At 47.4% G+C, this 124,624-nt stretch overlaps 2 protein-coding genes across 5 annotated transcripts; one reads left to right on the top strand and one right to left on the bottom strand.

Moving 5' to 3' along the window:
- Nucleotides 1-16,515: 16,515 nt before the first annotated feature.
- On the bottom strand, nucleotides 16,516-110,157 carry arap2 (ArfGAP with RhoGAP domain, ankyrin repeat and PH domain 2). Of its 4 annotated transcripts, none has more exons than XM_035603657.2 (34): nucleotides 109,941-110,157; nucleotides 109,439-109,510; nucleotides 106,009-106,932; nucleotides 105,013-105,095; nucleotides 102,064-102,140; nucleotides 101,736-101,800; nucleotides 101,004-101,366; nucleotides 99,997-100,066; nucleotides 93,176-93,296; nucleotides 86,113-86,306; nucleotides 78,986-79,092; nucleotides 72,675-72,874; nucleotides 67,633-67,718; nucleotides 67,330-67,512; nucleotides 62,098-62,272; nucleotides 54,561-54,686; nucleotides 46,216-46,360; nucleotides 42,120-42,222; nucleotides 41,241-41,439; nucleotides 36,338-36,401; nucleotides 35,681-35,847; nucleotides 34,434-34,646; nucleotides 33,991-34,096; nucleotides 32,740-32,887; nucleotides 31,034-31,111; nucleotides 28,747-28,821; nucleotides 27,820-27,940; nucleotides 25,249-25,377; nucleotides 24,635-24,771; nucleotides 23,640-23,722; nucleotides 21,128-21,163; nucleotides 19,944-20,007; nucleotides 17,966-18,088; nucleotides 16,516-17,670 (listed from the first exon to the last, which is right to left on the bottom strand). In XM_035603657.2, the coding sequence occupies exons 3-34, from the start codon at nucleotides 106,869-106,871 to the stop codon at nucleotides 17,326-17,328; spliced, it is 5,049 nt and encodes a 1,682-aa protein (XP_035459550.2). In that variant the 5' UTR covers nucleotides 106,872-106,932; nucleotides 109,439-109,510; nucleotides 109,941-110,157; the 3' UTR covers nucleotides 16,516-17,325. The 4 variants fall into 4 exon arrangements, with proteins under 4 accessions (XP_035459550.2, XP_035459578.2, XP_035459568.2 ...); XM_035603685.2 differs by having other exon boundaries at nucleotides 35,681-35,844; XM_035603675.2 differs by lacking the exon at nucleotides 109,439-109,510.
- A 2,163-nt stretch (nucleotides 110,158-112,320) lies between these two features.
- On the top strand, nucleotides 112,321-120,140 carry dthd1 (death domain containing 1). The gene is made up of 10 exons (XM_047336359.1): nucleotides 112,321-112,732; nucleotides 113,067-113,598; nucleotides 114,367-114,697; nucleotides 115,256-115,435; nucleotides 115,735-115,964; nucleotides 116,073-116,246; nucleotides 118,647-118,936; nucleotides 119,040-119,293; nucleotides 119,398-119,455; nucleotides 119,812-120,140. The coding sequence occupies exons 1-10, from the start codon at nucleotides 112,321-112,323 to the stop codon at nucleotides 120,120-120,122; spliced, it is 2,772 nt and encodes a 923-aa protein (XP_047192315.1). The 3' UTR covers nucleotides 120,123-120,140.
- Nucleotides 120,141-124,624: the final 4,484 nt, after the last annotated feature.

Here is a 124,624-nt window from a genome sequence, read left to right as displayed (position 1 = left end):
GGCCGCTGACAGCAAGGATGAAAGAAGTACGTGAGAGGTACAATAACAGCCAGCCCCTTTTTTTTTTTTCCTCACCCTCAAACACACACACTCACACACACACACACACACACACACACACACACACAAAATCCATCTCCCCCAGGGGCAGTGATCTGTGACTCCTCAATGTTCTGCGCACATCAGAGATGACAGCGCACACAACGCGGCCGGCGCTCCAGTCTGGGTTCCACGTGATCGCCCACAGCCGCACAGTACAGTACAGTACAGTAGAGTACAGTACAGCAAACAAGACACAACCACAGCGTGTGTGCAGGTACAGGTACAGTCCAAGAACCAGGCCAGAGTCCAACACGCAGACTGGACCAGGCAGTGTGTTTGTCCGGGCCTTCTTTGCAGAGCAGAGTCATGAATAAAAAGACTGCGTTTTGTTATTCGCATTTTATTCAGTGAACTCCCCGAGACCCTTTTGACCATAATTTGAACCCCGCCACCGTTGGAAATACAGTAAACAGGCTCAATTAAGTAGAGAGAGGAATGTGTTTACAATTTGTGATCTACGAGGCGATGTTCGAGGGGATTGGGGAATTGTCCCACATTATGCTCCTGAAGAATGCAATAAATCAAACACAGAATTCAGCATTTGGATCTTGAATATATAAAAAAAAAAAAAACTGCAATTCATGTATTTTTCTATTCTTTTTTAATTTATCAAAGAAATCCAAGGAATCCGCCGCGCAGAGATCAATTTTTCACGGATCACCACTCTGGCTCGGGGTTTTGACGGCGACCATAAATTTGTGTTTAATAAAGCGGCCCCTGTGATACTCGTTACGGCGTGAGAGGCACGCTGCGACGCCGAACGCTAAAGGAGATGTGGATTTACACTTCATTCCGGCTGGTTTTATGGAAGACGGTGGGCGGTGTTATTCTCCACGGATATGATCAAGTGTTTCACGCAAAAAAAATGTGTTTTCGCCCGCGATTTATGTCTGCGTGCCAGATGTAAATGTGTACATGTAATCTCTGTAATTTAAAGGCTGAGACCGCCCCCCACCCCCAAACCACCCACCAGCCCCACCCCACCCCTTATTATCAACTGAGGAAGGAGCCGAACAGATTCAATTTGAGGAGGGGTGGTGGATCATGAAGGCATTTCACCATTCGGGGAACAAATTTGATATCCGTCTGGAAGTCGGCACCCAGAACGGAATGGTGTTGTCAGAAAAAAAAAGTTGAATGTTGCTTTATTTGCCATTCCAACTCCAATTTCACATCATTTTTTTTTATGATCGTATCACTTTTTCTTCTACATTTTTTTTTTCTTCTTTCCAGTCCCACATTGCCACATACCGGTACGTTCCCACGGGTCTGCTTCCATTTCATCTTCTGGAACTCAGTCCAATTGCACTTACAGAAGTCTCTACAGAAGACTTCCAGTGATGGAGACTAAGGGGGAAAAAAGGGGCAAACAGATCTTGTGTCATTTGTCTCTTTTTAGAGGAAGTCTTTTGGGTATGACATCTTTTGCAGTCCTGTCCCGCTGGTGTTTCATTACTTACGAAATCACTTTACTAAAATACATGACTGCAGCTTCCCCGCGGTGAACGGTACACGGCTGAAAGTGTATAACGCAGACAGGTTCTGTCGCATCCTCGCCCGCAATAACAAGGTATCCGTATGCAACCATGCATGCTGATAATAATGCACGTACTGGCATATTAATTGACTATTGAATTCCTCACACAGATTTGTTTTCACGTAGCTCTTGCAAATAAAATATCCCCTTTTTTTTTCCCCAGTGGAAGTTGGCTCATTGCTTTGTTTAATCTCGCACGCAGACACAGACACAGACACACACCTACGTTTGTTACCAATTTTTTTTACGGGCAGAAGAGGTTTGGAATCAGCCTTATAGCTCTCCTTTCAACAAATATGTTTCGTGGCTCCGTGAGCGCACTGCCAAAACTCACCGCAATGGCAATACTGTAACTCGGCACCTGGCAAGTTATAGCGTCGTTTGAATCCTGGCGCTCCGACGTGTTGAGCGCTCGAACCACAGATTGTTACAAAAGCAACAGTTGACAGCGTCAGACCCCAATCTGCAAGACGCCACGGGCGCTGAAGTCGTCTCAAAAAAACACTATTCAGTGCTCGCCCACACCCGATAATTCATCAATTGAAGTACAGGACAAAACCTTCAGCCATTACCAAAATGCAAAACACAACTGTGTACCGTACTGTATGCATTTATTTAAACTTTAAACTTAAAATTTAAACTTTGACCAAATAAGTACACCAGTCAAGGCAAACACTGAGGATGAATATGCCAATTTCTCCACCTGCTCATTCGCTCTGTGGAAGTGGACCTGTGCGGTTGTTTTTTTCCCCCTTTACAACAAATACCTGCGCCTTTTGAATCCGCCTTTTGTGGCCCGCCTGTCTGCTTTTCCCTCTATCAAAGCCGCGGATGGCGAGATCTGGAGCCAAGCATCAGGTTGGCAGGGCGCCTGGGAAACGGGGAGGAGGAGGAGGGGTGAGGAGGAGGAGGAGTGAGGAGAGACAAGGACGAGGGAGAAATGTGTTAGCGGCGAAGGCGCCGGCGGGAGTCCGATGATGCAAAAATGAAAGCGTAACAACAGGAGAGGAAAGGCGAGGGAGAGAGAAAAAAAAAGAGAGGAGCGAGTCAGTAAGATGTCTTTGGACTGCGGGAGTTTGTGTGGGAGTGATGGGAGACCCCGCGGGGCCCGGAGGTAACCTGCAGGTGTGTGCGCTCGTTCTCCGCGACCTTGCAGGTGTGCTGCGGCGGCTGCGGCGGCGGCGGCGGCGGCGGCGGCGGCGGCGCACTCGTTGTTTATTTACACGCACATGAACACATGAACACATGGGCAACATGTTCCGTTGCAGACTTTAACCCCGCGGCCCACTTTTCACCTCGTCATCTGAAAATCTACCTTTTCACATGAAAAACCAGCATCACATCACATCACATCACTTCTCCTCTCCTCTCCTCCTCCTCTCTGCCCCTAGCATCCATTTTGTTTTTTTGTTTTTTTTTTTGGGGGGGGGGGGGGGGGGGTCTCTAGCTGTGCTGGCCAGCAATATTAGTGAAATATCTTTGCAGCAACGCCCAAAAGCAGAGACCTGCAAACACCATCTCTCATTAAGATAAACAATACGCTCTGTACAGGCAGCGGGCACCAGCCAAATGTCCTTGGCTGTCTGTCTTCGTGCAGTTTAGACTATTTCATCAGACGCCGCTGTGTGAGGTGTCCTGTCGGCCTGTGTTTTTGTTTACCCCGACAATCACACACTCTTCACTTGCAATCTTCATGGAAAAGTTTTTCTATATATATGTATATATATATATATATATATATATATACGTTCCTGCATTGCGTGAGGTCCCCGCCCTCCCTTCCTCGTGACTGTTGCCGTTGTTTCTGAGAGAGGCGCGAAAAACAATGAGATGTAATCATCCCATTCTCCCCCTGCCAACAATTAGATCACGGCTTTGTTTTCTGTCAATTTTCGCGAAGGAGAGTCTGACACCCATCGCCCCCCAAGATCCCGCAGTCGTACATTATGGAGACGGCGGAGCGTGCTCCTGTTAATAGGAATTGACAGGAGCGACTGCAGGAGTAACGAGAGCGGACTTCTCTGGAGTCGCGGGCGGGCGGGCCCCCCCCCCAAAAAAACGATGCGCTTCATTCTACACACACACACACACTCTGTTAGACATACACATGCACTCGCACCACCGTCAATGCACAACAGCAGTGGGACATCCACAAGACATTCTCATCAATTATGAAGGAGCTCTGAGTACCATCCATTACACCCAATCAGCTGGAGAAATCACTGCTTTACCACCATTAGGATTCCTCTATTCATTAGGAAGCCCCACACACACACACACACACACACACACACACACACACACACACACACACACACACACACACACACACACACACACACACACACACACACACACACACACACACACACACAGAGAGACAGACAGACAGACAGACAGACAATGCACCCGATAAGATAGGATGAATATGGAGGAACTAAATAGTTCTCAGAATGCAAAAGAAACCAGTTCCAGTCCCTAGTTTATTCATGACCTGAATAGCATTCTTGCACAAACAAGCTCCAGCTAATGTTAATTAAGCAGAAAAGAGGCTTGTTAGAGAGGGAGAGAGAGAGAGAGAGATGGATCAATCCAAGGACGGCTGGAAGGAAACATTCAATTGGAAATGGAAGTTGTGAAAAAAAAAATAAAAACGTTGGCAAACTTTCATTCTTCAGAAAAAGAAAAAAGAAGAAAAAAAAAGCTCTGAGCAAACAAAAGGGTAAAATCAGCCGACAGGAGGATTTAGTTTCAGTGAACCAGGACCACGCAGAAACCCGGAACAGCGTACAACCTTCATTGTATGATTAGTCAGACACTCCCGGGTCCGCTGAGATCTTTGGCGTCGGGCATTTGTGTTTTTTCTCGTCTCCGTCACCGTGCGGTGTACATGCTGGTCCCCCGACGGGGCTGCGGACCGAGTGTTCTACTTCAGGGTACAGTAAATTCCATGACGTGAAGATGAAGATGCCCGCCTGACCCGGGCTCGGCCTCGCTCGGTCAGACGTTGAGAAAGCATCGTCCAATGTTCGCAACAGAAGCGGTCGGCACGCACTCGCCATCGGCCCGGATTGCCGACCGGACCGCAGTCATGAATGTGGCAGTTCAGGGAAATGCTTGACAGTCTATAAGTTAAAAAAAAAAGAAAAGAAGAAGGAATCTCCGGATATTTGTGTTGAACAGGCCAATCGGATTCTACTGACAACAGGCTTGACAGGTATTGTAAGACAAATGGGACAGTTCACCCGAGAGATTTTAAATATAGATTTTTTTTTTTTCAAATAAAAATAACCACGAGTCCCAGGAAAATGGAAAAGCCAACAAACGGACTCAGTAATGTCAGTGACACGGCGTATTCCTAAGAATTGAATGTTTATCTCACGTCAGTTCCCCTTCAACATGCCAGAACATACGGACCCAGAACCGCAAGAACCCCTAATGGCGCTGAACTGAGAAACGTGTTCCATCGCACGCGAGTTCAACTCCACTGTCATATTCTTCTGTCTTCCTTTTTTTTGATGCGGCCGCATTGTGCTTCATTATGCATGCCATATTGAACCAAACCAATAGGTTTCAAATATTCATTGGGACACGCTCCGCTGGAGGACACAACCGATCCCCCAGGCGGGGCAACAGGGGACACATCAAGAGGCATCGGAAACGGAGCGCCGGCGACGACTTTGTCCCACCAGCAGTGCAAAGGACGGTGACTTTGAGATTTTTGTGAGAGACGTTTACTGCGATAACCTTTTTCTTCTGAGAAACTAGTATCAAAAAAGCTTGGCGTCTCCTGGCAATAAGGAAAACATCCCCGCGTGCTTTTATTTATGTAATGCAACAAGGTGGGTTGTGGGTTTTTTTGGACAACAGAGAAGTCAGATGTGCTTTTTTAGTACGAATGTCCGCTGGTCCGACAAACAAGTCGGGGCGGGTGTGCGTCTGCTAAACGAACCAGTGCTGCGGGCAGACAGACAACAACAACAAAAAAAAAACCAGGAAGAACTCTATCATCACTGCCTTTGTTTTCATCCGTCCCTCCCGTCTCTTTCCCCGCGTCTCGCTGGAGCACTTGCCTCCCACCCTTGGTCAATCTCGATCTCTTTTATATCCTCTGGTGGGAAATCAAGCACGTGCACGTAAACAAAGCTTCACACACACACACACACACACACACACACACAAGAAACTTCTATCAGCTTGTCTTTCAGGTGGTAATTAGCAGTCATTGTTGTTGTTCTGCTAATCAGAAATCTCACACACCAATGAGGGTCATTATCTCGCCATCAGGGGAAGAAAAAAAAAGAAAAAAGACCAGCCTGGCTCGGGGAAGATGGAGAGAGATGTGTGTGTGAGTGTGTGTGTGTGTGTGTGCGTGCTACGTGATACACTACTGTATGTATTACGATACGATAGGAAATTCACAGCCCCATCACATACAACGGCGAGATTGGATCTTTTTCAATCGGGCGGATGTAGAAGGGCTTAATATCAATTACGAGATGGGATCCTGTGATTGTGTCTTCCTTCGGCTAATTGCACCTTCAGGTTTACAGACACATTATTGTGAAAAGGGGCTTTGAGGGCTGCGGCAACGGCGGCGACAAAGAAGCGCTGGAAATGGCTAAACAAAGGGGTTAGGACAAACCTGAAAGCAGTTAGGAATGGGGGTGTGGGGGGGGGGGGGTGAATAATGAAGAACAGAGAAATTCTATCATTCATGCAGGCCCTGATTTTGGCAAGGGGGGGTGTTGAAGCGGCAACAGTATCAAACTGATTCCAGCTTGGAGCAAATAATAGAAAAAAAAGATTTCAAAGCTGCTTAATGTAATGAAAGCCTGGATTGTCTCTTTCATTCCTTTTTCTTTCTTCCATTTACCAGAAAAAACCCAATGCTGTCTGAACAATTCGGAGAACGTAATATCACTAAAAAAATATACATATTGCAGAACAGTGGCCACTGTTGTCACCGCAGCGCTGGGAAAAGAGTGGAGGCTAAGATCGACAAATGCAGACGCTGCAATGAAAGTACGAAAGACTCCCGTGTACAGCGATGCGTTGCCGGAACGCTTGACAGCGGGCTCATCCTTGACGTCGCCATCGCCGCGACAACCACAACTGATCAGACTGTCCCGCCATGCTGAGCTGTCCATGCACGTGCGGTCACACCAGACAATGTGAGGAATGCGACGAGTCTGTAAATGAACTCAAGCAAGAGCACGTTTTTATGAATAATAATAATGATAAAAAATAAATAAACAACGTTTCCTTTGTTCGCTCAAACGACGCGAGGTCTCAGTTGAAGGCAGCGACCGACAGCCGCTCTTTGACAACGATCGGAAGAAGCCACGTGATAAAGGGCGGGCGGTGTTCATATTGACTCGCTTAATGCCGTTCAATTACTTTTATGCAATAATGATGAGATGTCTGAGCTCTGCGATGGAAACCTCGGGGGTGTGCATATAGACGGTAAGTCAGATATTAAGTGCACCAAACACCGACCAAGGGCAGCTCGACGTCAGAGGACGACTGCCCCGTCACTCGCACCTCGAACAAGCAAATGTTTAAATCCCTTCCAGTTTGGCACTTTCTGTAACCCCCCCCCCTCCCCCTCCCGTGTTGACAATATAGAACAAACAAACTTTGAGACGAAGGTTACCGCGGATGGACTGGCATTCTAGATTATAAAGGGATAAATAAATAATGGACTCAGAATGAGGCGGCAAATTATGCTTAGTCTCCCCAATTCAAATCAATGGTGCTCAATCTATAGCTGTGTCCTTGGGACGGAGTCCCCGGGGGGGGGGGGGGGGGGGGGGGGGGGGGGGGGGCATGATGTGCCCAACAAATCGCTGACTCTGGTCTGTGGCGTGCCGCTGGCCACTCCGGGGAGCTGGGTGTGCCCTCTTTTAATAGGGTGCTCAAGGTCCCACACATGAAGAGAAAGCCAATACAGGAACTCCGGATCCAGAGGTCAGGAGATCGGGAGCATTACCGCCTCTCTCGCTAATGCACTCCGCCTCTCTCTCTCTCTCTCTCTCTCTCTCTCTCGTCGCGCTAGGCCCTCGTGTGTGCAATCTCGCCGTTTTTCCTATCATAGCACAATTTTTCTCACTCATCTCATCTCCGTCTCCGTCTTGTTCTCCAGTTCTTCCGCCTGCCCACTCCTGCGCTCGCCCCCTCACCGACGAAACAAAGGCAAGCCCATCGGAGGGCGGTGTGCAGAGGTCGCCTCGGCCCCTCGCTTCCCATTCCACCTCTGGAGTGGATTACTAAATGGACATGACCGCAGGGTTGGCAGGTCCACAGCTTCTTACCCCTCCCTCATGCTGTCTCCAAACCCCCTGACTTTCTCGGATTACCGAAGGCCTTCAGCAGGCCTCAAAGACCCTCATATTCGAGCCCTCCATGAGTTTCCATAATTCTCCATGGCGGCGTGTTTCACCATACCCTCCGTGCCTGGTAAACATCTGCCTCTTTCAAAGCGCCAGTCTGTGCTCGAGGCTTAAAATCAAAAGTCTCCACGTCCAAAATCCAAAATTGCCCCGATGACATCACAGGTCAGTGAGCTCGCCAGACCTCCGCAGCCCCCGGGCAGAGCTTTTTTTTTTTTAAATTCAAACCAACCAAATTTAACTGATCACTCTGAATACAGAGGTTGACATACACCGGTAGGCACAATCGTTACAGCATCTGTTGACCCCAGCTGCTTTACGCTAAAGGAACCGTTTCTCCTCCTCCCGAACCAAACGCAGACAAACGTATGGGTACACGGGTCACGTTATTCACGGTATATCGGTTTGATACCATTCGGGGAACGGGTTGTCTAATCAGATTACTCAAACTATATATCTCTTTCCGAGCTCGTCCGCTGTCAGGGCAAACGGTTGCCGACCCCGGTTCCCTTTCACTTGAACGACTGCCCGTCTGCATTAGGTAGACATACTGAAAAAGACGGGAGGAGGAGAACATCATCATAGCTGGCCTGGTCCTCGGGAAAAACAGCAGACTCTATACTGCGAATCAGGAGCCGCGAATCCTGGGCCTGCATTCAGAAAGGCGCAGATGTGATTCTCTTGAGCTGAGCCGTATCTAACAGTTTAGTTAAGTTTGTAACATGTCAAACGCGCACAAGGAGGGGGGGGGGGGGGGGGGGTAATAGTTAGGGAAGGGGGGAGTAGTTATAGGAGGAGGGGTAGGGAAAGGCGGTGGGGGTCTCTGGCCTCTTCTTTTTTCTCTCGTTCACTTCATTATCTTCACTCGTCTTTGTCTACCCCTCCCCATCGTCTCTCTCTCTCTCTGTTCTCCCCCGGTCCATTTTGCATCGTGTTCTCCACCTGTTGTTTTTGTCCTCTTCCCTGTCGAGGCCTGCCCCCCTTCCCTCGCCTTTCGCCGTTCGTCTTCGCAGGCTTTCGCGTGAGCCCGCCGGAGAAGCGCGTGGTGTGGGTTTTTTTTTTTTGTGCGCGCGTGTGCTTTCCACCTGCTCGCTGGCCATTTCCCACCTGGTTGACTTGCTCCTTTGGCGCCTTGCTTCCTTCCTCGAGAGACCTTCTCCCCGCGACTGCAGAGCAGCGGGCGTCCGCGAGGCCCCGCACAGCGTCCTGCAGCCGTTGGACCAGCGTCGCACTGCATCGGCCCAAATGTCTGGAGAATTAAAAATTAAAAACAGACACCTACAGTACATGTAGTTCACGGAGAAAAGTCAACCTGTACAACCTGTCAATGCTGTTGCTCTACTTCAGTCTGAGGACCAGGGCAGGTCACAGTGGCGTTGACGCAGCTCTCGCTCTGTGCAACGGCAGTAAAGTCGAAACGGATACGTTAAGATAATATTGATAACTTTTTCATTGTTGCAACCAAATTACCGCAGACGCTGTTACATACATTCAAGCAACCGTTGGTTATCTTGGTGTCAAATTTGGGTCAACGTTTTAAATCATGCATGCGACACCGTTTTGACTATTTTGGGCATTTTGGGCACGATCTTCTCGTCATCCCTTGGAAGTGCTGCATTTCTTACTAAACAATAAAAAGTTTTATCCAGGTCATAAGATAAAATCCTACCTGGTTTCTCCGTCTGTTTCCGCTCGGTGCCGACGCTGAACGACGCCGGGAGAAGCCTTTTTCTACTCTGCACTTGGAGCCTCGAATCTGGAAACTGCATTGTGGTTTCAGAGCCGCAGAACTTTCTCGTATAGTTGTTCAAGTTCGCAAAGGTAAAACTGTAGCTGCAGAGAGAGACCGCTGTTGATTTCACCAGAGACAACAGACGCTGGGACTGGGTTCAGGCCGCTGAAGGTTAATTAACTCCCATCTGATTCACGGAGTTACGGTAAAGGCATTATGAGAAATACTGCTGTTAATTTATTTTGAGGGGGAGGGGATTAAAAGATCAAGCATAAAAAAAAGACAACAGCAAAAGAAAATCTCTCCAAACTATGAAGACAAAGTGAATATAACCAGTGTTTCCTGGTCTCACCCTCCGAACGGTACCTTGTATTACACATCCAGGACCCACATTGTTAAAGCTCCGCAGGGGGCGAAGACCCACACGACCAGAGGGCCTTTTACGCCGATGACTTACCGTTGTTATATACTGTATACATGTGTGTCATAGGCTACATCCATACTGCTTTAACACGAGCTAAAACAAACCCTCCGTCCACACTAACACAGCAAAGTGTAAAACGAGAAACGGTTTCCAGTTTCAACAAACTTGTCCGAAACAAGGTTCATCTGAAACCAATTGCTCGAGGGGGGCTCTCGCACAACCGCGCCCGCTGGATTTGCAGAAGCTTTTTTGATGGCGTAAAATCATCATCTCCTGGCATTGCGGGGACGCGTCGCAAAAGCGGAGAGAGCCCTCCGCAGAGTCTCCGACGAATTTGGGCAAATGGACGGCTAGGGCAGGTCGTTGGAAAAATGAAGCCGCGAGGCGTTTGGGATCGGACTTTCTCAAAGTTGGTATATTCCCCTTTTACATGTAGGTCTTCTGGCAGAGTGTGAACAGGATCTTCAGAGGAAATAATGTACACTGAAGATGAATAAAGAAACAGAGGAATGACTTAACATACTGTGGTTTATATTGGCTCATCATACAAATATTTAGGTTGTACATTTTTTTTCCAAATAGTAATAAGACTAAATCTGCTGATAGGGCCCTGAGGGGCGTTCCTAATTTTTTTTCTTTGTAAAATAAAAAATCCCGGTAACAATATGTACATGTGACTGTTTCAAAATGGTGCGTCTGTCTAATTTTGGATTGTGCCGCGGGGATCTGGGGTTGTAGGCAAACAAAGAGTGATGAGTGCGAAACAGAGCGACGCGTTGCTTTTTGTGTCAGGCGGGTGAAGTTAGGCATGAGGGCCACATGCTGCAACTGGGTGATACTTCACTAAACATGCCTGACAATGGAGTTCAATTTGACTCACGGTGTATGCATTCTGGAAAAAAAGTCAGCCATTTCAAACATGTTGAGGTAGATGATAAAGGAAAAAAAATGGTCAACGTGTGAATGCGAAAAAAGCAAACCGGCGCCGAGGGAATAGTGCCTTATGAGAAACACTCGCCATCCTGAGCATGTCGGCCCTTAAACTGAGCGGAGTCCATTTGTATTCAGTCGAGATCTGATTCGACGGTCATTTACAAGGTGCCCACGGCCGTGTGAACAGACAAGCTGCGACCCCGGTGACAACAGTTGTGCGACGGGGCAACGCAAAGTCAGCGCTTCAGCTTACATTAACTGCATCGGGCTCAGGTCGAGTACAGGCGGGAAGGAATAAAGGAGAACAGTCTGTCGGGTTCAGGTCGGACTCGGTTATTATACCCCCCCGCAAGGTCATGTTGGATTCAGATCAATGACGGCAAATAAAGATGGACGACGCGTCTCCACTTCCCTCCCACTGTAGAAAACCGGATGAAGCCAAAATATCCCCGATATGGGCGCTGTCGCTCTGTGCGGGTCAATCGTGACGTCGCACCCCGGTACCATCAGATGACTGACTGTAACCAAGCCTATCCGGAAAAAATAAACACTTGATCATAAATCAGTGCGATATGCTGTCGTGGACTCCATCTTTAAATACAGTCACTGGTTCAGACAGAAATATGCAGCTCATGCCACCCACGGCCTGTTTACAGTCAGATTTTGGGATTTGCACAAATATCAACATGGAATCTGCAAAAAAAACGTATCAGAGTATGCACCACTGCATGTAAACAGGAATATCGATAAGAAACTTGATAGTCTTTTTCAGTAAAGGACAATAACTGCAATATATTGTGCATGTGAGATTATAGAGAAAATATAAATACCTACTGTTTCATAATCGGACTATACATTACATTTATTTTTTGCTTCTGCCAGACATAATATATCTTGCTGCTCTGTATTCTTAGTTTACTGAATCCCCAAGTGATTTGTCATTAATTTAATTCCCAGAATTCTGCAGACAAAAAATCTGTGCGTGTGTGTGTGTATCTTTGGCTCAGAGTTACTAATAAACTCAACACTACGCCAACGGTCATATGCAAATATGCAAAACAATTTGGGAATAGGCTTCAGTTACACACAGTGAGGTTACCACCCAAACAAATGCAGTATTATTGCTGAGGTGACCCCCCCCCCCCCCCCCCTTTCCATCTGGCAGCATTCCTGTAATTCCAACAATGGGAAATATGAAGACGATCTACAGCCTTATTCTTCTGCTGTGTTCAACTGGAATGTTTGACATTCCCTTCTCTATTAGCTCTGCGCTGACTCGCTCACCTCCCCCCCAACCCAAGACGGCCAGTGAGGAGGGGGGGGGGGGGGGCTGATTGAGGTTTTAAAGACTCGATCCCGGTTGAATTGCAATTGCAGGGGCTTTTAATTAGATAAAGCTTGGCTGGTTTGAACATATACTTTACAGCCGTGTCAGGCTAAAAGGGTCCGCGTGTCGTAAATATCAAGCGAGACATTAATAGAATTGAGATTAGAGGGCAGAACGTGTGGATCAGCGTGGAAAAAAAGAAGAAAAAAAAGAGGCAGCCAGCAGTCGGACGAGTTCACGCGGTGAGCTATTTATAGCCCCCAGAATGGACGGCCCCATTAATATAAGGCATACCCTTTCTGGAAATGTAAATCACCGGGGCCACGGCTCGACGCGCATGTTATACGGCCGCAGTATGTCAGAGTTAACAGTACAGTCTGTCTGATTTACAGTGGCCTGGGATGAAGCAGAAGACGATTGCTTCATTTTCCATCCTCACGGACATCTGGTGTGTTTTCAAGTCAACATGGTATCGTAGGCGAAAATTGCCTACGATATGGCGGCAAAGAAGTCTAGTCTGCTAGTCTAGCAGACTAGAATAGGAGTGTCGGAAGTGGAATCAGGGCCGCGTTGAGACCCGTCACTCATCCGCTCCCTTTCATTTCTGCCCGCGATGTTTGCATCGCTCGCAGGCGGGGGTAGGGGGGGGGGGAGACGAGGCGAGCGAACGCTCACTGCACACAGCTCAGGTGCTCTGCAACTGTACACCTCCACATGCATGCACTGTATGACTCACAGCACAGATAACCTTTTTATTATTTTTATGCTTGCTCGAAGTAGCCGCGTAGCAGTAGCACAATGTAAAAGACTACTTGGGTGGTAATGTGCTGTAAACCCGCATAATCGGCATTGTATGCTTAAAGGACCGACAACAGTGTGTTTTCATGGTTTCGCTCCTTTATGAGGAGGTAAAGCAGGTCGTCCACTACTGTAAAGGTCGGTGGTTTGATCCCCGGTTCCTCCATTCGGCATGTTGAAGCGCCCTTGGGCAAAGATACTGAATTCAAAATTGCCCCTGACGGCTTGTCCATCGGGGTGGAGACCTGTAGTGTGCAGCGCCGCATGAACAGGGGACAAATGAATTTCCCCATAATAGTGACTTTAACGTAACCAACAAAAAAACCCGAAAATAATTTATGCGGGCTTGATGCTCACGATGATGGATTCCACGACTCGAGCATTTTTTTTCGAGAGTCTGCTGGTTTAATTCATTACTGTACAGAAGTGAATGAAAGGCGAAACAATATTAACTATCTCCCACGCAGTCTATTTTAGCGAGTGGTGTTACACTGGCCTCAGTTGTGCCGAGAGATGTTTCCATTGTTTTACATAATGTCTATGAGGGGTAGAGGCAATATAAAAATAAAAAAAAACACCTTTCGTTGTAATGCAGCCAGCTACAGCATGACTAATATTAAACTGGCGTTGAAAAAAAAAACTGCGAGAGCATCCACAAAATCTCAATGTTTCTATATCATATAGCCTATATAGCTCTATATTACCTGCTGTATGACATGATTAGATTGTTCATTCATATGTGTAAGCAGCATTTAGATAAATCTGAATTAAATTTGAGCCTTAGAAATATTGGACAATATTACCTCTGAGTGCCTCGATAACTTAAATGAAGCCAAACTAATATCTGAAACCAGACAAGGGGCCTCGAGTAGACACTGCTTTTTTTTTGGGGGGGGGGGGGGTTTGCTTCTCGCGTAAGGGTCAAAAGCCAAAACAGTTGGGAACCACTGTTTTAATCTTTAAAAAATGTATCGTGGCATTACCTCTGTGAGGTTTGTTTTTACCTGTGTCTTATTGTTGGTTTGGTTATCTGTCCGCAAAAACCTCTGATCCACTTTCCACCATGGAGTGGAGGTTTGCGACCTGGACCGCGGGAGAACCTATTAAGTTTGGGTGAATATGAAGATTGATATTGCGATTCAACAGGGCACTGCTCTTCAACGTTGTTGTTATTTGTTCATTTCTTTTTTATATCTATTATTAGGACTAGATAATCGTGTTTAGGATTGTTTGGCCTTGGGGTTTACCGATGAGTGCCATTCTAGTTTAACCTTGTATTTGTTGTTTTTTTAAGTGACATTACACAATTGGCCCAGTGTGTGCTTGAATCTGCAAAACCTCAAGTCGAAATTTTCCTAGATTCTATTTGAATGCATCACTCGAGTAAACGTACTCATCGGCAGCAGTGACCTGGCGAATGTCGACGTGGATTATAATACTGTTCATGACTTTGCAGGGCTTCTCGGTGAACTCTCTAACGCCATATGGTGACCTTCGTACGCTATAGGCCTCAGAGGGATGGCAGAAAAAAAAAAAAAAAGGCTGGGTTATTTGGACACGGAGGACAACAGGGGTAAATATACATAGAGATGGAAAGGAAATAAGAGGATGAATAAGAGGACATATGGCATCAGTACAAGTAAACTCAGCAGAGAGGAGGAGGTAATTTGGTGCTGGATTTAAAAAAAGGTTATACCTTCAATGTTCTCCAGTGAGTAATAATGTGATTTTAAAAGGAAATAGGCATTTAATGTAGAACAAATTATTCAGAGTCAAAGGCACGTGGACTGTATTATTGCACATCAGAACCGAGAGGCTGTACCGTAAAGCCTGTTGCCAGTGGAAGCCGGGCTGCCTGGAATTTAAAATGACTCTCAACAGGCCAATTAAGTAGGAACGCATTCATTTCTACTAATGCAATGAGCATAGGAGTATAGGCGAGAAAAGAAAACACATATTTGCACAGTGCAAACAAAGCCTTAATAAGAAACGCTGCGACCATGAATGCACAAATGTGCCAACTCTATGATTAGAATATAAGGACGTGAAACAAAGGGCAAGCAGCTGGTGTATGAGGCATAATGAAAATAAAATGTTAATATGAATTTTTCATGGAGGAACCTGTGTGACACTTGCCTACGTGTGCAGTTTCCGTCTGCCATACATTATTCAACAAGAGCGCGCGACTCGAGATGGGGAGTTTATTCTTACGTTTCACTCGAGAAGAAGCAGGATTCGATGGAATCGATATAAAATAATGATATAATGACATATAGAAGGATATATGAATAAGCCAAAGACGGAAGATGGTGTCTTTTTCAACTTGAAATCCACAACGAGGGCTAATTTTGTTCTCTGAGCTTCCAGAACTGTATGTTTTGGAAGCTCAGAGAACAAAATTAGCCCGTGTGTGTGTGTATATATATATATATATATATATATACACACACACACACACATATACACACACACACACATATACACACATACACATATATACACATACATGTATACATATACATATATATGTACATGCATACACAATGAGCAGAATTAAATGGTGACAAACTAGCCTGTGAGTATCTTAATGAGTATTATATACAGCTGCAGAGAGCAGATGCAGCATTAAAATAGAAATAAAATGGATAAAGAGCACTCACTGTAATTGTCTGATGGATGTGGCTGTAGCTGTTGTATGAATGCTATAAAAACTATAAAGCTCACAATGTCTGAGAGGAAAAAAAAAAATATTTCCTTCTTCCTTTTCTTCTATCCGTCTTTCTGTTACTCACTCGCACACCGACACCTCTAACATCTCCATTGTTCTCACCATCTGCATTTCCCGTGAAAGCACAGGAAAGGTAATTTTTAGCACGTCTTCAGAGCGTTTGGCAGAGATTTTGATTTGCACCTGCGAACGAGAGGCACCAGTTCGAGACCAGCGCCTGATTTCCGGGTGAAAGTCTAGAAGTAATAACAGAGCACAAACATTCCTTTATTATGAAAGTTAAAAATAATGTGGGAGATGATGACGATTGAACACCTGAACCAAACCTGACGCAACCTCAACTCAAACCATGTTTCTGTTCCATTGTATTAAGCTGGACCTCCGTTAGCTGGATATTTGATGGTGTTTCTCTGGGCAGGTATTCATAGAATCTTAATGACAAATTTTATGAAATATCACATGCCCTTTCATACAGTTTGTAAGACATCACAATCGACATGCGGGTATGAGGTGGCGGACAAAAAACATAGTGGGCGAATATCTTCTACCTGTGGCAGAAAAAACTGATTGTTCATTTATTCATATTTTTGGTCTTTGTATACTCAGTGTCACTTTTGATATTTAATATGTTTAAAAAAAAAACCCACGGCTAGTAGCTATACAGTTAAAGGTTGAAATGGTAACTGCTACAAAAATAAGAAATGGTCACAAATAAATAATTACACACAGCATGACATTTTATGTGGCTATTTTTATGTTCATGAAATGAACCACCGTTAACGGCTAGCGGGCCCCAAATTTGCTCCTCTCTTTTTTCATTAGCTAATAATAATCAGAAACACCACAGAATGATATCTAACTTGTGCAACTCGATAAAAACAAACTTTGCAGTATAAGTGCTAGTAGGACAAAACAAGTCCAATTATTAAACTCAAGAATACTTTGTTTAGAGGCAGACGGAACGGCCTTTTCAGACGAACTGTAAACGGACATGCATGAAGCAAGCAGTGGGCAATTAGTGGAAACTTCGGAGGTTTGACAGTTGGACATATTTTCAGAGCCATTGCCCAGCTGAGGTCTGCATGACCCTCCTAAGACTCCTGCACCTGCTTTTTTTTTAAAATTTGTATATGTTTTCTTGCATTCCCTTGTGCATGTGCTTTGCTTTATACATCCGAGTTCAAAAGCAGTCTCCAGGCTATGACCCCTTCCTCCCAACTTACCTGGACCCATCTGCATTGTGCGGTCTCTCCCTTTGTCAGTCTCGACACTTCCCTCGCTCTGCTCAGCCCTGCAATGTTTGTCTTGCACTACAAACTGACTGTCAGAAAGCGCCCGACCTTCCGCCGCTCTTACTTTTCCCTCCCTGTCAACTCATTGCTCTTGTCACTGCGGCCAGTCTTGCTCAGCACCGAGCTCAGCTCATTCAGCAGATTGGCGGGCATCATGACCTCCCCGCCCAGAACGGGCCTCTTACTGGCGCTCTTCAAGCCGCCCCTGGCGGCGACCGGCGAAGCCATGGGCTGAGCGTGTCTGGACGGGGAAGGGAGCCGCGGAGGTCGGCCGACATCCACAGGGGGTCTGACGTGTGGGACGCCTGGGGCCTTGAGCAGGTTGTTGAGCTTTGGGCAGTTAGCTGCGGTGCTCTTATCCTCGGTGGTCGCCTGGTTGACAAACGAAATCCTCCTGTCGGTCAGCTGAATTGGAATAGACGGAATTTTGAGTCAAGTACAAAGCACGGGAGCGGATTTTATCACATTTTTTTTGTCAGTAACAAGTAATCAAGTCTAAATTATTATGGATCTCTGCATTATGAGCTATTTAATTGCATTGCTATTTAATCACCATGAGGCCAAACGTGGAAACCTCCCACGTAGGATAAAAGAAAGCTTCCTGAGCGTATTGCATTAATAATCATGAATAAATCCCACGTCAGCCCAGCCACATTAGCAAATAAGAATAAAAATGTAAAGCCATACATTATTTCCTCACCTGTTTGCTATTATTTTTCTGTGGTGGAACCTTGCGTCCTTCCGTCACAGCTCCGCCCCTGGAGGATTTGTGATCTGCGGCTTCTTTTGAGCTAACGGTCTTTGAACACAGGTCAGAACCGAACTGAAGACACACAGCCAACAGTATGTATTAAAATCAATAGCCAAATGATACCAATGAACCTATCTGCCTCAATGTTCTCTTTAAGTTAGCAAAGTATGTAGAGCCGAACCAGAGGTTAGATTCTTTTTCGAGCCTTCTTCCATTTTTTAAGGGTTCCTTCATCGTCCTTGACAAATAATTATAACGCTGACTTTAAAGTGAAGGAGAAATGGTGGAGCACAGGATGTGTATCCATTAACTAACAAAAGCATATTTATGTGAGGGAAAGTCACAGGGTAACTCATGTTCTAATCCATTGCAGCGATCTGGCGGAGTTGTGATCGCTGGCTAAACTTTCTCTTTAACAGTGTTTCCCTTCATATCCCTGTGACCCCCCCCCCCCCCCCCCCCCCCCCCCCCCCCCCCCCCCCCCAGACGTATAGAACTGTCTCTTCTTAACAAGTCCTCGTTCCATCACTGCCACGACCTGTCCTTGGACCTTTGCACCCTCCAACACTCGACCGCCGCCAACACCCATTTCCACTCCCGTTTCAAAATGAGGCCCCTCCGTCGCCAGTTGCTATGGAAACTGTCGGAGCAGGGAGGCCCGCTAACAGGTAAGAGAGAGGAAGTCAGGAGCACTGAAGTGCTCTCCGTCTACTTTCTCATCTCCACTTTCTCTCTGCCCTTCCCGCAAGCCCCCGTGTCCTTCCTCAATCCCCTGTGTGGGAAGCTGACAATCCTGATATTTAGCGGATTTGGGGGGGGGGGGGGGGGAATCCTAATGTTATTAGCCGGCTGCAGTCTGCTATAGATTTAGTCGGCGCAGAGCTAAGGGCTTCTCCAAAGAGCAGAGAAAAGTCACCGAGCCCGCAGAAATAAACACCTTGAAACACGTTGGAAAAAAGAAACAGACCAAAATTGGCTTCCCCTTTAGATCAATCTCTCCCTGACAACGCTGGCCTTTTTTACTTGCCAACCCAAACCCGCGGGCGCTAAAAGGCTTTTACAGTAAGCACCTGTGATAAACAACGCTGCGCCGCGGACGGGTCGCCAGGAAGCAAGCCGAGCAGCGGGCCAGCGCTCGTGAAATGTGCTGAGCGCTGGGGAAGTCTTTGTCTGATCGTTTACTCCGAGATGGGACGAGCGCGACGTGCACCGCACAGTCGTCGGCTCGGGCAACGAGCGGGAAAACAGACGCGCGCCTTCAGTCTAACGAAGGGAACAAGTCGCTTCTTTCGCTGAAAGACGGCAGCAAAACCAATGTGAGATTGGAAAATAATACGAAAATATGACACATCCGTCGCTGCCCCCCCCCCCCCCCCGTGTTTGCTTTGTCTTGCATTATTTATGTCATATGTGCTGTGTCAGCGACTGACAGGGACAACACTGGGCTGTGTCTGGGGGCTAAGTACCACAACGTGATTGTTCCAGCCACCCTGACCTTATTCTCACAGCTTTTCCACATAAAGTGATTTATGTTATTGCCGAGTGACCTCGAAAACTTTACGGCTCTTCTCCGGTTTTTCTGCATTTCATCTGCCTAACAGCACAGTGGGAGGGAAAAAATGGATGATTGGGGGAAAATGCGATTCATCATATCTCCTGTTCTGCGAGATATGGATTGTAAGAAAGATGATTCATTCCGACTGTAATCAAGCGTATTCACCCCCCCTCCACACACACAAATAAGGAGATAGGGCTGTTTTCTGCAACGTGTTTGCGAAATCCACAGATATTTTTCGGTTTGCAACGCAACAGAAAAAAGGGTTATCGGAAGGAGACGCTCGGTTTCCCCGCACTCCCAAAGTCACTGGGTGCTTGAGGTTCGAAACCCATTAAATGACGCCGACATCTCCGCTGCACGCCGTCTTACCTTCATCCGGATTATGTCCGTCACCCAGCTGACCTGCGCCTCCCTCGTCTCGCAGCACAAGTGCCTGAGGAGGGAAAGCTCACGCACGTCGGTCGCTGATTTCCACCTTATTACATCCAGTTCATCGGCGACTCTAAGCAGACATGACGGTGGGTGGGCAGGAGGCCATTATGAATAATCACTCGAACCCGCATGGGTAAAAATCCCCCCTGCAAGCAGTGAATAGTGTCGAAGGTAATAATCTAGGATGATGGTTGCAATAACACCTGTCCCCTTTTCAGGTTTTAGACAGTATTCCGTTTGAGTTTGAGCTCTAATGGAGTCATGCACAGTACTGTACTTAACGTATGATATTATAAAAGCACCTTGAACTCGGTCCATACGACAGACTAAAACGGAAAATATACACCCATTTTTTCTTAGCATATACCAAAGGATTTGGGCATTTGTTAAGCAATAACTAAGCAATTATATTTTACTTTCGCTTCCTTTCGTCTGCTCTTCTGTGAATCTAAATGACACACAGATTAAGATTAATACCAGTATTACATGGCTGACATGCAGATGTTTAACAGGTGCAACATTTACCCCTTGTCATTATCTCAGCTTAGCATGTTTGCCAATCGGAACCAAACGCACGTGGAAATCCACCAAATTAATGAGATGGACTACTTGGCTCACAGTAGTGAAATGATGACTATAAGCATGGAAAAAAAAAAAAAATGCTAGTATGGAAAAGAAATAAAGCCAAGCAAGAAATGTCTCTCACTTACATCTTATTTAAATGCCTTTTAAAATAAACTTTAATAATTGATAGTTAATATGGAATGGGAGTAGCTACTGTAGCTCACTTTGGCAAAGGAATTGGATGTTGCCAACTTGGAAGGAAGATCTTTAAGTGCGACACGCAATGTTTAGGGGGCAGCGACAAATTGAGAATGAACAGCCAGTCGCAAATCAATTGCATATTATTTCACTCACTATCTATCAACCAGACTGAGCCTTGCATGTGACCATCAGTTATACTATTGCAGCGAAGTGTCCCATTAATAACCCACTTAGATCACCTAAGTGCTTTAACTCCGACTTTTAAACCTCTTCCGTTTCAGAGATATTTGAAGTGGAAAGTGCAAAAAAAATGCAGTTCAAATGACTGAACTGCAGAACTTCTGCATGACACTCACCATTGCTGTTTGTCAGAGTAGACTGTGAAGCCCCAGCTGTTGAAACAAGAAGAACATGGATTCAGATTTTAAACCTTTTTTCTTTTTTTTTATTTTTATTTGCTTCTGCAAACTCATGCTTACAACGTCGCAGCAATTTCTTTTGGAGGCCATAAAGATGTTTTTTGAGCTCCGGACATTTAAATGTCTAAGTATCCACCTCGACCGTCCTCAACCATTTGAAAAAAATATACATTCGTAATAATGTCAAAGAGTCGAAAACCTTCTCATTAAAAAAAAAGCGTATAACACATTGAAAGAACATGGTTATTTATAGATAAATTAAATGACCCTCTTCCCACACTCTCAAGACGTGTGTATGCGTGAAAAAGTGTACATGTATGCATGTGTGTGTGTGTGTGTGTGTGTGTGTCTGAATGAATTAACCTGGAGAATACACCTTCCCCCTGAAACCTTTCGCTCGCCGTGGCGGCGCGGGAGCAGGGAAGTGGGGGAAGAACAAAGCGAAAGAAGGGGGGGTGGGGGGGGGGGCCGAGACGGAGAGCCCGCGGCCTGAGGCGCCGCTCCTGTGAGTTAAGGCGGCCGATCCGACCCCGCAGTAGGCCGCTCACAGATGGAGCTCGGCCTAATGAGCTGCCGGAGCCGCTGCCTCTCCTCACCCTCTCACCGCGATGTCTCCGTTCTCCTCGGCACTCGGCCTCTATTTCTTTATTCGCCGTATGACTTCTCCCGCAGCCCACTCAACAGTATATCTGTGATACCGCGCTGTCCCGCTTTCCCTCTCGCGCTTCACAACCCCCCCCCCACTTGTTCTCTCTTATTCCACTTTTTTCTTCCCCTGAAGGACCGGGTAATGCAGGCCGCCGCTCGCCGGACTCGTTTTTCACGCTTCCCCGCACTTGAAATTCCCGACATGCGGGGAAATTATGAGGAATTGTAATTGGGTACTGTGAAATATAGGGTTTGGCTGCTCCAGACATTTCCTCTTTGTTTGACCAACAAGAACTCCTGCAGGGTCGGCGCGCGTCATAAATTACGATAATAGAAGATCATTAAAAATAAAACAGTGGCGGGCAACATTTTCCACCCACAGAAGGGGAGTTTGATAATTTATATTTGTTAAAATGGGATGGCACCTAATAGTTTCATTACAGTGAAAAAATACGTTGGGGTCAGGAGTGGCTCGGGTTATCCCCTGGTGTGGCAGACCATTGAGGGAAGAGAAGGGGCAATATATCTTTGGGGACTAATAGCTTTGACACAAACTGTTGCACATGTGCACACGATTAGGAAAATATGGACTCGAAAAGACAGCGGAAATAATAAATAATCACTAGTTTCATCTTTATGAAATATAGGGGATGAAAGTGTTTGGGTGCAATTAGTCAGTATGTGCGTTATTATGATGCAGCACCAAAGCGTTGCAATGGAAAAATTACAAAAGCATTCGTTTGTCTTAATGCAATATTTACTGCACAGCAAAAATATGCAGGGATGGAGTGGACATCTTAACAAATGGCCACTAAAACTGGCCCATAAGTGTTGAGTGGCAGCTGTGGCAGAGACAGTTGTGTCGGCTTTCTTAAATCGACTAGAAGCGGAGGCCCGTGCCCCAACTACTGACCAATCAGATCGCTGGAAACACCAGAGTCCCCATTCCGACAGCGACAAAAGAGTTAACACACTTAAGTGACAAATAATAAAGAGGAATAGAGATTTTTTGTGGATCAGTGGATTGACCAGCGGAGTAGATCATCTCTCTGTGTCCACTCCCAGGGTCATACAGGCAAAGCCTAATAAATACATAATAACTATTATAGCCGACGTTTGGCTCAGTGACGCTAGAGGATGGAAAAGGCATCCTGGATATGTTGAACGCGCTTCATAATACGGGCCCTTGGTGTGAAATCTGCGGTGATGGTGACACCAAAGTGTATTTTATCACATCTTTACATTACATGAAAGTATGTGATAATTCAATACAGATCTTAGGGAGCAATAGTTTAACATATAAAAACCTTCACGCAAGGTCCACTTACAGGTCCAAGGAGTTTGTTTTGCTGCCAAGGTGATAATATAACTAGGTGATAAATATATAATCAATGAACTCTTTCCAAATACACATTTTACTCCAGATTTCAACATAAAGACATTTTAAACCTTTTTCATTCAGTCGCTGACCTTGCTGTTGAGCTGAGAGCATCTTCTATACTACCTTTACCTCTCAGAGTGACGAGTGCATAGGTGAAGTTTCCAACTCCGTCATATACAGTATATTGTTTCCATTCCCACGCTAAACAGCCCAGTATCAAATATTAATGCTCCGCTGTACATTCAAACTGAGTCGAATGTAGCTGTACAGCATTGGTGGCAATGTGGCTTAAATCGGTTAATTTGGGTAAATTCATTAAATCTACTGCAGAGATTTTCTTTCATTTACATACATTCACATCTATGAAGGGAGGGGAAAAAAAGATGAAAGAGATGTATTATTCATGTGAGCACAGTTTACCTGGTTGGGGGTTTCAGCTTTTTCCTCAGGCCTAGGTAACATTTCACAGACTTGAGTAGGATCGCTTTCTCTGCTTTAGTGCTCTGTAAAAAAGAAAAAAAAAGAAAAAAAATCAACAACTATTGAATATTTTTGATGAATAAATCAAGGAATGAAACCCGGTGAGAAACGCATCACACTCCACCAAACCAAACAAGCCGCGATGAAACAAAACGCCGGCGAATGCTCTGCGCCATTTCGCAGCATCATAACACGACAATCAATTTGAATCGTTAGCGGCGAAACCTCGTTCTCCGCGCGCCCGCGCGCGACGAGGGACAGAGTGGGAAAAGAAGAAAGCAAACTAAATCAAAGTTATGGCTCGCCTCCGACACCTACACATCGCAACCCACCACCCGTTTCCCCGTTCCTTCCGACATAATTTGCACCAAGTATAAACCTGGAAATAATTGCGGAGGCCAAAGGACATCAATTAAATTTCAGTTACACTTCTAATCTCCTTTTGCATTCACACAGTAATTAGGCACATTCTTGTGCAACCTGATATTTAAAAAGCTTTAAAAAAGCCGTCCCCCCCCACAACACTCCCCCTCCCCACTTACAGACAGAATTACTGCAGCTCCATCAATTATTAACACTTCCTCTCACAGTCCTTTACAAATCCCTTGTTTCAACTGCAGGAATGTGTTGAGGAAGAAAAAGGCTCCGGGGGACACACTGTGTTCCCTCTTTTCAAAAGAGAGCGGGAAGACCACTGCCGCGGCTGCGTTTCGTATGTTCCCCCTTCATCCGCAGATTTGGACGGACACGTCGCCAGGGATAAGGAGCAGAGAGAGTTTGGGCGGAGGTCAATCTTTGCGGTGGCGGTCATGTGCGCTCCCGTTTTTTTTTTTTTAACACAAATGCGAAAAAAAAGAAGAAAGAAAAAAAAAAACCCACGGCGGCCCAAGTGTTCGCGGTGGATTCGGCCCCGGAAAAAATAAAAGTATGCTTACTTTGATATCTCTGTAGAGCAGCAGCTTCTCTGCACACAGTACAACGTATTTGTCCTGGAATTTGTGCCCCGACAGCAGTTTGGAGGACCCGTCGTTGACCTTCAGATAGTCGCCTTTTATGAACTTCTTTTCGTCTTCTGTAGAACACGGTGAAATGTGATAAAAAAAAGGGGAGGGGGGAATACTTTGTATCCAGAGCCAAAGCACTAGACTATAAACTGGTGTTGAAACAATTAAGTCTGTTTAGCTGACGCTTCCATCAACACCAATTTTGATAATTGATTAAACATTACATTTGGGGATTCAGATTTTTCATGCTTTTATGCTATTACTTTGACCTTTTATTGATTATTTTTGGCATACTATTCGAACTTCACAGGTCTCTTGCTACAACGCGTTAATGCACTGTCAATCTTACAGTAATATAGTAATATGAATGATCTAATTTGTTCAATACGCCACTTGACAGAACCCTAACCCTTTGGGGTACAGGCAAACAGTTGCAGTCCCACAATGAACAATGGCATGTGACTAGTGCTCATGCAAAAATGCATACAACCATCAAAAGGCCACATTTCTGATGGCTTATTACCAGCGATAGCACACTTGCATACCTTTCCCACCAGCCACTTTCTTAGCCGCCGCAAACTTCTTTATAACAAGAAACGCAGAACTCGGGGAGTCCAAGGTACTCCACTCCAACACCTGCTCAAGGATCTTCTCACTGTGGTGCAACGGCCGCTCTGTTGAAAAAAAGAATACAAGGGGTTGACAAGTAAACCTGTGAGGACACTGGCAGTGGTCCAACAGAAACGCTCCAGTCAACCATCGACAACCGAGACCCCTCGGCCCTCTGGCTATACATGAATTATGAATGCATTAAACAAAATCACAACCTCTCATCATAAAACCCATGACCAATTCTGGTAACCCAAATAATAAAAATGATGTTGCTGTTCGCCCCGTTTTCCGTCGCAAAGCAGTTTAATTTATCTCCGGCACATCAGGACCTGATTATTAAAACACACTCACGAGCAAAATACACCCATTATCTCTGCCTAATTGGAGAACAGGGTACATGCTATCAGCGCAAAAAAAAGAAGAAGAAGAAAGCGGATAATTTGTGTACTTCCACCACCCCTGCTCTGACGCCTCCATCTATACCCTCTCCGTTTTTCATAACCAAAGGAGGTAAAAAGAGCCACAATAGCATCACTTATTCATAACAGAGGGCTTATCTTCCCTCTGGAATCTCTGCAGACCTCGGCCATGGAATTAGTTCCTCATTTCCCAACAAATATTGGCTCCCCCTTTCTGCCTATTCTCCTCGATAACAGTGTTTATCTGCAGCTGGCCCCCAAAACGGCTAATTGACGTACCTTCCCCTCCCTTCTTTATGGCTTCACGAGCAAAACCTGTCACGCTACCCGCCTTCAAAATAGCTCGACTGTTTACTCTCGCACGGACGCAATGTCTTTGAACGGAAAGATATGCTGAACCGACAGCGAGCGTATTCAGTATTCGACGCACCTCGGTTCCGGAAGAGGACGGCGTGCCCTCTGCAACTTTGCGAGGGGAAAAACACAAACACGAGAGCGGGGTGTAAACTCTCGGTGAACTGACGAAACGTGCACGGGGGACAGCGGGCAATGCGACTTCGCGACAAAGCTCAACTTTGACTCGGCCACGCTCGCCGCTTCCTGCGGCATGATCAAATGCGGGCGTGCCAGGAGTGCATATCAATGCAGGATGAGGTGGGTCGGCCACGCGCGGCAGATTAAGGCAATTCATGACATGTGATGGCGAAGATGGTTTATTAAAGTTGCATATCATCAAACCGACGGCGCTTGGCTAATTTCTCAGCGTGCCTTCCGTGTTGGCGATGACTGGTCCATTAGAGAGATGGCGCAATCGTCGAGTCGCAAAGGTCGAGGAAGTGGGCTCCTTGTATGTAGCTGCATGAGAATTAGAGACCGACCAACACTGGATTGTTTGGGGCAAATGCCAATACCGACTTTATGGAGGAAAAAAATGTATCCTGTGACTGACCAATATTGGCTGACAAAATCCGCCAACTGATATATCGTTCAGGATCTAATGCGATTACCCATTTAAATGGCGACTGGGCGCAGAAATTCGACAGATTGGATGAAAGTTTGAAATTGAAGCCTATTGATTTAATATATGAATTGTTTCTTAATCTGTAATCCCTTAAACGGCTCTAAAGAAAACGGCTTTATTCAGTTGTAACCATGCAACGGGTGTCTAATAATAAGCGTGTCTAATAAATATGAATTAACACAATGATATTATGACAAAACTACAGAGTACAATGGCAAAGGAAATAATTTTCAGAAAGCTCAGGGTATATGAGTGAAACTCAATCACATTTATTAGGTTTTTGTGAGTCTAAAGCTTCAATTAAAGATTCAGGGACTAAAAATATGTGCTAAACTTCCCCGAAAGATGCTCTTCCACTTGATTAACAATAAAAAATAAATTGTTTAAATGTCTTCTACTTGATTATAAGAAGTGGCAACTGTGTTGATAATGCAGTTATTATGAGAAACAAAAGGACACGGCTGTGTGTGTCACCGTGACGTTAGAGTTACTTTCCATTGCTGGTTTCAAATGAAAATTAGTTTCAAATGAACACATTCTTTGGAGAGAAAAAAAGTCGGCAATGGCCACCAAAGCCAGCAGAGAGACACAGTGGTTTATAGCCGTTTTTCAAAACTGAACCGTGAACCCTTGAAGTGAAGTAGCTTTAAAGGATCCCAGGGTTTGAAGTGGAGTTAGCAGGATAAGCAAAGAGTGATGTTCCCCTCTCTGATTTTAGCGGGATGAGAGACATACAACTCTAAGTATTTGGCAATGAAAAAGCAAAGATTAGAGAAACGTCAGGAAAAAAAAATTGGTGCTAGAAAAGTGTATTTCCCCTTCTATTTGTCTTAATCACCTCTAAGAATTAACTTGTGAGCACTTGGGAGGTTGACCACCTCCTTTTGGGAGAACCACTGGTCCACGGGCCAACTGGCAATTCTATCTAAAACAGATCTTTGGTCATTTGTGAGTGGTGAGTAAACAGATTGGACGTGACTTTGAATCATGTTCTGTTTTTAAGGACAGTTTTTTTGAAAGGGATCAGTTCAACGAGGCAACTGGGAGATCCTGCATCACGGTACCTAGCTCTCCATTCTCAATGACTTCGAAGGTGGTCCAGAAGTCGTCGGCGGCGTCCAAGGCGGCGTTCCTCGTGCCCAGCGCAGTTTCTGCGAGCTCCGTGGATCGCATGCTGGGGGACATCTGACGCAAAACACAACAACGAGCAGATGGATGCAAAACTTCGACAAACAACAACACAAATATACAAAGAAGGAGAAATATCCTGAATATGGAAGCTCAGACCGTAAGCTCTCTTAATCGATACCGCCGCCTTCAACCATCTCTTCCTTTGAAGAGCCCCTTCAATTTTTCAAACGCGCCCACATTCATTGCACAGATTCTTCACTCCGAGCCATGTACACCGTGCGCTGTTTAAACACTCGCGTCTTTGGCAAGTTACTAGGTGTACCTGACCAGGATTGAACTGAGCAAATGTTCTACCTCATTCCACCGAGGGAAGAACGGAGTGTCCATGTCAAGCCGCGCTGCTCAGCATTCCTCCTCGACCCCCCCGTCCCTGTCCTGCCGCCGCGCGAGAGGAACCCGCCACCCCGCAGCGCCCCGCGCGCCTCGTAAAATGTGATTACTCACACAATTAAATCGGACACTTCTTTGATTAGTTTGCTTTTGATTTATTTCAGTAGTGATAATCCCCTCAGGGTTAAACCACCAATGTCTCCGTTCCGATTCTATCAACCGCTCCGCCCTCATCCCTCATTGTTTGACCTGCTTCACCTGCCGTTGTCCCACACTCCATCTCCCCCTCCCCCTCCCTCTTAGTTCACCCTCCCACTGGAGGACACACACACACACACACACACACACACACACACACACACACACACACACACACACACACACACACACACACACACACACACACACACACACACACACACACACACACACACACACACACACACACACACACACACACACACCTATACCTTGATTAAACAGCAGTTCTCTGGCTCTCTCCTTTCCAGGTACACCTCGAAGATCAGGTCCCCGGCTGGAGAGAACTGAGGAGGAAAAACAATGCGGCTGGATTAATGGGCTTTTCGTCCTGACTTCCTGGCTCCGGTGTGGCACGAATCTAAATGGAGGAAAAGTGAGAGACAGGTTTGGGAGGAGTCAAAGTGACTGAGGGTCTCTCTCCGAGCCGGAGGCGATAATGGAACGCACAGCCCGTCTAAGTAAAGGCAACGGGCGGGAGACATCAACACCTGTAAAAAGGTGAAAGTGCAGGACGCCTGTTTCGCCTCGACTGGAACTGGGGCGCTTTCCTCAGGCGTCAACTTTACGTGGGATGTCAGTTTCAAAATGTTTGTGGTAGAAAGTGGAAGGAAACAAAAATGAACCCAGCAGAGATGCCAAGAGAGCGACATTGGTTGGCGGTAACTATTGCTAGACACCGGGAAACAATACGCTTAGCCCAGCGTGAATACTTGAGGTTAAGGGTAAATTGTTAACTTTGCTTTTTCCCCCACACATAAATATTAATCAGGGTTATCATGTAATGCTAAACAAACATAAACGTAGAGAAGTTGGAGCCGTGTGGTAACTTTTTAATACTCCCTCAGTACAAACTTGGCTACTTGAGAGTTAGTTTCTTGTTGTATGTGTGAAAAAAAAAAGACATTTAGAAATAAATAAAGAACTAAATGCAAATACAGAAATAGAAGGACAAATAAATGTCTATCCGGGTAATGTAACGCTTCAGTGTACAAGTAAAGAACAAAATACTTCTCCATGTGATCGAGCAGTACACTTTCTCCGCTTCTTATCACAAACATAACTTTTGTTTGTCCAGAAAATCCAGAGAAGTTATAGGCGAGGGAGTGAAATGTTACTTATTTTTGGCTTCGATAGGGCACCGATTTCAAAAGACTGGTATTAGCGACGCGAGCGGTTACGCCATCTCCAGAAAACCAACGACTACGTGAGCAGGAAGTGGCCGTCTGGAAATTACAGTGACTTTTTTCTCAGTCACTTGTAATGTGCAGGTGAACTGAACAAAACAGTTACACAGGAAAATTACAGTGATTCAAACCAATGGAGAGAAAAGCTATAATTGGGAAAATGTCACGGGCAGACGTGGCGCCATCTTGGTTTTTCTCAGCACAATTTCTCTGCCTCCACGTCATCGCTATGTGATGGGAGGAAGACCCGGCACACTTTACAAAACACGGCATTTCTCGGGTCACAAAAGAGAGACAAACCGAAAAAATAAGGATGTGACAACTTTTTCTGGAGATGCAGGCGAATGCAACACAAGTGAGCGTCGAATGTTTTTCACAGCGGCCACAGTCACACTCTCCCTGCACCCACCCTGGCTGTAAATGCAAGTATTGATTTTGAAGTGCCACTTCCAACTCACAAGGCACGACATTGCCTTACAACCTCATTATATCGCCGATTTATTTACTCCACCGGGTCTAGCCGCTTGCGGGCGCGCCGGGTCCTTGTACGGCCCCTCTGCCTCGCAAAGGAAACCGCCGAGGTCGGGAGTGTCAGCAGCAGGGGGGCCGAGCGCTCTGAAACAAGCCGCCTGCAAATGTCAAAGGCCCAGATTGTCCCGGCGCTCGAGCGCAGACCCGCGGGCCGTTTGCGCAGCAAAGCCTACATCCTGTACCTTGACTGCTCCCCCACTGGCCTGGCGACAACCACGCTGCAGGTTCCCTCCGTCACTGGCGCACGCGTACAGCCAATTCCGTTTGCATCCACCAGCGGCGGTTGGTTTTCCCAGAGCGGGAAGAGGCGGAGCAACCGCAGCGATGGAGACAGAGGTTCAAGGTCGTCTTTATCGTCCCGTTTGGGGGGGGGGAACTGATTCGTGGTCAGGGTTAACATGCAACAAATATGCACAAAGACGACATCGACTTTAGATTTCAACAACAGCAGCAGCATGTGATTTAATTCCCCCCCCCCCCTCCGTTATCTGAACCAAATGTTTTGCTCGGCCGAGGCATCCAGGCATAAAGTACCTGCCGGAAAGGTTAACAGGAACAAAGGCCTTATTCCGCGCCCGCCGTTGCCTTCGCCGCTTTTCCCCTTACACCCTCGCCCCCTTTCCCCGTCTGTTTTGCCAGAAAAACAGAGAAATCCTGTTCAAATTAATCCCGGATTTGAGAGACCCTGACACATGCAGGCAAATCAATACAAACAGACCCAAACACACACACACACACACACACTGGTGATTTCCATTTGGGTTGTGCGGGGTCGACTTACTGTGGTGTCCTTCTTGTCGTTCCAGCGTGTGATGAAGCTATTCTCTCTCTCCATCTGTTGCACCTGGTCTTCATTGACCTGTTGGAAACAAACACACACACACACACGCGCACGCACACACACACACACACACATGCACAAATGCACACACGCGCTTCAATTCAAACTCAGCCAAAGAGAAACTTTGTGATCAAGTTAACAGGAAAACACAGCAAACGCTTGAGAAGCAGCTTGATAAAATCTTTTTTTTTTTAAAAGCACATTCACTGTAATAATATGAATTTCAGCACTTAAATACAATGCATGGAAGGTATCATGAACAAACTGTGGATTTGGGTCGTTCCGCTGTCTGACTGAAACTAATTTCAAAGGAGGAACGTCTTCCACAAAACTGTGCGGAAAATGTTTATTTATTCTAACTTTTTTTTTCATTTTCAGAGACCAATTTTGCTTTGTTGGAGTTATCCGAACGGCAGAGGAGATTTGGGGGGGGGGGGGGAAACAAAAAACCCATCGTGTGTGTGTGTGTGTGTGTGTGTGTGTGAAGGCCTGATAATGGGCCCCGCCAACGCCATCCAGCACAGAACCGGCGCTTTAATTAGCGCGACGTCTCACTCGATTTATGCCACGGCGTGTGAATTCACTGCTATTGAGCTCGTGATTGGTTGGGCTTAATGGCCATTTGTCATGCGAACGATGGCGCCCCAAAGCTGATTTGGAGAAAAATGCTCCTCCATTGACGTCAGAACAAGAGGGATCCGGGCGCCCCGCGGGGAATCAGCAGTTTTTCCGGCGTCTGCGTATCCCGTGCGCCCGGCCGCTCTCCGAGGGGAAACCTTGATCCCACACCCCCGCCCGTCCACGCATCAGCAAAGTCAAGCCTGTTGTGGAGATTTGGCAATAACTGTTCTCCTCCACAGATGGTTGGAGTAAAGGAGGGTAAATAAAGTCATGCCTGCAGCCTGCTTTATATACTATATGCAATGTGGTAATTTCTTAATGCTTTGGATGTTTTCACTTTTTCCGTCAATCACTTAATGGAGAATTAAAAATCCGAGGAATTGGAAATGAGATTTGATGCACAACGCCCTCCCAACAGTTGTATACAAGTAGAAATACTGACTGGGCTGATCACAGGCTAGTTAGATCTGCCCATGAGGAAGTGTGGTGGTAAATAAAGCTGCATAAAGCATTATACTGTATTTTAAATTGAGGGCGGACCTAACTAAAGACGCGGTTGAGTTGCATTATGGTCGCATTATTATTTTGTGCTCATTCTTCTCCCGCATTAATTGTAAACATTATTATTTAAAATCTGCCGCTCGCAAATCTATCTATCTATGAAACCAATTTCATGAAATACGTCTTTTTCTAGCGCTAACTCATGTGCAAACAGACTTTAACTCGCAGAAACGCACTCAATCACATCCATTCTGAGGCAGATCTTATCACTGGTACTGACAATTTAATGTAAAAACACTTACACCTAGTCTAAAACATGTAATCGTATGTCAAATACATCATTTGTTCAACCATTTGGAGACCCCCAGAAATGATCTCGCGACCTCCAGGCTGAGAATCACTGTTCTACGTGACCGTTTTTTTTTTAATACAATCTCTGAATTTAATAGTAGCAGGTATATCAACTGTTTGGTTTTGGGTTTATGCAGTATTATCTAACGTACGACCTCATGTGTCTCACTTACATTGAAGAGGGTTATGTAGTTGCTGATGAGGTCATGGACCACGCTGATTTCCTGCGGGGTTTGTCCCTGAGTCTGGAACAAGCAGGAGGAGAAGACGGAGGCCAGTTTTTCACTCGGCATGTGGTTGAGTTGGGAGCACTGCTGAATCCTGGAACACAGGGACGGACGTTTAGGAGGGGGGAAAAAAAACAAAAAACTACCCCACATACTGTGCAGTCGACCGCAGTCCGAATCCGACAAAGGCCAAGTAAAAGTCTTGTCCAAGCAATTTGCATCGTGAACGCCATGCTGCTAAACCCTCAGCTGTCTGCTGCGGGTTTCCGAGGGAGCGAGGGGCAATGTGAGCATCAGTGACGGAGACATCAAGGCAACAGCGGTGATCTAAAAGCAACTGCGGGTCGACTGCTCATGCAGAATGCTGACACTGTGGATTGTACAACGGTGTGTGTGTGTGTGTGCATATTACCACTCAATGTAAAACCATGCATTATTGTTTTTTTTCCCCACCAGTTGGAACACATCAAGAGTTCTGCTTGCATGCTGTAATTCATTACTACTAATTCCAACACACAAACCTGTCGGCCACTTTATTAACAGTGCAAGTCCAAGTGAGAGTACATTTTGATTTCTTTTTGTTTTTTAAATGGACACACTTATTTTGTCAGCCATGTGCGTGTTTTTAATTATGATCAACTCGACTGAATGCAGTTTGATTGATGAGAAGCTGCAAAATAAATTCAACCGGCAGGTGACCGAGGGGTCTTCTCAGGGAGCAGGACCTTGCCTGCGGCGCTGCATTCCTTCCATCGGCCGCAACTTCTATCAAAACGCAATGAAGACGAGGACGATGGCACACTTTTGTTGCTGTTTTAACACAGGTATGAAAGGCAAAAGAAGGGAATAAATGTGGGAATAAATACAATACAATTACTCAAGCTACAAAGGCAACTCTCGAGGCCAGTGTACACAAATTCCAGTTTCCAAGTTTTCAAAATAAGAGGATTAGTCATGTTGCAGTCAGGGACGTGTCAAATTCATCGAGTTGCCTGTTGAGTCATATCAGGACAGCGTCACGTCCCGTTGTTGATGTTCTGCACAAACTTTACAACATGGACGTCTCCTCCAGGACGTTAAAGTTTGATGGGGGACATTGGCCGTGAAGACAGCCTCACTCTTACGAGCTCTGAATGAATCTAAAGTGTGAAGCTTACGTGTGTGTGTGTGTGTGTGTGTGTGTGTGTGTGTGTGTACCTGTACAGATGTTGCAGCAGAGCATCGAGGGTCGACCTGTTTATCTTTGGCAAACTCTCTATGAAGGTAGAATACTTCTTCACTCTCTGCCTCTCGTCCTTCTCATCTAAAGAACAAAAAAGAAGGCATGAACGAGAACCACCACTTCACATTAGGTCATATTACATATTTCCACCTAGAAACTGACACACGGCCAGGGACACACGCGGGTCACAACTGTACTTTGCATTTTTACTTTGTAAGGCAAATGAGTCTTTTGTATCACTTTTTTCCTCTGTGATAATGAAATTGTTTCTCCTACGTCTGAAGACCCTGGATATTGAAAGGCTACAAAGCATAACGCACGCACGACATTACTAGCCCATGACCGTACCGCACTTGTCCTGTGAATTTATTTGACGATGGCATACGTTTGCCCATTGGCGTCACTCCTGCAAACATACCTAGAGCCGACACCCAGTATGGATAGAGCTCCTTGGTGAGCAGCGCGTCCTCCGCCTGGGACAAGAAGCTCTTCAGGGTGTCGGTCACGTCCTCCAGCTGGCGCTCCTTCTCCCTCAGCTTCACGTCACGCGCGTTGCGGGTGAAATCCCGCAAGAGCAGGGCAGCTCGGCCGGGGTCGCCGGGCCTCTGGTAGACCCCCTCCTGGCACAAACCTGGTTGGAAAGTGAAACGAAAAGAGGTCAATATAGATGATGGAGGAGGATTCAAGTTCCTTTCATCCCACGCCGTCGCTGGCGTCTGCGTCGCTGTGTGATGATTCATTCCATCAAATGTGTCGCGTCTGCGAAAGGAAATGACAAGCAATAGATTTCTGTGGGATTAAACACACATATAGGGCGAGTAACACTGATTGTATATGAAAATGGACGCAGTCACCGGGTTCGGAGAAAGGAAGCCAATGCAGAAGTGCCCGAAGCCTGTATTCTCTGGAATCGCCAGCAGAGGGCGACTCCACTGGTTGCAAAAAGGAAGTCTGTTTCTATTGAAGTCTATAAGAATTATAATTTATGAGATTTATAACGTCGGTAAACATTTTCCTGAGGAGTTCGTGGTCTCGATAGCCAGTTTCAAGTCTTCTTCATCACAGCATGATTTCTGCGCATTAGGTGGGTGGGCAGTAGACGAGCTCTCAGTCAGCCCCTCCCCCAATCATCCCCCAAAAAACCCCAGCGCGGCGCTGGTCAAAATGCCAACCTCGAGGTTTCGGAACGGAAGTTCACAAACCAATGACGTCGCGGTGGGTCAATCAACCTTATGGACGCGTTGAGTAGTGGGACTTTACAACGTTACATGAACACATTTCCATCTGAACTGCAGGTACAATTAAAGTTGATTCAAAGTACATTACGTCTCCTCCCCTTGACATTTATGATGCATTTTTAAGGCCCTATGTAAAAAAGGGTTTTCTGTGGGGTTAATATTTCGGAGCAATCCGAGCAGTAATAAGGCAGTGGCAGATTACTACATTTCTAAAAAAGAAAAAAATTGTGAAAAAGTGGTGAAGAGAGAGAGATAGGGTAATGTCCCAGCATTATGCTAGACAACATTAGAAAGCATGAAATTCCCATCACAACGCACCGCACAGGATGACTCATCCCCTCGAGGGGGAAATCGAAATAAAAGTGCCACGGAACTTTTCTTTTTCAAAAAATGTTCTCCCCCCCTCATAAATTTTTATGCAACTCACCATACTGGGTGACGAACGCAAGGCAACTGTCGACCGCAATAGGGACTCCATTTTTGGTCAGCTGTTGGTCGCCGAGGGCCTTGCCATCTGTGCCCGCAGCCAGTGTGATGGCGGAGTGCCACAGTTCAAAGTCCGTCTTGTTGAAGCCATGGATGTAAATCGTCCTGCTAAAAAGAGACGTGGGGGGGGGATTAATGAAGAACCTTGTGATTTAATTTCCACCGATATTTTGGTGTTGTATATGTCATAAGACCTAAAGTTATTCATATATTTGGAAAAAAGCACTGGAAAGTTATTACAAAAACACCTCTATAGAACAAGCGTCCATGGACGAACCGACGGTTTCCCACGAGGTTTGGTCAAAAACACAAACGAATGGCAATTAATGGAGTAAGCACAGAGTCTTGTCGTGGTATTCCTAACGGGAGCCTAAAACCGTCGGCTTGTTTAAGGGCTGCGATGTGCTGCGTGCCACCTCAACGCTTCCCTCTAACTGAAGCGCGGGTTTAATTACCTCGAACGGTTACAGTAGGCAAAGTGCATTCGGACTAACAAGGCAATGGCAGAATCAAAGCTCGCAGCGCTGCATAATGCATAGACTCGCTGCATCACAAATACGTCGCCAATTAGCAATGTTCTCTTCAAAGGCCGACATACCTTCCGCCCTCCACCATCAGCAGGACTTGGATCTTGTCCTCACCTTCGGTATGTGTGGAGACAGCTGAGGGGGGGGGGGAAAGGGGCAAGGAGCTGTAGTGAATGCAGTTGCACAACGGTATACATTCAAAAGGGCAAGGTGTTAATGCACTGCAATGCTTCAGGAGCAGTTCAGAATTGACATTTGAAGTCGTTCCATCTCTGTCATAAGCGCGAACACTCGGGAGCTTTCGCCATGAAACCTTGGAAGTCGATTAGGTTTTCATTACCTGTCGCCGAAAAGGTGTCAGTTCTAAGCATTAATTTGCGTTTTATGGCAATCATGGCAAATAATACACTCAAGGCCTCTCATCTGAGGACCCAGTCAGTGAACACTTTTGTAACAGTACAGGTGCAGAAAATGCCACATGCAGCCCATTGGAGTTCATAGCGTTTCCTTGCAATGAGAAACATTGATTCAGATTATGTGTCATTGATTTATTAAAGGAGATTTAATGTCATTAGTTATCAAGCTTTACATCTAAATTCAAAACATATGAGACTGCACTGTGGCTGGTATGTTACACAGTTCCAAAAAAGACCGCTGTTCTGTCTATCGTTTGAAATTGAAATAACAGTGCAACAATACCAATAAAAAAAAACTTTTTTAAAAACTTGGCGACTGGACTCGAAAGCTCTGCCATGATCTCCTCTGCACACACACACGAGGAAGAAAAAAAGTACAGACATATGAGGTTCTGCAGTTGGTATCTGGCACTGTCATCACGCCCAAATTCTCTCTGGTCGTGCGTACAGCATGTACAGTATTTTGTCAGGTTTAACAATGGCTCAGTGCTGATGGAAAGGCACTTGTTTGTCTTCTTTCCAAGTGTTGGCTGAGAAGATTATGTCTGTATTATAGATGATTGTCTTAGCTTAAACCTTAAAGTCTCTTTCACGCTGTTTTTGTCTGTATCAAATACACAAGATGAAATGGATTAATTTGTGAACTTTCAAGCTGCTAGGTGGGTTTTACTGCGTTTGGATGGAGGCGAGGCAAGAGATGTCTCCCTGTTTGCAGTCTTGATGCTAAGCTAAGATAGGCTTACCATATCCTGTGAAAATGGATTTCTGGTTGTGTTCAAATAAACAGACTTCCCCTAAACAAAAAGAAATTGCTAGCTCACGTAATAGCTACTTTTATAAAATGAAAGCTGACTAGCTTAGCTTGAACCTTAAAGCCCCAGTGTGTCATTTTCTGGCGGCATCTGGTGGCAAAGTTGCAAACCTCAAACAACCGAGCACCCCACAGGGACACTTTATGGTGGCGCACCGCTAATTCCATTTTCGGTTTCCGGCAGCGCTGGATTAATTCAACGCGAATGCGCATATTCTGGACCGTTTTGCACAACAACCTTATTCAACACGACGTAGCAAACATGGCGACTTACACGGAGGTCGGGTCCACCTCATGCAACTATATTTAACTCATTCAAAGCTGACAAAAAAAAAAAATGGCTGCAGGTGATTATATGAACACAGTTATGGACAATACATTCAATTTCTGTGAATAAGGTATTCTAAATATTACACACTGTAGCTTTAATATATCGCGATCACACTTTTTTGTGTCAGTATTAAACAACAGCTTCATATTTGGGCCCACGTCCTGTGGATCTGCACCTTTTGTGTCTCCTTTAACAAATACCACAATCTCTACATCCTCTTCCTTAGTTATATATATATATATATATATATCTCACTTATAACAGTGGCATTTTGGCAAGCGATGCCTTTGAATTTTGAGCGAAACAGCAAAAAACAATTAATTCCCAAAAGTCTCTCTTAACAAATAATTAGCTTTTCATTTTTCTTGGGCACATTTTCAAGGGCACATTCTGATATGAACAACGAGAGACGAAACGCAGAGAACCGACATGAGAGAGGTTTATTAACTGTGTTATCAGGTAAATGCAAAACACTTGTCAGTGTTGTTTGAACAAACACACGGCAACCCTCTTTTATCCATCTTACGGCTCAGTGGGAATTTTCTTTTATTACATTATTTTTTTTTAATGACTTAATATGCTTGTGTGATAAGGAACCAAGTCCGTGGCCTTGTTCTCTCCGTAATTTGTACTGGGCTTCCTTTGAGTGATTTCCCCTTTTTTTCCCGGCTTCTATAAATAAGTGGAGACTGTTGGGGTTTGCTGCTGATGCATTATTTGAGGGTAAATTATGTTTTCTTTCGGCCTGTGATAAACTCCTGATATAACCGAACCTGTTACCTCCGCACAGACCTGGGTTCAGTTACCAGCATTGGTCCAGTGACTGGCCGCTGATTGATACGGTGTTTTTTTGGTGCGATAGCAACTTTTGCTGATTGGGTAGTGACACAATTACTGAATTTTAGAGGCCAATACTAATATTAATATAAAATGTGATGACATGCGTTCATTGATTCTCTCTCAACACATTGACAACGAATGAATCCCTTTAGGCACCTCAAAAAAAAAAAAATCTGATTAGGATTGGGCATTGGCAGTTACCCCTATTGCTCATCCTACCCATATATCTTGGAGAAAAAAAGAAATTGTGGACACTGATAATCGACTTCCACCCATGCTGGACTGCAGATCTTTCTCAGATTGTGCTCTTTAGCCACAAGCCTTAAGAGAAATCCACGGAGAAAATTGCACCGAATGAGCTCAACGTTACTCTTGTTTGAAAACCTTTAATGTCAGAGAGATCTGGGTGGGGAGGCTGATTTGCATCCAACTGTACCTGTCATTTCCCCACTCGTTTTACTTTGGCTCTAGTTATTTGCGCGGCACACATCTTAACACGCGACAGCACACTGAGATCGATCGTCTGTCGAGTGCACGGCCAAGGCCACACGAGTCATTTTGAAAAGCCGCGCACTCTTGTTCTTTGGAATTTTCTTCGTTGCGAATTTATTTCTTTTATGCTGCACTTTCCAAAAAACAGAGTTGCCAACTGTTTCATAGCCAAGAGAAATTAATATTGAACAATTCACACAGATTAATCAAATGGTTTCAAATAGTGCTGCTTGAGGCAGTAAGAACTGTCCTAGTTACAGGGATGAGACAACGGTTAGATAATAAATGACAGATAGGGCAATTAAGGATAAAGTGAAAAGAAGGCTTTTTTCTTTCAGTGACAAAAACCCTTTAGAAGGTTTTGAGAAAAACTTTAAAAATGATCAGCCTGAGGCCCCCCCCCAAAAAAAAACAGGAACAGACTGTGTCACGCTGAAAACAAAACTCCTGATGCATGTAAGAAACATGTCGCGATTTTAATTGAAAAAGTGCAAATGTCCAATCCCTCGGTGCTACACGGGGGCCACCTTACATGTGGCGGTGTCACTGTTAGGGGAAATAACAGGTAATCCCATGTCACAGACTGGGGTTCCTAACGGGATCCCGTCAGTGCTCCAGAACCCACCGTCCCCTGACGACGCACGAGTCCCTTCGGGCGCCAACGGCTCCCCCGGCTGTGACAAACGTGCTTGGAGAGAGCTGGGAGTAGAAAAACGAGCGCCGTCGCAGTCCTTCGTCCCGCCCGAGGTGAGCAGATGGGGCGGGCACCTTGCGCAAAATTTGATCCACGTCGAGCAGCAAAATGGATTTTATAAAAAAAAACGAAAAAAACAGATCCAATGATTCTCCCCTCTCCCTTCTGTTCGCACGTCGATGGGAACGTTCCAAAATCGGTATTATCTGCCAAAGTACGTGTGAACTTTTGAGCCTTCCGTCCACACGGGCCGCTCCCCCCCCCCCCCCCCCCACTCACTGTCCTTTGAACAGCTCTTATTCGTGTTATTCATGTTACTGGGCAGGACAGTTCCACCTGTGCAGAAATCAATAAATACCATATACCGCTCTTTTCTAAAAAATCATGTTCTCATGCCAGATTCAGTGAAATCTGAGTCCTCCTTAGACTCTCTTGACAATGCATTATGTAATACTGACCTTTCGCCGACTTCACATTAACGGATCTTTTCGCACGCAGGCCCCGTGGCGCCTCTTCGCCCCCCCCCCCAGCCCCCTCCGAGCATGGTTTCCATAATGGAAAGACTGAGCCAGTGAGCTAGCGATGCCACGGAAATGTGGAATGGTGCGAGAAGCCGCAATGTCTTCAGACAGACCAGGCCCCTCGCATCCTTCAGCGTCATTGAATAGTTAATTACAGAGAGAGAGAGAATAACGGGAGTAAGTTTTTAAAAAGCCAGAAATTGCGGCAAACTGACACTGTCGGCGGTTTCCCAGATATGGTGACTGTGGGGTTTAGGTAGTGGGACTGTGGGGACGTTTCAGGTAGAAACTCTGTACTCGTGTTAACTGCTGAGATGAACATAAATGCATCACAACGAGTTCGTAGTGTTTATTTTCTGTACGTATTTATTGAAAAGCTCGTCTGACCGAAGAAATCCGATGCCGACGGATCCGGCGCAATCAAAACCCAAACTTTTGGTCTATCACACATGGGGACGAGACTATATTATGTTCATGGGCGAGGCACTCGTCGGATGAGCGTTGCATCACGGGGTTTTTGGAAAATGAATATTGCTAGTGACGGGAGTTTCTTCATGTCTGTATGCTTCGTCACAGCCTGTCGCGATGACGAAGAAGGGGCGACGAGAGAAATATTGAGACACGTTTCAAAATGACGAATGAGCCGCTCTCGCAAACACACTTGGACGAGTTCCACAAATGTGGGAAGATTCAACGACCCTTCAGGAAGGGAAAGGGAAAGGAAAGAGGCGGACGGCTATGTTGTCCGTGGACAAAAAGCGTCTTGAAATGGTAGGACTGTCGTATGTTCCGAGCTAATACGGCAGATTCCAGCATTGAGAGACAGTCCGCCATAGAAATACGACAACGGCGACAGGCCGCGTTCTTACTGAGCTCCTGCAGCTGTTTGAGGTGGAGGACCTCCTCCTCTGCGTCCCCCTCCCCTGGACTGAAGTGCAGGGCAGAGCCTCGCAGCACGAACCAGCCCGTCCTCCAGTGGTACAGGTCGTGGCCCTCTTTGTAGTGGAGTCTGCCGATGAGCTCGCTGTCCTTCTGCACCAGGCCCTCGACTGCAGGCGGGACAAAGAACTGCGCGCAGGGTCGCGCGCAGACGGTTAACAGAGCGAGAGTGCACACATTCAGAACTTTCAGAACAAAATGCAGACGCGTGGAACTTTTTCTTTTCCGCCGTCCTGCGGCGCGTCACCTCGCGGCGAGACGGCAGTACAACGGGTGCAGCTTTCTTGTCGAAGGCGTGGACCTTTTGCACCGGGGTTTTTTTTTTTCTTTTTCTGTCCGTGGTTGAATTGTTTTCCAAGCACACATCCCTCCCCCCCCTGCTCAGCTGTTGTTCTGTGATTCAAATTGAAATATGGAGGTGTGGAGAGGGCTGTGGTGCAGATGGAGAGACACACGGACCTAAGGCAGCTGCACCTCCGGCTATCTGCGACGGGGCTGCGTGGGATTGAGGAGATAGAAAGGGGAATTGGGGACGCGTTTACGTTGGGCGATATAACAAGATCCCGTCAGCGTGTGGGGGAAGCGACAGCAAAGACCCCTTGTCTTGTCAAACAAAAAATAAAAAAAAGCACGGACAGCAAGGGGCTCATTGAGGACAACGTGCGCAACCGTGTGTGTCGCAAAGAGTGGCAAAAAAGTTCATCCCACCCTCGTCTCTGTGGCCGCGAGACAGAAAGAAGAAGAAGCAAAAGAAGACTGGCAAGACGGAAACAATGGCGGTGAGTGTGGCTGTGTGCAACGTGTGTCACCTTTGCGAGTGCCTGGGTCCAGTCATGCTGCGTTTCCTGGGTCTCGGCACCGACGGTCAGCACTCGCTCCGTCTGCAGGTACAGCTCCATGGTGAACACGGCCCTGCCACAGACGCACGGCTCACCGTTAGATGCCTGCCACGGCAAATGTCCTCGCACACAAACACTGCGCATTTGCTCACACCGAATGAAAACACACGCACGCACGCACGCACGCTTACACTTTAGAGCCAAACCAATACTTTAGTTTTGCCAGACTTAAAATGCACTTGCAAAAACGAATGGAAAATGAATGGACTGTACACAGACATGGCAGCTCCCTAAAAGTGAAGCCAAAACATCGAGATTTGCCCTGTTGGCTTTTCTTTTTCTCCGCAAAAAGTACATTTCCCAAATTACGTGTGCATACATCAACAATTTACAGTACAATGCAGACTGTGCTTTGAAACCGCCACGCCTGCTAATTCGAACAATGTGGACCAGCGAATCAGTCTCCTGGTTTTGTATTTGAATATACAATTGTATGTGTGCACGGTATGAGGTTATACGGCACATACAGTAAACGCATTATCCTTCAGAAAGAACAGGAGCATACACTCGACTCCGCACGCGCACGCGCACGCGCACACACACACACACACACACACACACACACACACACACACACACACACACACACACACACACACACACACACACACACACACACACACACACACACACACACACACACACACACACACACACACACGGAGGCGAATTCCTTCCTGTCGGAAGCAAAAAAGGCAACTATTAATCTTCGTTGGTCTTTCTCCTCCCGTCGTCCCCGCCGCCGCCCTCTCTCTTCATCTCCATCCCGCTCCCCCTCTTAGGGAAGGTGTAGAGGTCAGAGTATCACTATCTTAACGGCGCTCCTTCTCCTCTAAACGCGGCAGCGATTGGGTGTTCAGGTCCTGTGTCAGCGGGGGGTCACGGCAGCGCCGAGCCGCTCTCTTCTCTCGCGCGCGCGTCGGGGGAACCGGTCGAGACACGGGTGTTTGTGTGCCCCTTGCGTGACCCTGCCTCCCGCCTCCCGCCGCCTCGCCCCACTTCCTCCTCGCCGTTAGGGGGGGGGGGGGGGGGGGGTCCCAGAGGGAGAGAGGGAGTGAGGTAAGGGTACGGCGGTGCGCTGGGCAAATGGTATCGTGAAGTAAAAGGACAGGGGGGAAAAGACAGAGGGGTAAGAGATGAGCGCCCCAGAGGGAGGAAGTGGCTGGAGAGAAGAGAGAGAGGGTGAAGGGTGTTGAATGACAACGTGCAGGAAAATAATAAGAGAGCCAGAAGAGCCACCGACACACGGGACACCTCTTTAAATGGTTTCTCTCACTATCACAACATAAATCGTTCGGATCCTTGTAGTACTGTACGTGGATAAATGGCGGAAAATACATGGTTGGATTCATTGGATTTGGATTTCTTGAAGTTTTTGGGTAATATCCACGCTTGACAAGCATGAGACAAGTTTCCTAAATAGTGTAGGTAACAGGCCGGACGGACTGCCATTCTGCAATAAAGGACTGAACAGACGATCGTAGCAAAATCCACTGTGGCCATAATCACATTTTTAGTTTAAGGGTGAGTTTCATCTGTGGGTAGCCCCACAATTCAAACACAAAACCAATTCCTCACGAGGATTCCTGCTGACGGCAGGCGAGAGGAAATATTTCAGATTTCTTGGCTGGAGGACATTTGAGGAATCGTGGCAGACATCCTCACCAGCGATCTAATCACAACAGTGTTTTGGGGTTTTTTTATACAGACAAGACGACGTTCTCACCGTTGTGTAGCAGCTCCTCGAATCTGTACTTTCATTCGCGTCACATTCTGTTGCCTAGTATATCATTGTATTACTTGAAAAAATACGACCAAATGAGAAGCACTAGCCATTTGCCACCCAACAAAATCTGTCTCTGTAATTAAAAACAATATTTTTGAAAGTGGCTCACACGCAGCGTCGGTGGCTGTGACATTGGCTGAGAGAAAGTAATAGAGGTTAGTCATCATTTAAGCTTCATGGCTAAAGGAAGGAGAGGAGCTTGTGCTTATTTGGGGTGTGCGAGGAAAGTCCTTTTTTGTTGTTGAGTAAAGTCTGACGGAGCGTACAGACCTACTTACTTTCCCTTGTGGAGGAGTCTACAGCACAGCTGCTTTCAACGTTCATCGAGTTATCTATAGTATTTCTTTAACCCTTTTTATTTTCTCCCCGAGTGTGCTCAGAGAAAGTCTTAATTCCCCCGGACCTCAAATATATGTACATCCAATCCATCTCACTGGCAGAAGTTGGCGCCTGAAAAGACTTTTTAGAAACTCTAAATGCTATTTTTGTTCGCGTGTGTGAGAGAGGAGGAGGAGACGGTGACGACGAGAGCGGAAAAACACTGAACTAATCACCAGCCGACATACCGACTTCACATTAATTCCTCAGGAGAGGGTTTGTAATATTCATAAACCTTTTTGGCAAAAAAAAAAAAAAAAAAGGAAACGCACGTGTCCTCTGCCACGGTGAAATTACCCAAATGCGGCGTTTTAATGGAAACGACACCTACGGCCTCCTGTAGAGCGGCGATAGGCCGCGGGCGGGAGTGTGTCATCTGCATACGTTAATATTCATGAGCAGCAGGCGAGTCGAGAGGTGAGGCGCCACGCGCTCTCGCGGCGCGCTCGGGAAACGCTGGAAGTTGCCGGAGTGACGCAGAGCTGAATGCAGTTAAACGCAAGGGCTTTATGGGCGACGGCGACGGAGACATAATAGCCTTCCTGAGGGGGTGACGCCGCGGCCTGTAGCTGGGATGGCACGTGTCACCGCTTTATAGGGATAGAGCGCGCACAACATTATCACTGTGACCTCTCACGTCTGTGTCCTCCTCATCGCAAAAGGTCATAGTTTTAGCTGGCCAGATGTGTTTCTAATAGCTGTATAAATAGCATTAACAAAACAAAACAAAAAAAATTTATATATATATATATATATATAAATATATATTGTTCCCTCCCCATAACATCTGCTGCTGTCATTAAGGACCTGGCTTATGCTTTAATCATAAGCCATCATCGGCACTGAGGAGCTGGAGCGCGCGCGGAAAAAATCCACACATGCAGCTCGATCCAGCGGGAGCAGGGAGAGGGTGAACAAGAAAGGATTGAGACATCTGCTTCTCCTTTGTGTCTCTTTTATCGCTTCCAGAGGAAATAAAGAAAAGTTTGCCGTCGGAGCCAACTTCTTTTTTCTTTTCTTTAACTGAATGGCAAATATGAGGGAAGTGATGCGGGCGGCGGCGGCGGCTCCGCCCGGGTAAACAGGAAATACAGCACCAGTAAAGCTTGGATGGGTTCTGGTAAATTGAGCAATGTTCAAATTCTAATTCGGCTAATGGGACATATGACAAGGAAGAAGAGAAAATGCGCAATGTTCTGTTCAAATGTGTGTTTACGTCCTTAGACCAGGTTAAATCGCTGCAATATGTGAAAAACACTGTAATTGAGGCAAATAAAAGAAAATAAATCATTTACAGGGGGTTTTGTGTTGATTCTGACGTGTGTCCGCAGAGCAGGTTCAGCAATCCCATATAAATTATGATTTAGTGGAGGAGATGCAAATTGAGCATTTCTAATGAGTGCATGTGTGTGAGGGTGTGTGTGTGTGTGTGTGTGTGTGTGTGTGTGGGAGCTCATTCTAAGGCCGTGTGTAAATGAGTGCCCCAAAACCTCGCTGAACAGCTGTAAAGGTTTGATTCATGTGTAAATTACAATTTAATGCGCTGGATTTATATTAATATTAAATGTTATGTTTGAATATTAATAACCTAATAACCATAGTGAGTCTGATTTCGGTGGTTTTGAAGGTTTCAACTTTTGCGATTTTATCATTAACCAATTGCTACCACAAAGTTTTGGTGAAAAGTGTGCTTTCAAAATCAACAGCAATATCTACAAGGCCTAAAGTAGATTTAGGAGACGCACATTTTTTTCACTGGGCAGCGATGATGTGTACGTGTGTGTGCGTGTGCGTGTGCGTGTGTGTGTGTGTGTGTGAGCATGTGTACGAGTTTGTTCACACCCAGCTCCAGTCATTGTCTCCGTGTTGCTGATAGCCAGGCTGACTATGGCGGCGACGTCCACCCTGCCGATGGCCGACGGGCTTCGCTCGCTCTCGTAGTATGTCAGGAAGCCACCCTCCAAGGTGCACCAGCGGCGTGCCATGTCTGAAACACACACACACACACACACACACACACACACACACACACACACACACACACACACACACACAATCACATGCATTTGAAACATATTCAATACATATATATATATAGGCTGCACGGTGGTGTAGTGTATGTGGCCCTGCGATAGGCTGGTGAACCCCGCCTCTCGCCCAATGTCTGCTGGGATTGGATCCAGCCCCCCCCCCCCCCCCCCCCGCGACCCTTGAATGGATAAAGTGTAAGGCGATGGATAGATGGATGGATATACAGACAAAGGACGGATTTTGTCGGTGTGTTTTAAAATAATCCATACAGCTGCTCCGGAAAACGTCTCACAAAAACATTTCACAAGCGGGCAAGCAGGAAAAGTTGCGCACAATGTCCGGAGCAACTTTTGCGACCATTTGTGTTCTCGCATACACCTCCTCCGGGGAAGTTCAGGAAATTGCCCCGACTTCGGTGCATGTCCGAAGGTCAGGCGCTTTTCGACGGTCGCGCGACTTTTGGTTTTAGCGACTGGAATGACAGAACAGACACGTCTATCTTAAAAAAAACACCCACCGTTCCCGAGGAGACTCTCAAAGTCACGTCCCTCTGTACCAAAACCAGTGTAATGTTGCGCCGTGACGCGTTCAATTTTTGAGCAACGGCAGGCATAAAAATAGAGGAGAATCATAAAGACAGAGAAGTGACGGCAATATCTACCTATTAAGTGAGACGGAGCGGCGGCAAAAACCCACAGTGCGTTGAAATGAGAAAGTGACTTTTACTGCTTATGAATCTAACATTTCATTCTTCAGAGCAGTGGGGAGTGTGTTATTTCCCTTCTCTTCCAGAAGTAAAAATCCCACTCTAAGTGCCAGGCGGTGGACTTTCGCCGCCGAGATACATCTCGTGAAAACACTTTGCAACCTCGCGCAATTTGTAGATCCTTTGCTGACGCACTGAGAACCCTCTGATGTGAGGTGCCGCAGTTGGATTACAGCCGCAGAGCTTACACGCTGAAGAAAAATGGAACCAGACTAGGCTATTGTTTGTGGAGTCAGAGAGAAAAAAAAAATATATATATATATATATATAATTAGAGCCTGCAGTGTTGGTGCTGTGTCTGTGAGCAATTGCAACCCAACTTAACGCAGCCGATTATTCTTTTACAAGCCACAACAGCGCCGGAGGAGCAACGGTCGTTAAAGTCGGTGTCGATAGGACACCGTGGACTCGGCTGTATGGATGTTGGGAGACGCGGCAGTGTCACGGGCCTCTTCCGCTTATCGTCCTCCGGGCGCAGTCACTTCCGACGCAACGCCGAACCAGGCGCACGTGGCGCCGAGTTCACAAGTCGCGCTGGAATGCGGACATTTCCCGCAAGTTAAGTTTCAGCAAAAACCGCGCGCCCGAGGAGCGACGGGAGGCAAGAGCCTGCGGCGGATTTCAATCGACAGATACGAACTGGCCAGCAAAGGGCTGGAAAAACACACAGCATTGTCTTTCACGACTGGCTGACTGTGCGGTGGACATAGCCGATGAGCATGGGGTTCGGGAAAACACACCTAATTTTGGATTTTCAAAGTCACCGTGCCATCTGCTTTTTTTGTTTTTTTGGGTTCGGCGACAAACACCCACACGGCAACAGCCCCCCCCCCCCCCCCCCCACACACACACACACACACACACACGCGACCGCCACCCCCTGTCACTTGCGACTCCAAAGTCTCCACTGTATTCGTCTCATGAATATGCTAATTGCGCGGCCCTCTGCCAACCGTGTGATGTTTCTGAAGGAACAGATATAGTTCCCATAAAAACCAACAAAAAAAAACAAAACACAAAGTGTCTACAACTGACTGTTAGAGGAAAAGCGAGGTGATAAGCATCGGGAAGGAGGATGTCAGTTTCGCTCTATTCACCCTGGAGCTGCCTCCTTGCGTGGCTCTTTTGTGACTGTCTTTTTTGGACGTGATTCTGCAAGCAATGCGAAAAATGACGAACATCTAGTTGCCTGCTGTGGCATTTAAGAAGGAAAAAAAAGAAAAATCTTTTGACCTCCACTTCCCTTCAAGAAAAGAATTATTCCAGCAGCTGAAGAATCATCGTCTGGATCTGAAACCAGAGAGAGCGAGAGAGAGCGAGAGAGAGCGAGAGAGAGAGAGAGAGAGAGAGAGAGAGAGAGAGAGAGAGAGAGAGAGAGAGAGAGAGAGAGAGAGAGAGCGACTCTGGTATTTAAAGTCATTACCAGTCCAATCTACCTGACAGGACGCCGTGTTGTCTAGGTGACATAAAAGACGGTAATGCACTTCACTCCCGCTGCAAATGTGTTGCCTGGATTGCAAAGGTTTTGCAGAAAATGCCATGTCCGTCATCTTCCCACCGGAGGACAGGTAAGTTCTTACTGTCCTCCGGGTGTGCCATATTTTCCCCCCAGGTGATTTTTTCCTCCCTTCCCTACGTTCGACCTCTAATGGGGTAGTAACGGAACAGTTTGGCCTGCGCAATAGGAGAGTCTCACACAATGCTCTCCTCAGGAGGCGCCCCTGATTCACTAATCGAAGTCATAATGCTATCCCGAGCTGCGAGGGAAACGCCCGAATGTCACCGACCGCCTCGGCGTTTTTCGTCTCGTGATGTGGAGGTTATCGGGGAGTTATCGCGACCGATGTAGTGGGGCATGGAACCCCAACCGGGGGCCGCGGGATAGAGGAGCCGCAGCAGAAGAAGACAAACCATGATCTCCCATGGTTAATTATGTCCTTTTAAATGTGTTGCTTTGCCGTTTCAAGCAAACTTAGAGGACCTTTCACAGAGATAGTCACGGCCCGCAGGGGACGAAGCCTGCTGACCTCGGTGACCTCCTGATTTTCCCGAATGGCTTCGTTGGCACTCGCGTGTCTGAAGCCATTCAGAGGATGACTCCGAATGGCTTTGTTCATCCCCCGACGCTGCCTCTCGCAACGCCCATAGTGAGTCATGGTGAAATATCTTCAAGAGCCGTTAAATTCCGGCACGAATATTTCGCAGCGTTTGTGAACTTTCGTTGATCCCCGACTCTAAGTCTGGCAGCGTCAGCCCAAAATTTCAATTTCATTTCTTCGCAAAAACAGCACTGCATCATCACAAAACCTTCATACTTCTCACAAGTATTTCCTTTCAGCAGAAATGGTGCACATTCCTCGGTGCCCGCCCCCCGAGTTTCTTGTTTTTCTGCGATGACAACAAAAAAACACGAGTGGATGCCAGACTGCTGGTCAGACGAATCAAGGACTCTGTTGACAACGTCACCTTGGGCTTTGGGAAATTGTAAAGAAGCTTTTTTTTTTTTTTTACTATTTTGGGGTCTTTAAGAAGAAAGCGTTAGTTGCAGAGCTTGCCATAGTCTTTTTTTCTCTTAAATCACAGGATCATTTTACTGTTACTGGAGCCATAATGCTTTTTTTTATATGAACTATAATTGCTCACTAATCTTTCCTTCTCTTTCTCAGAAAATAATCGACATGGAGGATTTTTTTTTTGTTAAACGACTGACGAGCAATAGACATGTACTGGTACAACCAGCGACGAGGGGTCGCAGCAGATGTTTCATTTTAAGGGGTCATGAGTCAAAACAGTGAAGAACTGCTGGTCAAGGGCATGTGGAGTCCCAAAAGGGGTGCAGACCTTGAAATATGTATATGAGGGGACTCACGTGTCCTTATGCATCAAAAGTATGAATAGACCTCCTTTTGGCGTTGGGATGTGTGGCATCAGGATCCTGTCTCCTTGAAAGAACAACGTCTGACACAAAGGCAAATTGCTGCGTGATCCTGGGTCCGGCCGGTGTGGACACAAAAAAATTGTGCTCACTCTTCCGGGCCAACCGTTTTTTGAGGAATTACATCCGGCTATTGGCCAGGACACCCACCGGTAAAGACGCCCAACATTAAGGTCTTACGATGCCTGGGAAACAGAGGGCTGGGAATTACAGTGGGGCCGAAAGGTGGACCAATGTTTGACAAATGTAATTTCAGATACAGTTATCTCCTCTGAGTTTGAATGGTGAATGAATGCGGGGGATTTGGTAGATTAAGAAAAGACGACAGAAGGGGCTATGATGAGGGGAATCATACGCTTCCATGGAGCCCTGGCAGCGAAAGAATATCTCGAACCAGGAAGAAAAGTTGGATCAATATGACCCCAGTTAAAAACCAGTTCAGTACCATAATGACTACAGTGTAAGTGTGGAAGAGCTGCAATGTGAATGGAACTTGTATCCCGTCACTTTGGAATCTATGGCACAAGTTGCTTCCGAACACAAACAGTGAATGCCTTTTTGGATCCCTTCAAGGTATTCCACCAGGAAACTGACTTTTGCAAAACCAAAAACCTGCACACGACCGAAACGCAAGCATCCTTCTCCCTTCTTTGTTTGTGGTTCAATATTTCCTTAGTGGGTGGGATAGCGCTTCGCTACTATACTCAAGCACCGGCGCGATGGCGGGGACAATAGTGCTTGATTTACAATCATGCAGCTGCGTCCATTGCCAGCTGTCCCCCCCCCCCCCCCCCCGCACACGGCAATGGCCCCCTGTCCCAGCCGTTCTCCGCGGGGGTCCGCAACCAGCCGCCAGAGACAACGCTAAGCGGAAGCCAACCGTGGCACGTGCCTCCACCGGCTAAATTGGGCCAATTAGCTCGTATGCCAAGAGTGCCTCCGGCATAGCATTTTCCAATGGAAAAAAAAAAAAGCCCCAGAATCTACAATGTGGAATCTCTCCTACTCTTTGTCTACTTTTTTTTTTTTTTTCCTCACCTCCTCCTCCCACTTCAGCAAATTTGCATGATGCACTAAATGCGCCACATATGCGAGATGAGCGGGTTGATTCGACAAATCAAGTCATCAATGAGGCAATTTAACCGTCTTTTTAGTTCTACAAATGAATGGATAAAGTTATAGAAACATATTTACTCAAAAGTTTTGACCCATTGTTCCCCCTAAACTCTTTATGGACACAGCGCAGACACCCACGTCAGTGTGTGTCAAAACAGCAAGGCCGTGCTCCCACCTCTCCCCTTTTTCCGCCCATCTCCTGCCCATCTCGCCATCAGACTAAAATAGCTGTGATGAAGGCATCTGCTGGACAGCTCGTCAGGGATGCTGGAAATGGAAATGGAGAAACTGGGGGTGATCCGAATGATCTGTCTGTGCCAGGATTACAGCCCACTTCATTACAGAGAGGAATGGGCAGACATGCCATAAGATAAAGGGAAAAAAAAACAAAAAAACACTATCTGCCATGTATTTCTGGCTTCAGCCACGGCACTACTCGCGCATTTAGACAAGCAGAGGCACAGTAATGTGAACAAAAACACTCTGACATGCATATTATACGAACACAAATTGTTTAAATAGGCTTTGTCTACTCCTTATGAAATATAAAGCAGAATTACACGAATGTCCCTACTTTAGAATTCCCAATCATTTAACATTCTTTGACAGCTAATTCTCATTATAAACCATAAAGAAGATTTGGTTTGTTATCAAAAAACTTGACTCGGGCTTCGTCGCCGCAAGTAATTGAATTGTTCATTGGCGCTCAGATTTGTGTCGTCCATAAAATTGTTAACATAACATAATTCTACTTTTTTTTTCTCTCCCTCTCTCTCTCCCTCTCTCTCTCTGCCTCCTCTCTAGACACCCCTCCCTCCCCCCGCCTTTCCCTTCTCTCTCTGCCACTCGCGCGTTACTGTTGCAGGCGGAAAAAAAGAAAGAAAACACCCAAATTGCCGCTGATTAGGAAAAGACCGAACTAATCAGAAAATGAAGGATGCCATGTCCTCGCTGCCCCTCGACGTGTCAGACAGTAGCTGCCTGCTGCCTCTCGCAAGCAAAGCAAATACACACCCTGTACACACGCAATGTGAGTGTAGCACGAGTCACTCCGCTGACCTTTCATTTGGGCGGGACTTGGTCTACACTGGAAGTAATTGTGAAAACCATATAAAGAGCTGATCAGAGCACAATAACCCCCCCCCCCCCTTGCCACTTCTGTCAAGGCCAGGCCATTACCAAATTAATTGATGTCATACTCTGAATCTGAGTTCCCATCAGTAGAAGTACAAAAGTCAACTGGAGATGTCTCCAGAAGTTTAAGACGAGTGCTTTTATTAAGCCCTGAGCACAACCTATGAATTATTAAGAACTCGTGTGTATCTATAGACCATCAAACCATTAGCCTGGGAGCGAAAGGCAATCCTGGAGCACATTCAAAAATACCTCATCCCTCCGTGCTCACAAAGTCCTGACAGCGCTTCCTCGTGATTGAAGAAGTCGGAGCCCTAAACCCAGCCCCTCTGAATTTTTCAACAGCTGCAGCTGCCGTTAAAGCGCCATTAGAGCACAAAAGCCAAACTCCTGTGGCCCTCCATAATGGATGAAATAACAAGGTATTTATTGGCCGAAATGTTGCGAGCGCTCGTCTGAGGGGAGGCTACTTTGGAATGGCGCGGTGTCCGGAAGTGGTACAAAATGTACAGCAGAGACTGAAATGGCCCCCTGACAGAATGGACACGAGTGGCGTCGCTCCATCTGAAGCAGGAACAACAAACTGCACATCGCCGTACCAGTTGGCTTTCATGAGGACAGCATTAGCGCTCTTCTTCTGCAACGAATGAGCAATTACACTATAAAGAACAATTCTTACATAAACCTGCTCTAATATGTTTTTTTTTAATATCTATAATGGGTCAAATATGTGCAAGAGTAAAAGTTGAACGCGCTGATGATCCTCACCTGTTTTCCTCAGCTCTGTGGAGCGTTTTAGCCTCTTTCAGATCACTGTTTTGGTTTTTAAAATGTACTGTCAATCAACACTGCTTCCTGCAGCCGTCTTCTTTCAGCAAAACAAATGTGGATATATATTGAGCAACTTTTTGGGGGGGATAAAATGCCAGTCTTGGTTAATCTGATTTATTACAATCTGGATTTACCTTTTTATAATTTGGGCGATCTTGAATTGCCGAGATTCAGGAACATGATAACATTGCTAAAAACAAGTCAGTAGGGGCAAGCAACACAAACTAGTTACCAGGTTTTCAGGGGACCCAAACATAAGCGTTAAGGTGAATAGTACAATTTTTTTTAGGTGCATTTCAGGCACACTCACTTTCAGGTTAACCTCTGCAATAAATTGTATAGATAGTGGTTAATTTCAAACCCAACTGTGGGCCTGACTACTTGACCCTACAGACTTTGCTATAATAAGGTCTCCATGTTCCCAGGACCTCAGCAATTACTTTGGTGAACACAGTATTATCACAACCGATAGAAATTACGACCAAAAAGGGATTCAATTTAGACCGAAGTTGAAAAATATTGGAATTATCCTTGAACAAATTAAGCGAAAATGAATTCCATTAGTGCAGATAATGACAATTCCAACAGACATCTCCCCCACATCTCCTCTAAGGGGCAATTTCCCACACCTCAGTCCTGTTCATTAGCCAGCATGTACAACCTACAGCCACCAATGAGATCAGAGCATGTGCGGGGTGATGGAAATGGAGATGGATGTCTTACCCAAGATGCACGAGATTCGGCTCATTCAAGTGGCAGGCAGCTACAAGCTGTCAACCCCCCCCCCCCTCCTCCATCCAACTCCTCCTCTTCCCCAATAACCCCGTTCCCCAGGGGAAGCATCCGAAGCTGGCTCCTTCTCCTAATTACCCATGGGCCCCTGAAACGCTCCAGCTGTTTGGAGAAGTGGGACCGCGGCGGGGCAGGAGGTGCAGCAGCAGCTGAAGAGTTTGGGCGTGAAATGTAGCCTGATTAAAAGTTTTAAGGCGTCTCGGAAGACAAAGGGTGGGAGAATTCAGAAGAGTTGGAGGAGCTTCTCGCAGGTAGCTTGACAAAGGACTTGGAGAAAAAACAAATTCTAATATTTGGTGCGTTCAATGCTGGGTCATCAGCCAACATACTTCCGTCTGACGAGCACTCCCGGAGGACTGATGCGCTGCGCATTTGAAAGGCAAATTCATCGATCACTCGGTCCGGAGTGTTTGGTGTACGGATTAAATGACTGGCAGCTTGACAACTGACACTGATTGAGCGATCGGCGCTTAACTGGAGGAGACCCCTGACAAACGCGCAGTCCAAATTGCTCACAAATGGAGTGACGGATTGATTGGCCTTTGCCGGCTGGTCTTTGCAAAAGCGGCATTTTGCGCTCACCATCTCGTCGGCGGCGCTCCGACGTCGACTTGGCGGGGCCAGAGGAGATGTACAGGAAGCCATCCATGAAGAGGGACACGTCGGACAGGGAGGCGTCCTCCGACCACTGCTCGAGTCTTGGGAAATCTACGAGGGGGGTAGAGACACAGTAGACGAGTAAGGGGATGGTTTTACCCAAGAATGTAATGGCGGTGCTTTCTTGCACTTATTATGTGTAACCATTTCACCTCTACCTGCAAACTACTTCTTTAATAAAACATTTCCTTCCATGTGCTTGACCCCTTGAAGTATCTCCGAATTACGGTTGCGGGTTTAGACATTTTTTGATAAACAGAAAGACTAAGTGTTGCTTCATGACTTTTCTCATACCTCTTTATCTAAATAAACCATTTACGACTCCAATGGGGTTAATGGAAAACACGCCGCCACACAGTTCAAAACAGGCCTGTAACTCACAAGTAGGTTTTTCGAATAGAGAAATTTGCAACGCACAGAAAGATGCCTGTGCTACTGCGGCAGCTGCAAATATTATCTAGAAAATGATCTGTCCAAGTTGTCCATGCCAATCATTGTCGATATGCCTATGCTGTGAGAAAAAAAAAAAAAATAGGTTTGGGTTTGGGAACGCTCCAAGATTAAGATTAGGCACTAATCCCAGATGTGATTCCATCTTTGTCTCCCACTCATATCTGTGCAATATCCCCTGACTGATCGTCCTTCAACAAAACAAAACTTGGATGCACTACACTGCTGAAGTTCCCCTAAGCAAGACACGTCACCACCACGTGACCGCTGTTCTCCAACCCCGCGCTCCGACCTCCACGTGGACAAATATTTCCCGGCGGGCATCAATCAAAGAAGCACAATAAAGGCACATCTTTCCTTTTCCCGCAAGCAGCATAAAACATGATTGTACAAACCGGTGATTATTTAGTCATGACTTTGCCACATGGTCATCCGGTTGCAAAGTCAAAGATAAGGGGCTCCGAGAGCTTCTCAACGCTCCGACCTCCGTGTACTGTTTCTGTTAGAAATGAGCTTTACGCTCCGTCCGCTCTTCATCTTTGTCCATTTAAATTGGAAGCTCAGCCCCCGCCCCCCTCTTGTTTTTTCCTCCCTCCCCTAGCCCCTTTCTTGCTAGCTTTAAGAGCTCGCCACATTCAACCTTATCGTTCTAAATTTCAATTGGCCTCAATTCTGGAGTTCAATTTTCTGCCAGAGCCCTGGCAATATCTTAAGGCATTTTATCTTCACTACCTCCAGCTCTCGACGTCAGGCAAGGTGAAATAACTTGAATTGAAACCCCTTTTAAGTGATGCGACACTTCCACCCAACACTGACACCACCCATGCCGCATCTCAGGGTCACATACCGCTCCACGGCGAGAAACACAATCAGTTGATTCAAGAAGACGGCTTATTCGGAATATTGCTGGGTTCGTTGTATGGACTTTTTGCGTCAAACTAATGAATTGTGTTCAAATGAATATTAACGATCTTCAAATTACTGTGAAACATTACTAATACATTCTAAAGGAAAGTTATCAAATGCATGTCCAATAAGCCATGCAATAAACTGAATTAAATGCTTTTTTGCAGCTTTATCTTAAATTATGACATGATGATCACATGAAAGTAAATCCCATTATAGATATCATTTTTAAGTATCCCCTCTGCTGAGATACATTTAACAATGTCGGTAGAGATGAGAAATATGACAATATAATGTGATATGATAGAAACCAAGGACGTTGATTTGTCAGATATTCAATTCCGAGATGATACTATAGTGCAACACTCTTGTATACAAAAATGGATGGCGACTTCACTGGTTGCAAAAATAGGTCTTTTTCAATGGAAGTCTATGAGAATCAAAATTCTCATTTGATTTTTTAACGTCAGTAAACATTTTCCTGAGGAGTTTATGGTTAAAATTTCTAGTTATAAGTCTTCTTCAATACAGCATGATGTTCATTTTGTAAAATGTGCTCTCATAGTAAAATAGAAGATAAAGCACCGTAGCGTGGACACAGCGTGATTGACAGCTGGTCCATCCAATCGCTGTGTGGTTACAGGCGTATAGGTGGGAGCACAGTGGACTAGCTCTCTGTCAGACCCAGCCCCAGCTGCAAAAGAACCGGACACTGGTCAAAATGCATGAATTATTTTCAAATCCCGAATATTTTAGCAATCCGAATAATTTTGTCTCAGACTGACATATCGGGGTGACTATGGGTTTTCGTTTTTAAACTTCGTCAAACCAACTTTCAACTCAGGAATTGCATTTGCCACTGCTACATTATGCACCAAACTACTGGAATGCACTGGAAATCAATTCTAAGTAAGAGACACTAATTGCTCTGAGCAAATTTTAATTTCTACTTACGGTTATTTTTAGTCATACTGTTTCAATTAGCCTTTCTCAGTGTGTGTGTGTGTGTGTGTGTGTGTAAGAGATGACTGCTTTGTGCAACCGCATTGTTTGTGGTGATGCTGTATGTGTAATTTGTTTTCAGATGTCTATAAAATAGATTTTGATCTCACTGAGACTCCCTGATTAAATCGCTAAATGAAAATGGATCTCCAACACGGTTATTGTAAATGAAGACGGCGAGACATAGCAAAATGAAAAAACACATTCATCCATGGTCCATTAGCCGTCTATCCAGTGGCACACACAACAACAACAGCAACAACACAATGTCTAACACGACACGAGCCAACAAATGCGATACGGGTTTCTTTTTTGACGGCGTGCCAGGGAGAACGAGCCAATCAGGAAACCGGGTGACATGAGGCCTGGGCGAACGCTCGGTAGCAGCATCTGTAATCTGGCCTGGTATCTAACATGGAGAATGTGTCTGCCAATAGCCGCATCATGAATACACGGAATCTGACTTCAGTGTGGACATAATCAGCGAACTGCAGGTGGGGGAGTCCAAGACACACACACACACACACACACACACACACACACAACTGTCCCACCACTCAAGTTGAGGGAATGTAAATAAGCCAGTGGCTTGATGCTCTCTCTCCCCCTCTCCGTGTGTGTGTGAGCCTTGTTACAACAGTCCCTCCGGGCCCGTGAGGCCGGACTCCGCTAAGATGGGACTGTGATGTCTGTGGGGGCGGCAGTTGAGGAGTCTGGTCTGTGCTGATTGGCCCGGTCCCCAGTGGAGGGAGGTGACATGACAGAGTGCTCAATTAGCCATCTGGTCGCCCATGGCAACGGTCACAAAGTGGTGCCCGACAAGCAGTGGACAGTGGGGTAATCAGAGGCAGGCGCGCGCGCGCACACGCACACACACACACACACACACACACACACACACGAACACGAACACACACACACAGTAAATGATAAAACAAAAGGGTGAACACATGCAAGACTTTGTGTACAAGTCAGTTACAGATTAACTAGGCCAGGGGGCTAAAAAAAAATCACAATTATTCAATCATACAATCATTACAGATATGAAATTTATTTTCAGAGATACAAAGCCACAGGGCACAAAACATGCTCGGGAACAGATAACACACCAAACTAATTCCTCGAAAAATGAAAGCCGTTCACATACACAGACTACTCCGACAGGGGGAGAAAAATAACAAAATTCGATTTTTCCCCAAACACTCAGCGGCTGCTCGTGACCTCCTGACCCTCTCACAGCCCTGCGCGTTGGCCAGAAAACATGAACAACGACCGCAAGCACTGGAAAAAAAACTCAGAGAGCCTCACGACGTGGCCGACAGCAGGGACGAATGGAGGCTCGAGAACAAACAGGCCCCCTGATTTAATGCTTGTGAATACATAAGAATGTGTGTGTGTGTGTGTGTGTGTTTGCGCTGGTGTTCATCATTTTAATATCCACACCGAAAGGCCTGCTGGGTAAATTTTTAATGTGCCGCAAGATTCAGGGATCGGAGGCGTCAGGAATGCTGGGGTGGCAACAATAAAGCTCCCTTTGCCTCCCAAATCTACGGTGGGTCATTTGAGAGGAAGCCGAATGATGTCAACAGTGAGAGGCATCGCCGCTGCAGCTCGGTTTTACAGTACAATGGCCCCGCGGCTGGAGCGAAGAGTCGCCATAAAATGCAGTTTACATGTTTATATTGCTCTGTTTACAGTTCAGGCATTAGCCAACACGTTCGCCAGGAGATTTGCAGCCAAAGAGCTGGCAGGGATTCCGCGTCTCGAGACAAACGGGCCGCTCGAGGGCGCAAATCAAAAATTGCGACCTTGAGGTCAGCAATTGTAGAATCTATGAGTTTCGCGTCTTACAAATAGTTCTAAAAGCTTGAGCTTCTTGCCGACGGGGAAAAAGTGTGCAGCAACGAAACGATCACTGAAGTTTAAAATTCTACACATAGCTGCTGTCCAGCTATACACCTTCAATTTCTAAATGCGTTTCGTATCCATATCTTGATAGATTATGATTATAACCTGATAACATTTACATGAGGAACTAATATGTGTTGTCCAGGGTCCACATTGAGATACGATCGCTCCGTCCAGCTCACATTACATTTTCCTTTTCATTTTTGCAACTACAAAAAGATATTTATATATATAAGAAAAAACTAATTCTAAATTGGAGCACTTGAAGTTGTTTTTTGTATATTTGATAATTTTTTTCTTTGCACTTTTTGGGTAATATCGTCATGGTTGAACTCACTTATGTAAATCACTTTGGATCACTATTGTGTTTGCTTGCTATTCGATTGTTCTCGTCTTCACTCCATCCACAGGTGTCTCCTCGCTTCGCCGACATAAAGAACGGCTTTGTGTGTCTACTGCCTAATGCCCGCTTGCCGCTGCGACCTCGCTGGTGTGGAACAGTCGCGCGCGCGTGTTTATTTTGTCCTTTGTCATTCGTTCAATTTCTATTATTAAAAATGTGGGTCGAATGGGGCCGAATTGGTTTCTGTGACATTGTCCAAACGATGAAATCATTTACATTTGTTCATGATCTCTTTTGGTCCAAGGATGAAAACAAAACTGGACAAAACGCCTTCCGCTACCTACATGTTTGCGATGGTTAATTTGATTCATGCGGTCCGTGTAGCCTCCTGAGTCTAACACATGGGAATACGATGAACATGAGAAAAATGCCACAGGAAGCTAATATTATTCAAGAAGCCACCGCAGTGGAAGCCGTTGACTATGGGGGATAGAGCCATCATTGAAGCCGCCCACAGGGGTTGCTAAAGTGCGAGGGAACACTCCCTCCGAGAGCTGCCACTGGCTGAGATGGGGATATGTAAATCAACATGCTCCTAACGGTATCCCAGGGTGCTTCGGGGCGAGCAGGTGTGGGCGGGGGAGCCAGGTCCGTCGAGAAGGAGCTAACGAAGTGGCAGTGCTCCGGCATCGGTGGACGTCCTGACACTTCGAGCTACAAATGAGCGGCTGCGGAGAGGGAAGGGACAGCGGAGGAGCTTCGGGGGGGGGGGGGGGGGGGGGCCCGACAGCTTTGCTTCGTTTCACTATATCCAAGGGAAGTAGAGGTTTTTATAAACCGGGAGCCCGGTTCACAGTGTGATACTCCAATTTAGACTTTACTTATCCAGAGTGAGAATTGTCCGGGCCGGCGATTTGTTTACAGCTGGCTTATTGCACCCTGTGATTTGGGTAAAGTCATGGATGTCATTTCATTCAGCATAGTGTCCGGCTTGTGCAGCGCCATGCGGCGGTTGAATGAGGGCCCGAGGTGCGCCTGGGTTTGTGGCCGTAGGCAAACAAGAGGAAGGGGGGGGGGGGGGGAAACAAGCACGTGCACCACAGGTATGCACATAGCGGGCCCGCTGCTGCAAACAAATGCAACTCTGCATCCGTCCTCATGTCACCTTGCACGTGTGCAACCATCTTCCCGCCGACACCTCCGCTGCACCTCACGGCTGCGCGAACCCCCTTTTGCCCTCGACGCTGGCTGCTATGTGGCTCCTTTTCATCCCCCCCCCCCCCCCCCCGCACTTTATCGTCTCTCTGTCAACGCGCCGCGCGATACAGTGGGGATGGCGTCATGTGGGTATTGAATTGTTCCCGGCGTCTGGCAGACAGAAACACTGCGCTCAAATACTGGGGAAAAGAGTTGCGTTTTCTGTTTAATCAGACTTTTCACAAGTTTTCTCTGCAAACTCAGGGGGGGTCCACACACACACACACACACACACACACACACACACACACACACACACACACACACACACACACACACACACACACACACACACACACACACACACACACACACACACACACACACACACACACACACACACACACACACACACACACACACACACACACACACACACCACGGTCTGGTTCTTTTACTGCTGTTTCAAACTTTTTGTAACGCCGTCAGAAAGGATGGCAGAGTTCTGCAGCCAGCTGGTCAGTTCAAACCGCTGATCACACGGGATCAGCACAGTCTGCGCCGTCTTCCGCTACTTCGCGACTAAATACGTCGCCCTCGCCGTTCAAACACCATGCCGTCGGAGGTGAAGACCTGCAAGCAGTCCCGCATGAGCTGCGATGTCTTTCGTCTCCTCCTCGGTTGGCACCACGGCTCACTTTTGCTTCTCTTCCACTTCCACCGATTCTCCTACTGTTGCTTAATTCTGTCTCAACTTCCTGCAATCGGTCGGAAAATCCGGGCTATCCAAAAACGAACGGTGTTTTCCCGCTGCAAACAAACCGAGCCGGGGTTCAGATCGATCGGAAACCAGGACCAGCTCTTTTGGTGGGAGTAGACTAAAAAGTCCAAAGGGCCGGACCAAAAGAAGGCCAGTGTAAAAAGCTCCCTCGGTCTTTTATGTAAAGACAGCGCCTCCTTTATAGTGCCGTGTGCCGCTGGGTGGACATAAGCCGGCGAACACTTTAATTCTGTTATTTGTTTCATGATGGACCCCACTGACCTTGGTCCTTCTCGACTGCAGTAGTTGGCCAATTTAGCTGGACATCAATCACAACAGGAAGAGTCCGGATTGCTCCATGTTTGTCGAATGAAGAAGCCCCACATTTCAGATGGACAAGGCCACACGTGTGCATGAGTATGTGTGCGTGCGTGTGTGTGTGTGTGTGTGTGTGTGTGTGTGTGTGTGTGTGTGTGTTTGTGTGTGTGTGTGTCCGTCTACAGTACATGCGAGTCTTCTCGCGCACCTTCAAGTGATGGCCATCGCCATGGTGACCAGGTGACCCGCGCTGGCAATTAGGAGTCCCTAACGGGCCCGGGGCCGGGCGAGCTGTTCGCAGATGCGGCGCATGCATTATGTAAAACGCCGTCTCCGAGAAAAAGTCCCCCTGCCCGGGGACCCCAGCCAGCGGCCTCGCTCGCTGCTTTAATCTCATACATTCAAGCCGTCAGGACTTGGTGTGGAACCACACCAGACCGAACACAGCCATCACGAGGAAGCCGCACGGCGACGTCGAATCTGTGCCGGGAACGTGAGGGTAAGAGACAGTAAGTCCATAGAACTCACTGGGTGTAAATGTGCAGGTTTCCCACCTTCTGGCACCCAGAGCCCCTTACCGGATAGTTTGTTCTGGTGCAGGAACTCCATCTGCAGCTTCTGTCCAGTGCGCTGAGCTAAGAGGTAGGGGGTGGAGTAGGTTGGATCCCCGGTGGCGCACATAACATCTGCCCCGCTGAAGACGAGCGCCATGGTCTGCAGCACGTCAGGCGACACCGCGGCTGCACACAGCGCCTGAGCAAACACAGAGGAAGATTCAGACAATTCCTAAATAATGCATGTGTGCGATTATACGGCATTCGTATTCTCCCACACGTTTGTAAATCAGCTTCCCGAGTACTTTTATGGTCCCAAAACGTATTCACGCAAGTCCACCTTAGTGTTTTACTTTCATGTGATGGACTAATACAAAGACCGGATGAGAGCAGTCGCGGCTCAATTTCTAAGCAGATTTCCACTGTTGGATTAAAACCCTTTAAAAACGTCACATCGCAGACCGGAGAACCAGTGAGTGTGGCCTCATCCCTCAGTGTGGGAGGTGTCGCCCCGTGCGTCGTTGTCTGTACACCAGGTTGATGGAGGACATAGAGCCTATAAACGGGCGACAGGAAAATCATACAAAGTTTCAAATGGAGTTCCCCCCCCGCGCCGATCTCAAAAGAGAAGTTCAAATAAGCTCAAACTTTAACGCTCCCTGTGGGAATAATAAAATGTCTAATCCCCGTGAAGAAAAAGGGAATACGGCAAATGAGAAGAGGACAAATGGGCCATATTAAATATAATGAAACCAACAATTTCAAGAGGAAGAGGAGAAGTGTAGGAGTACAGACTTGGAAAACAATGGAGGGAGCAGGAGAGGGAAGGGGAAACACCGTCAGTGAACATGCTGTATGGAAACAAATCTAGTCCACAAGACATTTCGATATGCACAATATGAAAGAAATATGAAAGGATGCCATGTAATAAAACACAAAGAAGAAGAGTGAATAGACCTTTACTGCACACCAAGTGTTGTAAGAGACGCAGTGAGATGCCAAGTACACTGTACTTTTGTCTCAAATGCAGTCATTGAACGTACTCTATTTGACATGTCACGCACAAAACGTGTTGAACTCTTGACATGTGCACGTCCCGAGTCATGTGTTTCGATCACAGCGTTGCGAAATCCAGATTGAAAGTACGTCAAATAACTACGGCAAAAACTTTGTCTCGCGGTCTCGTGTTCAACTCGAAGGGCACTCCCACAGCGTCAAGAGACAAATTTTAAAAAAGATCAGTCGGGGACTCAAACACCTCAACTTTGGGCTGAGTCGAAGCTCGGAATCGTGCAATTCCCGTAACGCAGCTCGACAGAATCTCTCATTGGATCCGTTGGATCTTCCGAACTCCAGTTCGCCGCCAGTTTATGACAGAGGCTCCTCTCTCCAATACTGAAAATCTGAACGTCTGAATTTTAGAAAACCTCCCTTCAGATGGACGGTAAACTGTTATAACAAGCTGACTTGTGCTCTTAATAACAATAAAAATAAACTACTTGAAACTTTTGTTTAAGTTTATGTTCCAACATGTTTTTGTCAGTGCTTCCCTTTCAGCCTTGGCTTCTACTGTATACATAATGAATCTTTATAGATAGTTCCAGCACCTAGTGGACATTTAAGGAACTGCGGCTTCAAGACACCCCTGCACCGACTTCATCCTTCAGTCATGGATGGAGACGCTTCCTCTGCAGGTCACTTCCTCCTTTAACAGGGGGCCGAAAAATCTTCGCCTACATACTTACCGTTTAGCAACGCGGACGTGCTCCGTCGAATCTATTCCGCCGGTTTCACGCAGTGCGCCAGCAAACAGAGGGAAGATGAAGGAGTCAGAGGCAGGTGTAGTCTGACCAAGGGGGGAAAGCATTCCCTCCGTGCACGCGTCTCCCCATCAGTCCAGTCAATTGATGTGACATTGTGCACGATGACCCGCGACAAAGTGGATCAACAGAGGAGTCGAGTGGCAAATAGAGGAATTTCAGCGAGACGACCTCTCCTTTCAATCTGACTCGGACCGAGTCAGCAAGCTGCATCGATCTGCTGCAAACAAGCGGGATCCGCCTGAAAGAGAGGCACGGCGAGGCTCCGCATATACACACACGCGGGCGCAGAGTACACACACAAACAAAGCACCTGTCAATATAACCCGCCCACGCACACAAAAGGACCCGCACGGAGATAAAGACGCTCAAGTATGTGTGTGTTCACGGATCCTTTCATTTCCCTTTATGCGCACAGGTTTTCTGCAAAAAGAAATCAGAATCAACAGAAAAAGGAAAATCCGAAAATGGATTTGTTGAAAAGACAATTCGTTTATTCACTCTTTCTTTTCCCACGCGCACGCACGCGCACGCACGCGCACGCACGCGCACGCACGCACTCGAGACGGGGTCAGATTATGGCAAAACGGTCCCATGCAACCTGGCCTTATTCTGTACCGTCTCTGGAAATGACCTTGCGTGTCAGAGCAATTACCGCCGCCGCTAGAGGCTTCATGTGTGTTAGTGTGCGAGCGTGTGTAATGATATAAGAGGGGCCTTTGACACCCCCTTCTCTAGGTCATGTGGCCTGCGGAGACTCGGCGGAGGTCACCGGGATATGAGCTCCTAATGGGGAACACGGGAGCGGGGAAACGGAGACAGCGGGTAACTGGGGGAGGGCACGAAGCGAAGGAAGCGAGCGAAAAAATACAACTTAGCAGAATAAGCACACACGCACGCAGAGATTATGTCAGGAGACGTATTGTCGCAATCAGGTTTAAATCACCCTCGCCACCTTTTTAGTTTTATTTCATTGCCTGAACCGACACTTAAGGCGCTGATTTACTGTACGTTTCGAGTGAGTTTCATGACCCCAGGGCCCATAAAACCTGTTAAAAGGCCGTTGCATGATTAACAAAAAAAAAAAAAAAAAAAAAAAAAAAAGGCCATGAATGTCAATGAGGAAATTGCTAGTATTATTGTCTTTGTTCATGAGGAGCCTCCCAGAGGAAAAGGTTTTATATAGCTCCGATTTATTTTTGATTTTTTTCATATTCATACTTGTGTTACAGTAAGTGAATGTGACACAGAACTGGGACAACGTGTCCAATGAGATTAGACTCAGTGTCCTTGTTTCCGATCTGATTTGTTTGCAGGTTGCTTGTGGTGTGTAACTTTGTGCTAACATTTGTGGACCCGTTATTTTAGCGAGCACGCACACAAGCACACAAACACACGCACACACGCACACACCCGTGTTGAGTCATGCTGTGTAAAGTGCCTCTATGACACACACAATCTGTTGAGCCAATTTATAAAGCCAGTCTAGACAGCAGGAAACGCAACCACCCACTTTCAGCCCCCTCCTTCCTTTCTTACTCTCTATCACACACACACACACACACACACACACACACACACACACACACACACACACACACACACACACACACACACACACACACACACACACACACACACACACACACACACACACACACACACACACACACACACACACACACAATGCACAGGTGCTTAGGTCCTCAAGTGGACTTTCTGCAGGTCTTACAGAGGGTCCGCATATTCGCTCAGACAATCAAATTTATCTATGAAAACTTCTTTTTTTTGTTTCCGGTGTATGGGTTTATCGATGTAGCAAGGTTTCACGGTGGACATGCATGATATGAAGAGGTTTCATATCCGAATTTCTCCATCTTTGGAGTGAGGATGCTCAGTTGAGGGTTTTAATTTTGTTATAATTACTGTTGCCATTATATTATAACCTTTTTATAACACTAGCTAATTTAATATTAGCCTATAAATGTTGATGTCTAACCAAAGTTATCTGAGCGCCAACTTAGAAAACCCTGAGATATAAAAACATTACCTATGTATTATTATACATTATATGTATTGTAAAGCATGCAATTACATTATATATAGGGTGATTCTCATACACTTCTATAAAAACGGTCTCCAGTGGAGTCGCCCCCTGCTGGTCATTCGTGAGTATACAGGTTTAAGGTCCGTCTGCATTGGCGTCACTCTCCGTACCCGGTGACTACCTTCATCCATCCGACAGTCTATGGATCAAACTTTAATTTGTTTTACGTGATTTTGTTTTCAGAATGGATTCTGAGAGAAGCTACTGAAGAATGTGGCAGTGCTGCGCATATCATACACACGTTTCTAGCGCGAATACCACTAAGAACCATTCAGAAGAGTGCTCTGAAACTAGTCACAGGGTCGGAGGATTTCCGTTAATCTCCATGGAAACACACGGGGGCTTTAAGTCGCTGCAAGCAGGACACAAGCCTGCAAGGGCCCGGTGCACAAGTCCTGAGGGTGGACATTTGGATTCAGCCACACTCTCGGTGTCTGTCACACTTTCGCTCGCACACCGCCCGCCAAATACAGAAAAAAAGCAAAGGAGAAAGAACTGCCACTATAACAGCAAATTCACACATCTCTTGTGGAGCAGCACACGTGTTCCAATGCATGTACACGCCACACACACTCTACACACACACACACACACACACACACACTCAGAAGCCAGAAGAGCCACAATAAAACCAACCCAAGCGTTTCTGTTGTGGATCCTAATCCACTTTTCCACTCAGCTAGCTGGTATATCTCTTCCTTACCCCCCCCCATCCCCCCCTTCTCCGTACATCTCCATCCCTCTCTTTCTACTCGAGAAAACAATGAAAGGGGGCTGATCTGCGTAAATGCTGACGCAGGTGGAAACTTACAGGCTCAGTGCACGGTGCTTTTTTAAGACCCTTCTTTTTAGAGGGCAATTTTTTTTTTCTTCTTTTGCCGCAGCAATAAACCCTAAACCACAAACTGGCAGAGGAGGCCTTAGCACCGACCTGCTTATACTTGAGATCGATAAGAGACCCCCAAGAGACCCCCAACCGCCCCCCCCCCCCCCCCCCCCCTTTGGCATCTCAACTTATAGTGCAGTTTTCACTGGCAGTCCAAAGGTCGGGAAAATATGGGCTATTTCGGGTTCAGTGCATTCAGCTAATGGAGAATGACATGCGCCATGCTTTTCAGCAGTACAGATGAGGCTATTGCGGGTGGCCGCTTATGATGGTATGTTCCGCGATCTTCAACTACACTTCGCTCTCTTCTTGGCGGACAATTAGTTAGGAAACTGGAGATAGAAAAACACACTCAACTTCGAAAAAAGGGAGCCATTTTTTTCAGAGCAACATATATCATTTCTACACCGTCAGTTTCCTCCCTGCCTTCATGGGAACTGTACCTGGTTGAGCTGCTCCAGGTCTTGAATACCCTCCAGGAGCCTGCGGTACTTCCTCTCCCTGTACTTCCTGCGGACGAACGTGGCACGCTGCTCGGCCGAAGCGCCGCTGTACAGCTCCTCCTCCATGGGAAGATTGGCGGCCCAGAAACTGTTGGCGTTCTTGTTCCCCACCTCCAGGAAGAGCTGGGAGGTCGGACAACACGCGCAGGGAAACAATTCATTGAAATGAACATCTGCCAAACCCTGAATCCTGAAAGGAATCGTTTCCCCTTCGGATGTAAATGTCACACATATCCCACTAACCTCCACGAGCTCATTGCTCCAGATGCTGCTGTCCAACTTCAAGCTCCGCACTTTGGAAATACTCGGGCCAAGGGAGCGGTGCTGTCCTGGCACACAGGAAGACACGGTCATCAAATTGATTGCTCAGATAAACACACACGCACACACACACACACACACAAACTCAGAAAATCATACAACCGTTGGGTACATGAAATCTTTCTAAATTAAATAAGTTCAACTCTTAGTGGCCGTCAGGCTTTTAAGTTTCTAAAAAGTTCCACAAAATTAACATGTACATGAGATGCCGAGAAATCCCCTCTATGTGCAAACACACCTAATGTCAGTGATGGAATAAACAATAAACAGGCAGTAACAAGATGGAGAAACGGAGCATGACTGCAAGCTGATTCTCTTACTCACAACAGACATATTTAGCCCCCTCAGCACTCCTAATTGGAAATGAAAGCACAGAACGAGGGGCCATTAATTGCTAATGAATCATGAGTAATTCATTGTGTTTGTTGGTCGGCCTGTTTATTTGGGTGAACGAGAGACTTCTGGGGTTGCTTATGGCCAAAGACAGAGCATACATGCATAATACATTAGGCAGAAACACGCTGTACGCGCAAATGTGAATTATTGTCCTGTGTGTAGTGGCGGATAATTTTAGATTTAGATTTGGCGTGAACTCATTACTGTCTCCTGTGCCCGAGCAGAGCAGCTGTGAGTGGAAATGCGAGGCCACGAGCTGTGAGAGGCCATCTCGACACACATCTTGAGGGCACAGACACCAGGAATCTCTGAATAATTTGTCACCCAAGATTTTCTGCTTTTTTAAAGACGGAACTAGGAGGTAATTGTTGACAATTACCTCCTATGATTAGTTTTAAAAATGTGTGTATTGTCTGCATTGCTGTGAAAGAAGTATGTATATTAAAAAAAAAGAGTGGACCAAGTATTGAACCCTGTGGAACACCATATGGAATAAAATGGGCATTTGAAACAAGAACACCAATATTTATTAAAAAAAAGTATGACTAATTGTTAATTGGGTATTGGGACTAGTTTGGTATCTTTCTGACAAGTACAAACCACAAGATTCAACTTTATTATTAGCACTGTGTATCTATTGTATACAGTTGTACATGATGAGCAATATTAGTTAGTTTGTTAGTTAACTGTCCCACTGGGGGTAATTCATTTTCACAACACAGAGAGTTCACCCCAACCAACCATGTCCCATGACACAGACAACAGAGCAACACCAAGCAGTGCACATCATTGAACAGCGCCAATTAAAAAATAAGGGCATCAAACGAACATTAAACATGTGATGCACAACCTCCTCAACCGAGGATGTTGAAATGAGATCTCGGCAGGTAGGTGGAGGATTTTAACAAGATCTGAATTATCAATTTTGTTGAAAACATTAAAAGTCTGTATAGGGAGACAACAGACTCTTGTCGTACCCCAGATGACATGCCTCATCAGATTTGATCATTTTCTAATGAAGTAATTTGGGAAACTCTTCACATGTTTACAAAGACCCAGGAGCAATCGAGTCCCCTGTTTAGATTGATTCAAGAGTTTGTCAATTTTGTAAACAATATTCTTGGGGATATTAGCATATTATTGTTTACAACTGACCAAACTAGTTTCAGCTTGACAAATAAAGGCCAAAGAGCCCGTTTCTGTCACTTCTTCCCGTGCAGGAGTGAACACATTTCACTCTTAGTGCCTGCTGCAGTGCTGCCGCCAAGCTCCAACCACTGAGCCATACAGCACCACAGGACCATTTCCACTTGTGTCGGGGTAATGAAGCTGAACGAAGTGAGCATGCGCATGTGCCACCGGGCACATGGTGAGATGGTCCCGTATAAATAGCCCATTGTAAATGTCTGGATCCTTCCCGTGCAACCAAAGCATCACACAAAAGGGCATTCCCGTCACAGCAGCTTGCACGGAAAAAAAATTGCCCCAACACTTGCGAGGATTTTTAAACTCCAATCAAAAACTTTCCCCCTGACTCGGGCAACGGATCCTGGAGCACTATCCCAGACCCCGATACTTGTGGCACCTCCCCCCCTTAACCCAGCGATGAGTCGGTTACGGTAGCAAATGTTGCCAGCTTACATGTCTCGAAGTCGCACTCCGGTTTAAAGGAGTTTATTGCAATTGCATGTGTCGAGAGGGGCCTCCCAGTCGTTTGGAGATTAGATTGACGTAGTCTGCCGTTGCGGTTGCATCGGGGGGAAAGGGCAAAGAGAGGGATCAAACACAAGGGTGTAGAAAGAGGAGCAGCTTCTAGAATTAGGAATTTAGAATAAGAGTCCGTCCAGATAAGGCTTTATGTTTGTAGTCAAAGAGAAACACTAACAGTCAAGAATTGGAAAGGTTCCCCTCAAAATATCAAGTATTGACTTAAAAGCTGCACTTATTATATATTTATATTGACAATTGATCATATCAAAACATGTAATGCAAAAATGGTGACTTGTAGTCCATATCCTAAAGGAGATTATCGCCCATCTCTACAGTTTGCGCCGTATGGGGTGTTTTAGGTTCTTTCTGCTTATTGTTTTAATTTTTCATGCTCAAACGTTTTACCGTTTAGTTTTCCGCAGTTTTCAGCGTGAAAAAGCCCCGGCAAAAAACTGTATGCTACTGTGCATTCCCATCAGCAAAGTAGAGAAAGACCAGGAAAGCAAATGGCTTAAGAACATACACTGGTGGAGCATTTATAAATATTCAACCCAGGAATGGGTGGCGACCACAACGGAGCGTATAACAGCATGAATATAGGAGACGCAAGTGCAAATTTTTCTATGCGCCAGCTGAATGTGCTAATAGGCAGATTGTTTTAATGAGGAGATAATGAATGTTTGATAATGTCGGTGGTGTGTTTACACTTTGTTGCAATATTCCCAAGTGGCCAAAAATATCAATTAATGGAGATTGAATGCTCAGCAGTTTTCACTTATTTCTCCCAAACAGTACCCAGATTATTGCTCAAATGTGTGTTTTCTTACTTTCTAATAAAGAAGAATAAGACAATAAAAAAAAATGGCAATGTGGTGCTGAGTGGGATGTCTGTGTCGCTCTGAGCAATTAGAAAAATCACCAGTGTGCAGTGTCTGGGCAACATAAAATATTCACACACCCCAAAAAATCCATATCCATCTGTTATTCTAATGTTAAAAATAAAAAAAAACTGACTTTCAGTCCTTCAAGTTTATGCAGGAAAAGACAAAATATTACCATATGAACCCGATCCACAACAGAGAGAGCGAGGCTGCAGACTATTAAAATTAATTCCAGCTTGGCAAGGGAAGAGTAAAGCCTTGGATCATTTTTACCATTAGCCTTCTCATTACTTCTTTCCTCTTTCTCTTGTTCAGCCTTTCTCTTTATTGTCCATGACATGAGAGCGCTAATTGAAAGCGTTAGCGCTCATTGGTATTCCAAATGGACCATTGCCTAGTTTAAGGGGAGCACAGTGCGAGGACGGCTTCCCCGTTGCAGACATTCACCCCCTCGCTCTCCCAGCGCGTTGGCGAAAATGTAATATTAAAACAGCAGCGCAAATGAAATCATTTAAGGCTGTTTGAAAAGGGGATGTTGGACATCTGACGCGTACCAATTACATGGGCTCTGCAGAGGTGAGGTGAAGGAATCGCATTAAGACTTATGACAAATCTCAAGCTTGGAGAAGATCTGGAGGTGTGTGTGTGTGTGTGTGTGTGTGTGTGTGTGTGTGTAAAGGAGCATGCAAGAGGGGGGGAAGAAAAAAAGAGAAAAGAAAAGAAGACACTAGCCGGAGAGCCCTCCACATCAAGCATGGCTGCCGCTTTCTCTTTAATCATGTTCCGCGGGTCAAAAAGCAGTTTGGGATTCCCCGAGTTCCCGGCCGAGGCTTAATCTTTGTTGTCATTTCATCTGTGACGCCCGGCACAGCCAAATAGATTAGAGAGGGTCCAGGGGCCAGACGCCAGCTCCCTTAAGTAGCTTATCACCGGAGATCTTATTCCAGGAGAGCCTCTGGGTCAGAGTACATGCTCCCAGACAAACATCAGACCACACACACAGATTAGTGGCGACGGGATTTTTGACATGGGAGCACGGTGTTTTTGTTTAAGGTATATCACTAAACGTGAGTAATGCGTTGGCCGTGCCAACTGGTCCCGCAAACATTTGACCCTTGTCAGCCTTGATAGCCAAGCGCTTTTTATTCATGGCTCCCCTGTCACATGTCAAATATGCATGTCCCCTTTCACACACAGGTCTGTCATTTCCATAAAAGTGTCGAAAAGAACTACGTCACTAATCATTGGTAAACATGCAGTGCAGACAATTAGCACATTGTTATATTATCGATTACAACGAATTGAGCCAGCGTAATGATCTTTAGTCGGTGGACACGTTGACTGAACATTCGTCGACTAAATACTTTAAATTCCATAGGGAACCAAAACCTGCGTGTACACCTAACACAATTAGACTGAATCCCAAAACAAAAACAACAGTCTGAGGAGTTTTGTCTTTATTCTAACTAGCACCAAACTACAGTTTTCATTCGGAAATTATGGAACCGTGACATTGAGTGTAACAGTTCCTTTCTTTTTCTCAACTCATTCGATTTGAATTGCGACGGCTCGCCCCCAAACGAGGCGAGCCTTCTCTCCGCAAGCTGCGTGCTGCCACTCACACGGAGGCGTGCGTGGGCGGGTCTCTTTCCAGAGCAGGGGATTGTTAATGTCGTAGTTTATCAGCGTGTATGACTGCATCCAGCATGTGTGTGTTTGTGTGTGTGTGTTCCACAAAGGGCCGAACGTGGTCAGGAGTAAAGGAGTGTGTGTGTGTGTGTGTGTGTGTGTGTGTGTGTGTGTGTGTGTGTGTGTGTGTGTGTGTGTGTGTGTGTGTTCCACAAAGGGCCAAACGTGGTCAGGAGTAAAGGAGTGTGTGTGTGTGTGTGTGTGTGTGTGTGTGTGTGTGTGTGTGTGTGTGTGTGTGTGTGTGTGTGTGTGTGTGTGTGTGTGTGCGTGCGCGTGCGTGTCCCTCACCTGCACATTTCTTGCAGATGACCACACCCAGGTTGACGGACGCCCACTCCGGCTGCGGGGCGCGGCAGTCGGCGCAGCTCCTGTTGGCCTCGTCGAACCAAATCTTCTCTGCCACTTCGTAGTCGGAGAGTGTCTCGGCGATCGATTCTTGGACCGCTTCAATCCACTCCTCCTTCTCCCATTCCGACTCGGCCGTGAAGCTGCAACAATTGATTTTTTTTTTTTTTGGCCCCCACCCCCAACCCAAGCCTCACTGTTATTGATTCGATTTGAGAGAGCAATTAAACAGCATAGAAACGCTCGGCGGGGTTACGGGGCCGTGCAGTAGTTTTTTTTTGGGGGTGGGGGGGTATGTACGCCTATGTGTGATTGCAATAGATTTGGTGAAACTGATAGTGGGGCGGGGAGAAGGGCAACGGGGCAGGTAAATCAATCCGTCTCACCTCGCGCCACTAAAATCTATAAACTGCTAATGCAGGATTTTTTTCTTCTTCTCCCCAGCATATTATTTCTATATTAGACGCTGGCAGAGCTGAGAGACGGCCATGGAAAAAAAGATTAGGAACGCAACTCATTCACAGTTTGAACAAAACATTTTAAAGAAAATATGTATCATGTTTAACACCATCAGGACCTGCATCAGGAGCCCCCGTCAATCCCAGGGTCAAATGAGAAAAAAGGAAAGCTCGGTAATGGCTGTAACTCCATTACAGCACGAGCCTATGTGAACGCATTGCTGCATTACATTAATTTGTCAAGATTAGCAAATTAGATGATAGAGCAGATAGCGAGAATTAATTTGCATGAAAACATCATTACGAGAGGGCGAGACTCGTATTTTGCTTTCACTTCCAATTAAGGGAAAATCTTAATCGAAATCTCGAGGCCGCGGCTTGAACGTGAACGTGAGCAGAAATCTGGTTTCATTCAGATCATCTCTCACCCTCTCCCCTTTTCACCTCTCACCTTCTCATCTCTCCCCCTCACACCAAAGTCTGAATTCTGGTTTTGAATTCGGATCGGAATTATTTCAACCATGAGGGTGCATCCTTACCAGTGTCATTTGAATGCAACATGTGCACATGAATCAAATTCATTTCAGGGAGAAAGCAGCGGCTGTAACCTGGTTGCAGCACTAGGCAAATGCACTGAATAATATTTTGGACAATATTTAATCTTCCGACTGCGTGGGATCACATCAGAGGGCAACGGTTTTCCATTTCAACGTGACAGTGTCTCTGTGCACAAAGCGTGTCACAGTTTGGGTGTAGGAGAATCTGAGCCCCATCCAAACCCTTTGAGATGAACAGGAACAATAACTGGGAGCCAGGCCTTACCACCCGTGTGTGTGTGTGTGTGTGTGTGTGTGTCACTCATTAGTTCTCCCGATTGAACGGATCCACACATATGAGTGACTGTATATTACTGACTAACGAGCATCTTTTAAAAAAAAAACACCTCAAAAGACAGTTTCCGAAAGAGAGGTTGGCATTTCAGTGCATGTGTGTGTTTTGAAGAAGTTTCTAAATGCACAGAATAAAGTGTACTCAAACAGTGTGTGACAAGAAATGTGTGTGTGTGTGTGTGTTTAGGACGATAAAAGAGACCGCAAGAACAACAGAGATAAACAAATACACAAAATTGAGCGTAAAACGAGAGAGAGTCCGAGCCTCGCGGAGAGGAGCACTTGTATGGAGGAATGCGACCGATGGTGTCCATGGCAACCTGGTGTAAAGTACGACGGACGATGAGGGGCGAGGAGACGGTGGAGGAGGGGGGGGGGAAAGCTTTCACCCGTGAGCGGAGGATGCGCACAAAGGCCCGCGTCACCCGAAAAGAAAAAAAAAAAAAAAGCCAGCAGAGATCGATAGGTTGAGCGGGTTCGGCCGCTCCGTGCCCACCGCTCTCCGCCCAGGGCCCGCGCGAAGAGACGGCCGCGCACATCGTCTGCTGAACTACAGAGTGGCCTCGGCAACCGAAGGGGAGCAAAGGGAGGCGGGGCAAAGGCTGGACAATAGGCACTACCCTCCAATGTTCCTTCTAGACCAATGAGGAGATGGAGACAATCCAGAGAAAGTGGAAGTGCAAACAATAATTAAATTGTTCCCTTTGCTCCGATGATACGACGCATGTGCCATATTTCGCTCCCATTCCAACTTCCAGGCGACCGCGTACACGGTTGAAATACGTCAATCACACTCGCGACCACAGGCTTCAAGGTTTCCGTCGTCTCCACCAACCACAATGAAAGAGCTCTCGCGCTGCTCCACACTGCTCCCACGTCCCTTTTTTTTCTGGAATTGTCCTCGAGGCTGGGATGGATAGAGCGATCCACTGGTTTTGAGGAACAAGTCCCAACTCTTGCTAAAACCATTTCTGCAGAGTTGCACATTTTGGGATGAGATTGACAGAGAAGGCGGTTAGCCTACGGACAGCGCCGCGCTGGCCGCTTGCCCCCGTTTCCAGTCTTTATGCTACGCTAAGCTCCTCGCCTCCCGACATTTGACGGACAGACGCGAGAGCGGTGTCAATCGTCTCATCCAACTTTCAGCCAGAACGACAATTAGCATGTTTCCCACACTGTCACACTACTCCATTAAAAAAAGCATATTCATTTCAACTGGCCTACATAACCTTCACGGTGTGGACCTGGACAAACTGCACTTCACAATCAGCTTCAGGGTTTCCCCGGTCACCCAAGGGCCTTAAAATCAGTCCCTGTTCTATGTAAATGCATTTTTTTCCTGACACTTAAATTTGGTAATCCAATTTCAAATACATTAACTTGATATTCTTTTGAAAATTCTCAGTTATGGCGACCGTTGAATCCCAAGTTGACTCCCTCTGGTGTACTTCCCATTTGCTGTGAACGGCTTTCGCGCGCCGCCGCCCGACATACGACATGCAAGCGGGGAAATCAAATTCTCCTTCATGAATGATGAATGGGCACACGGCTCCTTTTGCATGCATGCATAATGTACATGACGGTATGAGATATAAAGTGTACTTGTACTATTAAACGGAAGTTTTTCTTTTCCTGAATATTATTCTGTTGAATATCAAAAGAGAAGCATCGATATTTATTTACAGTCCACGGATTAATCGATGATGAAAAATATGCAGTTTTCAAGGGAAGGTGACAAGGAATCAAGAAACAAGCGGAGTAACTTCACTGCTCAACAGTTTACCTGCAAGATTCTCTGGTCTAATGAAACAAGATTGAACTGTTTGGCCCCAATTACAAAGCCTCGTGTCCGGGGGGGGGGGGGAAACCCGGCACCGGTCACAACCTGCCCGGTGCCACAGGCCAAGCTCGGCGGTGGCGGCCTCCTGCTGGGAGGGTTCAGGGGCAGGGCCAGGACGACTGGTCAGGGTTGAGGCAGAGCTGAACCGAGCACAGGCGTATCCTTAATGAAAAACCTGGTCCAGGAACACCCAGGACCTCAGAGTGGGCCGAAGTCTCACCTTCCGTCAGGGGTCAACGACCTTTAATTAAGAACAGGACGCAGGACGCAGGAGAGGCTCTCGTGGACAACTCGGTGACTCTGCGACTCTCAAGAGTCCCGGCTTCAACCCAACGGACGTCTCCGGAGGGGCCTGAGAATTGTCTGTCCGGCGACCTGAAAGAGCTTGAGGGGAACCGCGGCGAAGAAGGGCAGGAAATCCCTACTACCAGCTGTGCATGGCTTTTCCATCAAGCCCAAGAAGACTCACGGCTGCAATCACCGCCAAAGGAGCTACGTACGGAGTTAAATGGTTATGGAGTACCGAGGGTACAACGTGAAAACAACGTGAAATAAAATGACGGACACACGGTCAACCTTTTTTTTTAGTTTTAAGTCAAAGAGCGAATTCAGCACTGAAGAAATACTGCAAGTGGAAAACACTCGTTTGAACTTCCACTGCTAAAGCCTCAAATTAGCTTCGGCTAAATAAGGGAGCAACCACCAGTCATTATTTTAGTTTACATGTGGGTACATGAGTAAAGATACTATACGATACTAAATACTTTGACGGGTAATCTTGTCCAAAAGTACAAACACTTCCCCACGTCATATATTCCAACGCAGGTAGCGTAGATGCCACGTTTTGGTTGTGAGATTTTTTTTCACGGCGAGTCATTGTGCTTGTGCTTCTCCAAGCTCTGGGATAATTAAATCTGAGATTTAATTAAGACACAAAGGATGACTCCAAATCCTGTCACAAGTTTTCATGAGGACATATTTGTTTTGTCAAAGGTGAAATTAAAAAGAAAGTGAACCAGTCCATGGGTTTCACCGAACCTGCGTATTCTCAAATGTGCCACTGAGCTAGGTGTTCATCCGCAGCTTTACTTTTTCTCAAAAGTGCTTTCTGACCACGGGCACAAAGTTTCTCTCTTATCTCCGAAACTTGACCGTCTTTTGCCTGGTTGCATCGCTCCCCTCCGCCTCGTTGTCTTTCTCTCTTCTGATAAACCCCTCCCCCCCCACAAAAAAACAAGCTCTGCGATTGCATCTGCCACGGCGGACCTGAGCGCTCTGTCCATTTAACGGCAGCAAAACAAGAGAAAAAAGCCAAAGTGAGTCTCCACAGCTTAAAGTGATTAGATGAGTTTCTCACTAATCCCCACCTTGAGCAGGTAGAAGAACGCTCCCAGGGCTACCAATCGATTCGACACGCGCGCGCACACGCACACACACGCACACACACACACACACACACACACACGCTGAAAACCATTCAGCAATCACCTCATCAAAACAATTCGGGAGACCTGAGCTCATTTTAATTCCGCCCCCTCTTTTTTTTCTTCTTCTTCTTCTTCTTCTTCTTTTGTCGCACACAAAATGGCAATTACGTCCGGCGTCCTTCGTTAGACGAAGCCGCCGTGCGATGCGACCATTAAGGGAGCTGACACAAACAGATCGATCGGACATACAAGCGACAGGCAGAGGAATGAGGGCAAACGACGACGACGACGGAAAAAAAAGTCTTAACACAAGGCGAAAAACTGAAAGAAAAATAAGAAAGGAAGGGATGAAAAAGAAGTGAACACGGTGAACGGGCGCATGCAAACAAACAAAGCTCCGTGCTCTTGCCCAGGCAAGTGTGACGGTTGTGTTCTAAATGGGCCATCACAGCACAAACAAGCAGCGCGCCCATTGATCGGCGGGGGCCCCTCGGGGACCCGGGGCCCCCGCCGAGGCGACGGATACCTGCGCGAAGCCTCCCCGGGGAGGCAGACAAAGGCACCGGATCGATGGACGGCGACTTCTGTGCCGAAAGGAGTGGCCGACCCGCAGTGGCCCATCTACGCCTGCGAGTCGGAGATTTGACGCGGCTGAAACGGAGCGAGCGAGCGACCGGAGCGCGGCGAATGAGACACAGTCTCATTAGAGCTGGACCTCCCGACTGCGTGACCCGCCTCGCTGGTTAGAGCCTCGCGGCGCACACCTCGGGGGCCGACCCACAAATGACACACTGGAGTGTGTACATTTCAAGTATTTGTAAATAGTCACGACGTATTTTTTTTTTTGGTTTTTATTTCATCTTGTTGTTTTTCATCGTCATTTAAAATCTGTTTTTACATATTTCACTATAACGAATGACAGAAAATACGATGGATAAACAAGCTGCAGGCATCAATAAAGTTAGATAAACCAAACTAATTTAGAAATATTACCCCTGATGTTTTTTTATTAATTTGTTCAATTAGTCAATTTTTTTTTTTTTCCCCATGCAAACAGGGATCATTTTCTTTTCTGGGCTTCTGTATTTAGAAATATTTCCAAGCCTTTTTTTTACGAAACGCTCTCGTTTGAATTAATCCTCCCGACTCTCCAGGTAGGAGGTTACGAAAAAGGCCAAATCTGATATGACTATATGACTATACGTCTCTCACTACAAGCACTCGGAACCCTTATCACCCTATGCGACTCCTAAAGGAGCAGATTAAACAAAACGCCCGTCCTCGCCTTTCGGCTATGAATTTCTATACCTGATGGGATCACGACTGAGATTAAAATACAGCGGAGCAAGAGGCTCAGTGTCTGTGTCGGACCTCTCCCAAACTGAGAGTACGGCTGAGATGAGATGAGATGAGATGAGATGAAATGAGATGATGAGATGAGATGAGATGGAGCGGTCGGGGGGGGTTTTGTTTTATCGAAGGAGCATGGATGAAGTCTTGGCGTCCCGCTGCCGCCGAGATCTTAGACTAATGCAAAGGTGAATTACAATGTCGCCCTGTTGAACAGACCGCTCTGGTCTCGACACTTGATCGTTTAGTCGGTGGCGGGTTAGGGGGTCAGGGTGTGGTGCGCACGTACCAGAAGTTCTTGAAGGGCGTGTTGATTTCAAAGCCCCTGCGGTCCATGTCTCTAATGTGGGCGGCAGTGAGTTCCACTTCAGCAATGGCCAGTCCCACTCTGTAGTCCTGGCAAAAAAAAACAAAACACAAACAGAGGGATGGAGAGGCATAAATATCGACCTTTCAGCCCTTCTGGAGCCCACAGATCTCGTTTGCTTAAATCCGTCCAATCCTCATTTTTACGAGCGTACCGTCGCCCCCGCCATGACCGCGAGCGCTTTGGACGTGGAGGTTTGGAGGGACGGCTGAGGAACTGAGCGTTCTGTTGGCTTTCCTCGACTGTTCAAAATGAATCCGGGGAAAGAATCAAAACACTCCAGATATACAAAGTGTAGTCCCCGAAGCCCCCTCTGCAAATGCTAGGGGGGGGGGGGCCTCGAACGAGGCGCCATCTCAAGTGCCGTTTTGGCCAAATTAGAAGAGGTGGGATCAACCGGGTCGCCTCATTAAAGTCCGAACTCGTTGCCCACACGGGGGCCTTGAATGTCATTTGCCGCAGTAAAAAGCCCCGCAATCACCGCCGGGACATTGTCAGTGTCCGTCGTCGCTGTGGACTGTGTGTTTTGTTGTCGTTTCTTTTCTTTCTTCCTTCGGAAATGGCACTGCATGTAGAGTTAGGCATGTAAGAGCGGCGCTGCCCAAAATAGTTTGCGACAGGCCAATAACAACAGGTCCGCGTGTGACGCGTGTGTGTGTGTGTGTGTGTGTGTGTGTGTGTGTGTGTGTGTGTGAATGTAACGGCAAAGCTCTGCACAGGGCAAGGGTGGAGAATCCAAACCAACCCAAGCTTTCAGCCCCAATGTTTTCGAAGGCCCGTTTCAGAAAATAGGGGGTCAGATGCGGCGGCACAGTTTTCCCAAACTCAACTCTGCAGCGCAAACCACACAACACTCGCAGCATTTTAGGCCTGGAGCTCTACGCTTCCAACATTACAATACAGGGAGAGAGGAAGCAAAAGAATCTACACACACACTTTGTTCCATTACTGAAGCGCAGAGACAAAAGCCAACAAAGCACGAGTCAAAAGACAGGGGGAGGGAAGAGACGGCGAGAACGCAAAGGGAAGGCGAATGAGGGAGAGGAGGTCTCGGTAATTCTCAGTGAGAGTGGGTGAGACGGGTGAGGGGTCAGCTGAGCGGTTTATGGAAAGAAAGCATGTGTGTGTGTGTGTGTGTGTGTGTGTGTGTGTGTAGAAAGAGCCAGAATAAAACAGGATCCGCGCCAGTGCTCAGTGAATCACAAAACACAGCCTTAGCGAGGGGAGCGCTAAACGCCGCCGTGCCGTGCCAGCCATAAAACGCGCGCGCGTCCTGTGCTAACTGTTCTCCACCAGCAAAACAATTTGCGCTAATTACACCAAACAAAAGAGAAGACAATGTATCAACTCCATCTCCGTTGATGAGGCAATTATTATTATTATTATTATCATTAAAAAAATGTGTGTGAACACAACCTGTGCGAACACAACTCCATCCATATTTTGCACATTACGCCACGAGCAGGAAGTCACTCGAATTAGTTGGCGCGCGGCCGCGGGACTTTTCCGACCTGGTCTCTTTGTGCGTTGCGTGGGCTGGTTCAATTGGAGCCATCCAAATCTTAGTTTTAACCCTCGTTGGCCGGAATGAGGAATGAAAATCCTGCGCAACGATACTGAGGCGGAGTGAGCGGAACAGAAGTAAAAGTATGGCGGCGTGGTGCGGTGCGGTGAAGCGCTCTGAGCAGTTAAGACCCTCCGAAGCAAGAGGGCGACATTAGAGATAGAGAGATAAGAGCAAGAGATTGCGAGCGAGATAATTGAATTCACAGTACGGCCCAAGTCTTAATTGAGCCCCCCAAAAAAAGTTCCGATGCGAGGGCTTTCGGTGCGGCGGGAACTCTCCTCTCCATCCTATCAATTATAAACTTTGCACCGTCATTGCTCATTGAAGTTCCATACGTGTCGGGGTTTGAAGACGCATGACGCGGTAATGAGAGCGTGCGGGGGGGGGGCCTGACAGGGAAACATAAACCGACCTCATTCAAAGCTCATTCCCGAGAACCGCTCGGGTCGGCGAGTGGATCTCGAATGGGCAACACGTGGCGGTAATGCGTACGGGGAGGGACAAACGGATTACACTTTAATTGTTCCGATTCCCGTGGCGAGGGTGTTCGCAGGGGGAGGAGAGCGCCTGCGCTTCGTGCTCGCACACACACACACACACGCCTGAGCGCTCCCGCCTGTCTGGATGGATGTGCGACTGCGCCGAGAGGCCAAAGCGGTCACCTATACCTAATGGCCCCTCATCCCTCTCAGGCAGCCAATTAGAGCGCCGGGGCGTTAGCGGGCCGCCCGGCCCTCGCCACTCGTTACGCGCCCAATATGCGCCGTGGCCTCCTGCCCCCCGCCAATTAATTCGCCAAGGGTGGAAGGGGAAAGGAGGGGATGGAGAAGGCATTAGGGGTAAAAATAACTCGCCCAATTACAACGGCCGAGGGGTAGGCGGCAATAATGGCGCTTACAGGGGTAGGGCGGAGAAGGCCCTGAGGGCAAGTGTTGGTACATGTTTTTGTTGGACTTTTGTCCACAACGTGAAAAGAACTTCAGCTGAAACTCCACTCACAGAAAAGAAAATCAACTTATATCAAGTAAAACACCAAATTCCTGCAAATGTTGTGTTTCGCTCGCAACTTAAATTGAATGTCCTCGACCCGGTAAGTGACGAGCAAAGGCCCACTGTGAATATTCTCGCCACGCGTCCAGTTAGAATTTCGCTGGATGCTTTTTTTTCCCCGACCCCTCGTTGTGTGAGTCGGTTCCTCCACAGTGCCCGAGTCGCTCCAAAAAGGAGCAAGAGGCGGCCGCTACTTTTGTCTCCAACCCCACGTGCACTCAGCCACTTAGGCCGCTCTGAAAGCATGCGGGGCAAGGCCGTCTCGCGGAGGGTTGGGTGAGTTGAACGGAGCGCGCACTCAAGAGGGGGGGGGGGGAAACGAAAAATAAAACATGGAGACAAAAGAAAGAAACAGAAAGAGCAAAAAGAAACCTTACATTCAACAAAATATTTGAGGGCGGCACGGGAGACGAAAGGTCCTTGTATTGAATTAAGGAGGGCTCTTAAAATTTGCAACCAGCAGCCAGTGAAAGTCACTTCATTGGTCCGTCAGTCACATTTGTTCAAAAATATTTCATAAAACTTTACTGCGCATGTGGAACACGGCCATAAAGGCTTTATGAGCCCGACTGCCGCTTCAGTCTGAGTTAAGCCGAGCTGGTGGAAGGAGAAGGATTGGCACAATAAAATGTCCTATTTACAGTGCAACGGTGCCGAAACCCGGTCGGATCACATGACGTGCTCAGATGAATCCTATTCAATACTTCAAGACGCACCAATAAATATATATTTTTACCCGTGCTGGCAACGCAAGCCCCGGGGATGTCGGTGTCCGTGCGGACGGAAATAGCTCAACAACGTTCGGATTGGACTCGTTTTCGGCGGCTCCCCTTCCCCTTTTCTTCCAGCTCCGCGGTCAAAAGTTGTCACTTTGTCTTGCACTTTGGCTGAGATGCAAAAACACTCGCAGAGGTAAAGGCATTCCCGTCAGCCGCGGCGGTACGTGCTGCATTTTTAATGTTAAAACGTGAGCTTAGCGATGGAGCGCGGCCGATTTACCGGTTGGCCAATAAAAAAAATGAGCTGATAGCCTTTCACAGACATGTCGTTATTTTTGGTATGGTTATTTATAGTCAAGTTTATGGATAAACTTTCATTAGGGATAGATAAAGACATCTTGGGAATCATCAACAGTTTTTCAATTCCCAATATCAGGTTCGGCCCCAAAGAATCCATATCGGTCTGGTGCTACACGCTAAAAGGCAAAACCATGATGGTGAACATTGCACCTTCTAAATATGAGCATGTTCGTATGTGCACAGCTCGGTGTCCTGCCCATAAATAGCAAAAAAAAGAAGAAGAAATAAATGAAATAATTCAACAAATTTTCAGCGACAGTATTTTAAATGGTCTCTTTGGGCTGCGCTCCTAAACAACACTCATTACCAGATGGGGGCCAATCGTGTCACAGACTCGGAAAAAAAAAGGGACCCTCGCAGTCTCGGGATGCTGCGAATTGTTGCAAAGAAGAACTTGAGAAGAGCGAGCGAGAACGAGATTCAATCAAAGCGGAGGTTAATTAAAATCCTCAGCCTCGCTGTGCTTGTATACTCCGAATACCTTTCCCACCAGAGAAGGCTCTGCTGCGCGTGAAAGCTCCGGATATGCATATATATATATATTCATATAAATAGAAAAAAATACATATCTGGCAAGAATTGGGGTTTCGGCTCAGCGCGTGGCAACACGGTTCACATACGAGACGACAGCCATCAGCTGCCGCGGGGAAGACAAACCGGACAACGCCTGCGGAGTGTGACACGATGTCGCTGCGGTTGGAACCATCGGCCTTGTATGCAGGCCGGGGCGGGGAGGATCCGTGACCTCAAAACACAGCTCCATCACCCGGCTCTTGGACCGTGAGAAACGGGGTGGGGGGGTTGGGGGGGGGGTTGGTGAGGGAGGAGCTGGGAGGATGACGTTTCCAATAGCTCGTTCATCATGTTAGATTAAATACTCCGGGGCGACGGTGTAGCTCCCGCTCGCTCACTCGCTCGCTCGCCGTCCCGCTCTCCTTTTCTCACACACCACCGGCGCTCATTTCTCACTCGCGCGCGACCCCTTTGCCATTCCTTTCACTTCCTCTCTCCCACTTCCATCCCTTCTGTTTCCCACGTCTTCCTCTCATCTTCTCATTTGCCGTCTGCCTCCCTCTGTGCAAAAATGCGCCGCCGCCGCCGCCGCAGCTGCATTTATGCCGGGGATTTGGCTTGTAGGCGGAAATAATGCAATTAATTTCTTCATCTCTCCGACTCCGCCTCCCCCCCTTCGCTCGCCTCGCCGTCTCAGATCGAGGGAGTGGAAATGTGCTGACGTGCGGCGATGCCCAAAAGAGAATTCTAACAAAGATGTTTGTTCACCTTAATGAAGAAAATAATGAAAGGCAAACAACAGAACTACGGGAGCGGGCGAAACCGAAAGGAGCGCCGAGGAGCGGCGGAAATGAGCCGGACGCGCGCGGCATCGTCAAACATGCACACGAAGACGTGTGAGGCACCCGAAGAGATGAGAAGCAGGAAGTGCATCACTGGCTGTCTCTCCATCTCGGATAGGAGAGTACCTCTATTGAGTCTACAGCTAAGAAAGGGGCTAAAGTTATGAGCTAAGTTATGAAAAGGTGCATTAGTTTGTAAGGCTAAATTATGAAATAATACTAACTGGGCTACTTGAAGAACTCTGCTGACATGTTGGGCCCATTGGTAGACAACAGCTTTCAAAGTAAAATGACCTGCTGACGTCAAACTGAATTTACTCGAGCGGAAAACTATTACTCAGCTCGAGGAAACAAGTCAGGGAATTGAAAGAAACACAAAAGTAAAACCACCAGGTCAAGAGTTGTCATGTGGAGACTGTAAATATTTATCAGAAACAGAATTACCGTAGCCACCCTGCAGGGGCTTTCGAAACTTTAAAATATCCGGCATATACCGCACTTCATCTCCTTGTTACGTTCCTGAGACAAGAGAGTAGCCTAAGGCAAACACATCACTGATCACTTTCAGCGATTAGAGGTAATGAGAATAAAGCCGGGCCACAGTGAAGTTGCATCACTGTCGATATTTGCTAGCGGAGAAGCCGCGGATTTTCCTTTCGGAACCCGCAGGCTGAGGGAGAGGCCGAGCTAAGCTTTTTTTTTTTCCTTTTAGCCCGCATTCAGAAATGTGGAAAAGGGGTGGTCCATTAAAATTTCAGGAGGTCCAGTCACACAAATCTGCTTCACAGCAGAGACAGCTCATTAAAATAGCATAAAATACCTTAAAAAGAAAGAAAGATAAACAACATGATTAAAAGTCCAAAAAAAGTGAATGCGTAAACATTCACTGAAACCACTGGGCAGATTCAGACAAATGATACGTTTGTGAAAACTCAATGAGTCTCTGTGCACATTTAACTTATGGGGAAATATGATTAAATATAATCAAATACAAAAAAAAAAAAAACGGTGAAAAACGATTCTCAAAAAGAAGCTGGTCCTCTCCCGCTATAATGTATTCACTCATTAAATTTACAGATTCAGTAACGACGAGTTTTAATAGATGAAAAATGCAATGAACTGCACGTAAGCACGACCGTCCCGCTCTCCAACTCAGTGGGAGAAATACTGGTACATCCGGGTACGGGACAGTGTGTTCAGACAATCAGCATAATTATCAATAGTTAGCTCTATGAATGTCAGCAACACACCAGTCTGACTGCTGCTCTCTCTCTTCTCCCTTTCGCATCGATCTCCGTCTCCTTGTTTATTTTTGACGGGAATTGTAATAGCTGCAAAAGTGTCAATCAAGGGGAATAAGTGAAGACAAAGAGGAATTGCACTACTGCGCATGCTATTACTACCAATATGTGGTATAAAAAAATTAATTAAAAAAAAAACCTTTCACTTTGATATATACCTGCCCTCCAAAAAAAGCCATCATCCCGTCACTCACGTAGAAAAAACCCCAAGGCAGCCAGTGAATCAATCCGGCTAAGACTACAAACACATTTGCTGGAGGAAAGAACGGCGGCACAGACAGTTCTCCCATTTTGTCGAACATTTGTGCGGCACCAGAGCGGATTCGTCTGACCACACGATTCCCGATTGTGCCAATTTTCTATCGCTAACTTCCGGTGCGCGCTCGTTCGCTTCCGCCCTCTTCTGGCCCTTCCGTGTCTGTGCGCCCGCCTGCCTGGCTGACAGAGTTGCATGAATAAGTTGGTTACCCTCATTCCATTGTATCTCAGTAAACCCCTGAGGCATTTTCACACGTATGAGACCTATATTTACTTATTTGCGTTACACATTCACGGAACTCTTTCATGAGCCTCTCCGCCGCCCGCCTCATCTGCTTCAAATAGGCCGTGGTTATTATCTCCCCTTCTGGGGGTTTTTTTCTTTCAAACAGGAAGCTGTCATCCTGTGGAGGGGAAGTCCCAGTGGCGTTGGCGGTACCTGTTCTGTTTTGCAGAGCCTGACTTTGCTCCCCGCCAGGGACACCACCACTCTGCCTTTGTAACCGCGGAGCTCCAGCGGGCCCCGCTTGTTTGCGGAGGACGGGTAGGGGAGGCCGTCGGGGGACTTCTGGGAGCCACAGGCAGGGGGGCGCGTGGCCGACTGCAGGGCTTCCATCCACTCCTGGCGCTCCCCTGTGGACACGCGCGCGAGTGAGAGACAAGAGGGGGGGGGGGGGGGGGGGGGGGGGGGGGGAGCGGGTAGAGAAGAAGGAAAAGAAATCAGCGTCTTGTTAAAACAGGAGGCGGCGGCGGTTTCGCTGTGTATCTTATTCCTGTTTTGAATGACTGCGAATTTGATTTGATGAAAATGTGCAACAACATTGTTTTGTAGCTGGAGAAATTTTACTCTTTACCGAGCTCGGTCGCCCTCGGCTACGCATCCGGCTCCTAAATCTGTCAAACTTTATTTTTTTCATCGCAGATGAACAGATGTGGTTCACAACATTCATTTTTGTCAGATTTACCATTCAAAATGATTAGTACATTTTCAAACAACGGGCCCCTAAATGTACCCTCGTATGGGTCATGCATAAACCCAGGTAAAATTGATTGTCAAACTAAAAATGTAGCAATCCCATAATACACTAAACCTTGCATGTTTAATATATATTATTATAAGGAGCATTGCTTCTGCAGCACCATGCAAAAAAAACAAAGCAAAGCTCGACAAGTCAGCCGCACCTAGCTACGGTTGCTAAGCTCTGATTGGTCAATCTCTGCTCAAGCGAGGGGTTTGGCAAAGTGTCCTTTAACTCGCACCTCACATGTACGAGGTCCTCAAAAGCTGTTTGTCCTCGACCACCTGGATTAACGCTCGGTTCAATGACTCGATAGTATCGCGTTGCATCACGTTCCCGACTGGGTTTACATTCAAACAACGCACACTCACACATCCTCCTCTGCAACTTTTCAAACAGACAGGAAAAAGAAGAAGAGAAGAATAAGCCCCATTCCCCTACCGCCCGGGACATTGTGCTATCAAAGCTGGCAAAGTGGAAACACAAGAGATACGCCAAAAGAGTGGAAGCACACGAGTGCACACGCAAACCACACATCACAGGCCCACCGCAGCCTCCTCTGTTGTAACGGTCCAATATGAAACAAAAACATCAGAAGGGAAACCGATATGAAAAGCAAACCATCAGCTGGGATGGCCCCGATGTGAGAAAAAGCCACTCGGCGATGGAACAAAGTTTTTTGAATGTGTAAACGCACTTCAATTCAAAACAATGCGCGGCTATCAACTCGTCACCCCACAAACTGTACGCGACGATTTAGAAATGCACACAGTATATTTTTTAAGAAAACCTTATTGATCTCCTCCAAGTCCTTTTCTCTTTCTTCCCCGCAGCTCCATCTGAAGAACAAGAGGAGGCCCGTGAGGGGCGGCGGGGTTTTGTTCCAACACGAATGGATTTCACACGGCCGCCGGTTTATCGGGGGAACAACCTAGTTAAACCTAATGCGTTCCAATAAAACAGCCCTGCAGTAAATCCCTCCTCCCGTGAAGGTTACGAGGTGTTGACTCAACCTTTATGATCATTCCGGGCGGGCGTAGTCTGCGGTGCTGAGGAACTGTACAGAAATAAACATATACGCCTTTGTTTTACGACATTTAGCAAGCCCTCGCTGATATATTGATATATATATATATATATATGTATATTTGGGGTGGACAAAGTGCGAGTCAAGCGTGAGGGTTGGATGTCTTTCTTGAGCTGCTCTGATACACGCACCGAAGTCCGGATACTGTCCTGTGCGGGTTGCTCCTGACATTTTTGCCAGGTTGTGAGGCCAGCAAAGATCGCATTGGCGGAATTGCCCCGGAACATGTTCCGGTTGGTGTGAAGGGCGCGTGACTCGGACCGCCTCCGGCTGCGTTCGTCACGTGTGCTAAAAAAAGCAAAGCCTCAGTCGTGCCACAGGACACGACTTGTGCCTTTGCTGCTCCTTCCTGACCGAAGGTGCTTGTTAATTGGAGGCTCGCCGCGTCGGCGCTATCCCTCCGTCCGCGTCCGACCGGGGGTCGACCACATTTGTCCTCGGGTCTCCGTGGGGCAGCTCCGACTCTCCGCAGGTCTCTTTAATTCTCTTTCAAAATCATTTTAAAAAAAATTTTTGGGGGGGTTGCAAGGGCCCAGACAGGTTATCAGTGGGTCGTTTCGGGGTGAAAAACCTTAATCAGGTTTCCCCCGGTCAAGAAGTTCCTCCCCCTCCTCCTCCTCCCCCTCCCGCGCCCCGACAGAACCCTCTCCGACCCCGCGCTCCCTCCAGACTGTGACCTGCTGCCGCGTCCTCATCGCGCTCCCCCCTTCTGTGGAGCGACGGCGGGACGGCGGCCCCTCTCCATGACCCGCCAATCACGCTGCGGCCACTCTCAACCTGGCATTGTTGTAAAGTTGTCCTTAGTCGACCCCGTTGACGCGCGCCTCTCTCTCTGACCTTGCCTGCAGACATATCCGCCATCAGCCTCCACTTCTGAGGGGAAAGTTTCTCCTCTCAGGGCATCATCCTACTCCTACACACAACCCCCCCCCCCCCCCCCCAGCTCCAAATCACTACATCCGCTGCCTGGGTCCAAACTGAGCTCTGCTCTGGCTACCCCCCAGATTCTTATGAATTCAGAAAGCGCCGTTATGAATAATGAACAGCCTCCTCAATTATTGACCGCTCTTTACATCACTAGGCTTTACTGTTCCGTTCCCACCCTGCTCTCTGAGTTCCATTACCTGTCCTGTGCTCACTTATTTGCCTGTTCATTTATTCAGGGCCTCCTTTCCTCTCTCCCCCTCCGGCCTGCCTCTTGCCCAAGCCGTAAAAAATCTGAGCGCGGGAGCGAGGAAGGAGGTGGGAGGATCGAAGGGAACCTTGAGACAAAAAAGAGCGGAACAGTGGTTTACCCGCAAGTCCGCGCGCTGCCACGTGGGCATCTGACTCGCGTGCCTGTGCATTCGAGTGCTTGTACAGCGCGCGCGCGCGCCAAAATGAGTTCTTCCCGCGGCGTGCAAACGCGTCCTCACCCCCGTTTGGAGCGTCCAGGAAGTAGACCAACCAGGAATCTTCCCGTTGCCGGCAGTCCGGCCAAACTGCACAAAACGGGGCAGAGCGGTTTGGTGACGGAGGCGAGCAACACCGCAGTTGCTCCACAGTAGGCAACCGGCTGCTAACATCAATAGAAAGAAAGGAAAAACTGTCATAAGGTGCCAATGTGTTGCGGACCGCCTGTTGCACCGCCCTCGAGTGGTCAAAAAGAAATCAATGAACGCAGATTTAAAACAAAGGAGGAGGACCACAAATCACCACCGGGGGGAGTTGACTGTGAAACGACGCCAAGGGAAAATATGCGCTGCGGTCTATACAACTCGCCTCGCGCCCTGCGTCCTCCTGGTTTTATATTTTTGTCAGCAATTTCCCCCTGGCCTGTCCCCAACCCGGTTTTTTTTTGTTGTTGTTGTAGTTTTTCTCCCTCGCTTCTTCTTCTCCTCCTTCCTCCGACTCCCGTTGCCTGTCGTGTGTTACGAGCAAGGCTTGTGGGAACGGCAAAAGCATCAGAGTGCAAATCAAAGTGGGGTTTTGGTCTTTTTTTACACAATAAATCTCCTCCCTCCTCTTACAGCGCGTTCCTCTGCATCCCCCTCCCCGCCTCGCCAACGCTCTCTTCTCCCCGCCCGGACCAGTTTCCGTCACTCGCCGCCGCGGCATCTCTTCCGGCCAAACTCTCCGTGCCCCTCGCCTTCTCCCTGCCACTACTCGCCGCGTCTCTCCCTTCTTCCCCTTTTCTTCCCTCGCTCCCTCCCTCCCTCTGCCCGTGTCCTCCCATCCTTCCTCCCTTCCTTCCCTCCATCTCCCACCTCTCTGACGGTACCTGCGGGGAGAGGCCACCTGCGGGCCGAGTGGAGAAGTCGGCCGACAGCCGTGTGCACACTCTCTCCGGCGGCCCTTCAATTATTCACTCACCTCTCCCTCCTCCTTTTCCCCCCCTCCCCATCTTCACTCTGCCCTTTTCATCTCTCCCCGCCGTCCCTGCCTTTCCCCCCTCTGTTGCATCTCCTCGCCGAGCTTTGCGTGTCTGCCCGTCTCGCTCAATCATTCCGGTTATTCCTTCCCTTAATCCCTTCCTTCCCACGTTGCCCCTACCCCGTCTCCATCCAGCCCTACCTGGAGGCCCTTTAACTATCTCCCACACTCTTCTGACCACCACTGCGTCGCCCACCTCCCGTCCCCCCCCATACACACACCCACCCCCACTGCCCCTGCAGCTCCTTAACTCCACTTCACTAACCCACTCCTTCTCTTTCCCTCCGTCTCCTCATGTCTCCCTCTTTCTCGTGCGTGTCCCCAAAGATTGATGACTCTCCGCCACGAGGCAAGCGGGACTGTTTAAAGATGCATGAGGTGATGAGGCCAAGTTTCCTCCTCCTTCCTTTCTTTCTTGCTTTCCATCTCCGTCCCTTCCCGGGCCTCTATTGTGACGACGGCGGCGGCCGCCACCTCCACGAGGGGCTTCCCGCCGAGCCCAGGCGGTCGGGGGCCACCTGCGAATCAGAGGGGCCCTTGTCGGGATGGCTGGGTGTGACGGTCAGCCGGCACACAGGGTGATAAATGACGCCGCTGATGAGACGCGACTCATGAACGGAACACGCCCGCGCGCACAAAGAAAAAAAAAAAACTGGTAGTCACAGATATGATGATGCACTAAATCGCCGGCACTCGGTGCCGAGCGTGCTGCGGATGAATGAAGAAAAAAAAGAGAAAGGGTGCTTTATTGCTTTTTTATGAACTAGAGACAATCCAAAATCTTATGATTCAGTGCAACTGCTGAATGAAGAATATATATATAAAAAGAGCAGTTGGACACGCCTTCATTTTGCGTATGTATTAATTGGAGGAAGGTATTGGTTTGGTTAAGAACAGCTGAACAATTTGTTGGCGCTGTGAGGCCAGTTCGAACGACAGACCACAGACTATAGGGAAACACCTGTACATGCCATGGTCTGATCAGCCAATCATGTGGCAGCAGAGAAGAAAATCCTGCGGATAAAACAGAGCTTCTCATGGAGGATCCGAAACAGAGGCCCGATCGTCTGTGCCAGGTGGGCTGCTGCGGGAACGCTCATCAACCAATCGGTGCATTTGAACGCCACAGCCCGCCGCGGGCCATTTTCCCTTTCGGACACGAACTCTGGAAAATGTCCGGTGGGGCCTTTTTCTGGAGTTTGCCATTCACGTATACAGTTTGATGGACAGCAGCAGGAGATTGTCCACGTCAGGAACGTTGCCACCGCCACTCTGGGGTGTCTGGTCAGAGCACGCAGGACGCAGGACGAGGCGAAAAAAATTCTGCTGCGGAAAGCAGTGTTTTGGTTTTACGGTCACCAACGGCCCGCCCGCCCACTCTGAATATTTCCGGAGGTTTTCCTGCTGTATTTCCACATGGGTTCACTCTGACATTTTCCAGGTGCAAAGTCGCCGTTTCGAGATATAAAAAAAAAAAAATGCACTAAAATAAAAGGGTAAAGGGCAAATAGCATTTATCTTTAAAAGAGCGTATGAGTGGAATTATTTATGTGGCCGTGGGAGGAAAATCAGACAAAAATAAAATAAAATGATTGTGACATCTGTTCCAGGTAATGAGCACAAATGACTGAAGTCTACAAAAAAAAAAGAAAAAATGAATCTCAGAGATGATAATTAATGCGAAGGGAGATGAAAGTCAGAGAGGAGTCGACGGCAAATACACCGCTGCGTTGTCAGACGGCTGCGGGAAGACGAGGAAGTCGAAATGCATTCAACAAGTCTGAATTAACCAATCTTACCTGTACCATGCACAACATTGTGTTTCCAATTTGAACTAATAACTGACATTGCCATGTGTGGCTGTAGCGTGACCGATACGTAATCTCCATTCAGTATATCGCTGTGAACCTCAAGCGGCAGGCTGCTTCTTCACATTAATAATTACCCATGAAAGCCTTCATGAATGGCCATAAGTGGAAAAATTGAACGGTGCTTTTCGATAGTGTTGACACTGACGAGTAGCTAGAGCTCTTGACCATCGAGAGCTTTGCTCAAGACCAATCCGACCGGGCCTATTGCTTTACAAAGTCAGGGCTGATGTATTAGTTAGTCAGCTTCAGGATCTCTGACTGAGCATCGAGGGGCCGGCTGAATTCACCGGGAGCAACGAGCTGATGCTCGATACCAGTGATGAGCGGGTCAGGTGTCGACGATTCCATTCCGAGCCGAGCGCATGTCAATAGCTCAATAACTCGCATTGAGGTCTCAATGATCCTGGTCAATTGGGAGATCATTGAGCTCAATCCGTTGTCGAATACCCACACGCAGCGCCGCACACCGGGTCAAAGGCGCCCGACGCAAATAGTCGCGCAAAACTCAATTCCTCCGGTCGCCGCCCCTTCGCAGCACGAGCCGAAGGGCGGGCGGCACTTGACCCCCCCAGGGAACGGACCCTTGATTAGCGAACGAGCAGTCGGATCTCAGCTGCCTAATAAGGCTGCCATCGCGCAGCCAGGAGGTAAGGAGCGCAGGGCATCCCCCTTCCCCTTCCCCTGTCATTAAGGCCGACACAGACAAAGCTAATAACACGACTAATAAAAGGGACAGTTCCTGTGAGATGTGAGATTTTCTTTCATTTGCTCGAACCTTTCAGATTGACTTCATAACGTACGTTCAAACAGGGTCAATAAGGCATTACCGCCGGTGACCTCTCCCTAAACACCATGTGCACCCCCCTTTCGCACGGCATCATATGCATAGGGTCGGAGGAAAAGAACGCAGGCGAGACCGCAGATTACCACCGAGACATTTGGAGAGCGGGGGGGGGGGGGGGGGGGACAAGGCCGGACAGAGGATCAGAGAGTCAGAGCGACTGAGGCAGACAGACAAGCAGGAAGAGCAGGAAAAAAAAGTGATACAGGACGGAGAAATACAGGGCCAAAAAAAATAATACTAAAAATAAATAACAACGCTGCTCGCTGTACCTTCTCTGTCCGACCGGAATGTGAAGGTCCGGAGGGACGTGACGACCTCGAACTTGTTGTCGCCCAGTCCTCGCACATGCCTCATAGCGCTGGCCAGGATCATACCTTTGGAGTACATCTCCTGGAGAAAAAGAGACGCGTGAAGACGGATGAGAAAAAACAAAAACAACAACAACAACAACAACAACAACAAAAAACCACGAAATAACACTGTCATATAGACGCAAGCAGACGCGGAGCTTCGCGCATGCTGCAGACGGCAGACTCCTCAGACGAGACCTTTGACACAAACGTCAAAGAACGAATCCGCGAGCCGAAAATCAGAACCTCTCAAAGATTTAAGGAGAGACGTGCGCGCGCTGCGCTGGGGATTTGGGCGAAGCACAGGGAACTTGTCTGTGTGTCTGTGTGTGTGTGTGTGTGTGTGTGTGTGTGTGTGTGTGTATTGTCTCATTACCCCCATGTCCGTCCCGTCCCCCCCCCCAGCAGCTTCAGTGGAGGCATCCAAATAAGGAGGATGTTGCACGGGAGGCTTCATGACCCTCTTCACAGTCTCCCTTGACAATGGCAATTAAAGTACTGGGTCATCGTCGATGTGAAGAAAAAAAAAAAAAAAAAGAAAGAAAATCACAACCTCAACATTATCAAAGCCGGGACGGATCTGGATCTGCCGTCGGATCAGCATTCAACCGGCGACGCGGCAAATACGACAGAAAAGAGAGAAAGAAGGAAAAAACCAAAACAACTTTTGACTCCTCTCTCGCCATTCTTAATTAAGCCCGTGACCTTGCCATCCACAAAAGCCCATTTGTGGAGAGCGCACGGCCCAAAAATGTGCCAGCCGGCACACAGTGGGTTCGGGACAGAGGGCAGGGGTGAAGGGGACAGATGGATGGATGGGCGGATGAAGGGAGGGAGTGTGAAACAAAAAAAAAGTACAAAAAAACCCAAGTGAAATTAGGTTTGTGGGAAAGGCCAAGGTGAGGGCAGAGAGAGAGAGAGAGAGAGAACGGAGGGAGAGAGAACGGAGGGAGAGCGGAGAGATACAGTGCAATGGAAAAAACGAAGGAAAAAGTTTAAAAAATCCAAATCCGTAATCACAAGAATGGAAAGGGATGCTGAGGAAGAAGAGGGGAGGCGGGTGGAAAAGAGAAATGGGGATGCCCGAGAGGGTCAGGGAGGGGTCACATTAAAGCAGGACGTTAACAATGGCGAGAAGTGGCTCCACCTAATTACTGACAGACAGCCTCGTGCATTTCTCTCCCCAGGAGCTTCGCGCTAATATCGGCCCTCTCTCTCTCTCTCTCTCTCTAAATTTAGACGGAAGTTAAGGGAAGGTGAGGAGAGGAGAAACTAAATGTGTGTGTGTGTGTGTGTGTGTGTGTGTGTGTGTAGCTCGGTGGCTGCGTGCTGATAATTATACCCCAGTATGGGTTAACGGTAATTCATTGTTTTTAATTCTAGTTTTGGGGTCACGGCGGAGGGAGTTGTTTTAATTGTGAGATGCGCATCTGTAAATACTCTGACAGCCGAGTCGGCGGAGAGACGATGAAAGGAAGCGGTCAGCAGCGGCGGGCGCACACACACACACGCACACACGCACACACGCACACACGCACACACGCACACACGCGCACACACGCACACACGCACACACACACACACACACACACACACACACACACACACACACACACACACACACACACACACACACACACACACACACACACACACACACACACACACGCACACACACGCACGCGCGCGCGCAATGTTTATGGACTGATCTCAAGAGGACGAACTGCCAAGGAAGCAACGGAGCCTATCTATCTCTCTTTCTCCAATAACAGACACACCTGACTCACCTCCCCCTGCCAAAGATCTCCTCCGCACTCATTTTCTCTCACTCCTCCTCCCTTCACCTCCCTCCCACTCTCTCCTCGCTCTCCGTCTCCCTCCCACGTCCTCTCTTTTCTAGCTGCTCCCACATCACTACCACCCGTTCTACCCCTCCCGACATTCGTCAACCCATGTCATTTCGCCGGGGCCGGTTCTCCCACCCCCTCGCCTTTCTTCTTTCTTTTTTTTTTGTTTAACCTACCCTGCGTGATAGGTGTCTCCTATAAAAAAAAATTTAAAAAAAACAGTAAACTTCAGGAAACAATTAAAAGCGTAGCAGTGGAGCTGCAGCGGACGGCGATGGAGGGAAGCAGGGAGGAGAGTTTCACCACCAGCATGGAGTTCAGGGTTGCGGGCGTCTCCAAAGCGACAGATTTTCAATGGAGGCACGAGGACACCGACTGGCTGAAGCGCAGAACTGCGCCTCCGAACGCAGTTTTTCCTGCCGCAAATGCTTGTGGGCAATATGTGTAGTTCCTTGCTCAGGTTTTGCTCAGTGGGGACGCCTGAGGGATTACAGGGTCAGAGGCGAGTCTCAAGCCTTGTCAAAGTAAGTCCTAGTTAATTATGAGCAGGTCAGTTGCAAATCTCTCCGGTTTCAGAATGACCACTGCCCTTTTGTGACATCTTCACTTCTAAAATTGTGTCAATGCGGCCATGCAGGGCCCGTGTACCACAGTCGGGTTTCCCCAAATTTAACGAGGTAAAATAAAAATAGATATTTGCTTTCAAAGTCAAGACTTTAACGTTCTTATCTCTGCTACTGTTTTAGTCCAGTGTGGATTTGGCGACACCTGTGGTCACTGGCGGTAATGGAGAATGCAGTTTACCAACAGGTCACAGAATTCTGGGGGGGGAGGTCAGTGAAACGAAGGATTGTTGCTTTAACCAAGAAGTAGGCCAAACCGTGATTTTGGCGACTCAATAGACCTTTATTTAAATTAAATATTTTACTATTATTTAGCATTGTATGGGCTCTGCAAGTAAAACACACACAAAAAAAAAATCAAATATAATCACATTACAAGGTTGATGATTTACAGATCCATTGGATCGGCGGCAGCATTAATTATCAATTTTAAGGCACGTTTTTGTCCACAAGACGTTTGCAAGTCCAAGTCCTGTCCTGCATCCACTCCTGAAGGAAATATCCGTCTCCCCAGCGGCTGAACGCTCCGCTGCGTTCACCAGAGAGTCAATAACCTCGTCCTAGCCTGCTGCTCGGTGCTGAACACTAGCAAACAGCAGCCCGCTGAGGTCTAAAATCAAAACTGTTGAGTTGCCCGTCCGAAAAAGCAAAACAGTGAGGTGAATGACTGAAGCCAAACAGCGTCCGTGGATCTGAAGGGGAACGGCAGAGTCGAGACCTTCGCTGTAGTCATTTAATCCTTAATAGTGCTTTAAGGTAAAAAAGATTAAGCAAGTTGTTTTGTTTTTTTATTTTGAAGGGATCACCTTAAATCCAAGGTGGCAAATCTACCTGACGTGAATTGAAAATTATAATCCGTTCTTAAACGTCCCTCTTGGAGATTAAAACACTCTCCGGTATTGAAATTGTGAGCAGCTCTAGGCACGCGCGTGAATATGAACGTTTGGGAAAAGCGTCAAACAATGTGCATTTTAAGGCACAGTTGTGGTGATCGAAAATAGAAAGAAAAAAAAAAAAAAAGAAAGCTCACAGAACAGAAAAAGGGGGGGGGGGGGGGGGGGGGGGGGGGGGGGGGGGGGGAAACATTTTGGTTGTTGCGGAAAAACAAGGGGGGCCGTCTTGGGAAGACACAGAAGGGAGTAAGCAGAGGAGCTTTCGGGCTTGGCAAAGGGAGAGCTTTGCAGCGTCAGATAGACAGACAATCAGCCAGACTGACACACTCAGACTGATCCCCAATCCTAAAACCTCATCTCCCCTTTGGCCTCCTCTCCAGCCTCCCCCCCCCCCCCCCCCCCCCCCCCCCCCCCCCCCGGTGCTCTCATCCCTTCATCCCTCGCAGCCATCCTCCTCACTACTCTAAACCCTCAAGCCAGACTTTGGAGTGGGGTTTTTTTTTTTTTTCCCCACACGCACGCACACACACACACACACAGACGCCACAACAAGACCCCGACGACCGCATCCCGGGTCCGAGGCGTTCTCCCGAGTCAATCCCGGGTTGTTGACGAAATCCGACGAAAGGGGGGCAGATTGGCGAGACGGCGTGGTGGGAGAAGTGAGACCGCGGATCGCGCTACTCTCCCACGCCACCTCCGGTGATGACATCACCGCGGCCAGGAACCTTCAAGCTGCGACTGTGATTAAGTGCGATTAGTTCTGTCTGGGGCTGACAGATCCCACAGGATTTCAAACTAGAAGAGAGTTGTTGGGGGGGGGGGGGGGGATTTTGGGTATAGAAAGTTCAAGAAAGAGATCGAGCATGGGAATGTTTCGCCGCGTAGGAATTTTTGCATTTGTGTGCAACTACAAACTATAGGATAAATAATATAGATATGTATATGTATATATATAATATATGATATGATAAAGTCACAGTGGCCGTTGCCACAATTTGCGTGTCTAAACGGAGTCTAACATTTGCAAACCTAAAGCTTGAACTGTTCCCAAAGCAGGTTTCCAAAACATTTTCTGCAGAAGAAGCCAAAAGCAATTTGTGTGTTTTGCAGGCAGGGTTCCTCGTGCGTGATTTTTCTTGACATATGTGGGAAATTTTAAGGCCCTTTCAGCGACTTAGATTGCAGATGATGAGACGGCGGCAGGGTGAGTAAAGTCATTAAGGTTATAAAAAATTTTAAAAAAGGAATATAGATAAACGAGAACACTCGGGGAGTGCGGACCTCACATATACGCTGTTCCGCTCAAACTTTGCATCATAAGTCTTCCGTACATATACATTTTTTTTTTTATTTAAAACTGTTACCATAATGTCCTGTTTTGCCCTCATCTCGCAATCGTGAAGAGTCTTTTCGAAAACTTCTGGGAAGTTGAATCGCCTGTTTCCATGGCCGACACCTACGTTCGATGTGGAATTTCAGGGCGGATGTAAAAAGAAAAAAAAATGATGTTATGATATAATATGCAAATTAATGCATGACGCTATCTAGCGCCTTTTTTTGATCGGCAGGCTTTTGCGACTTTTCTATTTAAAACAGTCTGAGGCGTTACTGTAGTCATTCGAGGTGCAACAAGACACCGTGTGAGTGTTGGCGGAGGAGCACTCGTTTTGCACGGAATATCGCACCAATATCGTTGCAGAGCTCTCCGGTTGATTGATGTTGTAATCAGGCACAACTCCTCCGAGATCCGTGGTGTGGATCCACGTGAAAAAAATATGAGACAAAAAAGAAAGCATTATGTAGTGTGAGCAGCATGGCAGTTATTGTAGTCACGCGCGCACACAACACTATGAGTGAAAGCAAGCCCCCTGCAACTCATATTTCAATTTCCAACATGGAGCAGTGTTGACAGACTTCCTTGCAATCTTCCTCTACCCCGGCGTTCACCCCGTGGAGAGGAGGCACTGGGTGGCACACGGGGGGAGGGGGGGGGGGGGGGGGGCTACGGGGGCCTCAGCTGGCCTCAGCTGGCCACATAAAGCAGGGATGACAGAGAGATTGTACTCGACCCCTCCGCTCACCCGAAACATGATGAAGCCCTCTGCTTTCTCAGAGGGGAGAGTCACATTGGCAGGATGACTTTAAAAAGTCCAAACAACAAATCCCTGTTCCCACACACACACACACGCACGCACGCACGCACACACACACACACGCACGCACGCACACACACACACACACACGCACGCACGCATGCACGCACGCACGCACGCACGCACGCACGCACGCACGCCGGGGCAAACTTTCCAAAAAAGTGTCGTGCCGACGGCGACACGAGACTGTAAAAGTGCTGACTCGGTGGCCCCCCTGCCGATTCCCGGTGCACGACACGGCCAGCGGCCATTCGCGAGAACACGGCGGCGAGGCACGCGGTGTCAAACAGGTCGTGGTCGCTCGAGGCCTCCGCCGGAATCACACAATACGTGAATTATGTCACATGTTCTGGGGGGGGGGGTTTGTGGCTCCTCAACTAGAGATCATTTTCTCTCTATTTTTGACTCCATTGTTGTTGCTGTCTTAAGGTTGGTCACAGGGATGTGGCACCATCACCAAATTTTCAAAGTTTTTGCCTTAAATTTTACCCAGCAATAATTACCTCACCACGACGACATGATGTCAAATTATGAAATGCAGACTTGACGTGAAACGTTGTGCAATTCAAACGAAAGATTTAAAAAAAATGAAAGGCCTGTAGTTCTGAAGGACAGACGTGCCGGGGGGGAAGGCAGACGGGTATTTTGATTGGTGTATCGCAAAAAAAGGGTCAGTGACCTGAAAACAGCAGTGTCCAGACCAAAGGAGCGGAGGTCAAACTGCCATCTCGCTCGCGTCGGCGTCGCAGCCCTCCCGCTTTTTGTCCAGCCTCCGTTCCCTCACTCGACCCCCTCTCCATCCTCCCCTCCCTTCTGAAGACGCGGCAGGCAATGCCAGCTCCACTGTCGGCCTTGACGGGGTGCGGAGAGGAAGGAACGCTGAGGGAGGCAAAAAGGAAATAAAGAGAGAGGAGAGCCCTGTCCATTCTTTCTTTCCCGGAGACGGTGCCAACATCAATGTGCTTTCCAGTACGGCTGGGCGGGCACAGAGAGCGCTGGCCCGTCGTGCGTGGCATGGTGTCGCTCTGTCCTTGCTCCCATTATTTAGCCTGCCAACCTTATCATAATGATGATGACAATGAGAAGGAGGAGGAGGAGGAGGAGGACGGGTCAAAAGAGAAAGGGAACACTCAGGGAACTTGGCTCAGCCGCCCGAGGTATCGATTTCTGACACGGAGGAGGAACGACATTGGCGTGCGCGCGTGTTGTTCTCGCACCCACCTTGTCATTGTTGTAGTAGGCCAGACTCTCGCCGTTGAATCGCACCCACCTCCTTTGGAAAACGCAATTCCTGCGGAGAGAAGTTGAGGTGAGAATGAGTTTCAATGCACTCCCGGGGGGGGGGGAAATCGATCTGGCTCATCGGCCCGTCAGCCGAACAGAGGTTGCGTTAGGAAGAGCGCGTCCGCCACAGTCAAAACTGCGAGCCGCTACCGAACTCCGCCGCGAGCAGGCACTCATATTTCATCGAGAGTGCCACCGCTTCATTAATGTCGAGAGTTGTGTCAACATCTGCCAATTAGCATAATCAAAACAAATGGCTACTTTCGGTTCGAATACTCAGCAGCCCAGGGGCAGTTTGCCAAACCTATGCAAATCGGGTGGTGAAGGAGACTATGAAGAGCGAGTCCGTGATGGGCGGCTCCAACTCTGGGCAGCCGCGAAACACGGAGCAGGGAGAAAAATGTGTTTTTTGCACGGAAGGGCCAAACTAAGCGAAAGTCGATATATAATGTGCATCTCAATGCCGCAAGGTTATCTCCCGTCTTCTTCTTCCTAACCTCTCGATGGTGCCATGCATTATGGAAATATCTCCCTGAGGCTCCTGCATCTAATTCCACTTAACGGCTTTTGAATAACCATCAAAGATAGAGGGCACGCGCGCAGACAGGGGGCGGACGCGGAATAGGGAGCGTCTGCGGTCGCGGGCCGTCGTGCTCCTTGTGCCACCTGACAGGCGGCGGCGTGTTGTGGGCCGTTGGGGTGAAAGGTCGTGCACTAAAACCTAAGAGAGAGCGTGCATTGATCTTAATGGGAGATACGTGTCTATGGCTAACAAACCCTGCGCGGTGTGGAGCTGCAGCAACAGCAGCAGCCATGAGGATTTCATGCGGACCCACATATCATTACATCAGATAAAGGAGGAATTGCCAACGTCTGACGATCTGAGCTGAATCTCTAAATCACATTCACCCCCCCACCCCCCCCTGAGCAGCACTGTAACTTACCCCTGAGGCGACAGTTTGTCCAGCCAACCCACTTTGAGCACCTGGGGTTCGGGGGATCCATAAAAGCACGCGTAGGGAGAAATGTCAGGCAATGCACCCCTGCCCGCGGCCCCCAGAGCGTCCGCAGGCTCCGAGTAGAGGTCGCACTCCGCCGTGATCAAGGATCCGTCCTTGGGGCCCGAGGCGGCCGGACCAATCACAAGAATTTCGGGGTTGGCGGCGAAACCTCTGTCCGACAGGGCTCGCGGCAAAACGCTGGCACACTCGTCCACCGTTGAGTACTCGTCTTTGAAGGGGTCCGGGTCGGCAGGAGCCGGCGGAGAGTGATCTCCTTTGGACTCCCTCTGCTCGGGCGCCTTTTTTCTGTCGGAGCACAGGCGATACAAAGTTTTCGGGCGGCAGCGTTTTTTTGTGTCGACAAACTTTGTCAAATTCATGAGTTTGAAGGAGGGACTTTATACCAGGATGAAGTACAGTGTCTGTCTGATATAGAAATATCCATCACTTTTCAAAAACATTTAACCAACATGTAAAGATGCTTGGAAGTAGATGAAATAGTGGCTGGAATAAAAAAAAAATGTAAAAAGTGGTTACAAGTGAAATAGAATCGTGTCGTTATTGTTCTTGTCCAACTTTGAGAATGTACATACACTTTAACGTGGAGCTCCGCAGCACAGTAGGACATTTGAATTTCATAACATGAGTCGGCAGTATTACATCAGCATACCATACCTCTGTTTCCTCTGCTTTATCTTGTCCTTAAGCCCCTGCTGTGACCCATCTTTAGCACCTTGGCCCTACGGAGCACGGACGAGATAAGCATCAGGTGAATCCATCTTTCGGTCAGACACCGGCTGGGCGACATTTCTATTAACCTCGGGGAGCAAGAACGGAAACAAGCCCAGTTTCCACTCTGCCACGCGACCATGGCGACAGCATTAACACGGCGAGGGGAAGAGTTGGGTTTTCACAGGGCTGCGGCTGAAACTGAGGACCCGAGAAATGTCTGTTCCTCTTTGGTAAGCTGCAACTCACCGTGCACTAGTAGTGTGTGTCTTACCGGAGCACTTTCAGGGTTGTTGAACAGGAACGTTTCTCCGTAGGGAGCTATAGGCGTCAAGGTTCTTTGAAGTGAAGCTAAAAAGAAGGAAAAAAAGGACACAGGGACAACACAACATTGGGTTTTTTTCATGTAACTTCACTTAGACGTGTATTGATCAAACCCAAATCATTAATCAGAATAAATTAGCAAGCCATCCAATCATTGAACCAATTCAATTCCATTTCAACGTGCCCTTCCCTCTGCCCCTTCTCCCCATCGCCCAACTCCAAGCATGTGTGTCTCAAATCATCAGGGGGACGCTCCACCATGGCCAGTTCTCTGGCGCGGCTCCTGCAGGCCGCGTGGTCAGTGGAAGACGGGGAAGGGAGACTCTGGCCAGACACCATTAGTCTGGAGGGGCCGGGGCCACCCTGCGTGGGACGCTGCCTGTCTCTGTGAAAAATGACACCGCGCTCTCCCGAGGACTGCGAGGGTTCAGGAGGCATCGCCACAGGGCCGGGCCCGCGCGCGCAAAAAAAAACACCGGCGTGCCAAGATCGAAACCCCATCAGACAGCATGAAGTTGCCTTGAGAGAAAAAGGATGGACAGTGAAATAGCCAGAGACTCCCATCCATGCCCTCACAGATGAGAATGTACTACTTTTTAAAGCTTTACAGACACACACGTCCAAAGCAACGCAGGCCGCTACAGAGTGTCACAAAGGGCATGTCCTGGGCTTGGTACGCTTTATGAAGGGGTCTGTTTATTTGATGATGGATTTCCGCAGCAACACAGTGGCCCTCTCCGCGGACGGGCTCCGTGGGCAGATGGCAACCATCGATCATCATCCATCAGCCGACCTTCGGGCCAGTCGCCATTCTCTCCCAAGGCCACGGGACTCGGCTGCACTCAATTCCTGTCTGACTCCTGCTCTTTTCCCTCACCGGCTCAATCTTCGCCTCCCGCCTTTGTTTCTCTCTCGGCCGACCACGCTGCTTCTTCATCTGCTCGTGCCCCGACTCGCTCCCGAGGCGCAAATCTGGGAAGCGACCTAGATGCAGCCATTTTGCTCCGAGTTAGCGAGGAGATTGATTGAGCAGAGACTGCGGAGGATATTGACTCGTTTCTGAATGAGGTCTCTCTGCTTTTAAGTCGGGGAGCTACAGATCAGTTTGTAGTAGCTCACACACCCAGCGTGGAGGACACCAACCGAATTCATATTAGTCGACAAAATATGTGGTTTCAGCCAACAGTTCCCCAAATTTAAGAGTGAATAGTAATTTTTTTCTACTAATAATGATCATGAGGATGATGTTAAGTATAAAATAAAACATTGTCATTATCTTTTTGTTTAGTTGAAATTAGTATGCAGTTATTTAATGACAGTATGCAAATGATAGTATACATATGAGCAAAATATGTCCTCCAAGAGATACAGTTGAAAGCCTTTAAAAGCTAGTGAGTGACTTTTTCACTCACTGGGAGGGGGGGGGGGAGATAACCCCTGCATACATTTCAAAAAAACTACGAGCCAATGTTAATATCTACAGTAGCTATATAAAATTCCCATTAGCTCCTTGCCTGCTTACTGTTCGCCGCTAATTAGCCAAATATAGCATGCTAACATGCTAAGTTAACGTGGTAATCAGGGTACAACGTATTGCACCTGGTAACATCTGCATTTTTAGCCTTATCATTGTACGTGTGTTAGCATGCTAAGGTTATCATTTCACCCAAAGCACCACTGTACACCAAGTACAGCTGCTGTCTCGCATAATCTAATAATCTCGGGTTTACTGTTGTGGTTTTTGCGCCTTTTCCTGTCACGAAAACGATATCGCGAGGAGATACCTTCCAAATATACCGATAATTCCCAGTCCGCTGTGTTGCTAGCACGGCTGACGAAGAGAAAAGGGTTTTCTCAGCGAGATCTTCTTCTCCTGAAAGAAACGTATTCATGGGGATGCGCGATGGCGTCAATTAAAATTCCGCCAGCCTCCGTGGGTAGGGAGTTTGGATTGAATACAACAATCATTCTGTGAGATTTCCACTGTTCCGTTACAAGCTCTGGAGCGCGTCTCGCAATGAACTCTTCGAGAATGCTCGGGTGAAATGTTAAGTCAAGTCGCGCCTTTGCCAGGCCTCGCTTCGAGGGGACATTCAGCTCGCGAGTCGAGCTCCCCGGTTCCCAGCTCGGGGACCGCCTCGCCTCCCTCTCCTTCCTCCGCCCCTCCGCCCGCTTTGCATCCGTCTCCTCTTCCTTCCTCCCAAACCACTCCATCCGTCTCGGCTTCGTCTCTCGTCCCACCACCCGCCTTGTGCCTTGTTGGCAAAACGCCGGGGCCCACCGAGAGACTGCCGCAGTGAAGGGTACACGCAACAAAGAGGGGGGAGGAGGCCGAGAAGAGGGGCGTGAGGGGGAGATCAGGTCGAAATAAAAACGGGGGAAAAATCTGTTGAAACTAAGCAAGAGAAAAAGAGTGATGCGGTATGTCGTCATATAGACTGTCGTCATAGAAAGTCGTAGCAGGAGACATTGACCTCAGCGAGAGAAAGCAGCTCATGCACAAAGTACATCACGTAGCTCCTCATCAAATGAGACGTGAGGGTCGACTAAACCCAGCAAGTACAGGTTGGGGGGGGGGGGCAAAATTCAAATACACATTTGAACTGCTTGTACTACAAGCCCGTGTGTTGTTAAGCCAAGTTAAACAACTTCTAAAAAACTTTGGAGAGCCGGGCGACAGGGATAACACAGCGGGGACTCGCTGAGGGACAAGATGTGAGGGGCGCACATTCCCCTTGCGCGACGACACCGCCGCCGAACTCCCCCTTCCCCGCCCGTGCACCCCCCTCATCTCTCCCCCCTTCTTTCATCCGGGCAAACAACAGCGCCACTGACTCCACTGCCGAATGAAATATTCATGGCAGAGATGAAGCGGATGCGGCTGAAAGACTGCATGTACCTCTCTGTATGCCGTTTGCGCCAGTGGGACCCTCGGAGGCGGTTAGGCGTTCAGCGCTGGCTGCTTGCGCTGGCGGTGTGCTCCTGGGGAGGAAGAGAAATCAATGGTTGAGAACCCGATAATTCAGCACGTGGGGAGCAAAAGCAACGCGAACGCCACGCAGATGTACGGGCATTCAAATTAGAGATGTGGAACTCTGTCGGAAGGTTTGAACTGCGAAACTCACTTTCAATGTATAGCACGAGGGGGCATTATGGAATGGAGAACTGGATACGAAATCAGAGGCCCGGGGTTCTCCATCAGTGTAAAACTTCGCAAAAAAGAGAGTCACGTTTTTCAAATTCCTCCGTGCGATGGCAAGCGCGCGAGACGATTTTCTTGCGGTGGCTTTCACCTTTCTGTTGCAACTCGTTTGATAAGTTGTCAGAAACTGCACATAAAGTCTCATAGAGTCAAACTTTGTGCTTGACAAATAGTTGGGGTGCTACACTTATTCCCCATCTTGCTGAGAGTTAGGTAAGAAGATGAAGCTAAAACTTGGCAGTTGGTTAAAAGAGTTTAGCATAAAGCAGCTGGAAATAGGAGGAAAAGGCAAATAAGGCCTTTCTCAATATTCTTCTCTTAACTTGCGAAGCATCACCAATCAAAGCCCAGGTACTGATCCAATTTTGCAAAACAGCTTTTTTTTTGTCTATATTCCTATAGAATGCCCAAATTAACTTTTTGAATTAACTTTTTCATCAAAACTAATATATATCATATATAAATAAGGACATCTGAACAGAGATGTGGCCTATTTCTATAGAACAACAATGAGCTGTTATCGTTAACTTTGAGGCATGTCCAAATACTTATTGAATACTTGCTGATAATGCTGCAATAACCTTGTTAAACTCAATGTACGCAGGACAACCCAAATAACTGCAAGGTTGTTCATGAGTCCACCGTTTGGCACAGGCGTACTGTCACGCGGTCAATTTTGAACTGGCCCTTTACCTGTCCTGAAATGGCAGTATGGTGGGGATTTCAGGAACGGGCCGGTGCCTCAGTCGGTAGGAGCGAGTCGGCCGTGGAGCGGCAGAAATCTTGAAAGTGGGCTGTGCCTCGTAGATGATGTTTTCCACCATTTCACCAAGAAATCGCCCGCTGTCTTCAGTCACTGTTCCAGCGGGACAGGGCGCGACGTCGGTGCTCGACGGAGAAGGGTCCTCTGAGGAAATCTCCCAGTCTGAGGGCATTTCGGAAATGCAGAGGGACTCGCCGCTGCTGCTGCTGCTGCTGCTGCTGCTGCTGCCGCTGCTGCAGCTGCCGCTGCTGCCGCCGCTGCTGCTGGAGGACACAGAAGGAGGGATGCAGGCATGTGCAGACCCGGATGTCTGGATGTTCTGGGGATGGCGCGGGGCCGGTTGAGGCGGGCAGAGGTACCTGTCCTCCGTCTCGGTTCCCAGTCCTGCCCCGGGAGGCAAAGTCTGACTCCCCTCCAAAGCATCGTCCCGCCTGTCCTTGTGCTGCTGGTGCTGGCACGAGTTCCCTCGCTTTTTGTCCTGCAGGAAGATGCGCCGCGGGTATGGCACCGGCCTCCTCCGGCGCCTCCCGTTCCCTTCCCCTCCCTCCTCTCCGTCGTCCTCCTCCTCTCCTCCGCTCAGAGGCTTCAGCCCAAGCGCTTCCAAACTGCGGAGCATGCGCCTCCGATGGCCCGTCGGGAGGACTTTAAGCTCGAAGAGGCCCTCCTCTGTCAGGTCCTTGCAGTCCTCCAGAGTTTGGTATCCTCCCTGCAGGAAACATGAGGTGTACTGGGACAGACGGAGGGTGGACAGCCACTCCACAATCTCCTGGCCGGGCTCTAAAGGCTCCATCATGGCGCCGCCAATTTCACGTCTGCCACATCAGGACGACCTTTAGAAGATGTAGTGGTCCAACCTAAAAACCCGGGACACAAAAACAGATAGAAGTAAGCGCTGGCTGAAGATAAATGCCGCAGACTTATGAAGCGGCGTGCGCCATCAAACAGAATTTAATCTTTAAGTTCATGACTACACTCTAGTACCTCCGACAGGATTATTAACCTTTGAAACATCCATTAAGTCTAACAGGAATAATTTAAAAAATATCTGTAAGACTCTGACGATATGCATTTTTCAACAAGCCCAAATGATCCAAAGTGGATATCGATTTTGTCTTTGTGAAAAGTTTTGCCGTCGAAAATTGAAGGGTTGAATTTCGGCCCGAGATATCACACACGCTGATGGCATTAATCATCAGCAGCCGTGGAACTATACGACCTCATTCACAGAACGGTTGGACAGTTTGGAGAAACACACTCTTTTCCCCACTTTCTCACCGAGAGTTAGATGAGAAAATGGATGTGAGCGTCATGTTGCTGTTAAATGTGAAGCAACAACCTGGAGACAATTCAATTTGCTCATCTCAAAGATTAAAAGTAGGACGATTAAACAAATCCGCCTTTCTAATGCGTACAAATGAACACCCGTCGCATGCCGTTGGCCGAACGCATTGAAAAACAAAATAGTAAAAATGACTAATCTTTATTTTTTTACGTCTTCCTCGTGACTATTTGAACAAATAAGAAACAGCGCGCTATTTAGAAAGCTGTTTCCACTTATTTAAGCGAAGCTAAACTAACCATACCATCTGCTGAGTGTGGTTCAATATTTACTCTGAAAAGCTCGAATGAGTACGTACACACACACACACACACACACACACACACACACACACACACACACACACACACACACACACACACACACACACACACACACACACACACACACACACACACACACACACACACACACACACACACACACACACACACACACACACACACACACACACACACACACACACAGGCCAATAAAACCCAGACCTGCATTTGCAACACTGCTGGATGAAGCAGCAGGAAACAGCAATAGCTATGAGGAAACGTGCCAGCGTCTTCACATGGCTTCACGGTCAGGTTTTGGCAAGAAATCAACCTTAGGGTGTGACAAACGATTGACGCAAAAGGCCGGCTGACACCGCGGCTACAACATCTTATTTAACTTATTTTGCAGCGGAGTTCAGAAATATTACCTTACATTGCAGCTCACCGGAAGAAAAACTTGCAAATGGCTTTTGTGTGAAGTCGGTTTTCTGTTGATGGCGGCACGCCGTCTCTATCTCGCATCCATCTCGCTATGTCGCTTCTCTCACACACACACTTGAAACTCACAGGAAGAAACCTCACCATCATTATCAACATCATCATCTTGGCGTGTCCACTTCTCTTTCGGGTACAGTACACGGGGGGCCGTGAAGTGTTACTTCTGCTTTCAAGTACATCTAACCTCGGCGGACGTGCGTACATTCCAGTGTTTTATTTTTGGCCAGCGGCTCTCAGAAAAGAACATGAACAGAAACCGTCCCTGTTCTCGTTAGCGACGTTTTCAAAGGTGAACCTAGATGTAGAAATGCGTCACCTGTTCTCATCTGATATGGTTTTACAGTGTGTTGTGCACACAAAAGAACACTGCAGAATTGATGCACAAAGGCCCAGACAGTTGCGCTCAGGCTTTTTTTTCCGTTTGTCCTGAGCATATTTGATCTCGTGAGCACACCTCATCACACGTTTCGGATGCTACAATGAATCGCATTATTTGCACAGAGCATGCAGGGACGAAAAATTAAAAGTCCTTGCTCAACACATGACTGTATCAAGTGCTGAAAAAAAAAAAAACCCAGAGGCCTGCACAGTCCATCAGACCGGCCCAGATGTGTATTGCAGTGTTAACATGCAGGGGGACCCGTGTTGGCCAACAGCCAGCGTAGGCACACGCCAAAGCTTTTCTCGCGCATTTGACCCCGGCCCGCTCCCCATCACTGCCTTTTAGCGCTTCCTACACCCACTCACACAGCTGCTTCACACTACAGACCACACACACACACACACACACACACACATTCAGCAAACATCATTAAGAGCTGGATATAGGCGTTTTGATCCACAGCGGCTACCCACTAGTGTCAAAGCTCACAGGAGCGTGAAGATCAATAAAGCAACACCAACAACAAAAAAATGGAGGACGCCACGAGATTAGCAGCTTGCACACTTGACATGGGCAACATATGAAGTGTGTGTTGGTCTGTGTGTGTGTGTGTGTTGGTGTGTGTGTGTGTGCGTGTGATAAGATACAACACATTCAGTGTGCACACGATTTTCTGACATACAAAAGAGACGAGCAATAAATCAGAAAATATATTGTTTGTGATACTAAACTGTCTGTGATACACCCACTTTGCACAGTGCCTCTCTACAGCACCTCAGGTATACTCAGGCAGGGAGTGAGTCACAGCAAGCACGCCCATGCATGCATGCACACACACGCACACACACACACACACACACCAAGACACACACACCTACCTCCTTCCTCTGTACTGTACACCCCCCTCAGCCAACCAACTGTGAACACAAAGTCCAATGTGGATCCCCTTCCTGGTTTGAGAAAAAAACAAAACAAAAGTAAAACATAACCACACGAAAAAGAATACCTGTGCCAGTTTCTCAATTTGATCTGCCCTTTTGTAAACAAATCAGGTTTTAGTGAGACCACGTCTGCGTAGTGCCCGAGTTGTTTGGGCGCGTCTGTGTTTTTCATCAGTGGCTCACACGTGCGTAATGCGCCCATCAATGTGTTTACGCGTACGGGGGGGGGGGGGAGTGTTTCACCACAACGAATGTAATGCATTGGAAGCCAATTAAAGCCATGGCTGACTTCACTTGCATTTCACACTTGTTGCTACTGAGCCCGACACAACATAGACGCGACACAAGCTGCTCCAGCACTGAGATAAACCGAAATAACAAACGGTATGAATTGAGGTCACACGCCGTCGCGCGTCCATGTGGGTTTTGCCGAACTTACCTGCAGGTTAGAATCAGGTGGAAACCTCAGGTGCCATCCGGACGCGTGCACGCACACACATACGCACGCACACACACACATACGCACACACACACACTTTCAGTGCGCCCTTTCTGTCATGTTGTGCAGCTTTGATCTGCTGTTGAGCGTCGCGGCTTTCACACACTCAAGTCTGTTTCCGTTCCCTCTGTACGTGTGAGCGCGTGCGTGCGTGTGTGTGTGTGCGTGCGTGCGTGTGCGTGTGTTCACACTCTTCCGGCGCTGGGAGTAACTCCACGCCCAGTTTCAAGCGCAGTCGGGCGACGCAACTTTTACGCACCGGCAGAGGAACTGATTGCACAAGTGCAGTCCTCACCTTACCTCCATTTGTTCTCAAACATGTTTTATTTTATTTTTTTAATCCTGCAGGTTAAAGTAATTTTAATGTTCTGCTGGACTTTGTTTCAGATTCTCCCCGCACAAGAAAATGAGATGCATTTTCTTTTTTTTTTAAAGCGTGCACGCATGTGATGAGCACCAGAGAACAGCAGAGTGTGGGCACTGGGAACAGTCTGTGTGCATGTCCCAGCTTGATCCCGAGGCCCCGGGCTACGCATTCAGCTCACAGAGGAATGCAGCAGGCCATGAAGCGCGCGCGCGCGCGCACACACTGACACGCGCGCGCGCACACAGAGACGCGAGCCCTGGTTGGGGAAAAAAGAGATCACACTTACTGACTCACCCATCAATTGTTTTAATTCATCAACACGGCTTTTTGTATTTGACTAATTTCAGTTATATTGAAAGCTATTGCCGTAGGGTTGTGTGTTTCTTTGATGAGGATGCAGCGGCATTTTACTGCATGAAAGGTGAACACTGTTCAGCTCAATTCAGTGCAATTTGTACAGTACCAAACCACAGCATACATTATCTCAATACACTTGCACATAGTGAGGTCAACATTGCAGAGAAACTCAGCCGTTCCCGCAATGAGCAGCACTTGACCGTGGAGAGAGAAAAAATAACAAAATTGAAACAAAATAAAACTGGGTATAAGAACTGATAAAATAACCAGACAAAACATTAAAAGAGCATCAGGCTACAAACAAAAAACATCTGTAATAAACTCCTAGTTTTCAGTGCCACATTAGTAACATTATAATAGTTCTTTTTTTCCTCTTTTTTTCTTACATTATGAACCTTAGTGTTGTGTGTTTCCTCTTAACCTTAGTCTCATCTATAGTCAATTTTAAGTCAACAAGTGCAGTTTGCCGAATGAGCCACATGATGGCGACAGAGTGCTGCAGGACTGTGGCCTCCACGCAACAGTGGCTGTAACGTCAAGAGAAAAAATGTCTTTTGTCACTGAATCTGTTTTGACAGCAGGAAAACGCAGGTTTACATAATAACATACGGTTATTATTATCTGTAATAAACATTCTGCCCTTGTACTGCAGGTTTTATCATCGTCTTTCCTTTCCCAGATGATTAAATAATGCAAATCCCACTATGACAATAGCAATTAGACCGTAATTCATGGAAATTCAACAGTAAGGCCTCCACCGTCGAAATGCATATACTGCTGAATCTTTGTATTAAAGTACAGCATTGAGGATCTGTACTGTTTTCATTTTCACACTACTCGACACTTCCACCTGACTACATGTCACAGGGAAATATTGTGCTTTGATTTCACACTAATAGTTGCAAATAACTTTTCCGATTCCGATTTTAAACACAAACCCCCTAAAACACACAATGCAGTGCTTTGCTTTTAAACAAATTTGCTTTAAACAAAGCAAATTAATTCTATTAAAACGTACATTTGCCCTCAAAACATGTGACGTTTCTGATATTTTGAATAAAAATACTATGGCAAATCCATCAGCGAGTCCCGGGTACTTTTTTTCTTTAAAGATCCAGGAGTGGAAGTCGAAGGGCTGACTGTATTGTCTGTACGTACAAGCAGTAAAATGAGTGACAGAAGAATAGAGGGAAAGAGGGATGGGATGTCTGGAGGACTGCACTCTTTCTCCCAGTGAATCTGTGGTTCCTCTTTTGTGTCCCCCCCCCATGCCACGCCTCCGGGGGTCGCCTTGGCAACATGTTTTACGGCTGGCAGCCATATAAATACAGCATTGGCTCCTGTAAACCAGGATTGCTGTACACAGCAACACTCAATGCCAAGGACTCGGCGAACAAGGGGGCCTCAGCTCTGAATCTGAAAAGGAGGTACACAGGAGAATACGATTTATTTTTAGTGAATATTCTTGATATAATTCACCGGTATTTTGTTGATGGAGTATATTGCTTTAGCCCCATGCAACATGAACCGAAAAGGGGGAAGAAGCAGGCCGGATAACACACTCGCGACTCTTCTCTGTTGTATTTTCAGCCCCGCATGGATGAGCACCTGCATGTGAACGCACAGATGGACGAAGCTGGGGCAAATCACGGCAGAAGGAGGGTCGACACTCTCCTCAACATGTCGACTAAAGCTAATGAAGCCGACAGACCGTCAAGGGTCGATCGTGAGGAAACGGTGCGCACGGGGAGATGCATAGGAGAAGAATCGGGTGGAGGCGGAGGAGAAAGGACGCTCAGTCACCAGGAGGATGAAGGGAGACTGAGGCTTGCTAGTGAGGAGCAGGTGGAGGAAGAGTGCAAGCAAAAAGTTTTGGCCGTGCTGACGGAGCTGAGTGATTTTCATTCAGAGAGGTTGCCAGCATGGAGAGAGGCCCTCAGAGAATGTGCCTCAGCGCTCCACAAGTCTCCACCAGGGGGCGGTGATCGGCAGTATCGACCTGCAACGGGTAGGAGAATTGACCTCTGTCGTAAATGCCTTTAGTCTGCAATTAAAAAATAAAAGATAAAACATTTTGAAAACAAATTGAGTCTTGAAGGCTTTGAAGTATTTTTGAGTGGAAGGAACTGCGACACCCAGCAGAGTTAAAGGAGTTGGAAGTGTCAGCCTGAAAGATGCTGCACAGCTTTGACGTCCATTACGTCAGTTCGCAGTCTCCTCTGCAGACAGTACGTTGCACGAGCTCACCGTTTTATGTAATAAAATAATGGTGGTCGCAACAAAGTTTCGTTTGGTCTCGGTGCTGGCAGTTGTCCACGTTCTATACGTCTGTTTTCTTTCAGAGCCAGAATGTGAAGCCGGGCCTTGCTCAGACTCCTTCAGTGACTCTTTCCAGAGTGTGTCGGAGGACATAGAGAAGATCATACAAGAACTGAGCACAATCGCGACCAGACTGGACGCAGGAATTCTCCAAGAATCCGCAGAAGACGCCTCCAGCGTGGACGCGGCACTTCGGGAAGCCGGAGACCCGGAGGCCTCAGCGCAAACGGAAGACGGCAGCGGTCACCCGAGCTCCCGGGATCCACGCGGATCCGAACCCGAGCGTAAGCAGGAGGTCGCCGACGAAGGCGACCGAAGCCGCCCGAGGCCGCCGCCAGGCGCCGGACACACAGCAGACTCTGCGCGCAGCCGTTCCGACCGCAGCGGTGTGAAGGAGACAGGGGAAGAACGGGAGGTCGAAGGTCAAGCGGGGCACAATGAGGACCGGGCTTCTCCAGCGAGTCAGACGGATTTACTGGAGGAGCCAGAAAAGGATGCAGAGAGGGTAAATGTCAAGGGCAAAGAGGAGACAAAGGGCGAATGGATCACAGTTGGGTATGTTGACAAAAAACACCTTTGTGCTCCCGTTTTGTTTGAGCTCAGGCCGTTAAAATCCTCTCACGATCAATTATTATTGGTTTTCTTCACGTCTCGTGCTTCATTTATGACACATTTAACCAATTGACTCACGTTGACGTTATTCTTTTGAAAACTAAGTGATCTCCACGGGAATTTAAAATAATACAATTTCATGAATGAGATTGAACATTATTGTACTTTTTCACGTTATGTGGTAAAGGTAAATACGCGCAGTTTCATTCCACCTGTGTTGACAGCAAAATAATACATAACATAATAGATTCTTTTAAGACAATGAAACATGTCAGCTCTTCCTGCTTAAAAAAACAAACAATCTTTTCAACTCGCATGGGGCCGGCTTATGAGTGTGGACATGATTCGATTTTCTTGCCCTCATTTCCCCTGTTCACTCACACGTGATGAACTCTCCGCAGTGCTTTATCACAGGGTGCATGCGTTTTGAGCACCCGGGCCTCCCTGGAGCCGGGCTGCTTCATACAGTTCACTGTCAGGTCAATGCCCACATTTGTCCGTAAGCCAAACGAATAGAAGGAGAAATTTTAAATCAGAGCGAGAAGCCAATTCCGGAAGAACCTGATGTGGAAATTAGTCTGCGGCTGCATTTCAGATGCTTGCTCTTTTAAAAAACATATATATTTTAATAATATTCCTAGTACAAAATCTACCTCTCCAGATACAATATTAATTATTATTGTACATCTTTCTTTTTGGAATAATATCTAGGCTCACTGGCGAAATGGAGGACAGCCAAACGCACGTGCCAGACGCATGCTTTATCCGAGCGCCAATGGGCGCGGCTGAAGCCCTCAGGTGTGAAATGGCCGACTCCTTCAGCTGCCTCATGGTGACCGGCTCGGAGGAGCTGGTCAGCAGAGTGATCAGGGTCAGAGTTCACGGCGGCGCCAACCTCCACTTCCCCGTGACCGTGGTTGTGCCTTTCTGCGCACGTTACCGGGGCAACTACAGAGACGTCGCGGTCAAGATAGTTGACGGGGAGAGGAGGGCGAGCTACGTCACTCCCACAACAACAGAGGGCACGTATGGAGGACAGAGGGTAACGTTTTCTCTAACTTCCAAAGATTTTTTTTTTTTTGTGATCTAAAAAACATTCTGTCTTCTACTTTAATATCAGAAACAACATTTTGTGTTGATTTTAATCGGTAAAGGGATAACAGCACTTTTTGAAAAGCAACTTGGAAGTCAATAGTAGGCCGATTTTAGACAGAAGCTATTTGCATTGTATCATCTGCATAGAAATGTATACCGGCTGGCTGGATGTTCTCTACTAATGTTCATCACAATTGGAAACTGAACAGGTTCTAATTTAGAGCCTTGTGGTGCACCTTTTGTGATCTTTAGGATTTTACAACACTTATTTTGTCTGTAAGATCATTCTTCCCAAATCCATATTGCTTGTAAATCTTTATAGTAATAATAATTCTCATTTAAGCGTCAAAAGTCTTGGACAGAGTTCCTTCATACTTAAGCTTGACCTAAAGCCAGACTAAAAAATCAGAGGGGACTTTGTTTTCTATGAGAAAGCATTTTATTTGGTATGTACCAGATTCATACGCTTTGGTTGAAATGGATCACTTTGTGTTCGTCTCCGCAGGGCTCTTTTGCAGAGGTGAGGGTGTACTCCCTGGGTCTCTTTGCAGTGGTTTCCTGTCTCAAAAGAGAAAACTACACAGTTCCCAGAAGGGGATTGTCACTCAAACTCCCCGTGGACCCCCGCATTTGCCTCAACTACCTCCCGGGAGCCTTCACCACTCCAGTAATGGCACAAACCACGGTATGGAGACGATTTGCTCGTTATCCTTCTTTCTCCCACTTTCCTTTTACTTTCGAGTGTGGTACGGCAGAAATCATTCGTTCACACAACTGGTTTTGTCGCGGACTGTGGGATTGAGGAATGGGTAAAACGCCGGGGGGGAAATTTGAGATCAGAGAAAGATCTCAAAATATTGGAATCGTTCCAAAATTCAGATTAAAAAAACCTTGCTGCAAAGCAGAAGGGTGGTAACAAAAAAACAGCTCTGTCCAAACTGCTGCCTAAGTAATGCCAAACGGCCGCTTCCTGGTCTGCTCCAGATCCAGCCGGTGGACACCGTCCTCCTGGCTGCCGTCAAGTCCAGAAGGGACGTCTATCGTTCGGTGGTGTCTACGAGCCCACTGGTCCACCTCGCCCACCCGACCTCGCAGCCCCTTAGAAGACCCCTCACCGTCACCCTCCCTTGTCCGCCGAACCCTGAGAAAAAGAGGGACACGAGGGGTCGGGGGAGGCCGGCGGAGCGCCGCCACAGCGGACCTGCGGCTCCGGCGTGGGATCAGCCCGCTGGCCACGGAGTGAGGTAACACAAAGCCTCCTCGCCTTGGTCTCATTCGAAGCATCTCTTTCTTGCTTGTTGATTTGGAGTATTTCACATTGGATCTCCGTCCGTCAGAATACTGGGCGCCTCTCTGAAGCCCCCAAAGGAAACGTCCAATGAGCTGCTGGTGGTCCTGGGCTCAAGGGAAAAACAGTGGCGCGTCCTGGAGAAAGTCCCCGTCAGGAGCCAGCAGAAAGGACTGGCGTCCTTCGAGCTGACGGAGAGCCTCGACAGGTTTGCAAACCCCGCGTTTTCTTTCTTTTCCAAAAAAAAAAAAAGAATGACTGGCGCAAAAGTACATATCTGATGGGAACGGCTGACGAATCAAACCCATTGATCTAAGGTCGATTTTACAGGACAAAGGCACACGAATCAAGACACGTGGAACGGTTTATTTTCACGTCTATGGTAACGCCTCTCTGTGGATGTGCTGCTGCACAAACTGCAATATGAGGCAGGGACATCCAAAGCGGAACTGCGGACAGTGCAGACAACCCCAGGTTGGATTATAGGTATATTAAATGCCATCTTGGTAATAGAGATGATTGTTTAGGTTTCTCACAACATCTTTTCGGTGACTTAGGCCCATGAGTCGGTCGAGCGTGTTTGACAGGCGCCGCAGCTCAGCAGTGTCCTGGGCCGCCCACACAGCCACGCCCACACAGCGGACTGCCGGCAGTGACCGTCATCAGCAGCCCCCCCCCCCCCCCCCCAAACTCGTGGATCTTTACTCGTGGACCGTCCGCTCACGTGGAAATTTCAACATGGAGGGGTTGGGCGTGTTGATGCGAGCCCCCCGCCCACGGACAACTGGGGCTCTCTGAAGCTGCAAAGAATAGGAAGGAACATGTTAAAGTGCACATTTAACACGTGTCTTATATGTTTAAAAAAGAAAATAAATATTCTCTTTACTAAAGAAAAGGACAAAAGTTAATCGCAGACATCCACGGAAGTCCGGACATCTTCACGAACGGGGGCAGAGTGAGCTCACGTGAGAATACAGAATATGTTAAATCCGTCTGACCCGGACAATCTCCTGACCGCACCCAATTTTCTCAGACATCTTCCTCGAGTTCATATCGATAAAACAGCTAAAAGAATGCGGAATGCGTCATGTGATTAAAAAGTCCGTAAAAACGTACGGGTTCGTTTCGACGGGAGGCTGACACTCGCGTCGTTCTACGCGTGCGACCGTGGCCCTTTCCGACGATCTGTAGTGCGGCCTGGAACTCCAGTGTCTTTTGGGAGGCTTTGTGCAACATGTCCGCGATGATAAATCCAATCTTGAATTGCTTTAATGGCCATTTTTATACCGTTGTTGAAGACGTAAGAGGCTACTGTTGTTGTTAGCGGACTTCTTGCCGTCCATCTTGCATACACTTTGACCAGTCAGAGATCTTGTTGTAGATTGTACCAATCAGACGCTGTGTTTTTCGACGGTCGAAAAAAACAAACAAAGATTGTACACTGCAAAGAGGACCTCTCACTCCTCCTGTTTACTCCTACTCCTACTACCGGTACTGACACTCCTCTGTGTCATTGGAGAAAACAAACTGCCGGAAAAATGTCCATAACTTTTTGTTTTGCATAAGTAAGAATGTTTTGAATCGTTTTCCCTCATAGCCAAGGCTTCAAAGAACAGCTTTCAAGAAGGGAAAATAATCTTCATCATAGTTGTTTGGCGTGTCATTATGATGAATGTCTGTGAGATTTGTTTATTTTCCTTTTGTCTTTATGGTCATACAACTATTTATACATTCACGTGATATCACTGCACATGCATACATATTCTGATAGCCTAGGTTGTCCTGAGAAAAATAGATGGACATAACTTGACTGTACATTACAGGGTTGAGGTTTGACAAGCACAATTACACGAGGTTAATCCGGTGTCAAAAACACGGATGTGTCGTCATTCGAACATGTCCTGAGGGATTTCTATTCACGTATTGTACGTAAAGAACTCACCACCGATGCAACTTCTCCTCCACCTCTCTTGCCTTTTCGATGTTAACAGTAGTACATTCCTTTTACTTGAGCATGTTTTAGTTCAGGGGACAGCGTGACAAGCAATGAAATGCAGAACGCTACAGCCGACTACAGCGCTCCTTTACATAAGGGGTTTAAGAAAGGCCGTATGGATGAAGGGGGATCCAGATGCTTTGAATTCCAGGCTTTAGTGTTTCTGTTTCTGAACGTAGTCGCACATTTATTGTAAAAAATCTCTAGAGAAATAACAGGCAGCGAGAAAATGAATGCATCTGACTGCCTTTTTGTTTTAGCTACCTGGATAACAAAAAAAAAAAATTGAATTAAGAATATTAGTTGTAGATTGTGAACCATTCCTTTAATAAGAAGGGAGCCTCATTATTCCCCCCCTGAGCTATAATACATTTATTCTTATCTAAAACAGCTTCCCTAGGGAATAATTTATGTACTGTAGGTAATATGAATTCTTAATTCTGTCTTAAGTGTATTAAGTCTGTGTTCTGGCTCGCGATAACAGACTCTTCTATTCCCTCTATTCGGCCACAATCTAATCTCCTCACTGAGCTCCATGCTTCTTAACTTTGCCGGTGTCTCCCGTCTGTCTGGACGTCCCCTCCTCCTCCTCCTCCTCCTCCCTCCCCTCAGACTGCTGGTGGTTCGTCTCCTCTCCCCGCTGCAGCCCTGCCATCTGAGCCTCCTGGCACAGGAGCTGGAGGAGTCGATCGGCCGCCACGCGGTCACCCTGGTCCTCCAGTGCCGCCGGGACGACCCGCACGCCGTCCTGGTGGCCGCCCTGCCCAGCCGGGACCTCAGCTGGGAGCTGGGCAAGCTGAGGGCGCAGGGCTACGGCGGCCTCCCGCAGACCTCGCCCGACATCTCCATGCGCGAAGGGGACCAGCTCCTGCTGTGCTTCAGTGGCAACGTCACCTCCACAAGTACGGCGCTGAAGCAGCGACTGGAACGCTCACTTCACGGGATTACATAGTCGTGCAATGCTGGACTGAAGTAAAAAATGTGATCACCTTTTTTCGCCATCAGGCGATCGCAACAACCAAAACGACGTCCCGCGCGAGCGCCTCGCCTTCCACAGCCAGCGCACGAATCACCTCCTGGTGCGTCTGACTGAAGTGGACCCGTTTGGGAACTACAGCTCGCCGCACTACAAGGGGGCGGCCGCGTTCTACAAGGTCACCAGAGGTCAGCTGGAGTGGCGAGGGGACACAGGCGTCCCAAAGGACTCCTCAGAGCTCCCGGGGGACCCCGTGTGCAGGCTGTCCCTGACTTTACCCAAGGTGAAGAAGCGCCCGCGGAGAATTCGACAACAAGGCCTCGAACTTTGACGCTCGCGATTAAATAATGCTCTTGCGTGCTTCATTTTTTTTCTCCCTCATTTCAGAAAGTGAGAAGCATCAATCGGCCCGTCGCAGCAAGGGTGAGGTTATGTGAGGAGGCAGGTGGGTGAAATTTCACAACTGTAGCGTTATTTTTCCTTCTGTACAATGAATAATTCCTTGTGCGTGATAATATTTCTAATAATTTCTAAAATTTGGACTAAAATGTAATATGGGGTTGTACATGATATGTCTTTTTTTTGACCAGCTGACATCTTAACTGTGGATTTTTCATTGCTGTGTGATGCTCAGTGCTTCAACACTGACGGGAGTGAGCCATGAATCTGTATTATCATCGATTTGGAAGCTTTAAGTGGAATCACATCATATCACCGAGATCAGTTTCATACTCAACAGTGTCAAGTGCAGTTTTTTTTGTTGTTTTTTTTTTAAAATACTTTCCATTTTCCCACCCACAGCGGATTCCCTGTCGGACTCTCTTCTCCTCTGGCTGGCCGGGGAACTTTCGGAGGAGGAGGTGGCCGCGCTGGTGCGGTCCCTGCGTGTCCGCCGCAGCGCTGCTCAGCTGGTGAAGCTGCGCGCCGGCGACAGCCCGTCCACGCAGGCCTTCCACGTCCTGGCCACGTGGAGGAGGGGGCTACCCGCCGCGCCACACCAGCTCAGGGCCTCTCGGCTGGCCCGCTGCCTGGCCAAGAGCGGCCGGCCTGACCTGGCCAGGGAGCTGCTCCTGCGACAGGCCCGGACAGGGCTCGCCGAAATAGGGAAATAAGAATTTGAACAGTAAATCAAATCTGAATGATTTTTTTTTTTTTTAACACTGCTTTTAGTTCACGGGGGCCACACGGTTCAACTGTGGTGCTCGAGTCCATCCACAAGGGGTCGGCATTGGACCGCGAGAGATTGTGCCCTCCGAAGGCTCGAGTGGAACTTTGCAAACCACTGGTGCTTAACCTGCTTCTTTTTGTTTCCCCACAAAAAGGGCGCTTAACTACATGTGACCAATCATCAGTGGCCATCATCATCATCATCATCGTGAGTTATGACTGAATCAACAAAAATGTTGTTGTTTTTGTATAGGCGTTAGAGGCTTGATAAATGAAACGTTATCCATTTGATTCCAAAGGGGGAAAGCAAAGAGATATCTGAGAAAATAAATGCATGCAATATTATTTTTTTTTTCTCTCCTGTCCTATTCAATGTCACACGACCATTCCGTGTGACATCTCGGAGGGTCCCTTAGCAGTGATGTTGATACTCTTACTGTTTTGGATTATTTGAAGGAACACTATATCTTTAGTAAGACACAGAGGAAGACATTGAGACAATCAAGGTCAGTTATATTATAAAATATAACCAGTATATAGCCATTTGTAGATAACACCTTACCTCAAATGATGCGTTGTGATGCAATAAATCAAAAAAAAAAAAGGCTCTAGATACAAGCACGGACGATTGTCTGCAACCACAAGGTGATTCAGATGAATAAAAAATGAAAAAACAAAACCAATTGTTATGAACTGGCTTTTGTAAACCGTAGTTGAAACACACAGTGCGACTGAAGACGGTGACCTGCGTGTTGCCATCTTATATTTCACATGTAAATTCAGATATTTATTTATTTTGGGAAGCATTAATCTCTGTCAGCAGCTTCACAATCTCACTTCATTTGTCTAGTTTTGTCCTCTCTTAGACTCGACAGTTGATAATAACTGATTGGAAAACCAAGGCGTCTCTCCAAGCATATTCAAAGTATATTGAACATGAGTTGGAAAGACCAGGAAGACGCTGTACATGCATGATTTGTGTATGCTTTCGACATCTTTATGCGCGTGCCAATAAGATCAAATTAAAAAAGGCTGATATGAAAACCAATCAACTGCAAATGTTTCATGAGTAAAAAATCTGAAGATGTTACTGTGGATCAAGCGGTCAAAGTCATTGTAGTAGATAATGTGGGGGCGTTCGAAACACACCAGACAATCTTCACCATCAAAAAGTTGGCATTGATTTGGTCATTCGCTGTACGCTTCCCTTGAATCTGACGAGTTTTTGCCTTCACTGCATTTCAAACGCTGCAGTAATATTGACACCTCGCACCTAAAGAGTTTGGAGGACGGAATCTATGTTTTTGTCGTTCACAAGAAAAGCTACTAATAATTATTTCCACTACGGATGAATCTGTTCTTTTTCTCATTAATCGGATTATAATCATTCGGTCTGCAACAAATCAGCAAATTGTATGAAATTGGCACGAGGTAACGCGTTCAGATGTCATTTCGTCCTACTGACAGTCAAGTAATGGATTATCAAAATGTTTGGAGAGCAATCTTCTGTCAACTACCTCTGGTTGAAACTGTACAGCGATAAAAACAAAAGAACAATACAGCAGCAGATAACATCTGTCTTGCTTTGCAATAGTCCTTCAAGCAGCCAAACAGCGATATGTCAGTGTGAAATTGTCTGATTTGAGCCGTAAAGCCTCCTAACTAATGTGTCCAATGCCGGGAAGGGACTTTGGACCTCAACAAACCGGTATGGGGCCGAGAATTACTCTCAGCGCTCAGAAATATGAATGTCAATTTGAACATCTGCAGTTCCATGACAGTTGAGGAGGATCATGTGATCTGCCTAATCACCAGGACTGCTAATAATTCCCCCCCCATAAATGTATAAACCTTGAAGTGAAATGCTTCTCCATTGTGTGTTCTCTGAGGTGAAGCGGGGCTTCACATATGAATTCCTCCCATAACCAAATTGTGGGCAGCAGAAGAGCGCTCTGTCTATTTAATTGACATTCGCCAGCGTATTTCCTTTTTTCATCTCGTCTTCACCCCCCCCCCCCCCCCCCCCCCCCCCCCCCCCCCCCCCCCCCCCCCCCCCCCCCCCCCCCCCCGCTCCAGCTGTGTGACATTCTGCAGGGCCCTGAGCTGAAGCGCGGGGGCAATGATCGATGCCATGTGTCCAGGTGGGGGGTAGGGGACCACCCACTGCTGCAAACTGGGTTGGGGGGGGGGGGGCAGTTAATGAAGTATGAAAGCTGACGGATTAAAAAGGATCATCGCTCCCGCAATTGTTTCAATTTGGCCACAAAATCATATGCCTTCAAATGTCAGACACATAAAAAACATAATGGCAGCCAACGAGGCAACTTTCCCGCGGATTCCCTAAGGAGACTTCATCAGCGTGCTCACCATCGCCGAGTCTCACATGAACACATTCGCGGTTTGCCCTTCGTTCGAGGTTTGATTGGGCCATCTCCTGCAGTGGTATGACGGCGCCTGACTGGAGAATGGCAAACCGCCACGACTGAACTCCTAATATTTGCACAACAGCGGTGGATGAATTGCTGATTTTTCTGCAACTTTGGTTAAGGATGGTAAAAAAACCTGTCGCCTCTATTCATTCGACCTTTTCCTCCCCCCTTTACTCCTGCCCTTCTATTATTCCTCGGCTTCGCTCTCGGTGGGGGTATTGCTCTCATATTTCTCTTTCAAACTCTTAACACTGCCTCTTGCCATTATCTCCCCATTTCTCCTCCTCCTCTCCCCTCAGTGCGATTCTAAAGGACAAGTGTGGCACCACTCGCAGCAGAGTTTTGTGCCTCCAGAGTGGGTGCCGCGAGGGGGGGATCATTAGTCTGGCACGGGGCCATCAAACACACACATGCACACACACACACACACACACAGACATTGAGGGGCTTTGCTCGAGGTAAATGTCACATAGGGGGGCTCCCACAGTGCCGGGAAATTGTTTTCCTCTCTGGTTTTATCTCCCTCCCTCTCTACATTATTGAAAAGGCCACGCAGCAAGGCACTCCGGGAGGTTGCCCGTCGCCCGGTGAGGGAGGAGGCCGAGGGGCTGATGAGGTGAAGTGTTCCCGGCATCCGGGACATTCCGATTAAAAGCTCATCCGTTTCATCATTCATTTCATCATCCGCCTCGTCTCCGCCTTATCAGGCGAAGCTTTTTTTTTGCGCGCTTTTCCAGCGTCGAGGCAAACACAGTCCACCCGATGTGACCGAGACGCAGAAACAGTCTCGAATGAGCACGTGCACTGTCACGGCTCGTCCTGAGGCCTTGCAGAGCGCAGCGGTCACATCTGGGAGGAATACAGGCTCCCTTCACTCTCGCACAAAGGCACCAGATTTGCCGGTACATCGCCCGTTAGCATTAAAGTGGAGGAGTCGGAAGGCCGAATTCGTTCTGCGAGCCTGTATTGTAAGCGCGAGCCTCGTTTTATATCTGCAGGAATTCAAGTTTAGTATCATCGTACACCTGGATGAGAGAAAAAAAGAATGCATAGAAGGTTGTTTCCCCCCCTCCCGTGTCTGAATAGACATATTTTTTCAGTATGTGCCCAAAGAAGATACGACTGTTGGAGCATCGTATGGTCCAGTGGGTGATGCAGGTCGCTGTGCTCTGTTGAACCCTGTGATGAGTGAAAAATGGAGACGGCCCCCGTGTGGCTGCCCATTCATAACAAAAACACGGATGGATCAAATCTCAGGGGTGATTCTCAGACTCACACCCTGGGCCTGACTCCATCCCTCGGTGTGTGTGTGTGTGTGTGTGTGTGTGTGTGTGTGTGTGTGTGTGTGTGTGCAGGGAGATATAGAGACCTCTGAGGTGTGCTGCTCACTGGTCCATGGCAAACTCTTCATTTGTCCCTCATTTCAGTGGCAGACAGGGCAGATGGACTGGGCGCGTCCGTGGCCTTTGAGGGCCTGAGTTTCCATTCCAACGGGGGCCGCGGGATGGACGAAGTCCAGGGAACATTTTTGTTTTCAATGTTTCCATCCCAATCATCATGTTTCGAACGCGACTACATGTATACATTAAGGTGTTTTCGCTCACTGCAAGAATCCCACAGGGAATAGTCCCCCAACTCATGTTCAGTCTTGAGCAGCTCAATATCTTTGAGGTCAATCTTTAGGTTTTACAGCCTCAACGTCAGTTTTTGTGCACAATCATCAATCGCAGAGAAAACATGAGCGTTGGGATTCACACGCTTTCTCTCTAGGGATGGCGGAGACCAAAAACGGAGCTAAAAGAAGCGGAGAAAAATTGGACTTTCAGGTGGACACAGACTTGCTCTAATAGTATTGTATGACGGGGAGGAAGAAATAAGGCATATGTGCGAGAAGAGCAATGGACAGCGGATGCCCAGTAGAGTAAAGTCAAGTATTACAGTGTTAGCTGGATGGTTGTATTTTTAACAAACGGAAGTATATGCATAAGAGGATTTACTGGTGATTTCAACCACAGTCT

This window comes from Scophthalmus maximus, chromosome 12 (genome assembly GCF_022379125.1).
Source record: "Scophthalmus maximus strain ysfricsl-2021 chromosome 12, ASM2237912v1, whole genome shotgun sequence".
Taxonomy (NCBI): Eukaryota; Metazoa; Chordata; class Actinopteri; order Pleuronectiformes; family Scophthalmidae; genus Scophthalmus; species Scophthalmus maximus.
This window is presented reverse-complemented; position numbering and strand designations above follow the sequence as displayed.

Excerpts from the sequence above, each read along its gene's own strand:
- arap2 (XM_035603657.2), bottom strand. The coding sequence starts at position 106,871 with ATGATGGAGCCTTTAGAGCCCGGCCAGGAGATTGTGGAGTGGCTGTCC. Across the intron at positions 102,141-105,012 it reads CGCAAACGGCATACAGAGAG|CTTCACTTCAAAGAACCTTG; the intron begins GTACATGCAGTC and ends CCTTCTTTTTAG. Across the intron at positions 34,097-34,433 it reads ATACTGGGTGTCGGCTCTAG|ATGAGAAGGACGAGAGGCAG; the intron begins GTATGTTTGCAG and ends TTTGTTCTTTAG.
- dthd1 (XM_047336359.1), top strand. The coding sequence starts at position 112,321 with ATGGATGAGCACCTGCATGTGAACGCACAGATGGACGAAGCTGGGGCA. Across the intron at positions 115,436-115,734 it reads CAGTAATGGCACAAACCACG|ATCCAGCCGGTGGACACCGT; the intron begins GTATGGAGACGA and ends GGTCTGCTCCAG. Across the intron at positions 116,247-118,646 it reads CTGACGGAGAGCCTCGACAG|ACTGCTGGTGGTTCGTCTCC; the intron begins GTTTGCAAACCC and ends CCCTCCCCTCAG.